Below are 141,610 nucleotides of genomic sequence, written 5' to 3'. Positions count from 1 at the left end.
TCCAAATGCGGAGGCCCTTCCCCTTCGAATCCCCTTGCAGGGACACGACGCAGAACCTGCCATCTTCACCCTCCCTTTAGTTGCATTTGCTTACCTGTCCCTGCGAGTTTGGGAATGATGGTCCCAGAGGACCCCACCCCCACCCCCTCCCAGACCCTGGACATCCCCAGTTGCGGAGGCTCAGAGAGCCCCCCACTCCACTGCCTCGGTGTCCTCAGAATGACAGATTCAGAGAGAAGCCCCCCCACCACCAGCCTATAGGGGTTCCCAGCCTCACAGCCATCCTCCTGTCTTCAAGTCCCCAACCACTGGGGACTGAAAAAGACGAAGAGGCCACTGTCCATTTCTTCCCTGCCTACCCATGGGCTGGGAAGGCAGGAAGGACAACCTTCCTGGGTGCGGGCTGGTGGAACTGGGCGCTGAAAAGTAGGAAGGGAACTCTGGAGAAGCCCCCAAGGGCCTCGACCATCTGCCTCTTCCTGGAGGGCGTTGGCCAAGGGGACAAGTGTCTACCAGATTGAAAGACTATGTCCTGCCCTCTCTGAGCTGGGTTAGGGACCAAGACCCCCTGTTCTGGCTTCTTGGGGGCCAAACCTTTAGGACTTGAGACCAGAGTTGGGGGAAATTGAGAGGAGCCCGGGTGGGCAAAGCCATTTGAGGTGTGGCTCCCACTTGCCTTTCCCACCCCGCCCACTGAGTCCCCACCGCACTGCACTTCCCAGTTTCCGCCCCTGGACTTGTCTGCATCCCTCTGCCACCCTCTAGCCTGGCTGACTCCTTCTCATCCTCCACATCTTAGCTGAGGGTTCCCTCCTTCGAGCAGTGTTCCCTGCCCTGTGCCCCTAAAAGGTTTAGGTTCCTCCCCTGTGCATCCCTCCACTTCCATTCTCACCCAGTCACTGAGTGTATCATCGTTCCCATCGGGATCCTCCACTGGACTCTGAGTGGCTTGAGGGTGGGGACCAAGGGGCTTGGTTCATATTTGTGTCCCCACAGCCCAGTGCCAAACCTGGCTCAGAGCAGGACCTGAGAACACATCATTTGGGGTGACTGCATACAAGACCACACTCAGCGGTTAGCCTGGTCCCACTGTTCCCTCTGTGGCAGACGGGGGCCTTACCTGGGCCCCAGAACTGGAGCTGGGAGGGAAGAAGCCCACCTGAGTGCAGGCAAGTAAGAAGGCAGGTGAACAAATCCTCACTCCCACCCCCAAATACCAAGGCGCACAGAGATGAGGGTACCTGGGAGCATATTATAAAAGTTTATGTTACAACAAAAAACCCTATAAAAACATTTCATCCCAGGGAGCGCCTCCAGGGCTGCGGGGTGGGGGGAGGTTCAAAGCACACGGACAGTCCAGATCTGGGATGCCCTGTCCTTGGCCAGCTCCCACAGCACTGCGTGGTCCCGGTCGTAGCCCTGGCCACCTGGGGGAGGGGGTAAGAGATGGGGAGATGGTCAGAGAGAGCTGGGGACTCTGCTGCCTGCAGGAGCCTTCTCCCACACACATGCTCAACTTACCCTTCACATCTAGGATCCGGCCTTCAAACATCTGGCTGCAGATATGGCCTGATTCACTGATGCTCCACGTCTGGCGGGGAAGGCGGCTCTCAGCCCACAGCACTACCTTGGAGCCGGTGCTGGGGGTGCCAATCACCTGCAGGCTCATGGTGGGGGCCACCTGAGGCCCCAGGAGGTCGTCAGGCACTGGCCTTCCCCACAGAGACTCCACCAAACCCAAGACACCATTGACACACCCAGCTTTGAACCCTGGCTTGTATGGACTGTGACTCTGGGCAAATCTAATCCTTCTGAGCTCTGGTTTCCTTGGGGACGGCTGTTGTGAGGGTTTAATGTGAGAAACCATAAAAGGGCTGGAAAAATATGAGCTCCTCCAGGAAGCCTTCCATGACTGACTCCTGAAGCACAGGCTTTAGCAGCAGACAAGCTTCCCCATACTTACTGGCTATGTGACTTTCAGCCAGTTACTTAACTTCTCTGTGCTTGTTTCCTCACCTATAAAATGGGAAGTATAATAGAACTTGCTCCCTAGTGCCCTCTAGGGATTACATGAGGCATTCACATGAAGAAACCTGCAAGGCGCCTCCCTCCAATGCCACCTTCTCGGGAAGGGCTCCCCTTGTCAGAGCTACTGATACTTCCTATTTTCCTTTCTTACTGTATTTTTCCTCTATTGCATTTTTTAACACCTAAGGTACTAAGATATTTTACTCATTTGTTTCTTTCTCTCCCCACTAGGATGCAAGCTTCAGGAGGGCAGGAGTTGTTTCTGTCTTCTCACTGTTATATTCCCAGCACTTAGAACAGGGCCTGGCACATGGCAGGTGCTCAGGAAATGTCTGTGGAGTAGATCTATCATTATTAATAGGATCCAAATCTGTCACAGGATATCAGAGCTGAGTGGTCCCTTAGAAGCATCTGGTTCAACGCTCTTGTTTTGCAGACGGGAGACAGGCCCAGAGAAGAGCCCAAAGTGCCCAGGGGTACACAGCCTGCATTCTCCACCTCCACCAGGGTCCTGGTGTTTGTGTATCTCTCTGTCTCTCTGGCCAAAGGCTGGGTCCTGTTCCTGACTGGGAACAGGCTGGGAGTCCCAAAGGTAGGCTTAGTGAGGGTCTGGGGCCCTGGTGACCCTGTCCCAGTCCCTAAACTGGTACCTGGTTCTTCAGCAGCCCATCCTCGTAGTACCAGATACAGCTGCCTCCAGCTTGGGGCTCAGAGACCACCACGCGGCCCGCCTTCATGTCCTCCACGTGGTCCGGCACTGCCAGGAATCCCCCCAGGGCCGCATTCCAGAGGTGGAAATAAGCCCGGCGCTGGTGAGTGGGGGGAGCTGAGAGTCAGAGGTCTCTGGGCAGGGATGCTCCCACTTGGGCCCCCAAGGCCCTCAACTCTGGACCCTCCAGTATCCCAAGCTCCCAAGCTCTCCCTCCTGCCCCAAACCATCCTCGACCCTGCTTCTAAGTCACCCCTTCTTTCTCACACATATGCCGGGGGCACATACACAGTGCACACGCACACAGTTCCACATCTGTAGAGATACACACAGAAACACTGGCAGATACACCCAAGATCCACATGGTTGTACAGGAGTGCCGCAGATACAAACACATGGATACACATCGAAATGTACGCTCACACTATTTGCTCCCCCAGCCGACTCCGCGCCAGGCGCTTATGTTTGCCAAAAGTTTGGATGTGTATAGGAATACAGATGTGCACACACACTTACAGAGAGAAATGCACGCACTACCCATGTTGAAGAGGTACCACAGCAGGGCGGACACTGGGCTGTCAGACATCAGACCTGGCTCGGCCCCAAATCACCTGGGGGTCTCGGATGGTGGTGACAGTAATAATAGTAATAATAATAATCACGGCTAACGTTTGTTGAGTGCCTAACCATTCAAGCACTGTTCTAAGGGCTTTACATCATTATTATCTTCAATCCTCTAAACACCTCTATCATACACAGCACCCGCATTTTAAAGATGAGGAAACTGAGGCCCATGGAGGTAAAATACTTGTGAAGATTGCAGAGCAAATTCTTGTCCACTTCTCTGGGCCTTTATTTCCCCATCTGTAAAATGTGAAGGTTGGAGATAATCTCCAAGATTCCTTCTAGCAATGATGTTATAAGAGTCTGAAATAGGGACCACACAAGTTTCCTCACACAAAGACACACACTTTCAACGGTGTCACAAGTACAGGCACGTGCAGTCATAAATATACTCTCACAGATGTACAGGGTGAGGGGATGACAAACATCCCCCCACAGATCACCTCCAGAGGACACATGCATACAAGTGATATCACAGACGCAGAAACGCCCTCAGATGGGCACGCGTGTGCGCGCGCACACACACACACCCCCCTCTGTGGCCATGCCTCCACATAAATGCACATGCACATAAATGAGACACATGTCCAGACATGCACTCACAGACATACGGAAACACAAGTACAGACACAGTGTTTCAAAGTGAAGTGTGCTTACCACTGGTGGGTGGTACAGGAGATAATTTTCAGGCTTATGTGGATAAGCCTTATTGTTAAAAATTTAACGGTAATGAATTCATCACAATGTCTATTAAGGAAAAATCATACATACACATCAAACCCATGATCTTATAGACATGACTCCTTAGGGTAGGATAAAGTAAAAAAAAAAAGTGAGTTGGTTTAGAGGAAAATATTAAGGAGACAATGGTTCAGAAGGAATGATGGTGTGACAAAAATTGTGACAAAAGTACACAAAGGCTGAGTCTGGGAAACATGAGAAACGCACAGACAGACAAACAGCCAGACAGACTGGCCCAGACGTGCTCAACCCGACATGCTACCTACCTGCTTGATGGGGTAGAGGGAGCCCACCCTCTGGGTCCCACTGTACGTCAGCCAGTTGGTGATCTCGCAGCTGCCCACCAGCCACTGGCGGCCCCGGAAGTCACTGTGCTGGCACAGCACCCAGCTGGGCCCCGCAAGTGCCGCAGACACAGCGAGGAAGACAGACAGGCAGACAGGCAGGCAGAAGAGGAGGAGCAGCCGTCAGAACATTCTCCACCTCCTCCTCTCTCATGCCCGGACTCCTCTGCCTGGGGTTCAGGTCCCGGAAGGGGGTAGAGAGGTAGGCTGGGAGGGAGCTCTGGGGTTTGCAGGGCAGAGGAGGGTCCTGGAGAGCACCTCGGGCTGGGGTCCAAGCCCTGAGGGCCAGTGACCCTTCCCCCCCTCTCCCTCCTGGCGTGGAGGGGAGTGCAGTAGAAGTGGGGGAAGACCTGGAGGCCCCCGACCTCCCTCCCTCCCTCGCAGCCCCCGCATCCCCGCGGCACACTCACAAGCCCCCCTTGATCCGTACAGACAGCACGTGGTTGTTGAAGCCCTCGGCTTGCAGGCTCCGCAGCTCCCCACTGAGCTCGATCTCCTTCCCCTCGAAGCACTCCAGGCCATACAGGAAAATGGATGGCTCTGAAAAGTGCTGCGGCCGGGGGCACAGAGAAGGGGTGAGGCCACGAGAGTCCCCGACTCAGTCCCTCTAGTTCCAGACACCCCAACTCCCAGAATGGTCTTTCAGGTTCTCTTCCCTCCTGAGCTCCACCCCACAGGGCCCCTGACTCCTGGATGCCGCCAGCTGGGTGGCCCCCGGGTTCTCAGATGTAGCATGTGCCAGATAGAACCCCCATTGCCCCTCAAACCTCCTCCCCAGCAAATGGCGCTTCTAAGATGAGTGACAAGAATAATACTGGTCATTATAGCAGTTCTCATGTATTCAGGGCTTACTACACGCCAGGTTCTGTGCCAAGTGCTTTACCTGATCTTATTATAACTTCTCAACTGCCCTATAAACAGGTGATATTATTATCCCCACTTAGAGGGAAACTGAGGCTAGAGAAGGTAAATCACTTGCTCAAGGCCCTAAGGCCAGGCTTCAGAACCAGGTCTGTTTGTCTTCAGAGCCCAGCATGTAGTTGTACAGAACCTGGCTCTGTCTATTATCAGCTGCGTGACCTGAAGCAAGTCACGTGACCTCTCTGTGCCTCAGTTTTCACGTCAGAAAAAGGGAGAAGATAATAGTTATATGGCTCATAGGGCTGTGGTGAGGATTAAATGCCTTAGTGCATGGGAAGCCTTTTACACACTGCCCAGAGCATGGTACAGCAAACACCAGCTGTTCTGCTTGTGTCACTCCCACTGGCCACCCAGTCCATAACCAAGTCCTACAGACTCCAGGTCCTTCATCAGCCCATGTCACTTCTCTCCACATCTTCCTAGTCCAGGACATCATCATTTGTCCTGGATCACTGTAGCAGCAGCCCCACTGCCTTCCTCCCGCCCACCGTTCCCCCCACGCAGCAAAGCCACCTTGCTGTTCCACTCCTCCCTGCCCAGAATCACCACCTCATCGGTCGCCCCTGCTCCCAGCCCACCCCTGAGTGCTAGTCCCTCCTGGCCCTGTCCCACCTCAGTTTCAGGACACAGCACTCTGAGCTGTAATCTTTCTGGGTTCCTTGAAGGCAGGGCTGTGTCTGATATATTGCAGGGCTCCAGGACCTATCTCAGCAGGGGCTCAATAAATCCCTAGTAAGCTGACCTGGCTTTGAAGCCCTGGGGTCAAGGGGACCTGGGGTGGTTCTGAAGACTGGGTTTAAGCCCCAAAGCCCACTCAGCAGGGAGAAGAGGCTCTGTGTGTGGGCTCCCCCAGCAGCAACCCCTGCCTCAGGGGTGCCTGGAACTGGAGCAGGGCACTTACCAGGGGCACCTTCTGGAGAGAGCCCAGGACCGTGGAGGCCAGGCAGCCCATGGCTGTGAGAGTGGGGAACTCGCCCTCAGAGAGAATGTGCTGCTCACCCTCAAAGTTCTTCTCATCAAACAGGATCCAGCTGGGGAAGGAAGGGGAAGAGTGGGGGGATGTGAGTAGATATTTGAGCCCACCCTCTCCTTGGCCTGCCCAGGCCCCCCTGAGATACAGCAGAGTGGATGCAGACTTGACGGGGATCCCCCGGTCCAGGGGAGGCCAAGGACAAATGAGCATTGCAGCAGCAGGGACTAAGGTCAGACTTAAGAAAGGACTGAATGAAATCATACCGCCCTTCGGGGAAAATTTGGCAACATCAAGCAAAACTCCATGCACAATTACTCAGCAATCCCATTTCTCAGAATCTATCCCAAGGGTCAGAATCTAACCCTTCAAAAACATGAAATGACACATACATAAGGCTATTGATTACACACTGTTTGCAGTGGCAGAGTGGGAGCAGCCACATGTCCATCAATTGGGGATTAATTGAATAAACTAAGAATCTGGAGTGTACCACAGCAGTCAAAAAGAATGAGGAAGAGTTCTTAAAGGGATATAAAGTGATATCCAAACTGTTAAGTAAAAAAATCAAGGTGGGGCTTCCCTGGTGGTGCAGTGGGTGAGGGTCCGCCTGCCAGTGTGGGGGACGCGGGTTCGTGCCCTGGTCCAGGAGGATCCCACGTGCCGCGGAGCGGCTGGGCCCGTGGGTCGTGGCCGCTGAGCTTGCGCATCCGGAGCCTGTGCTCTGCAGCGGGAGGGGCCACAGTGGTGAGAGGCCCACATACCGCAAAAAAAAAAAAAAAAATCAAGGTGCATAACAGTGTTTACAGTATGCTTCCTTTTAAAAAAATTGAGATATAATTCACAAACCATAAAATTCACTCTTTTAAAGTGTACAATTCAGTGGTCTTTAGTATATTTACCAGGTTGTAGTATGCTTCTTTTTGTGTAAGAAAATGGAGGAGGAGGAAAACCAAACATATTTGGTTTCTATAATTATATGTAAATTTATGAGTGCATATTTGCTCATATCTTCAAAAAGAAACAATGGATGAATAAACTAAACACACACACACACACACACACACACACACACACACACGCACAAAAGATTACCTATAGGGGAAGGGAGTGGAAACGGTAGCAGGGACAGAGATGAAAGCTATTGTTTTTTTAAGTCTTGACTTTGGAAATATTATGGACTGAATGTTTGTATCTCCCCAGAATTCCAATGTTGAAGTCCTAACCTCCAATGTGATGGTCTTTGGGAGGTAATTAGGTTTAGATGAGATCAAAAGGTTAGAGACCCCATGATGGGATTAGTGTCCTTATAGGAAGAGGAAGAGATAGGAGCTTTCTTTCTCAGCCATGTGAGGACACAGCAAGGAGGCGGCCATCTGCCAGCCAGGAAGAGAGCCCTCACCAGGGAACCAAATCAACCAACACCTTGATCTTGGACTTCCAGCCTCCAGATCTGTGAGAAAATAAATTCCTGTTGTTTAAGCCACCCAATGTATGGTATTTTGTTACAGTAGCTCAAGCTGACTAAGACAGGAACACTACAAATATTTTATGTAATTAGAAAACAGAATTAAGTAAAAATGAGAAGTATTCATAAAAATTAAAATAAACAAAATAAATGAACCTAACTGTGTATCAGGTTGGTGGCATAACTGCACAGAAAAAAAGTATTATTTCAAATGTCTTAAAAACACAATAGTTTGAACTGTACATACCTAATGGGATGTAGGTGAATGTTCTGAGGACAAAAAGAACAACAGAGAGACCTCAAACAGCTTTCACTGGTTTTTACTGTTAGTAGTAATATCAGTATTATAATTTTGAAACACCTAGCGTGCAGATTTTGGTCTCCAAAGAGCATTATGCATTAAAAGCAACCAGGATTCTTTGGGAAATGATTCCCGGTTTGAGGCAAAAAATGTACAAAATGATCCTGGAACATCTTACTGCACCAGAAAAACAAGGAAGTTATAAAAAAAACTATTGGGGTCATATAAAAAATACCCAGGAAGCAATTTGGAGGTGCTCCCATTTGCCAAAGATGAAACAATTTGAGTACACAAAAGAACAAGTGACTCCAAGGGCCTGGAGCATTTCATATACATAAAAAACCCGTGAGTTCATAACAATACTTTAAAAAATCTTCATTGGTCAGCTCTGGAGGTTGCTAGGGCACCAATTCAGAAATTATTCTGAAAATTGATAGAAAGGGGCAAACACTGATTCTTGGGAAAAGATCAAACGGCCTTTTTTGTATAAACTATTTCAGGTAAACAAATAGTTGAAAAGGGAAAGTTCTTCTTTATAGAAGTATTCCAGCCAATATATGTATAGGGAATAACAAAACTTAGAAAATCATTTTGTAACCTCTAAAGAAATAATGGGTCTAGGCAATTATCATCAATGGATGCTAAAAATCTTTAGGTGAAAGGTCAGAGAGGAATCTTATAATGTAGGGATCTTCATATCATTAAAAATGGGACAGCTAGACATGCGCCTCCTGATGTGATGCAGTGGGAAGTATACATACCACCTCTCATAGTCTTCTTGCGCAAAACAAAACAAAAAACCCTGGATCTCATCAAGCCTCTAGATCTAACTACCAGTTTACAGGAAGTATGGGGCACAGAGGAACAAAATTAAAACACCACCAGGAAGCAATCAGGTAAATACAGAAGATGGGAAACTTACAGGGCAAATTATTGGGTTCTTTAAACGAGTAAATGGTATAAAATAAAAAGAAGGGAAAGGTACTGTTACACATTATAGATCAAATGGACCACATGCAATGTGTGGACCTTGTCTAGATCCTGAGAAAAACAAACCAATTTCACAAAGGCATTTTTTGAGATAACGGGAGGAATTCGAACATGGACTGGGTATTAGGTAATAATAAATTATTGTTAATTTACACTATACTGTCTACAGTTTTTACATTTTCTACTAAAACTTTATTTTGCTTTGTTTGCTTTAAGATTGAATGATTTGGGATAGAATAGCTAATCTCAAGGAAGCCAAAGGAAGGAAATCATTTGCAACAAAGACCTCTAATTACAGCCTCGATTTCCAAGCTGAGCTAAGTGCTTCTGTGCAGGTGCCCCCCACCCCCCTCCCGCCCCCGTCTCCCCTTCCCCACTTTCTCACCTGCCGCCGTGGACCCGGCAAGATTGGGGCTGGAAGGAAGGGGGAAGAGAGGTCTGGTCATCCTCAAAGGAGATGTGGTCGCCCAGGAAGTCCGGACCGGAGAAAAGCTGAATCTGGCGGCAGACACGGAAAGAGATGAGAGTGAAGGAGGGTGATGGAGTGGGACAGAGAGAATGGGGAAGTGGGGGAGAGATTTGAAATGAGGGAAGAGGAGACATAGGCCCCCCCACCAGCTCCTTACCTTTGAGACAAAGTGCATACTGTGCTCCCCGACCTGAAAGGAGGGACCGAAGTTTCGAGATTTAAGGGGTGTGCTAGCCCCCAGCCTCAATTCCTCTGGTTTCAGTATTCCCGACCCTTTCCGCAGGTCCCTCACCCTCCAGGTCCGTATTAGCCCCGCCCCTTCCAGGAGGCCCCGCCCCCAGGAGCTCCAAGCCCTGTTGTTCCAGTCCCGCCCACCACTGCTGGGGGACGCCAAGCCCCTCCCCTCTAAGAGGCCCCGCTCCTGCGGCGGGCACACACCTGCAGGACCGGCTGCAGAGAGGCGAGGGCGCTGTTGCTTGCGCCCCAGTCGTCGCAGTTGCGGTACACGCCTTTCTCCAGCACGTACTGCTCCCCGGAGAAACCCACTTCCTCATAGGCCACCCACCTGCAGGAAGGGCGGGGCGCGGGTCAGCGTGGAGGAGCCAGTACCTCTGCTGGAACCGCCCCCGGCCGGCCCAGCTCCCGGAGCTTCCGTCACTCACACGCCGCTGAGCACGTGGATGGCCTGCGTTCTGGGGCCGTGTCCCGCCAGCTGCACATCCGGCAATGCCTCGCTCACCTCCACGCCATGCCCCTCAAAGTCCATGGCCTCAAACAGCACCACCTCCGGGTCCCCGAAGTCCTGGGCCCCAGGGACAGTCAGGTTGCTCCCGCCCACCGACGGAAACCCCTGGGAGTGCCCAGACCCCAAGGACGCAGTCCACCAAGGGACTTTGCGGTGAGGTGATCAGTGTGGGCTCGGGAAAGGCATTAGGAGGGAGAGAGGCTAGACCTCAGGGAACACTTCCAGGTGCTCTCGAGAACAGGGAGAGGAGGCGCAAATTCTTCCCTCAACAGATTGTGCTGGGGTAAGTATGGCTGTGGCCAGAGGCAGAGGGATGTCCCAGTTGCTCTTGCTTACCGTCCGGATGACTCGCAGGGAGGTCAGCGCCTTGTTATAGCCTCCCCAATGTGACCAATCAGCGTATTTTCCCTCCTCCAGCAGATACTGGTGACCCCGGAAACCCTCCTTCTCGTAGCCCACCCAGCTGGGGGAAGGGGGAGGCAGACAAACAGACTCAGTTACAGGAAGCCCATGGATGTGTAAGAGAGCTGACCCCACCCCTAGGCAGACCAGGTCACTTCCCATCCCGGAGGGTAGAGGCTAGTGGGGAGGATGAGGTAGAAGGAAGGGTCCTGAGTCCTCACCAGCCCCCAAGAACTTGCAGGGACCCCACAGAGGCCAAGCTGGGGCTCTGGCCGTCCTCTGGCTGCTGCAGGTTGTAGATGTCTCGGCTCACTTCCCAGCTCTGGCCCTGAAAGCCTGGGGCCTCATACACTACAGCCTGCGGGGGAGAGGGGCTGTGTGAGGTTGGTGGGGAGTGATCTGGACCCAGACCCACCCAGCCACCCCAGGATGACTCTACCCAGCATCAACCCAGAGCTAAGCCCTCCCACTCCCTCACTGAGCCCCAAGCCCTTACCTAACTCCTGTCTCTTCTCTGACCTCTGACCTGGTCCTTACACATCAAAAGCCAGTTCCCAGTTAGCCCATCGGGTTTCCACCCCACCCCTCCCCAGCCCAGCCTCTAGCCCCCAGCTCCCACCTCTCCCACCTTCTAGTCCAGGCCGTGATAGCCACACACATACAAACACCCCACCCAAAGGTCCTCTTTGACCCTGAGGCCCAGATGCCTACCTTGGGCTCCCCTGGCTTCTCCACACTTGGGCATCCCTGCAGAGGAGACAGAGCTGAGACACCAGCCCAGAGGTGCGGGAAGACAGATGGGGCTGGTGACCTAGGGTTTACTTGTTCCTGGAGCCCCTAAAAATGGCCAACCCCATGTCCTCCCTCTCCCCCAACCCTTGGACTAATCCTCCCTCTCCTCCAATCCCATTCCCAATAGGAGCTCCCAGGCCCAGCCTCTTCACCCAGACTACAGGACAAGCCTGTTTGGGACCACCTGCTCCTTACCAATCTCATGGGCTTCAGGGAGCCCACACTGGGATCTGATGCACCCCAGGCCTCTGGGGTGGGGTACTCTCCAGGCTCCAGGATGCAGGGAGTGTCTTCAAAGAAGGGCTTGGGGTACAGAAGCCACCTGAGGGGAGGCAGAGAGGCAGCTGCACCCCAGACTCCTGGGAACACAGATTAGTGGATGGGGTGGAAGGGGTAGAGGGGGGAAAGAAGTTTTGGGGGAGAGGCCCCCATCAAGGGGACTCTGGAGGACATTTCAGGCCCCCATAATTTCCTGCAGCAGCCACTCCATTGATCTCCCCTCCTCCGACCTGGCCCTCTCTAATTGCACACAGCGGCTGAGAGTTCTTTCCAGCAGCCGGACCTGCTTAAAAACTCCTGGTAATTCCCCATTAGCCTCACAATACAGTCCAGCTACACAAAGAGGCCTTTTGTCCTGTCCCCCTGCCTTCCTCCTGGACCTCACGTCTCCCCACTTGCTGCTTTCTTTGGCCAGAGTGAACTTTCAAAGTCAGTCTCTCACTTCTGGGCCTTTGCAGGTGCTAGTATACTCTTTTCCCCATTCATTCATTTAACAAATATTTAGGGGCATCTACCCCATGCCAGGCCCTGTTTCAGGCATCAGAGATACAGTAGTGAACAAAACATACAAAGTCCCTGCCCTCATGGAGCTTAGATTCTTCTGGGGCTGACTCGTCCCAGCTGAGGAGTCTCCTCCTCCAGGAAGGCTTCTCTGACCTCAGGCCGGTTTGGTGCTGTTCTGTACTCCCACAGCCCCGTGTCTCTCCATCCTGGAACTCTGGATTGCCACTGTCTGCTTGCTTGCCTGGCCCCACCAGTAGACTGAGCACTTCTTGAGGGCAGGAACCATGTCCTGTCACCTCTGTGTCCCCAGCACCCAGCACAGTGAATGTTAAATGTAGGGTTCCCAGAACAGCCCAGACTCACAGTCCTGCGGAGACAGTGGCAGATGCCACCTGCAGAGGCCTCTCCAGGCCCTGGGGGTCCTCCAAGGCCTTGCTTAGCTTCACTTGCTCCCCCTTGAGGCCCTCCTCAGAGTACAGGCTGATCTCTGGGGTAATGTAGTCCTACGGAAGGAAAGGGGTGGAAAAGTGAAGTATAAAACAACAGTCCTCAGAGACCAGCCACACCCACACCTTCTTCCCCAAGTCTGTCCAGCTGGGGACTTCTCCCCAGAAGCCAGAAATGACTAGAGTGTTCTCTGAAGGTCAGCCAGACAAGCCTGGGACCAAAGCCCTCACTGGTCCCGCACTGGCCCTTTGGGACCTGAGGCCAAAATTCCCAGTAGGAGCCTGCCAAGTGCCATGCCCTTTGCCTTGAAAGGCAATGGTGGCGGGAGGGGCGGGATAGACAGCCACTTCCTGAGGTCTCACTTTGACCCTTCTTTTGTATACAATTCCAGACTGCATACAAATCTCTATGCCTGTCCAGACTGGCCTCCTTAACCCAGGAAGCTGCAGGTCCTCTCAGCATTCTGGGTGTTTCTTCCTCACTCGGGCCATTTTCATTCACTCACTCCATCAAATGTTTATGAAGCACCTACTGGGTGCAAGGCATATATATAAGGGGCTGTCCTACCCCTTCTCATTTGGTCTTCCCAACGAGAGTTATTACGCGCCATTCGCAGGCTAGGAAAGTGAGGCTCAGTGAAGTTAAGTGGGCCGCCCCAGGGCACACAGCCTGTAAGTAGCAAGACCAAAAACAGAGCACTGCAGTTTTTCTTCACCGTTGCAACCCAGCACGTCCCAGGTGCCTGATACACACTAGGCACCCAATCAGTGCTGAATGAATCAAAGGAACCCAGGTCCACTGGACTTCAAAGCCCTTGTTTTTCTCTTGTACCTCATTACCTCCCACGTGAAGATGACTTTATTGTGAGAAGCCCACAGTAAATTGTCCACAAATATTTGTGTGTTTCTGGAGAGGCTCTGAAAATTCTTGTCCCCTCCTTTGCATGGCTGGGCCACTGCCCTAGTTAAGATTCTCATCCTCTCTTACCGGGAGGATTTCAACAGCTCTGAACTCAGGGTTATTTGTCCTTCCATTAAAAACAACAACAAAAAAAACAAATTAAAAAAAAAAAACCAAAACGTCGGCTAGGCCCTGCTTTTAGATCTTTGTGTTCTCATCTGGGTCTCCCTAGTGGCCAGGACGGCTTTGTCAAGCTTAATTTTAGCAGTTTGTAAATTTGTGTTATGAAAACAATATTATTTTTCCCCACTTTACAGATGTGTAACTATAATAAGACTATGTCTTTTCAAACCACATACCCCTCCCTCAAAATTCAGAGGCTCCCCTTGGCTAGAAATCACAGCCCTTCCTGGTCTTCCTGTCTCCAGAATCCCTGTCTTTTCTCCTCCTGGCAACCAGAGGGATGTTTCTAAATCTCTAATCTGTTTATATGGCTTTTCTGCTTCCAACCCAGCCCTCATACCCTAGCTTGACCATGAGTCCTACAGGGCAGAGAGCAGATCTCCCAACCTACTCATTGCCTGGCGCGGTGCCGGGCACACAGCTGACATGAAAGAGCATCTGTGAGCACGTGAATCAGCATACATCCATGGCACCTTGGTTCTGGCCGTGGGCCTGAAAGCTTGGGCCCGGGGTGGGGAGGTGAGTGCTCACCCCTACCCATTTCTGTTGCCCTGACTGAATCCTTCTCCAGCACTAGCTGGAGCTACTGGAGTTTGGCCTCTGCCTGGCCCCTGCCTCCCCAAGCCAGGCTGAGCACACCCAGAATCCTTTTCTTCCCCACTGGCTCCGAGGTCGGGACTTTACAGGGGAGAACATGATAAACCCTCTTCAGGCACCGATCCCATATGATCTCTCCCAGAAATTCCAACTCTAGGTACCTGAGGCTGTCTCCCTCCTCAGGGCCTGGGGCTTAGGGTAGATGGGCAAAACCTGGTCCACCACACCCAGCCACTCACCCGGACAACCCTCCTCAGGGAGCCGATGGCTTGGGTACTCCATGCTGGCCCCAGAGCTCCAAGTTCCACATCTCCTTCAGGCAGGACCAGCTTCTGGCCCCGGAACGCCGGCTCTTCGTATAGCACCCAGCTGCGGGCACAAAGACCTAGGGTCACTGAGTGGGGAGACGATGTACCCACGAGACAGGGTCTCTGGGTAGCTGAGGGGGTTTCTGCCAGGCACTTCTCACTGGGCACTTCCCACTGCCCTCACATCCCCCAGGTTCACACGCAGGACCCCGCCAGGAACTCCGGACTCACCAGCCTCGTACCACCCGTATGGAAGCCACGCGGGCCCAGCCGGAAGCATCAGCAGTGTCTTCCCAAACCTCCCTGCTGCTGCCTTGGCAGCCAGGCTCCGAGAAGAGCGTCATCTGGAGAAGGCACAGAGGGGGTCCTCGGGCCCTGTCCACAGATCTCCCACCTCCTGCTGCCCCACCCATTTGCCCCCCACTCCCTACCTTTCCAGGCCTGGTGTTCAGTTTGCCCTGGGTCTTCAATGCTGAGCTCTGGAATGGAGAGCGGTGATAGATCTTATGGGGTTGCCTCCTTACTGTCTCCCCCAACCTGCCATTCCAGGAACCCCACATCCTCCCTATGGCCCTCCACCCCCAAAGAGCTGGCCCACAAAGGATGCTACACTTGCTCCCAACCCCCAGGTGCCTTCATCACTCTGTCCCTGGAAGCTGTCCCCTTCCCCAGCTTCCAAGCTATCAAGCCCTTTGGAATCTACAGTGCAAATCTGCTGTTTGGATAGGGAGACGGAGGCCCAGAGAAATGTGGTCACACTGAACTAGACCTCAGACCCATGCCCCTGGCCCCTGGAGACTCTGCCCCCAGTATCATGGTCTTCACACCATCCAAACCCTGGCCCAGATGAGGCCAGGCCCCCTCCATTGCCCACCCAAGGCCTCACTTACCCACCCCTCCGGGGACTGGGCACATGCGGGCTTCTCTGGAGGTGGCCTTTCCCTGTAGAGCAGGGGCAGCTGTCCTGGCACCTTCTTGAGCCCTGGTGCCCTGTGGGATGGTAGAGCGGGTGGTTTTGTGTCCAGTGGTTCCAAAGTGGGGGCCTCCTTGAGGGCAGGCACCAGGCCCCCAAAGAGAAGGCTGCCTCCAAGACGGGAAGTGGGCCGGCTGCCTGCCTGCCACTCTGGCCCGACTTCTGGGTAGGCGTCCTTGGCGCCTGCTGTGTGCTTCTTCATCATCTCCAGAAGAGAGCAAGAGACCTGGGGGGGTCGGGCAGGGTGGGAGTCCCAGGAGGGGCCGGGCCTGGCTTTCTCCTGCCTGCGCTGGAGATTTTCACTGTCGCTCAGGTAGGGGTTCTGTGGTTCCTCCTCCTCCTCCTCTCCCTTTTCCTCTTCATTTGCTTCCAGTGCGGGCACCCCCTGGGGGCTGGGTCCCAGCACCCACGGCCCAGGTTGGTCCTCCTCGATGGCAGGCAGCGTGGCGTATATGGCCAGGGAGGAGGAGCGGGGGGATCGTGGCAGCCGGTGAGTGCGGAGGATCTCGGGGGGCTCCATACTCCGCAGGGTGTCCAGGAAAATCTCCAGGTCAGCGGTCAGGGCCACCTCCTCCTCCTCCCTTGATGGCTCCGGGAACGTCTTGCCCTCGGTGGAGTCAGGGACAAGCTGGGACTTCAGGCTGGCCTCTGCTCCTATCAGCCTCGGGGCAGGGGGGCCTCCTGGGCTGAGGGATACCTTGCCCCCTGAGGAGGAGGGGGCAATGAAAGCAGTAGGGCCCTGGACAACTACTTTCTGGGTGGAATATGGGACAGTAGAAGAACCAGGGCCCTGGACAACCTCTTTTTGGGTAGGAGATGAGATGGAGCTCTCCTCAGATTCCTGAACCTCCCCTTCCTGTTTGGGGGGTGGGACAGCAGGAGCTGTCAGGCCTTGACCAGCCTCCTCCTTGGTGAGAGGAAGGGCAAGGCTGCCTTCAGTACTCTGGACAACCTCTCTTTGGGTGCTAGGGCTGCCTTCTGGGGCCTGGGCAACCTTGGTTGCTTTAGGGGATGAGTCAGCAGGAACCCCAGGGCTCTGCACTACCTCTTTCTGGGTAAGGGAGAAGATAGGGACATTTTCAGAGTCCTGAACAACATTATTCCTTGGGGAGGATGGAGCAGAAAGACCTCCTGGACTGGTGACAGCCTTCCTTTTTGTAGAGGATGGAGCAAGAGATTGTCCAGGGACTATAAGAACCTCAGGCTTCACCGTGGGCAGGCTGGTGGCAGCAGGGGGATCTGGATGCCCTTCCCTTTCGACGGAGGGCCAGGCCTGGGGTCCCCTGGGCTCGAGAGTCAGCTGGGCCCTAGCATGAGCAGGTACTTCCGGCTGCTCTGGGGGGTGACCTAGGCCCAGGGAGGGGGTTTGGGTCTGGAGTCTGGGAGAGGAGGGTACTGGTGTGTGACCCTGAGAGGTCTGGAGAGGGAGCTGGGTGGGGCTGGACGCTCTCTGCACGCTTGGGACCTCATGGACCCTGGCATCTGGGGCTTTGTCCTGGTCTCGGTCCGGGTGGGTTGCAGGGACATCCTGGTTCTGAGGCGGGTGGGCGTAGTCCGGGAAGCCTGCGGGAGCCAGGACAGATCCGTCCTCTGGCTCTGCTGTCCCCGTCTCAGGCGGCTGCCCCGGGGCTGCACCCTCTGTGCTGCCCAGACCTGGACTCCTTGTCACAGCAGCCAGGGGCCTGGGAAGCCGGCTGGCGGGTGGGCTCCACCCAGCAGGCACAAGGCTACTTAGCAGCTCCAGGGCCTGGCTGCGGCTGGGTGAGTCCTCGGCTCGGGGGCTCACCACCGCTGCCTGCACCAAGCGGGCAGCATTGCGGCCCCTGGGCAGGGCCTTGCTCGGGAGCGGTAGCCCCACAGAGTTCGTCACAGAGCTGTTCACCTGTCGGTGCACGTGTCCTCCCACCACCATGGTCGCCCGCACAGTGCGTGTCACCTGCCGTTCCTCGAGGCTCCGGGAGCTTCCGCCAGTGAGACTCACACCCGGGCTGGGCCTGGGCTCATGGGGCCCATGCACCGGCGCCAAAAACTCAGTCTTGGCCGTGGCTCCTGGGCTCAGTGGCTCAGTCCTGGGGTCCTGGGGACTGCCATCACCCTGGTCCACAGCCTCCTTTGGCCTTCCCACTGGCCTTTTCTCCTTGGGGGGCAGTGTGTACTTTTTGGAAAAGATGGGCCCATGGCTCTGGAGGCTTTTGGAGCCAGCCCTGTCCCCGGGACCCCGGTGATTCATAGTCTCTTCTTCCAGCGCAGCAAAGCCATTGACTTCCTCCTGACGGTGGCCATACTCAGACATCTCCTCCCGGCGGACTTCCAGCTGGGGCCCTGATACCAGGGACACCTTGTGAAAACGGTGTTTGCTCTCTTCCTGGGCAGGGGGCCGCTGCCGCCATGTCAGTGTGGTACTCACCACTCGGGCCTTGGCCCGAGCTGGGGGCCCACTGGCCTCCTCCTTGTTGGGCCCCAGCAACGGATCCTGAGGTGTCCTTGGCTCACTGTGGTCCAGCTCACTGCAGAGGGTGCCGGGAAGAGGAGAGACAGGGTCGGGCGTGGTCAGGGTGGCTGTCTGCAGTGCAGAATCACTCCCCCTGCCAAGGTCAGGCTGAGTAACCGCAGGCAAATCATGTGAGCTTTGGAGCCTTTGTTTCTTCATCTGTAAACCGGGCACGGTACTCTCAGATCTCCCACCCCTCTCCCTACTTTCAGGTGTTCTCCTTTGCCAGGGTCCTTCAAGGGGTGAAGCTAAGGGCTAAGCCTAGAAGGAGAGAGAAGGGAGAGAGCAGAAAGGCATATGGGTCTGACCCACTGGTCTGTGGATGGGGCTGGGACTCTGCCCAAGGAGCCCTGGAGCTAGTCCTCCAGGAGCTGAAAACTAGAAAACCGAAAAACTGAGAATTAGGCAAGTGACATTCTGACCGTGTTTCTGATCACTATAAAGGAAGGTAGGTAAGGAAAGGTAAGGAAGGAAAGGAAGGAAGGTAAGGAAAGACAGCTTTGGCCTCCAGCAAAGTTGGGTTCCCCCTGGCCCTGTCACTCAATAGCAGGATGACCTTGGGCAGCCACTTCTCTCCGGCAAGCTTCAGGGCCCCCAGCCACAAAACTGGAATAACAAGAGTATGTGCTGGGTTCACAGGGTTATTGTCAGCATCCAGTAGGAGAGAAAGAATAAAAACTCACTCTATGAGAAAAACAGATATCGTATATTAACGCATATACGTGGAATCTAGAAAAATGGTACAGATGAACCTATTTGCAGGGCAAGAATAGAGACACAGACGTAGAGAACGGACGTGTGGACACGGTGGAGGGGGGAAGGGGAAGTGGGATGAATTGGGAGATTGGGATTGACATATATACACTGCCGAGTGTAAAATAGATAGCTAGTGGGAACCTGCTATATAGCACAGGGAGCTCAGCTCAGTGCTCTGTGGAGACCTAGATGGGTGGGATGGCGGGGACGGAGGTCTAAGAAGGAGGGGATATATGTATACATACAGCTGATTCACTTTGTTGTACAGCAGAAACTGTCACAACATTGTAAAGCAACTATACCACAATTAAAATTTTAAAAAAAGAAATGGATGTTAAAAGAAAAAAACTCACTTTATAAACTAAAACACTGGCTCATAAGCTTCCTCATAAAGAAGAAATTATTCACTATGGAAAACAGTATGGAGGTTTCTTAAAAAACTAAAAATAGAGCTACCATATGATCCAGCAATCCCACTCCCGGGTATATATTCAGAAAAGACGAAAACTCTAATTCAAAAAGATACACGCATCCCAATGTTCATAGCAGCACTCTTAACAATAGCCAAGACATGGAAGCAACCCAATTGCCTAGCAACAGATGACTGGCTTAAGAAGATGTGGTATGTAAATACAATGGAATATTACTCAACTGTAAAAAAGAATGAAATATTGCCATTTGCAGCAACATGGAGTATTATACTTAGTGAAGTAAGTCAGACAGAGAAAGACAAACATTATATGATATCACTTGAATATGAACTCTAAAAAATAATACAGGGGCTTCCCTGGTGGCACAGGGGTTAAGAATCTGCCTGCCAGTGCAGGGGACACAGGTTCAAGCCCTGGCCGGGGAAGATCCCACCTGCCGCGGAGCAACTAAGCCCGTGTGCCACAACTACTGAGCCCATGAGCCACAACTACTGAAGCCCACGCGCCTAGAGCCTGTGCTCCGCAACAAGAGAAGCCACCGCAATGAGAAGCCCACACACCGCAATGGAGAGTAGCCCCTGCTCGCCACAACTAGAGAAAGCCCGCGCACAGCAACGAAGGTCCAATGCAGCCATAAATAAATAAATAAATAATACAGATGAATCTATATGCAAAACAGAAACAGACTCACATACATCGAAAACAAACTTATGGTTACCAAAGGGGAAGGGGAGGGGATAAATTAGGAGTATGGTATTAACAGATACAAACTACTATATATAAAATAGATAAGCAAAAAAAAAACAGATAAGCAACAAAGATTTACTGTATAGCAAAGGGAACTATATTCAATATCTTGTAATAACCTATAGTGGAAAATAATCTGAAGATACATATAACTGAATCACTTTGCTGTACACCTGAAACTAACAATTATAAATTGTTATTAATTAACTACACTTCAATTTAAAAAAACAGAATAAATTATTTATAAATTATAAACAAGGGACTTCCCTGGTGGTCTGGTGGTTAAGACTCTGTGCTCCCAATTCCAGGGGCCTGGATTTGATCCCTGGTCAGGGAACAAGATCCCATGTGCATGCTGCAACTAAAAGATCCCACGTGCCACAACTAAGACCCAGCGCAGCCAAATAAATAAATAATTTAAAAAGTTATAAACAAACATTCCCACTTTGCACATGAAGGGGGGAAGGCTCAGAGAGGTTAGGAAACTTGCCCAGAGTCACACAGTAGCAGAGGCAAGAGTTAAACCCAATCCTAAGTGCTTAACCACCAAATCAAATTCCCTGATGTATCTGGTAAACTTAGACTCTGTGGTTTGGGGGTTTACTTTTATTTCACCTCTTTTTTTTTTTTTTTTGCAGTACGCAGGCCTCTCACTGTTGTGGCCTCTCCTGTTGCGGAGCATAGGCTCCGGATGCCCAGGCTCAGCGACCATGACCCACGGGCCCAGCTGCTCTGTGGCATGTGGGATCCTCCCGGACCGGGACACGAACCCGTGTCCCCTGCATCGGCAGGCGGACTCTCAACCACTGCGCCACCAGGGAAGCCCCTGGGGGTTTACTTTTAAAGGAGGCCATACAGTGACTGGAGGGGCCAGTCAGCTACTAAGACTTCCAGGCTGCACTGAGCAGGGCAATCCTATTCTCAGGCCTCAAGGACCCAAAAGGTCAGCTTGTTCCACATCAGCCTCAGTACCAGCCTGTCTTCAGCTCCTCCTTTCTGTGAGGCAGCCCCCAGACCATTATAAGGGCAGTTAAGGCCAGAAATGGACCCATGCCCCCAACTTCCCTCCTCCCTCTCTATTTTCCTCCCTCCTGAGAGGCTGGTAGAACCCAGAACTTTGGCCCTGTCTTGTGGCCCCAGCAGTGACTCAGGTTTTATGATGGGCAGAGATGAATGGGGATGAGGCCCAGGGAAGCCTGACCTGACTTGGGGACCACTGGTGGCTGTGACAACGTGTGGCCTGGCCCAGGACGGGGTCTGAGTGGCCCCAGAAAAGCCTTGTGTATGGGGGAGGTGAGAGGCTGAGATGGATGCCCAATCCTTTCCCCGGGCCAGAATTCCTGAGAGCGACACACTCAGACACCTGAGGCCCTGGATTGCAGCCCTTCCCTGAGGCCTGACCCTCTCCCCTGTCCTCCTTGCTGAGACTCCCCCGCACATGGAGCTTCACCCCTTGACGAGCCCCTGTCCCAAGTCTAATCTCCATTTCTGAAGAACAATAACAACTACCATTCGCTGAGATTCCCTGTCCGTGACGGCAGATAGTAAGGGTCAAAGCCTGGGTTCTAAGTCATTTATTCATTCATTCATTCAGCACTAATCGTGACACGTGATGCGCTAGGCCCTGGTTAGGTTCATCCAAAGCCAATTTTCTCTTGGAGGTGGTATCCTAGGAGTCCAGAAGTCAAAGAATTAGACATAAAAACAGGAACCACATTTGGAAAGCCTCCATAGGCTTTGGCAAAGCAACAGGAGAGCAGCTTCAGAGGAAGCCATTGGTAATCAGATCAGATATATCAGTGACTTATGATTCTATGCTTCTCTCAACCCAACCCCTGGACAACACCCCCGATAGTCATTCATTCCACAAGCATGTGATCATTTGTTTCTGCTTGCATACCTCTAGCCAGCGACAGGGAGGTCGCAATTTGACAGCTGACCTGTCCCATCCCTGAATAGTTGTGATGGCTAGAATGTTCTTCAAACTATGCAGGAATCTGCCTGCCTATAGCCCTCCCCCATATGGTCCTTCCTCTGAAGACACACCCCAATGACCCAGGATGCCTCTCCCAGGCCAGCAGAGATGCCCATTTCCAGAGCCCTCTCTTCTTCAGGGCCCAGGACCATAGGAGGATTTGTCACAGGTTAACCTGTGCCTTCCAAATCAGGTGTGTGGGGCTCGGAAAGGGAGAGGCTGAGGAGGGGGCGAGGGGAGTGTGGGAAAGAGCCTCATCTAACCCGACACGTCCTGGATTCTCCCCGCTTACCTGTGAGTCACCCACAAACTAGGTCAAACCAGCCCACAGGCGTACAAGCTCGTGCTGCGTCACACACAGACACACACGGCACAGACGCACAGAGTCACACAGGCACAAAAACGCACATAGATGCTTACCCCAACGTACGCAGTCAGACACACAAGCAGAGTCAGTCACAGACACTCGGGGATACACACACAGGGACACAGCAGACACACAAGACATACACAGAAACACACAAACACAGTGACACATGCACACACATTAACAGTACACACACACACACACACACACACACACACACACACACACACAGAGTCTATTCACAGCCCCCAGCCCTCCTCCCCTTGAAATTCACCCTTATTTGAACAGATGCACACACTTGGATGCATACACATCTTACATTTCCAGACCCAACTGCGTTGTGCCTCCCCACCCCCCACATTTGCCAATCCTGGCCCAGAGAACCCTCCTCCAGAAAGGGAACAGAGAAGGATGACAGCCCTGGAGGTCCTCTTCCTTCCTTTCTAAGTGAGCGCTTGCCTCCTGCGAGTCTGTCATTATCCACCTGTGCCCAAAATAGTCGGAGTAGAAGATGGAGCCCAAGTCCCCCAGATGAACCGCCTGCTCCTTCCTTTCCCCTCTCCAAGGACTGCCCCTCCCACTCACCCTCCCTCTCTCTGCAGCCCTTCTCCCCCAGCTGGAGCACAACCTCCCCCGGCAGCAGGTCTCTGAGCCAGCCTGGGTTGCACATGTCCCTCTTCCTTGTCACAGAATCATTACCCTGACTCCTGCCCAGAGGCCTGGTCATCCCTGATGCTGCCTCTGCTGACACAGTACTGCCAAATCTGCTCCACGAGGTTACAGAAAGCTCTGCAGTCCACACTCAACACTCCACTGCTTGCACGGGGCCACCGAGGCCTCCGTTAGAGGCAGGAGAGAGAAGTAGTTAGAACACAGGTACCCGGGTTCAAATTCTGGCCCCTTCACTTTCTAGTTGACTTTGAGCAGGTGATGAAACCTCTCTGAGCCTTAGTTTCCCTATTGTAATTGGGGTGGAAAGGTGGAGAGCAGGATTAGTCCAACTTCATGGGGCTGTTGTGAGGATTAAATAGAATTATGCTTAGAAAACGAACCATAAGTGACAGCCGCCACCATCATCGTTAGGAAATTTTCAGAGCCCTGTTTGAGGCCCAGTGCCCTTCCTGGTGGTTCTAGAGAGATCCCATGTTCATCCCCTCTTCAGGGAGTTTTAGGGGACACATCCTTCCACCTCTGAGCCCACCAGGCAGATTCAGGAGAGTAATTTCAACACAAATTAAAAACGGAGGCTTGGGAAACTCAGTGCCTGTTTCCGTGGCTGCCAACACAGAACCATGTGGGGTAATTATTGCTGCGACTGAAGCTTTATTAATAAGCATCCCTGAGCTTCCCTGGTGGTGCAGTTGTTAAGAATCTGCCTGCCAATGCAAGGGACACAGGTTCGAGCCCTGGCCCGGGAAGATCCCACATGCCGCGGAGCAACTAAGCCCGTGCTCCACAACTACTGAGCCTGAGCTCTAGAGCCTGCAAGCCACAACTACTGAACCCACATGCCACAATTACTGAAGCCTGCGCTCCTAGAGCCTGTGCTCCGCAACAAGAGAAGCCACGACAATGAGAAGCCCGCGCACCGCAACGAAGAGTAGCCCCCGCTCGCCGCAACTAGAGAAAGTCCGCGTGCAGCAACAAAGACCCAAAGCAACCAAAAATAAATAAATAAATAAATTTATAAAAAAAAATCATCCGTGCTATTTCAGCAGCCCAACTCTCTAGAGTTCAAAGTATTTTCCTGTAACCACCTCCTCCTTCCTCATCTCCAGCTACCAAATCTACCTGACAACTCAAGGCCCAGAGAAGTTAAGCAACTTGCCCCAGGACATACAGCACTTTGGCTGAGAGCCTCTTCTCAGGCCGGGAATGTGGTCTCCGGAACAGAACGAGGGAATGAGGGTGTGTTGCTGAGGATAAGGTGACCCCTCCCCCATCCTCTCCATGACAGGATATCCCCCTCCTCAGTCGGACAGAGGAATAGGGAAGCACTGGGCCCCAGGATGTAGCCTTTGGATGAGGGGAGGGAAAGGAGGGCAGAGTTGGGAAGGGGAGGGGATGGCAGAGTCAGCTTACCCCCAGGGAACTGAATGAATGGGCCTTGAGTTGGAGAAGCCCGGAGACAAGATAGAGACCCAAGAGGGGGCAGCCTTGCCGGTTTCCCCTCCCCGCGTTGCCTCATGTGGCTCGAAGTCGACTCACCATCTATGCGGAGACCCAGGCATCTGGCCAGCCTGGAGCTCCTGCCGCTGGGCCGTGCTCCCCTGATGTGGTGGGGCTCTCAGCCGGGGCTCCTGAGGCAGGTCCACCAGGCACCCTGTGATGGGGCGGGGGCCCTGGGGAGGCTCCTGCCAGCCCCTGGATTCCTCAGGGCCGCAGGCGTGGGGAGCTGGTTGGGCCAGTTTGGGCTCCTGAGTCTCCTCCCCAGGTGCTTGCCCACGCCCCTGCAGGGTGCTGGTGATGTGGTAGCAGAGGGACACTCACGTAGAGTCTGGGCTGGCTCGGGCAGGGCTGGCCCTGCGCTGGTAGGCTCACCCTTTTGCCCCCTCTGCCCTGGGGGAGGATGCTGGGCGGGGCCGCACGTCTTCCGGGTTGCTGGGTGGCTCAGGCCTCAGAGGAATCTCCTGGGCTGTGTACGGGGGTTGCAGGCAGGTGCAGCCTGGAGATCCTTGTTCCAAATATCCAGGAGCTGGTGGGGGCATGAGGGACACCTGGTCCCAGCAGGCTCTGCTGAGGTCACCGCCAGTGCCAGGCTCTCTGGCCCCACAGAGGCAGAGTTGGCCAGGTCAGAGGCGCTGCCCACTGCTGGCCTCTGTAGGCGCCCCGGTGGCTCAGCAGACCGCCCTGAGCTGTGTCGTCGCTTCCAAAGCCAGGAGCCACGGCTCCCTGCCCAAAGGTCCAACTCTGAGAGGCTCTGGGCTTGGGCCTGAGGGAAAGCAGAGGCAGAGGCCGGGTGACAGCATCACTCCCCTGCCTTCTGGGTACCCCTGACACCCCGGCTGCCCTCCTGGTCACAGAAGAAGCTGAGCAGAGCTCTGACACCAAGCAGAGCTGCCTTAAGGAGAGACTGCCTCTTAAGCCACAAGATCTGGACAAAGAGGCAGAGCTCTGGAAAGGCCCTTCAGCATTTAACTCACCCCTTCCCATTCTACACACGAGGAAAGTGAGGCCCAGAGTGGACACTGACATGACTTAAGTCACACAGTGAGGGCTCCTGATTCTCAGGCCAACTGCTGATTTCCCAGGAATCCTCTGGCCTCCAGCCCTTTGGCACCAGCTGCCCTGGGCCTTAGGGGCTTTGTGGGCATGCCTGCCACAAATGCCTGTGGCCTCTGCCCGCTCCTGGCTTCCAGAGAGCCTGCAGCCAACTCCCCAGTACCCTCCCAGCCCAAGATTCCCAAACACACTTGGGAGGAGGTACTTGGGCATAGAGATGTTCTTGGGACAAGAGCGAGCCTGGAAAGAGGTTTCGCCTAAGTGGGGCAACACTGACTTCTGTCCACTGTCTTCCCCTGGGGCCCAGCCTAGCTGTGTGTGTGAGGGGAGAGGGTTCAGGACCACAGACCCAAATGGACACTGCCATCCAAAACACCAGTTTTCAGGGATGGGTTTGTGTCCCTGGCAACAGAGGAGGCAAGTCTGGGGTCAAATTCCTCCTAGCAGGGGCCCTTGATCCCAAATGCCTTCATTTACTCATCTATGAAATAGGTGCAGCCTCTCACTCCCCAGAGGCTGAACATCTCAAGAAACAGGAGGGTTGGATGATTCATCTGGGGGCCCGGAGCAAGGCAAGCTGGGCTTGATTCTCAGCTCTGTTACTTTCTAGCTGCAATACCTCTTGCGTCTTAGTTTCCCCATGTGTAAATGGGCGTGATAATAAAACTATTGCTTCCTGGGAGTGCTGTGAAGACTGTATGAGATAATCCATGCAGAGTACCAGCAGTGCTCAGTTAAATGCTAGTAACGATTGATAGTACTCAGGATCACAGAGAGACACATGGCTGCTTGAGCCTCCTCCAGGGGAAGCCGTCTGCTCCTCCAGGGGGTGGGGCGTGGGGGACCTTGTCTCTGTCCAATCCATGGCTCAGGTCCCCACTGATGATGGGGAAACTGCAGGCAGAAGGTTAAGGCACTGGCCCAGCGTCACCCCTGGGGGCAATGCCAGGAAGTGGGGAAAAGGGGTCAAAGATGGGGAAGGTCAAGCTAAAGGAGGGAGTTTGGAAAGGGGTCCTGAGAACAGGTACTGCCCCTACATGGCTCCCCCAGGGGCCCCGACATTAGGAAGCTGTTTTCTGAGCATCTAGGCCCTGCACTAGAGGTTCTACATCTGTTACGTTATTTCTCACAACAGCCCTAAGAGGCATTACTGTTCCCATTTTGCAGATGGGGAAGCTGAGGTTCAGAAGTGGGAAGTGATCTGCTCAGGGTCACACGGTGAATCCGTGGCAGAGGAGGGATGAGAGAACTCCAGTTGCCTAACTTGTAAGTCAGGGTTCTCAGGGCCGGCCCAGCCCGTCCCAGAGCTTCTGCTCCCCTACACTCCCCCACCCTTGTATTCTCTCCTACCTTGAGGCTGACTCTGCTGGTGCTGCCCTGGCCCTGGGCCAGGTCAGGGCAGCTCTGGCCACCCCAGGGCCTGGGAAGGAAGCACAGGGAAAGGAATGAAGTAGTCTCCTCCTCTCCCACCCCCAGACTGGACCTGGTGGCTCTCCCCCCCTTCTCTCAGGGCCCACACAGGCAGGATGAGCACCTGAAATCTTGGGGGGCGGGGGGGCCGGGCAGGGGAGGTCTATGCAGCAGCCTCCTCTCTGCTCCCTCCCCCAGCTGTCCACTCCACCTCCAGAGACAGAGAGACAGGGATGGGATGGGCCTGGGACCAAAATGGGGACTAGGCCTGTATCAGGGCCAGAATACAGAAAAAGGACAGTACCCTAATAATTCAAAAGCTTGCCATTTGCTGAGGCCCACCCTATGCCAGGTTTAGCACTAGGTATCAGGCCTACATAATCTCCTTTAAGCCTCACAAATAATCCTAAAAGGTAGATATTATTGTCCTCATTTTTCAGGTAAGGAACTGAGGTCCAGAGTGGTAAAGTGACTTGCCTGGAGTCACACAGCTAGTGAGCCTTGGAGTTAAGACACTAGGATGGTATCACTCCAAAGGTTGGTTGGGCATCACCACGCTAATGGGGGCAAGATGAGGAAGTGCCTTGGCTGCCCTCTCCGTACACTCTGCCCCCCACCCAGGCAATCAGTAGGGAGCGGAGGCCTGTGCCTCAGGGCCAGAGTCCCATTCCCACAGCCAGTGAGAACCAAGTCCAAGTGCACACATGGGATGTATCATCACGCTGGCCCAGGAGCATGTGAAGTCCCTACCCTGCCCTTCCTGTCCCTGACTCACCCGCAGCCCTGCCTCCTCTCAAGTGGGGAAAGAAAGGGAGGAGCAGTTCCCTCTGGGCCTATAGGGCAGGTTCCTGCCAGACAGGGTAAAGGGAGGGGATGTGACTTCCAGAGAGGGCACTGGCAGGGTGTGGGCACCCCCGGCGGCCACCCAGGCTTCCAGGTATAGGGTGGCTAGGCCCTCCCCTCCCTTCTCTCTTTGGTGTGAGAGAGCAGCACAAACTCCTCCCCTCACTCTGGCCCCACCACGACCGCCTCCACTCCTCCCAGGGTAGGCTGGAGACAGCCCTGTCATGATAAGATCAGAACAAAGTGCCCAGTCACTGCACAGAGACACAAACACCCCGTGCCTGAGAGCACATGCCATGTTCTTTGCAGATATAGGGCCTGTGAGCTACTGGGGTCCTCTTCGCTATGCCCGTCCCAGCCATTCAGCCTGGCCACCCACAGAGCCTTTTCCCTTTCTCTCAGACATCAGGTAAGAGTGAACCAGCTGGGAGAGATGTAGCAATTTGTTCAGGGTCACGTGGCCAGTGGCATCTAGGGTTAGGACAGAGCTCCGGCCCCCTGGCTTGCAGTCCCGAAATCTCTCCAGCAACAGAGCAGCCCAGCGCTTCAGGACGCGGGCCCTGGAGTCAGACTGCTTAAGCCTGTGTCCCAGCCCCACCACTTCCCAGCTGTGTGACTGGGGCGGTGACTTCACCTCTCTGGACCTCCATTTCCTCATCTGACTCACACAAAATACCCACCTTGTCTGGCTGCTGTGAGGATTAAATGAGATAATCCAGGTACAGCACCAAGCAAGTGACAAATAAAAGTTTAATGTTATTACAATCTGAGATGACAGGGGGAAACCTCTCCATGGCATTTAAGGGCGAATGCAGTGCAGTCTAAGCCAACTCAGGAACCTGTCATACTCATGACAAAGGGACGTGAAGACCAAAGCTGAACTGTCCTGTGATGAGAGAATCAAAGTCCACAGGGGCAGGAGGACTGCCTATCCCCATATTTGCCTTTCAACTATCTCTGGAGAGAAAAATCAGGAGATCCCTGGCATGCCACCTGCCAGACTTAGGAAATTGCAAATTTGTTGTAAAGTTTTATAAAAGCACAGGAACCTTATAATATAAAGTCCACATAACCAAAATCGTGGTACACCGACAGGTATATTTTTATGCTCCCAGACACTCATACAGGCTTATTTGAACATCAGGTACACTCCAAGACGCACACCCACACCCTTGGGCCCAGGGGCGCCCCAAGCGGCCCTCCTCCAAACCCCTCACCTATCCCGGGATCTGGCCTCCTCCGGGATCGGCTTCCCCTTGCACTCCCTCCGGACCCCTAGCCCGGCCAGGCGGCGAGCCACGCGGGCCCCCAGGACCCCGCGCCCCTCGGCGATGGCAAGGGCAAGGTTCCAGGCTCGGGGCGTCAGGACACCTGACCGGACCCGGGCCGCGGGGACCTCCCGGATCCAGCTCATTTGCAGAGAAACGCCTCCTCCGGCCCGCCCCCCTGAACAAACAGCGCCCGGCCCGCAGTGCGGGCGCGGGGTGAGGACCGATCCAAATGCTGCCCAAGCCCCAGGGCAGGGGGTGCGCTCTGCAGGGGTCGTCCCCACCCGGGCCACCACCCCCCCCGCTTTCCCCACCCCACCCCCGCCCCGCTCCAGCTCTCGGCCCTGTCTGCGCTACTTCTTTAGGCCCCCGGAAGCGCCAGGGGCCCACCGGGTCCCGGTGCTGGAAGCCTTCAAGCTGGGCCTGCACAAAGTAGGTCGGAGAGGAGGGTCCTGGGGCTAGAAGGGGCCAGGAGGCTGGACTGAGCCAAGCGTCTTTCCCGCCCCCCCGGAGAAGGAGAGGCTGGAACGCAGGGGCGGAGCCAGGAGCGGGAATGGGCGTGATTGGGGGGCTAGCCTGATTGGTTGGCATGTTGGGCGGAGCCAAAAGGGTAACAGGGTGGGCTTGGAACCTAGACCTCGATACTGGTGGGGACCGACGCCGACCCTGCCCTTACCCTGCCATGGTGGGCCCTTATGAGAGTTCTCTCTCTCGGTCCTGGAGACCCTATGACACAGCGGGAATCTCGCCTGTGGGGGAATCTTCCCCTGGTGGGGAAGCCTATCCGAAACCCACAGGGATGGGAACGGCGACCCCTGCTGGAAGTTGGCCAACTATTATGATTTACTAATACTACTACTGTTGTGACTATAACCTGGGCCTCCTGTACCCCCAAAGGGCAGTACCCTTTCCCACCTGATGCTACCTCTCTTAACTCTCGGGGGGGGGGGTACCTTGCACATTGGGGGATCCTCTGGGACTGCAGGAAGAAAGACCATCAGGAGGGTCCCAGTTCCCCAGGCTCTCTGCCAGTTCTTCCCTGCCGGCAGTCCTTGTAGGTCCTCTACCCCTTCACCGAGCTTGGTGCCTCCTTAGCCATTTGTCCTCTGTGATGACTGGTCCTGACACACAGGGGGACATCTTGCTTGTGGGTCATGAGTGGACACTGATATCCTTGTGTTCCTGCATCTCCCACAGGGAGCTCAGATCCTGGCATGTACAGAGGGAGGAGTATGCCGCACCTGACCACGGCAGGGAGTACCAGCTGAGGGAGCACGTAGGAACTGTGAGACAAGAATGTTGCGGCAAGCAGCAGACAGGCATCTGGGCAGGTGCTGGAACATCTGTTCAGAAAAGAGGGCAGTGTGTCCTGTGCTTGGCAACACGGTCTGCACCTTGCAGCAACCTGGAAGGCTGGACTGTCCGTCGGTGAGCTGAGATGGTGGGGCTGGTCCCAGATAGGTCCCAAACAGAGTGGAACTCAAACCCAGCCAGAGTAGATGGCCGCAGGCACCCACCCCACGCGGTGGGCAGCATAGTCTCTTCCTGGCTGTGTTCCCTGAACTGCCAGGTAGAGTGGGGTGTGAAGTCTGGCAAATACATGGTGACCTCCCCCTCCACTATTGAAGCTCAGGAGGCCTCAACTCATCATAGAGAAAATCCTTTAATTGCTCTGCCCCTGCCCCCTCCCCAGGGCAGTCCTGGCACCACTGCTCAGGCTGGCTGCCCTTGCTTTCCCCGGGATGCTGAGGACACCTTGACCTTGTCCACGTCTGAGTCTATCTGCCTCTCTGATGGGGCCACCACAAGATCTAGTGCCCCCTGGAGCCATCGGGCAAGGCAGGCAAGAGACGCCAGGGGCAGGTGGGTGTGAGCAAGGCTGCAGGGCCGTGGTGCGTGCAGCCGACGGTGCAGCTTCAGGTGAACGTGCTGCGTGAAGCGACTTGGGCAGACACTGCACTGGAAGGGCCGGGCCCCTGAGTGCAGGCACAGGTGAGTCGAGGTTGCTGGAGCTGCTGAAGTGTTTGTGACACATCTGATGGGAATGGGCACTGGCGTCAGCTCTGCCCACCTGGTTGACCCAGGATCTCTGCTCCCCCTCCCCATCTTGAAAATACCCCCCTACCACCTCCCTGTAATGCAAGCCTGGAAGCTTTCCCCCCATGATTCCTCCCTGGGACCCACAGTGTCTGGCAGATTGTAGCCAGTCAGACTGGGTTGGTATCTTGGTTCTTTTACTCCCTGCATGACCTTGTATAGGTGACTTCCCCTCTCTGATCCTTGCTCTCCTTATTGGTAACATGAGAGTATTAATACCTAACCTCATAGGTATGGTGGACTGAATGAGATAATCACATAGAACCCTTATGCGTGGGGCTGCAGCTTCAGTGGGCGTAATTAACATTTACTGGGAGCTGCTACATGCCAGGAACTGGTCTCGTGTACTAGTCTTCTCCAGGACTCTGGAGAAGCAGGACTAAGTACTACTCCTATATTACAGTGAAAACGCAGAGGCTCAGAGAAGTGAAGCCACTAGCCAAAGCTCACACAGCAAGTTGGAGGCAGAGCTAGGATTTGAACCCAGATAGCCCGGACTATAACCACTATGCTGCTTTTATTTCTGCCTCTTTAAAACAGGGAAAGAGTCTGGGCCCTTCTAACCTCCCAAGGGACATGGTGAGGCTCAAAGAGGGAGGGAGCTAACATTGAGCTGATGTTATAAGTAGTGTTTATATACTTTGCACACACTATAGCATTAACTCCTCCAACTATGCTGGGAAGTAGGCAATGGGTATCCCCAGGACTCCTAACTTCATTCTTCTCCCCCCACAGACATACATCTCTTTTCTCCCCTCCAGGCCCAGGGGGTGACCTCCAATATCACGTCCTGGCCCTTCCCTTCCACCTCCCTCTTTCCCCCAACCCTTGCCTCCTGTCCTGTCTCCACTTGCTCAGGATGGTTGGGGAATGGAGGCCACGGGTGCCATCCCCCAGGGGCCTAGAATTCTTCCGCAGCCTGCAGGAGTACAGGGGAGGGGGAGGATGGTCTCACCGGGCACTTGTGGGGCCGCTTCCCAGTATGCACCAGGTGGTGCTTCTGCAGGTGGGCAAGCTGGGTGAAGCTCTTCTGGCACAGGGCACACTGGAACGGGCGCTCCCCGCTGTGCACACGCAGATGGACCTGAGCCAGGTGTGGGAGAAATGCTGCCAACTGCCCAGAGCCCTCCAGCAGAGCCGGGGATCCTCTTCAAATCTCTACCCACATCCCCATAGGGCCCCCTTTTGGCATCAAGGCCTCTCAATCCCCCTGCATCTGTATCACCTCCCTGAAGGCCAATCTACCATTCCCCAGGATCCCCTCTCTCTCTCTGCTGCCCTGCAAGAGGGGAGATGGCTGTGGTTAGCTGGCCAGGTGAGGGGTACCCCGCGTGTGTGTGTGTGTGTGTGTGTGTGTGTGTGTGTGTGTGTGTGTTGTGTGTATCTTGTGCAGTGCTTCTCGAAGTATGGTCCCGCAGCATCAGCATCACCTGGGAGGGTGTTAGAAATGCAGATTCTCAGGCCCCACCCCAGACCAGCTGAATTAAAATCTCTGGGGCTGAGCCTAGGAATATGCATGTTTACTAGCTCTCCAGGTGGTTTGAGGCTCGTTAGAGTTTAAGAATTCATGCCCTAGAGGATGCAGAAGGGCTGTTCTCCAATAACCGTAACTTTTCCTCAACTTCAGCAGGTGCCAACTCGCGCCTAGCTTCCGGTCTTTGCTGATACACAGAGATGTGCCCATGGTTGCCCCCTGCTGGACGATGCCTATAATGATGCTTACAGCACAGCGCTGATGTGCAGGATCCCACATGAAAAAGGCTGGTTGTCAGGTCTGTGGTCTAGACTCACTAAAATCTACCTGTTCCCCCACCTGAACTTCAAATAAGTAAACAAGAGGAGGCTTAACTGGGAATCAGAGAGGATGGTTGTTCCAGAAAGGGCTTTGCCCTAGATGTTGAGAGACTGAGATCAAGACCTGACTGCACCATGAAATCAAGGCAACCTTGGGCAAATCTTTTCTCAGTTTCCCTATTTTTAACTTAAATGAGACGATCTCATAGACAGTCTTTTAGTGTGGAGAGGACTCCTCTCTACGGATGTGAAACTGAGGGGCCAAATGAACCAGCCAAGGTCATAGGCCCTAGAGGTTGCCCAGGAGTTCCTTCTGGCTGTAAGGTCCTTGATTCTAGAAGCAGGATGGGAGGGGGGTCATTGAAGGATGCCGAGGGGAGCCACGGAGCCCAGAGGCAGATACCTTGAGGTTGGAGAGCTGCCCAAAGCTCTTGCTGCACACGTTGCATTCGTACAGGATTTTGCCATTCTTTTTCTTCAGCGGATAAGGCAGTGCCGAAGAGCCCGCCTGGGAGCCTGGCGGGGCCGACTTTGCTGGAACCACCCGGCCAGCATGCTCCAGCCCTGTGGAGTCGGTCCTGGCAGCTGCAGAGCCTGGATTCCGGGCCTGGGAGGGTTGGGTTTGGCCAGAGGCTTGAGAGGCCCCTGCGTAGGGGTGCAGGGTCTCCCCCTGGGTGCTGGAGTGCCCGGCCTCATAGACATTCATCAGCAAGGTGGGCACAGCCATGGTAGTGTAGGAGGTGTTCTGGGGCAGCATGAAGAGGGGCGGACACTGCACAGAAGGTAGGCCCCCACAGGTGATCAGGTAAGGTGAGGGCAGGAGAAGTGGGTACACAGGATAGAACGGGCAGAGGTGGGATGGGAGTTCTTTGGAAATGGGGGTGGGTGGGGGCCAGGAGCAGAAAGCCAAGGGGCTGGGGCTCTTTTTGTCTTGCCACGGGTTTGGGAAAGAGCTGTTGTGAGGAGAGAAGGATGGGCTGGGGGACCCCTCGCCAGCTCTTTCCCGCTGTCTTCCCATCTTGTCCCTGCTCAGAGGGTACTTGGCTGTGAGTTTCTCGCCATTGGAGGAGCCGGCAGGCCGCCTTGGTGGCTGGTGCCCTGAGCAGGAAAGGGAAGACGGTCAGGGCCGCACAGACTTGGGTAAAATTCTGCTCTTCATCAACCTGCCTGGCTCAGAGCTGACAGAGGGCTCTAGCCTGCGCGGCGCCTCCCCTCTCTGGGCTTTCCTGGTCTGCAATTGCGTTTGCCAATAAAAGAGGCTAGAATTTGTGCAGCGCATAATAATTTCAGAGAGTGAAAGCGATTCAAGAAACCTATTAGACATACAGGTGGGAAGTCAAGTGGGCAGTTGGGTGCATTGGTTTGGAGATTAACAGAGCAGCCTGAGCTGGAGACATAAATCTGGGTGCCATGGGCCCAAATGAGATCCCATAAAAGGTGGTCCTAGATCTGCTGTGTCCAAAATGGTAGCCACCAGACACATTTAAATTGATTAAAGTAAGTACAGTAAAAACTTCAGTTCCTCACTTGCACTAGCCACACTTAAAAGGCTCAGTAGGTATGGTATCAGACAGCACAAGTACAGAGCATTTCCATTACTGCAGGAAGTTCTACCAAACTGCTACTCTAGATAAAGAGAACAGGAGAGAAGGGGGGAAAGAAGAGAGAGGAGAGGAGAAGAGAGGAGATGGGAACATGGGAGGAGAGGGGAGGGGAGGGATAAGGCGGCGGCTCTGGACTGAGTTCCTGAGCAGGGGGAGACTTAGGAGGTACGTAGTGGAGAGCAAGCAAGGGAGACTGAGGTGCAACAGCCAGTGAGGTAGGAGTTAAACTGGGAGTGATAGAAAGTAAACTATTCAATATGCATAAAGATTAAAAAGTAGATTGTCTGCTTGGATCCTCATTTATTCACTCAACCAGCTTTACTGAGCTGCTTTACTCTGTGCTGGGGAAATAAAGGACACAGCAGCATGGTCCCTGCCCTCCAGGTCGAGTTGCATAAGGAAATGGGGTATCGTAAGCAATAAACGTAGAACATAGGTTAGTGAGATTGTACTTTTGTGGAAGAAGAAACTGGCCTCCATGATGTCATAGAGCCAGAAAGGGCAGAACCAGGACTCCACCCACGACTCCCTGACTCCCAGTCAGGGCTCCTGTCTTATAATATAGGCCCCTCTAGCTCAAACACTCTAGGCAGACAAAGCGCCGCTCTCAACCGCCGGGAATAGCTACGCCTACACCAGATCCCATACCCACGCCTGAGAGAACCACTGGCCACTTCCTCTGCTCACCTCTGCTCACGTGTCACCACCTGAGAGCCCCTCACACCCCCAGGCAGAGCTCCAGCTCAGAATGTGGCAGTAACACGTGCTTGAGGCACTGTCCTCACGAGTGACACTGGGTCCGCAATGTCTCTCATCCCCAAACCTAACAGTGCTTCCCACCTCCAGCCTCCACCAAGGTGCAGCCCTGTGCCCTGGGCTTACTTGTGCTCGAGGCATCCTCTCTGAGACCCTGCGGGGCTGTGCCCGGGGGTGCCGACTTCAGGGTGCACAGGTATACGTCCGGGCCCTGAGGGCAGGCCAGCAGGGAAGACCTGGCCAGTGCCAGTGGCAAGGGGTACAGCCAGCTGGCACAGGACGGGCCATGGGCATCCACTGTGTCTGGAAGTGGCCTGGAGCCTGGCAAGACCTGGAAGGCAGGGGGAAGGGGCTTGGGGGCCAGGGACTGGGAGCCCCCTGGGGTAGTCCCTTGGGATGGTTCCACCCCTAGTTTGGGTTCCAAAGGGGGAGGAGAAGCTAAGACCAACCCCCAACCTACACCTGCCTCCACCCTGTCTGTCACTCAAATGGCTTCCCCTTCCCTCATCCGCGTTCCCAAGGGACTCACACGTCCACCCCCAGGGTTACCCTCCCCCTGCCCCAGAACCCCTCACTCAGCCCTGCTCTTCCTCCTCCCCTTCCTTCCTGACCACCCTCAGACTAACTACCTGGATGGAGCCAAGGTGAACTTAGAGAAAATCCTCATCAAAGACTGTGTACCCCGCAGGAGGGCCCTGAGCTTCCTCCCTCTAAGGCCCAGGCCACGGTCACACAGCCAAGCTTCCTGCATGGCCCTGTCCCTTCTCATGCCTCACAGGAGAGTTGGGCCCCTGGGGCACGGGAGAGGGTCTCTGGCGCTTCCAAAGGCACATTCCCATGATGTGCCAGGGTGCGGGTGCTCAGGACCAGGGGAATCTAGGTCCCTTCAGATTTTCCCCCTACTTCTTCCTAACATCCCCTCCTTCCAGAAGCAGCCTGGCCTCAAAATTGGGGATGGGACCGCATCTTACCTGATCGCCTTGGCAGAGCTGGGAGTCCGAGTGGGGGGACAGGGAGTCTCCTGTGCTCCCCAGGGGCTTAGTCTTGTGGCAACAACCCAACTCTGGAGCGGGTTCCCCCTTCATGCCCCCACTACCTGCTGGGAAGACAGGTCAGTCACAGGTGAGCAGTGAAGGTCCTCCAAATAAGAGCCTGTCTTCGAGGACTGGCTCTCCCAGGAAACCACTGTGTGACCTTGAGTCAGTCACTGCCCCTCCTGGCCTCAGTTTCCCCATCTGCAAACTGGGAGGGTTGGACTGGCTGATGTGAAAGGACTGTCTCAGCGATGACATGAAAGCCAATGATGCTTTCCTGGTAGGGGCAAGAAGAGGATTGAATGGAGACTGGCCAATCAGAGGCAAAGAGCACAGCTGGCCTGAATCCCATCCCTGGGGAAGAGAGGAGAGAGGAAGGTCCTCATGGAGGTACTTCCAGGTAAGCTCAGAGATCTGAGGAAACATTCCAGACCTCCTCAGGGCCACAGGGAATTGAGAAGCTATTCCAAGACTCTACCAAACACAGGCTCCTCACTGAGGGGCGCCCCTGTCCCCCAGCTCATCCACACAACTTTTCTGGGCCTCTGAGGAAGCCCCAATGTCCTGCCACTCGGCTAGCGCCTCACTTCTCTGCTGCTTTCACTGAGGCCCGCGCAGCCCAGGGACCATGCAGCTCGGCAAGTGTCCCGAGGCCCTTCCCTTCCCCCCCCGTAACCCTCCTTAACCCCCAGTGCCCCTCGGAGCCTGGCACCCTCATGCGGGTGTCTCATTCCTCCAAAACCCGGTCTCCTCTCCCTCTTCCCTGACTCCTCCCAACCTGCCCCGGGTCTCAGAACACCCTAGAAGGAGAGGCGGCCTGGGTGAGGCTCTTCACCTGGCTCGGCAGAAGTCCCCTCTGGCTGGGGAAGGAAGCAGGTGGGCAGGTGGGCCGCCAGCCTCTGTCTGTGTTTGCGGCCCCCGTGGGTGTGAGAGGTGACAGGAAGGCGCTACATTTGAAGTTGCCACAAATAGGAAGGGGGGGCAGGCAGGCAGGCGGGGGCCCTATGGGACCTGACAAGGGCAAGCCGCCCACCTGCCTTTACCTACCTGAGACAACACTGCCAGAGCTTGGGGCCACAGTAAACTGGAGCTACTGGGATTTCAGTGTGTGGGCTGGGATGGAGTGGGATGTGGTTAACTCTGGTTCTCAGAGAACTCAGATGGCTGAGCAGGAGGGGGACAGAGCAGGGCTCAGAGGCTGGAGCTGGGGTCCTTCCAGGGATGCAGGCCCAACGGGGACAGAGACAGGCAATGATGTTGAGAGGGAAGACAGTGACGGTGGTGGCAGGGACAGAAACAGGCAGAGACAAGAGCAGGCAACGTAGGGTGAGGCAGGGGAGAAAGCAGGAATCCGATCTCACACAGCAGGCGCCTAGGAGGCAACGAGTACATCTTCCTCCTCTTTGTCCCATCTCTGATTTCTCGGTTCTGGGGAATCCTTTCTCTAATTTAGATAGAATGCTGAGGGCCCCGCCCCCACCGGCAAGAGATAATTCAAAGACACAGCAAAATGCTTGTAAGGCATGACTAGATATCAAAAGGGAGACCCTTTAGGCCAGAAACAGCTTTAGGCTGAGCAATTTCATCGTTCCTGTGAGCAGAAGGTGCATCACCCCCCGGCCTCACACAAATTCTGCCCGGTTGGTGTGTCCGCAGTGTCTGGCCCAGTGTGGCAGCCCCATCCAGGCCTCAAACTCCACCTGGCCATGCCACCCAGGTGGCATGGAATGCACAGGGACATCTCGAACTCTCCATTGTAGGCAAGGGACATATTACTCTGCCAGCTCAGCCCCTGGTCAGTACTCACTTCCACTCTGGCCCCCGTCGCTTCCTGTCATAATCATTTGCCCATAAAACTGACCCCTACGTGTCTGTGTGTATCTCAAGGTCAGGGACCACTCTTTACTCATTCTTGTTTCCCATGTAGATATTTGCCAGGTTTTTTGGATGCCCAGCATCTGGAACTTTCTCCCACATGAGTCTGGAGGGAGGCAGAAGGCACATTCCACTATAAAAGCCAAAATGGCCGCATGCTGAATTCCTACCTCCTTGCTCCAGCGCGTGGTGTGGGCACATGGCATGGACCAGACCGACCAGATGTGCCCATCCAGACTGTGATCAGAAGCCAGTGGCCCTGGGGCTTCCCTGCTGGTGCAGTGGTTAAGAATCCGCCTGCCAATGCAGGGGACATGAGTTCGAGCCCTGGTCAGAGAAGATCCCACATGCCGTGGAGCAACTAAGCCCGAGCACCACAACTACTGAGCCTACGCTCTAGAGCCTGCAAGCCACGACTACTGAGCCTGTGTGCCACAACTACTGAAGCCCGCCCGCCTAGAGCCCGTGCTCTGCAACAAGAGAAGCCACTGCAATGGGAAGCCCGCGCACCGCAACGAAGAGTAGCCCCCACTCGCCGCAACTAGAGAAAGCCCGCGCACAGCAACAAAGACCCAGTGCAGCCAAAAATAAACTAAATAAATAAAAAAATTTGTTTTAATTAAAGAAAAAGGAAAAGAAGCCAGTGGCCTTGAGGTGGCAGGTCGGTGGAGCCCACTCTGTACGTAGATGGTGATGCCCCAGCCTCCAGGACAGCAGAGGGAAGAAAGGGGTTCAGAGGGTGTCACCAGTCCTCTCAGGGCTGGTACTGGGGGTGTGGTCCTGGCCCTGCTTTCCAAGCCTGGCTCTGCAGCCTTCCCAAACCTTCTCTGAGCTTCCCCAGCATCTTTTTTTCTTTTGCGGTACGCGGGCCTCTCACTGCTGTGGCCTCTCCCGTTGCGGAGCACAGGCTCCGCACGCGCAGGCTCAGCGGCCATGGCTCATGGGCCCAGCCGCTCCGCGGCATGTGGGATCTTCCCGGACCGGGGCACGAACCCGTGTCCCCTGCATCGACAGGCGGACTCTCAACCACTGCACCACCAGGGAAGCCCCCCCAGCATCTTTTAAGTGAATTCTTCCTTTCACTCTCTCTTCTTCTTTTTTTTTTCCTTTGCCCACACTGCGTGGTTTGTGTTCCTTGACCAGGGATTGAACCTGGGCTCTCAGCAGTGAGAGCACAGAATCCTAACTACTGGACCAACAGGGAATTCCCTCCTTCTCTCCTTAAATCCTCCTGAAATGGTTTCTGTAGGTTACAACCAAGAATCCTGCACTATACATGTCCAGAATAGATGAAGCACCAGGCTCAGGTTGGAATACTCCGAGGGTTAGAGTAGATAGCTACCTTTACGGTTACTATGTGCCTGGCACTGTGCTAGGGGCTTCGTAAACATTATCTTATTTAATCTTCACAATAAGCCTGTGCAGTTGGTTTTATTATCCCCATGATGACGGAACAGAAGCTCAGAGAGAGTAAGCAACTCACTCAGAGTCACACAGCAAATAGCCAAGAGCTCTCTAGTGCCAACCCTCAGATTCCACTGTCTCTTGGCAATGTCAGCCCACCCCCAGTGCCACCCCCACTGCTTCATTTGTGCCCCCCATACTCTCTTCCGAAGTGCCATTCCCAAGGCCCAGACCACCCTCCCCATCCTCTCCCCCAACCAACCCTGCACATACCAGTTGCCCTCTCAGCATCCTTCAGATTAGCGGGCAGCCCTTCCCATGGCACTCCTTGCCATCTTGGTCAACCAGAACTCCACTCCCCAAAGCTGGAGCCCTCCCAGCCTCCCAGGACACAGCCTGCCTCCCCTCCAGCCTTGCCTGGAATCTAAGGGTGCAAAAGCCTCACTGGGTACCTGTGGAAGGCCCCACCCACATCTCGAAGGCGGATTCACACACACCTTTGGCTTCCATCTGCCAACTCCGCCCCCTCCTGGCATCACACTCTGCTTCCAGCTCACAGAAAAGTGTACAACCTCTTGGTTAGGAACAAAAAGGAAAATGGCCTTGGAGATTTCCAGATCTCCAATCCCTGAAAGACCTGGTTAGGAGTGTCCCAGGAGGAGGGCTGGGGACACAATCCCTCAAGTTCCCACTGGAAACAGCCTCTACCTGCCAATCCCTTCCTTGCTCCTTTCTCTTGGGCCTTGCCAGGTCCTCTGTCTTGTCAGCCTCCAGGTCCACTGTGATGTCACCAGCTTAACTGTGATGTCACCATGTCCCACATCCCCCTGAGGGGTAGCACAAGGGGTAGGACCATGGCCTCCTGGGAAACCTGGACCAATGCCTGGACCCAGATGAGAGACCCAGGCCAAGGCAAGTCCTTGGAGACCAGAGGGGGCTTGAGAAATGATCGTGGAGGGGAAGCAGGGTTGAGGAGCCTTCAGTGCTGAGCGGAAAACACAAGGGAGGCCTCAGAAAAGAATCAGCGTCTGGAGCAGAAAGGCGGGAGGGGTGGACAGGGGTCCTCAGGCTCCTGGCTCACTGTGCAGTTGCTTTCTTCTTCTTTCTGTTAATTACAAAATAATACAGATGAGTGGTCAACGATTCAAGCAACATAGAATATAAAGACAAAAAATGGAAGCTCCCCTCCTTCATGGTTTCCCAGTGGTGAGTGTGAATTGTTTGGTGTTCATCCTTCCAGACATTTATCCATGAACCTACAAACAAGTAAATGGACTTTAAAATTTTGTTTTTATACACAAATGAATTATGTGATAGTACTGTTCTGAAGCTCTTTCTATCAACAACCTACTGTGGCCATCATTTCATGCCAGAATGTACACATCATTTGCCTCCTGTTTTTTTCCTGACCGTATAGTGTTCCATTGCAGAGGACCACCTATATGTCCTCTGATGGACATAATATGTAGCATTTCTCTGTTGGTGCACTCCAATTTTTCCCTGTTCCACACAAGGCTGGAAAGGATCTCCATGCAGAGGTAATATGCAGAGTGTTTAAGAATATTACCTCTCAGACACAGAAAAACAAATATTATATGTTATCACTTATATGTGGAATCTAAAAATAATACAAACGAACTTATTTACAAAACAGAAACAGACTCACAGACATAGAAAACAAACTTACGGTTAGGAAACGTGAAAGAGGAGGGGGAGGGATAAATTAGGAGCATAGGATTAAAAGATACACACAACTATATATAAAATAGATAAACAAGGATTTACCATATAGCACAGGGAACTGTATTCAATATCTTGTAATAACCTATAATGGAAAAGAATTGGAATAAATATATATATATATATATATTTTTTTTTTTTTTTAAAGAATGTTAACTCTGCTGGATTTAATCCCAGCTCTGTGACGTTAGGGCAAGTCACTTAACCTCTGTCCCTCTTTCCTCATCTGTCAAATGGGGATAATAATAGCACTTGCCTCACAGCATTCTTTCAATGATTCCTCAAGATAATTTATGTAAAGCCCTGAGGACAGTGCCGGGCCCATGCAAGCACTTGACAAATGTGGGTTACTGTTAATATTGTATATCAATCTTTGCCTAGTTAGGCAAGTATCTGCAAGTCAGCTTCCTAAAAGCTGATGATGAATGTTCCTGGCTCACTTCGGAAGACCAGAATTTGGGCAGCACACTTGGAGACATGAACTACATTCAGTTTTATTGCTTTATTCATTAAGCCCTGGTTGGAGACCATTGCTCTCCTCCAATGCAGTCTTGCCCTCACACCAGTCCACATACCACAGCAACAGTAGCTCCTGGCATTCGAGCCCTCCCCATGTGCCAGGAACCCTGCAGAGCACTTTGACCAGCTTTATCTAACTCCATCAACACAATGGTAAGATGCATGCTATTATTTCTGTTTTACAGACAAGAAAACTGAAACTCAGAGAAGGAAAGTGACTGGCCCAAGATCACGTGACCCAAGTTGGGGCGGCGATGTCCCAGAAGAGAAGGAGACCTCAGGGAAGAATTCCTGGGGCAATTCAGGGGCACCTGTGAACAGACAAAAAGGGCCACAAATGTGGTGCAGTAGAGTCTGGATTCCCTCCAGAGGCCAAAGGACCCTCGGAAAAGTAAAGATGGATGGAGACCCAAGTAAAGGACTGGGGAAATGTGCTGCAGAATTAGCATCTGGCACTGTGCAAGTTCCCCAAGAACCTGTCATTCATTCATTCACTCACATATTCATTCACATATTTATTAATTGTGAACTATGTATCAGGCATTGGACTAGTTGCTGGGAATAAAGCCCATAGGAACATGACACAGACCTTGCAATTTACAGCCCACTTATCAGAAGGCTTGCAGGATGTTGCTGAAATAAAAAGTTGTATGCAACTGTCAAAGCTTATTATCATTAAACAGTTTGGGAAGCAAAGTAGAGCCAGGAGTGTTGGGCTAGCTTGTGCAGTACAAAGAGAAACACAGTGGAACCACAAGCAAAAGCCCCACTTCCTCTTCAAAATCCTCAAAAACTTCTTCAGTCCATAACCACTGCCACCTCCCACCTTGAGGTCAGTCAGCTGAGCTCCTGGCTGGCTCAGTGCCAGGGTCCTGGAACTCTGTTGCATGCATAATTTTGAGGGGGCACCAGATCAGCCAGGTCAGGAGGGGCGTCTGGGACCATCATTGCTTCAGAGGGTTAAGCAGCTCTGTGACTCTGACAGGGTTGAGGGTGGAGAGCTCAGCCCAGTCCACAGTGCACTCACCTGCCCCCGCTCTGTTGTTGACACCTCCCTCCCTCTGCCTGACACCCACTTATCTCATCTCCGGAGACAGCCCAGCTGTCAGTCAGATGCAACGAGTTGGCCTTTGGCTTCACACCCCAGGGCGGGGAGATCCTGAGATAGGGCTCGTCAGCTCTCACATTTGCAGAAAGGGCCTCGAGATTCTTGCATCTTCCCCTGCACCCACCCGTAAACTTCCAGTCCTTCTGTGGACAAAACTGTAGATATATCTTCAAATGACATCTGAGATCATCCCACCCATCCCCTTATCTCAACCATTTCAAGAGGATAGGAGACAAAAAGAGGTCACACAGCTGAGATTCAAATCCAGTAGCGCTAATATACTCTTAACCACCATATAGCACTGCCTACCATATACACGGATGTCCTATCCAGCCTTGTGTGAAACAGAGAAAAATTGAAGTCTACCTATATGCCCACCATTAGAAGAATTGTACCTATTATGTACATACATGCAATGGAATACTATGCAGCCAGCAAAAAGCAAAGGGTAAATCTACTAAGTGCCTCCTGTGTGGTAAACCTCTTTATAGTCATCTCATTTAATCCTCCTTGAAATCTTCCAAGGTAAGAACTCTAATGTCTCCATTTTATAGACAAGCAAACAAAGATTCAACAAGGGTAAACCAGGTAGCATCCACTCAAATACCTACAGTGGCCATGCAGTTAACAAAGAGTGGTCCAGGAATAAGTATGATGCAAACGGTACCTGACACACAGCCTTGGTGTCAGGATTAACAAGGAAAGGTGGAGACTGAGGTAAACCAGAGAGCTTAGGCCATTCATCATGACTCAGCATATTAGAGGCCAGTGCTGCCAAAGGCTCTGACTTTTCTAGAGAATCTGAAAATCAGGATTCTTATGTGAAATCTCTAGATTTTTTTTTTAAAAGTTGGTTCATGTGTTTTAAAATAATGGGCCCACCAATCAGAACAGATCTGTGTGTCAGATTCAGCTGCCTCTGTCCAAGGTCCCAGAGCCCTAGCTCTTTCCTGTCTCCAAAGGATATGACCCACATTCCATCAAACATTCAAAGAATATCAATTCTTGACAAAATCTCCTAAAAAATAGAAAAGGAGGGAACACTTCCCAACTCGTTGTATGAGGCTAATATTACCCTGATACCAAAACCAAAGACATCGCAACTACAGAGAAATATCTCTTATGGATATATATGCAAACATCCACAGCAAAATATAAGCAAACAGAATCCAGCACCACAAGAGAATGATTGTACACCATGACCAAGTAAGATTTATACCAGAAGTGGTTTGACATCCAAAAATTGATTAATGTAACACACTATATCGATAAAATAAAGGATAAAAACCACACAATCATCTCAGTAGACGCAAAGAAAGCACTTGACAAAATCCAACACTCTTTCATGATAAAAACACTCACTCAACTAGGAATAAGGGACTTCCCCATCCCAACAAAGAACGTCTACAAAAAGCAAGTGACCGACATTACACTTAATGGTGAAAGTCTTGTTGCTTTCCCTCTCAGATCAGGAACAAGACAAGGATGTCTACTCTTACAACTTCTATTCAACATTGTCCTGGAGGCCCTAGCCAGGGCAATTTTAGGCAAAAAAAAAGAAGTAAAAGTCATCCAGATTAGAAAGAAAAAGTAAAACTATTTCTATACACACATGACATGATCTTATATATAGAAAATCCTAAGGAATCCACAAAAACGTATTGGAATTAGTAAACGAGTTCAGCAAGGTTGCAGGACACAAGATCAACCAATGGTGCTGAGAAAACTGGGTATCTGTGTGCACACAAAATTCTCACACTGTGTACAAAACTGACTCAGAATGAGTTATAGACCTAAAGATAAGAGCTAAAACCATAAAATTCTTGGAAGAAAATCTAGGAACAAATCTTTGCGACCTTGGTTAGTCAAAGCCTTCTTAGATACAACATCAAAAACACAGGCCAAAAAATGGGAAAGAAAGGTAAATTAGACTTTAAAACTTGTGTGCTTTAAAGGATTCCATCAAGAAATGAAAAGGCTAGGATGGCTGTAATTTAAAAAAAAAGAAGTGTTGGCAAAGTTGTAGAGAAATTGGAACACTCATCCATTGTTGATAGGGATACAAAATGGTTCAGCTGCTGTGGAAAACAGTTTCGTGATTCCTCAAAAAGTTACAGAATTACCATATGAGCCGGGAATCCCACTCCTAGCCATATACCAAAAGAATTGAAAACAGGTATTCAAGCAAGTACATGTACATGCATGTTCATAGTAGCACTGTTCATGGTAGCTAAAAGGTAGAAATAGTCCAAATGTCCATCAACAGATGAATGGATAAATAAATTATATATATATATATTATATATATATATATATATATGCAATGGAATATTATACAATGTGGATGAACATCCAAACCACTATGCTAAGTGAAAGAAATCAGACACAAAAGGTCACATATTATATGATTCCATTTATATGAATGTCTAGAATAGATAAATTCATAGAGATAGCAGATTGGTCATTGCCAGGGGCTGAGGGGAAGAGGGAATGAAGAGAAATTGCTTAAAGGTAAGGGATTTTACTTGGGAGTTATGGAAGTCTTTTGGAACTAGATACAGGTGGTGGTTGTACAGCGTTCTGATGACAGTGAATTGTTCACTTTAAAATGGTTAATTTTGGGTTCCCTGGTGGTGCAGTGGTTGAGAGTCTGCCTGCCGATGCAGGGGACACGGGTTCGTGCCCCGGTCCGGGAGGATCCCACATGCCGCGGAGCGGCTAAGCCTGTGAGCCATGGCCACTGGGCCTGCGCGTCTGGAGCCTGTGCTCCGCAACGGGAGAGGCCACAGCAGTGAGAGGCCCGCATACGGCAAAAAAAAAAAGGTTAATTTTATGTTAACGTGAATTTTACCTTAATAAATTATTTTTTAAAGAAGAAAGTGAAAAAACAACTCACAGAATGGGAGAAAATATTTTCAAAGCATTTATCTGATAAGGAACTTGTATCCAGAATATATAAACAACTCTTACAACTCAATAATAAAGAACAAATAATCAAATCAAAAAATTGGCAAAGGGTATGAACAGACATTTCTCCAAAGAAGACATACAAATGGACAATAAACATATAAAAATTCTCAACAACAGCAAAAAAAGCTCAACATTAAAAGTCATTAGAGAAATGCAAATCAAAACCACAATGAATTACTATTTCACACCCACTAGGATGGTTATAATTTTTTTTAAAATATGATAAAAGACAAGTGTTGGTAACAATATGGAGAAATTGGAACCCTTATACGTTGTGGGCAGGAAAGCAAAATGCTGCAGCCACTGTGGAAAATAATTTGGTGGTTCTTCAAAAATTTGAACAGTTACCGTATGACTCAGCAATTCTATTCTTAGATAATATATACTCCAGAGAATTGAAAACATATGTTCATATAAAAACTTTTATATGAATGTTCATAACAGCTTTAGTTGCGATAGCTGAAAAGTGGAAACAACACATAAATCTAATATACTTCAATTAAAAAAAAAAGAAACAACCCAAATGTCCATCCGTTGATGAATGGATAAACAAAATGTGGTATATTCATACAATGGGATAGTCTTCATCTATAAAAATGAAGTACTAATACACGCTACAATGTAAACATTAAAAACATGATGTTAAATGAAAGAAGCCGGTCACAAAGATGACATATTGTATGATTCCATTTATATGAAATGTCCAGAATAGGCAAATATACGGAGACAGAAATTTGATTAGTGGTTGCCTAGAGCTGGGGGTTGGGTGGGGGAAATTGGGAGTGTCTGCTTTTAGTGTGATGAAGATATTCTAAAACAGGTCATGGTTGGCCTTCCCTGGTGACACAGTGGTTAAGAATCCGCCTGCCAATGCAGGGGACATGGGTTCGATCCCTGGTGCTGGAAGATCCTACATTCTGTGGAGCAACCAAGCCCATGCACCACGACTGTTGAGTCTGTGCTCTAGAGCCCATGAGCCACAACTACTGAGCCTACATGCTGCAACTACTGAAGCCCACCTGCCTAGAGCCGGTGCTCCGCAACAAAAGAAGCCACCACAATGAGGGGCCTGTGCACCGCAACGAAGAGTAGCCCCGCTCGCCGCAACTGGAGAAGGCCCGCACGCAGCAATGAAGATCCAACACAGTCAAAAATAAATAAATAAAATAAATAAATTTAGAAAAATTTAAAAATAAAATAGGACATGGTTAAAAAATAATATGATCATGGTGGTTGCACAACTCTGAATATACTAAAAACCACTGAATTGCCCACTTTAAATGGATGAATAGTACGGTATACACTGTATTATATATTAAAGCTCTTAAAAAGAGAGAGATAAGTATATTCTTGCCACCTTCTCTTTTTTTTGTTTTGCGGTATGCGGGCCTCTCACCAGGGAAGCCCTCGCCACCAGGGAAGCCCTGTCATTGTAGTTTTGATTTGCATTTCTCTAATAATTAGTGGTGTTGAGCATCTTTTCATGTGTTTGTTGGCCATCTGTATGTCTTCTCTGGAGAAATGACATGTAGGTTTTGATGGATACTTCACTAGAGCCCTCATTTCATGGAGCTCCCATTCTAGCAGGAGGCATTTATGGAAACCCCAGGAAGGCATTCTAGTGTTAAGAAAGCAAGAATAGGGGCTTCCCTGGTGGCGCAGTGGTTGAGAGTCCGCCTGCTGATGCAGGGGACACGGGTTCGTGCCCCGGTCCGGGGAGATCCCACATGCCACCGAGCGGCTGGGCCTGTGATCCATGGCTGCTGAGCCTGCGCGTCCGGAGCCTGTGCTCCACAACGGGATAGGCCACAGCAGTGAGAGGCCCGTGTACCGCAAAATAAAGAAAGAAATAAATAAAAATCTACAAACAGTAAATGCTGGAGAGGGTGTGGATAAAAGGGAACCCTCCTACACTGTTGGTGGGAATGTAAATTGATACAGCCACTATGGAGAACAGTATGGAGGTTCCTTAAAAAACTAAAAAAAAATAGAACTACCATATGACCCAACAATCACACTACTGGGCATATACCCAGAGGAAACCATAATTCAAAAAAACACATGCACCCCAATGTCCATAGCAGCACTATTTACAATAGCCAGGACATGGAAGCAATGTCCGTCAACAGATGAATGGATAAAGAAGATGTGGTACATATATACAATGGAATATTACTCAGCCATAAAAAGGAATGAAATTGGGTCATTTGTAGAGACCTGGATGGACCTAGAGAGTGTCATACAGAGTGAAGTAAGTCAGAAAAAGAAAAGCAAATATCATATAGTAACGTATATATGTGGAATCTAGGGACTTGCCTGGTGGCGCAGTGGTTAAGAATCTGCCTGCCTATTACTCAGCCATAAAAAGAAACGAAATTGAGCTATTTGTAATGAGGTGGATAGACCTAGAGTCTGTCATACAGAGTGAAGTAAGTCAGAAAGAAAAAGACAAATACCGTATGCTAACACATATATATGGAATTTAAGGAAAAAAATGTCATGAAGAACCTAGGGGTAAGGCAGGAATAAAGACGCAGACCTACTAGAGAACGGACTTGAGGTTATGGGGAGGGGGAAGGGTGAGCTGTGACAGGGCGAGAGAGAGTCATGGACATATACACACTAACAAATGTAGTAAGGTAGATAGCTAGTGGGAAGCAGCCGCATGGCCCAGGGATATTGGCTCGGTGCTTTGTGACAGCCTGGAGGGGTGGGATAGGGAGGGTGGGAGGGAGGGAGACGCAAGAGGGAAGACATATGGGAACATATGTATATGTATAACTGATTCACTTTGTTATAAAGCAGAAACTAACACACCATTGTAAAGCAGTTATAGCCCAATAAAGATGTCAAAAAAAAAAAAAAAAGAATCTGCCTGCCAATGCAGGGGACATGGGTTCAAGCCCTGGTCCTGGAATATCCCACATGCCACAGAGGAAATAAGCCCGTGCGCCACAACTACTGAGCTTGCGCTCTAGAGCCTGCGAGCCACAACTACTGAAGCCCGTGCACCTAGAGCCCGTGATCTACAAGAGAAGCCACCTCAAGTGAGAAGCCCGCACACCGCAATGAAGAGTAGCCCCCGCTCGCCGCAACTAGAGAAAGCCCACGCGCAGCAACGAAGACCCAACACAGCCAAAAATAAATAAATAAATATTTTTAAAAAATAGCATATATGCGGAATCTAGAAAAATGGTATAGTGATATTATATGCAAAGCAGAAATAGAGACACAGACGTAGAGAACAAATGTATGGATACGAAGGGGGAAAGGGATGGGGTGAGAGGAACTGGGAGACTGGGATTCATATTTTTGATACTATGTATAAAATAGACAACTGATGGGAACGTACTGTATAGCACAGGAAACTCTACCGAATGCACTACGGTAGCCTAAATGGGAGGGAAGTCCAAAAGGGAAGGGTTATCTGTATGTGTATGGCTGATTCATTTTGTTGTGCAGTGGAGGCTAACACAACATTGTAAAGCAACCATACTTCAATAAAAATTCAAAAAAAAACCCAACAGACCCTGTATGTCAGGCTCCCCACACCTTCAACTTAATGGTATGTGAACAGGAGCAGGCCCAGAGCAGAGTATTTCCACACACAAGGTCTGCTTTGGCAGAAATGGTGATGGACATGGCGGCTTGGCACTCAACATCCCTTGCTCCCTCCTAGCATGCCTTCCTGTACTGCACAGGAGGAACGTGAAAAAACTACATTTCCCTAACTCCCTTGCAGCTAGGACACTGATTATGAATATGGTTGTGCTAATCCAGACACATTTGGATGAGATTTGGAAGGTGAAAGTGAAGAGGTCAAAGGCTCTAGGTCAGCCTTTTTTACAACAGTATCAGCAGCAGGACCAGAGTCAAAGTTTGGAGCATCTTTTGTTTTCTTTTTCCTTGTGGATCTGGCATAGGTCTGGAGACAGCCCTTACAGAGTCTCCACCTTTCTGAGTGAAGCAAAGGGAGCAGCTCCCCAGCCTGGTCAGTTCCGTAAAGTTGTTCTGGAATTACTCCTGGAGGCCTAGTCTAGAACCAGCTCCCAGTCCCTTCTTGTTATTTTGGAAGATTTAATGCCCTGTATGACACCCCTTTCCAATTGGCAATAGCAGTTTATTTATTTATTTATTTAAACCATCATATGCTTTTTTTAAAAAATAAATTTATTTATTTTTGGCTTCTTTGCTTCTTCGTTGCTGCGCGCGGGCTTTCTCTAGTTGCGGCGAGCGGGGGCTACTCTTTATTGTGGTGTGCAGGCTTCTCATTCCAGTGGCTTCTCTTGTTGCAGAGCACAGGCTCTAGGTGCACGGGCTTCAGTAGTTGTGGCATGCGGGCTCAGTAGTTGTGGCTTGTGGGCTCTAGAGGGCAGGCTCAGTAGTTGAGGCGCATGGGCTTAGTTGCTCCGTGGCACGTGGGATCTTCCCGGACCAGGGATCGAACCTGTGTCCCCTGCATTGGCAGGCGGATTCTTAACCATTGCACCACCAGGAAAGTCCCGATAGCAGTTTATTTATTTGCAGCTTAGCCTTAAGGAATACCCCGGCTTCACCCATGTTGTCTTGCATGAAGACATGTAATCATTCTGAGCCTCTGTATCCTCATCTTTAGAATGGAAGTAAGAATACCCCACTGAGGATTAAATATGAAGTATTTTAAGCTAGCATACTACTTGACAACAGTTTCATGAACTGAAGCTCTCTGGTTCAGTTCAGGGGTCCTCGTAGCTTGGACTCCTGTGAGGTAACAAACAGACTCAGGCTACACCCTCCTTCCTCCCAGAAGTTCACCCCGACATTTCCTATCTCTGCATCCTTAAAACTCAGAGCCATCCTTAAAACTCAGAGCCATCCTTAAAACTCAGAGCCATCCTTAAAACTCACAGTACATGTGAATGAATGCATGAAACAGGCAAAGAAGAAGAGTTTTGCTCGGAGGCTCGGAGGCAGGAGACTGCTTGGCTCCTCTGGGCTCCTGCATCACTTGCTCTTTTTTCAAGGGACACCATAACCCCATACAGGGCTCTGCTCCTCTCAAAGGCTCTCATATCCCTGTGTCCATTTCACAATAGCCCAGTGAGGTGAGCAGGGCAGATACAACTCTCCCTACTCACCGATGGGGAAACTGATCTTTGGAGAGAAAAAGTGATTGGCTCACGGTCCCATGGCAAATTGGTGGCCTTGCTGAGAGGAGAACTCAGGTCTCCTGGCTCTGAAACCTGGCTCTGAAACCTGGCTCTAACCTGCTTCCCCGAGGGCAGGACTCAGTGCAAGCTGCGGTGCTCAGCTGAGCTCGGTGTCGCAACCTTCAAACCCAGAGAGGGGAGAGGGGACCTCAGCAGGCAGTAGAGGAAGATCATGGTCCTGAGAATGGAGACGGTATAATAATAGTAATGATGAAGAGGAGGAGGAGAAGTAGAACTTTTCTATTGTTATGATACATTTTGTTTTAGTAAGTTCAGTGCTAGACAACTATTGTTTCATTTATTCCTCACCGCAACCCTGTGAGGTGGGTATTCTTCCCCCTATTTAACAGATAAAAAACTGAGCTCAGAAAGGTTAATTAACTTGTTTGAGGCCATACAGCCAGTAAGTCGTAGAGTTGAATCATAAGCCAAGTCTGTTGAGCTTTTTACCATCTTTGCTCATCTACAAAGGGCAAAGGATATAGGACAGGTGTGATGCTATGATGCTGTATTCATGCTGGGGGCCAGGAGGACCTCAGAGCCCTGGCCAGGAGGCACTGCCAAGGTCAGACAGCTTTCTCCTGGCAGCAGAGTCTAGGGCTTTCGGTACCGGGAAGGCCCACGGTTCTGACACAGAGCTTCTCCTGCTGCCATAGCTGTCACACAACAGACACTTACAGATGCCGAGGTGCCAAGCACAGCTGGGATGTAAATGTAACCCAAACACCCAGGCTTCCCCATTTATTGGGAATAAATGAGGGCATGTTAATAGAAACGACTTAAATTTCACTCCAACCCAACCTTGAAACCGCCCTCAATTATTTCTCCTGTGGCAGTTGAGTATTTTGGTGAACAGACCAAGACCCTAAAGTCAACCAGACTAAGTTCAAATCCTGTCTCTGCCACTCTAGCTTGCACCTTGAGCAAGTTCTGTGACATGACTCTGTTTGTTTGCTTACCTACTTACAAAATAGGAATTGTAACAGACCGAGGTCTTGGGATGTTAGGAAGATGGTAGCAGACAGTGCATGGAAAGTTCTTAACCCAGCACCTCGCCCAGAGTAAGGGCAGGATGAATGGAGCTGCCAAGAGGATTTTTCTGAGAGGTTCTGGGGGCGGCTTGGTGGGCTCTCAATCATGCCACCTGAGGGATACTAGCAACTGCCTCCATGGTAAGCCAAGGATGCTGCCTCCGGAGCTCCTCCAGCACTGGGCCAGCAAGTCACTCTTAGGACGTGTTCTGCTCTCAGTGATGAGAAGGGTGTCCCACTCATGCCCCAGATCCCGCTTTGTCAGCAGAGGGTGAGGGAGCTGAAAAGGCACCTCTTGCTCTCCCATACATCAGAGCCCATCATGGTAGCAGCTCCTGAGACTCTGACAAATGGGCTTGTTGATTATCCAGACCCCATGGCTCTGGCTCAGCATCACGGCCATTTCATTGCCCAGGGAACTCCTCAGCCCTCGCACCCGTGGGCCTCAGGGGTCCATGCCAGCCCCTAATGTCTGAACTTCAGCAGACTCCACACCTGCTTCTGGCCACACAAAATCTCCCAGACTGGGTAGAAAAGACTCCAATAAGTGATAATGATGAAAGCCTTTAAGAGACAAAGAGAGAAACTGTTGCAGGAGCACAGAGCAGGGAGTCTTTTTTTTTTCCTGTCTGGACCAGGGAAGGCAATCTCACTGTGTCACTAACGACTCAAAATGCTTCCATGGCTCCTCAGATCCCCAGTTTAGCCTATGAGGCCTTATCTGATACAGCCCCTGCCCAGGCCACCACAAAGTGTATGTGACCTCACTTCATCCTGCAGCTTTATTTCACAGAAAAAGAAATGAGGCTCAGAGATTTTAAATGATTTGCTCAAGGTCACAAAACAAGCTAGAATTTGAACCCAGACCCAACCCCAGAGCCTGTGCTCTAAGAACCACAGAGTCATTTTAAAAACTAAATGAGCAACTTGTAAAAACACTTTGGAAAGCATACAAGAGAAATTAAAGACACCATTCGTAGTAAATTAAAGACACCATTTGAGTTAACTTGAAAATATTTTCCTCATCTTGATCAAAACCCTCAAGGAATCCAATGATAATATCACCTCTAGATTTGGTCACTCTTAAGACATCAAGGGAGACCAAAGGGGTCAACAAGAGGTGGCTTACAAAACTGAGTGTCCTCCTTTCTGGACAGAGTGGGCAGGCACAGATTCTGGAAGACTGTTCCCTGTGGATTATGGCAATACCAGACTCTGCTCTGCCCTCAGCCAGAAGGAGCTGTGTAAAGTCCATTGCCCGGAGCAGCATCAGGAGCTGAGAAGTTACGCTCATTCAAGACGGGTTCTGGCCAGCTCTTCCCAAAGTTTCCCATGGAACACTTATAAAGTAAGGATATTTTAGCAGAACACTACCAGGAGGTCATGACCTCCAGATTAAAGGAGACAGCCCAGTCTCTAACAAAACAGCAGAGGTGTCAAATTAACTGCTACAAGAAATGATCAAAAATTGATTCCTATTTTGAATAGACAGTAAGCACCGAGTATCACAGTCACAAGCTGAAATTATGAGACAAGTTGCAAGACATAGTAAAATGATCAAATGTCTTGACAGCAACTTAATATGTGGTTGGTGAATACATTCACATGGAAGCGAAAATATTTGTTGAAATGAAACAATGCATTTATGCATTGGAGATGAGTTCGTGAAACTCATAGGAATTCTTGACGTGTTCATTCAGGTCCTCCAATAAGCAAATGTCAAGAGGGGATTAGATGTGGGAGAGATTTATTGGGGAAAGTACCTAAGAGGGAAAACGTGCAAGGAACCAGAGGAAGCTGGGAGAGCCAGCAGACCACAGTGCAGGTGAAATCCCCATGGAGGACAGAGGAAGGAGGGAAGGCTGGGCAGGAAACGTCTTAGACTGGAGTGCAATTCTAAGAAAGTTTCAGCAGAGCCAATGGGGAATCCTCAATGCAAAATTACCCATCACAGGACTCCCTTGCCTCCCAGGATGGCCCTACCTTCCTGTCCTTGTTGACTCAGTCACTGCCTGGGAGCCACCCACTGGAAGTGTGGCCCCAGAGATTCTGTGGTGAAGGATTCCGGCCATTATGGTTGGGGCACACATGACACTTGGGTATGGCATACCATTTATTAAAGGTGATAAGTATGTCACAGCAAGACCAATCATAGCAACGTGTTTGGTTTTTATTACGCAAGTATTTTTCCAGTACATTTTAAGAGAAATAAATATCACAAGCCTTAATTGTGTTTTCAGAATACTCCATGAAGTCTCAGGAAACATTTTGGAAAATTCTGGATTCCGTGAATTCCTGGCCAAGGGATAATCGGGATTGCGGAAAGAGGACACAGGAAGGGTTCTAGCCTGATCTGGGTTCTAGCCTGATCCTGTCACTCACTTGCTGTTGGAGCTTCTTCAAGTCACTTCATTAGTTTCCACACCTTAAAATAGGTGCGAGGAAGAGGAGCTCCTACGTGTCCCTGGGAACCTGCTGTTCAGAGTCCCTTAAAGACAGACTCCTGGACAGAGGATTCTATAGCAAAGTGGCTGCTTTTGTGGCATTAAAACCTGCTGGTCATGTACCTGCACCTTGTGCCCCCATGGGCGTGCCAAACAGGGACCTTGTTCCCCACCATCCTCTGCCCCTGGCTTCTCCTGAGCAGACTGGCTCAACTTCTGGTCTTGTGGTTTCCCTCTGTCAGCTGTCATAGCAACTGTGGGTGCTGGGAAGGGGGAGGCTCTGGGAGGAGCTGTGGTAGGCAGGGGGAAGGTGTCACCTTCCAAAATAACCCCCGAGGAGAGACTGGTGGCCACTTTGAAGCAGATTCTCATCACCACGCTGTTTCCAGGAAACCCCCAGAAGCTGAACAAAGGAGGGGCTTTTAAGAAATGAAGCCTGGTGCAAGATCCTTAGCCTTTCTGGACAGATGGGAGACAAGCCAAACATCTAGAAGTCCAACCAGATTTGGAGGAGGATCGGGGAGCAGAATTAGGAGGAGGGGGCAAGGTTAGTGGTGAGAAGGTCAGGGTATGAGATCCCCAAGAGGAGGGTCTGTCTCCCCCATCTGCCTAGGGGTTCCTTGAAGGCTGCGTCCTGGTCTCCCCTTGAGATGAGGAGGCCCCACAGTGTGGGCTCTGTATCTTGCGTGAGATTGGGAGTCTCAGCCAGGGCCTCTGAAATGCAGCCTCTTCCACTTGTCTGCCCAAGCCTAGCACAAAGCTTCTTCCTGTCTCCCGGAAGTCTGCCCCGCACCTCTTATCTGCCCCCTGCCCCGTCCTCCACCCAGGGGTCCAGCCCCACCACACTCTTTCCAGAGCCACTGACTGATTTCCAGCCGCAACTTCCTCTGGACTTTACTGGACTTTACTTTGGCCTCCTTCTCAGCACACTTATAGGCCAGTTGTTTTTTTTTGTTTTGTTTGTCTGTTTGGTTTAATCTGTTCAGTCAGAATCCTTCCTTCCTCTGAGAGGGGCAGAGGCCTCTAGCTAACCCATCATCAATGTACTCCTGACAGTTAGCTCTAACTCTGAACGTATGCAAATGGTCCACAAAACAGACCGCATCCAGTAAATGATAACAGTGGCCACCCCTGACTGCAGGCTGGGCGTCTGCCAGGCACAATGCTAACACTTCACACCTGGCATCTCAGGTCATTCCTTCCTTCAAGACTATTACAGAGCTCCCATTGTCCTCCAGCCCTTGCTAGGTGCTGGAGACACTGCAGTCAAAAGCAGACAATGATCCTTGCCCTTCTGGAGTTTACATCCTCACAGCAGCTCTAAGGGTGGGCATCCTTGCTCCCATTTTCTATTACCTAAGATAAGAAAGCCAGTAAGCAGACTCCATGCTCAAGCTCAGCCCTTTATAAGGCAGAAGGCTTTTTAAGAAACATGAGATTTTGGACTTTACAAACTGAAAGCACTAGACTAATAGGAACCGGCTTCTGCATAATACTTTCAGTTTATAAAACACTTGAAGAGATGGCTGATAAGTGCTGGACTGAGGAAGTACAGGTAAGCCTGGGACAGCTTGCTTTGCCAGAAAGCAAGGAAGTACTCAAAGCAAGATGAGGACACAAGGACCTGGGAACCAGTTTGAAGGGGGTCCCACTGGCCAAACTGGGGGCAATTTAAACATCAGAACAACTGATGGTAATTGATCATAGCCCATTGAAAAATGAGAAATCCATGAATCCATTCTGATATAAATAAATTTATTTTTTTAAAGTCTTTATTGAATTTTGTTACAATATTGCTTCTGTTTTATGTTTTGGTTTTTTTGGCCACAAGGCATGTGGGATCTTAGCTCCCTGACCAAGGATCCAACCCGCACCCCCTGCATTGGAAGGCAAAGTCTTAATCACTGGACCTCCAGGGAAGTCCCCCATTCTATTATAAATAAATGAATGAATAAATGGAGAAGGAAAATCTCTTCTAACAAATGTAGAAAGATAACGTAATTAGAAAATCACATTCGGTAGACTTCAAAATAATAGTCAGTTTAGCCAAGGATTAATCAATGGATGCTAAAACTATGGGATGAAAGTTTGTGAGAAACCGGATCTATGTCATCACAATGTATGTCCCTACAAGATACTCATTGAATACAAAGGGAAAAAAAATAGCAACTTGGCAATGGAGGAAACTGACACCTCAACCAAGTGATTCAAGTTCAACATACAATGGTTCAAATTAATATCATTTATCCCCTGATATGATATACTGAGAAAGATATACCAACTTCTGTGATATTCCTGCCAAAAATGCAAATTTTCAATCTAATCATGAGGAAACATCAGACAAACCCAAACTGAAGGATATTCTACAAAGTAACTGGCCTACTGGACTTCCCTGGTGGTGCAGTGGTTAAGAATCTGCCTGCCAATGCAGGAGACATGGGTTCGGCCCCTGGTCCAGGAAGATCCCACACGCTGCAGAGCAACTAAAACCGTGCGCCACAGCTACTGAAGCCCGCTCACCGTATCTAGAGAAAGCACGCGCACAGCAATGAGGACCCAACACAGGCAAAAATAAATAATAAATCAACTAATTAATAAAAAAAATTACTGACCTATTATTTTTTTACATGTCATGTCACAAAACACAAAAATCAAGGAATGATTCCAGATTAAAAAGACAGAGATGGGGACTTCCCTGGTGGTCCAGTGGTTAGGACTCCACGCTCCCAATGCAGGGGGCCTGGGTTCAATCCCTGGTCAGGGAACTAGATCCCGCGTGCCACAACTAAAAGATCCCAAGTGCTGCAACTAAAAGATGCCGAGTACCGCAACTAAGACCTGGTGCAGCCAAAAAAATAAATATTCAAAATAAATAAATAAAAACAGTAATTTAAAAAAAAAAAAAAAAAAGACAGAGATGTGAGAATTTAATGGAATGGATGATCCTGGATTGATTCTGGACAAGAAATAACATTATTAGACCCTTAACAGGACAATTGAAAAAACTCGAGTAAGTTCTGTAGATTGTAGTGTATCATCCTGGCTTTGATAATTATGCTATGATTATGTTTGAGAATGTCCTTGTATTTTTATTTTTTTATTTTTAATTTTTTTTTTTGTGCTACGCGGCCTCTCACTGCTGTGGCCTCTCCCGCTGCGGAGCACAGGCTCTGGACACGCAGGCTCAGCGGCCATGGCTCACGGGCCCAGCCGCTCCGCGGCATGTGGGATCTTCCCGGACCGGGGCACGAACCCGTGTTCCCTGCATCGGCAGGTGGACTCTCAACCACTGCGCCACCAGTGAAGCCCCGTTGTATTTTTAGAAAACATTCTCTGATGTGTTTAGGGATGAAGGAACATTACGTCTGCAATTTACTCTGAAATAGTTGAGTATACATAGAGAGATGGGGAAGGGAGAGAGAATGATAACAAATGAGGTAACTTTTTAACAGTTGGGGCATCTCCGTGAAGGGTATACAGGAATTCTTTGATTCTTCTTGCAACTTTTCTATAAATCTGAAACAATCTCAAAATAAAAAGTTAAAAGAAAACATTTTACCATTAATTTTCTCATTGGCTTTTCATGTAGAAGTTAAAAGCGAAGGTCTTATTACATCCTTATTTTACAAATGTGGGTAACAAGAGTTTGGAGAACTGAGCGTACTGGCTCAGGCTGTTCAATTAGTGGTGAATCAGAGTTTGAACCCAGATCTCTATGCCTCAGAGCTTCTTGCATGTGGGTCTGAGGGATTAGTATGAGCTAGTACCGATGGGGATGTGCCCCTCTTTTAGGCTCTATCTATCCTAAGAAATTACAACATTCAAAGCATTCTCACCTCTCCCCGCCCATCTCAAAATACCTAAGCAACTCAAGTGGACTGGGCACCCTTTGTCTACAGCACCACCTGGGAAAGGGTCCATGGAGACACGTCTGACTCGGGACTAACACACATCCATGAAGTAGATATCAAAGCCACTGAGGCCCTTAGAGCTGATGGATGGGTCATCGTAATGAAGGAATGAACTAGTGGGTGAATGGACATTGGCATGCACACAGACTTTCATTTCAGCCTAAATACCTCGGATAGTTGAAGGTGGCTCCTCTTCTGGGGACCAGCTAAGGAAGGGCTGAGGAGGGGCAGCTCCAACGCTCTGTAGCCCTCAACATGCTTCTCCACCCCTCTCTCCAAAGGGCCCCTCCCTGGCATTCCTATAACCCATGAGCCATCCACCCAATGTGGGCCACGGGGAGACCGATGAAAGGGAGAGGAAGGATCCTGGGGCCAGTTAAGGTCTGGAGCCAGCAGTCAGGCTCTGGGGTCCCACTCAGGCAGATGCAGGTCTTATTGGGCCTGGAGCTTTTGCAGTCTAGGAGGCCCGCTTTAAGAAAAGAAATAAAAGATTATAAATATCAAATATATAACCCAAGTGAACATTTATTTAGAATGAGAAAAGAAGTCATGATGAATCATAAATTTTATTTAACATCATAAAATATATTTGTATTAACTAATATATTTGTATTAACTAATTGTCTGGCACTCCTCTATCCTACTTTTTAACAGACTAGTGACCGGTATTTCACATTTCCGATTTCCAGCTGTGATTAAATATCTCATTTGTGGGGAATTCCCCAGAGGTCCAGTGGTTAGGACTCTGCACTTCCACTGCAGGAGGCTTGCGTCTCCAATCCCTGGTCGGGGAACTGAGATCCTGCAAGCTGTGTGGCCAAAAAACAAAACAAAAAAATTAATTCATTTGTTCACATTTTATAAAAATATGTCAGCATATGACTTGGCTCCCTCCACAGCCTTGGGAGGGGCCTTGAGTTTTCAACTAAATCGACTTCTGTTCCACTCCTTCTGGACAAAAAGTTTTGAGCTTAGGGAGGGCATGAACAGGAATTCTCCCTCCCAAGCTTGGTTACTCTAGAAAGGCCCCAGAGACCTGCTGGCTCTCACTCCTCCCCTTCTCCCCTGAAAATGCAATTCTCAAGAAAACTGAGCCTTGGAAAGCTGAGGGCTCTAGCTGTGCGTGTTCCACAATAGAAGAGGTTAAACCTCTGACCAAAGCTGGATATAGCCACAAGGCAGGCTTCTTTCCTTCCTTCTGAAGGGGCCCTGATTTTTCCTGCTTCAGGTTTCTGAAGCACATTGTTCCATTTGTCTGAAACACAACCCCTGCACACCCCACCTTCACCTCTTTTCCACATTGTCACCTGGTCAAGACTTAGGCAACTGTTAAGTCTCAGTTTAAAAGGCAGTTGCTCAGGAAGGCTTTGTCTGATCCCCTTTCCCTTAAATTAAATCACAATAATTATTCACTGTAATCCTACCCTGCCAGCACCACGAAGCCTAGGACCTTGTTTGTCTGTCCTTCCGTCCCGTTGGTGCCTGTATTTTTGCAGTCCATGGCGTACTGTCGAGTGCACAGTGCCTGGCACACAGTGGTGCTCAAACAGTATTTTTGAATGGGAGAAGGAAAGAAAGGACTTGACGCTGATGGGTGAGGAAAGGGGAAATGTGGGGACGGAACGCCCCCTACTGGACACGTGGAGTACCAGGGACCCAGGACTCCTCCCTGGACTGGGAAGAACAGTGGGACGGTAAATTCCTTATCTGTGGGGTGGTCTTGGGAAGACTCCTACAGATTTATTCCCTCTCACTTCTATCAGCTCCACCACAGCTCTCCTCCCAAGCTTCAGAGCAGGGTCTGAGCTCTGCACCCATCCTCCCCGACACGGCAGACCAGCCCACACAGCTCCACAGGGACCATCCCCTGAGCTTCCCCAAAATTAATATCCCTCCCTCCTGTACCTTTAGCTTCCAATAGAATAGGCCCAGATTCTTCCATCGATCCCTTTTTCTCCTCCTCCCTAATCAATCAATCAGAAGTGATTGGCTAGGGCACTGAGGTGGATGGATGTGGGAAAGGAATGGTGGGCAGGGAGCATGGAAAGTTGGTGGGATGGGGGGTGTGGGTGGGTGAGTGTGCTTCTGAAACAGGGTCCTGCTAATATTATGGCCAGAACAATGGGGTTGTTCTTGGAGGGATGCGAGGGATGAGAAGGTACTTGGGACGAGATATTTAGAAAATGGTGAATGAGGAATTCCCATCGACTGCCTTGACTGAAAAAGCATAAAATTGCTCCACATTGGGACTTCCCTGGCTGTCCAGTGGTTCGGACTCCGCACTCCAACGCAGGAGCCATAGGTTCAATCCCTGGTTGGGGAACTAAGATCCTGCGGGGTGCAGCCAAAAAAAAAAAGAAAAAGAAAAAAACTTGTTCCAGATTATACAGCACGGGGGTCGGGGAGGGAATCACAAGGAGTTTGGGCTAGGAGAAATATAGGGTTCCACTGAGGGAGGAATGGGGCTCAGCAACCGAGATGGAGGCTCAGATAGGAGTTTAGGGGTTCAGTGAGGGGAGTCAGGGCTCAGTGCTAAAAATATGGAAGGAGACGGAGAGGGCAGGAGGAAATCTTGGGTGACGGTAAGAAGGGGAAGAGGGTGGGGGTCAAGGTGAGATAGAGGTCTCGTTCTTCCTATAGTGGGGAGGGGAGAACCGACCACACCTGTGTCTCTCCATAACGGTTCCCATCCCTGGCCCCTCCCCCAGCAGTGCCCCAAGTGGAGCTGGGGAAGAGTGACAGTTACTTAAGGACCCTGAGTCCCACTTGCTCTTCTAAGCATCCTGTGGTCACTGGAGGGCTAAAGGGGGCTGAAGCCAAAGCTAGGGTTATTGATCTCTGGCCCCAAAGGTCAGCTTCAGGGGCAGAGGGAGTGGAGTGGCCACAGTGGGAGCCTCCAGAGACCCCGCAACAGTGGGGCTGTGCTGCACAGCCTGGTTTCCATGTCGGCATCCTTGGCTTCCCATGATCCCCCAACACACACACACACACACACACACACACACACACACACACACACTCTCTCATACCTTCTCCATCCAGTCCTGTCTGACACTTCTGCCTCTGAGATGTCTCAGACTTTTTGTGTTTGGATTTTGGAATAACTAGAGAGTATAAAGCAGGGATTTGGATGGAATTGTTTACTACTAATCCCACCCCCAAGACAAAGCCCTAGGAGTCCATGAATGCATCGGTGAACTCAGCGGGAAAGCACCAGTCTGGTAGTCAGGAAGGATGGCCACAATTTGCAGTGTGGCCTCAGGCAAACCACTTAACCTCTATGGATGGATCTTAGTTTTCTGATGTATAAAATGAAGGGGTTTAATCAGATGAGCGCTAGCATTCCTTCCAAATAAACAATCTAAGATTCTAAGGGATTAAGTGGGAACAGGGACAGTAGGGGTTAGGGTAGGAATTAGGTTAGGTTCAGAAGATGGTAAAAAGAATTCTTGGACTTAGAAATAAAACCTGGATTCTAATTTAGGCCATTATTAACTATGGAATACTGGGCAAGTCATTCATTTATTCATTCAACAAACATTTAATAAGCAATTACTCTATTCTAAGTTTTGTGCTGTATGCTAGCCACACAACAATAAGGCAGACATAGTCCTCATGGAGTTTACATTCTAGTAGCCAGTGTGAGATAAAGATAAATTAAAAAATATAATAAAGTGGGGGCAAAAAGTCTGTTAAAGAAGCGCAGGGTACTATAAGAACACATGAGGGACTTCCCTGGTGGTGCAGCGGTTAAGAATCCGCCTGCCAATGCAGGGGACACAGGTTCGATCCCTGGTCCGGGAAGATCCCACATGCCGCGGAGCAACTAAGCCCGTGTGCCACAACTACTGAGCCTGCACTCTAGAGCCCGCAAGCCACAGCTACTGAGCCCGCGAACCACAACTACTGAGCCTGCGTGCCACAACTACTGAAGCCAGCACATCTAGAGCTCGTGCTCCGCAACAAGAGAAACCACCGCCATGAGAAGCCCACACACCACAAGGAAGAGTAGCCCCCACTTGCCGCAACTAGAGAAAGTCCATATGCAGCAACAAAGACCCAACGCAGCCAAAAAATAAATAAATAAAATAAAAAATAAAAACCCTTCCCCCAAAAGCCATCGGGCAGTTTGGGTCTTTAAAAAAAAAAAAAAAGAACACATGAGAGTGGTGTTAGGTAAGTGAGTGGGTGGAAGCAAGGAGATCCCTGGACAAAGTGTGACATCTTTGGAGCCTAAAGAATGAATAGTGATCAGCAAAGTGAGGTAGGAGAAATGGTGCTGCTGGCAGAAGCTAAGCATGGGAAACTCCAGGGAGGAGAGAGCAAGGCATTCGGAGGCCCTGCAATGCTAACTGTGAGAGGAGTGAGGAGCGTTAAGTTTGGAGGTAAGTCTGGTATTGGGGTCAGAGACCTGTCTCACCTGCAAAACTGAGATAACCACATGCCAGGCATGCCTCCCTCCTTTCCAGCAGCCCTGTTTTCCAGAGTCTGGTGAGATAATGCATGGGAAAACACTTTGTGGTTGGAAAAGCATTGTGCAAAGTAACGCACAGACAATGGAAAGGAGCTATGGATCACTGAGGATCAAGCTAGGTAAATCTGGCTTTAGGCTAACTTCCACAGGAACAGTGGGAAATTAACCAAAACTGAGGCATTGAGCCTCCAGTAAATTTGTCCAAGGTCACACAACCGGGGAGGGCTGGAACTGGGGTTTGAAGAGAAAGCTTGACCCCAGAGTCTGCCCAAGAGGGAGGGGACTTGTTCTAAAGACCCCAGTGGGTAAAGGCTATCGACCTCAGCTTCAATTCAACGGAAGGAAGAACTTTCTAAGCGTCCTAAGTATCCGGGGATGGAGAAGGCTTCCAAAAGCAGTAAGCTTTCTGCTGCTGGCGGTTTGTAAGCTGAGTCTAGAAAATGGTTGATACCAAGCTTGGGATCTGGCAGGGAGTCAGCCGATCTGTAAGGTTACTTTTGGCTCTGAGAGACATGCACTCAAGGATCCTGGGTCTCCTTTCTCTTTGTCCCACACCCCATCCTTTAACAGAACAGCAGTGGGGGCATCTTTTTGCAGAAACCTCAAAGTGCAGCTTGCATTCACGAGAGGCTGGAGGAAAGAAGGGACAGCTTCCATGCGTCTGTCCTTCTCTCGCCCGTCTTCCACCATGGCCAAACCACAGGAGCCCAGTGGTGAGGAGAGGGAAGAGGTGGTCCCCTGTTATCTGGAGGCTTTGACTCCAGAGTAGCTTATATGGAGTCTGGCTCTGTCTCAGACGTCATCACTGACATGAAGTGTGGCTTAGTAATTAGGAGCATAGCCTACAGCATCAGACACCTCCTGTTACCCCATTTGAAAATGAAGATAGGGCTTCCCTGGTGGTGCAGTGGTTGGGAGTCCGCCTGCCAATGCAGGGGAGGCGGGTTCGTGCCCCGGTCCGCGAGGATCCCACGTGCCGCGGAGCGGCTGGACCCGTGGGTCATGGCCACTGGGCCTGCGCGTCTGGAGCCTGTGCTCCGCAGCGGGAGAGGCCACAGCAGTGAGAGGCCCGTGTACCACAAAAAAAAAAAAGAAAGAAAGAAAAAGAAAATGAAGATAGTCAGAAAGAGAAAGACAAATACCATATGATATCACTTATATGTGAAATCTAAAAATATGATACAAATAAACATATCTATGAAACAGAAACAGACTCACAGACATAGAGAACAGATTTGTGGTTGCCAAGGGGGAGTGGGGCATGGGGGAGGGAAGGATTGGGAGTTTGGGATTAGAAGATGCAGACTGTTATCTATAAGATGTATAAACAAGGTCCTACTATATAGCACAGGGAACTATATTCAATATCCTGTGATAAACCATAATGGAAAAGAATATGAAAAAGAATATATATATATAACTGAATCACTTCACAATACAGCAGAAATTAACACAACATTGTAAATCAACTACACTTCAATAAATTTTTTAAAAATAGAAGGTTGGGGCTTCCCTGGTGGCGCAGTGGTTGAGAGTCCGCCTGCCGATGCAGGGGACACGGGTTTGTGCCCCGGTCCGGGAAGATCCCACATGCCGCGGAGCGGCTGGGCCCGTGAGCCATGGCCGCTGAGCCTGCGCGTCCGGAGCCTTTCCTCCGCAACAGGAGTGGCCACAACAGTGAGAGACCCGCGTACCGCAAAAAAAAAAAAAAAAAGAAGGTTGTTGGGGGATTACATGAGCTAATGTAGGGTCTTGACACAGTGCCTGGCATGTGGTAAACACTCAAACATTTTAGCTCTTATTTTGTTGTTGTTACTTGCTGGGAGAATTTGAGGAAGTTATTCAAACAGTCAGAGCTTCATTTTTCTCTTCTGTTAAGTGAGGAGATAACATCTCCCTCATAGGGTGGTTGGAGGGGGCTATGCTCGACACACAGCAGAAGTTAACAGATGTTATTTCCTTCCTTCCACTAATGGACGGGAGTCAAAGATACCATAACACCTTTTGTGCTATTCTTGCTCTGTAATTATCACAGATGCAGCAAGTACGAAAATGCCTTAGAAATCATAAATCTGTACTCCCATTTAATAGATGGGGAAACTGAGGCCCAGAAAAGAAGAGATTTGCTCAAGGTCGCACAGTGAGTTAGTGATAGATCTAGGACTAGAACCAGAACTTTCTTACCATACAATTCTATCTCTATTATTGACAAAATGTTGAATGAATGTGTGACTGAAGATTGAATGAAGGGAGTACAGGTCTCTCCGGATGTCTTCACAGGGATGGGGAGGACTTGCTGACGTGGGAACCAAACTCCGTGGCTGTTCACTTTCAAGCCTCCTTGTTTTCATTTCTGCTGTTCCTCTTCTCTGTAATGCCCTGCCCTCCCCTGGCTTTCAAATTCCTATGCAAGGTCCAGTGCAATGCCACCTCCCCCCGGGAAGCCTTCCATAACATATAAAATAGTCAGCTTTCATTGTTTCCACAGTGCATTACGTATGTCTCTATTATATGTCCCAGCCACAATCTGATGGGATATATTGGGTTGGCCAAAAAGCTCATTCGGGTTTTCCGAACAAACTTTTTGGCCAACCCAGTATATCTTTTACACGTCCTTTCCACTAGTTTTCTCCCCACTACACAGACAGGGAAACCAAGGTACAGAAACCAATCCTGAATTTGAAGCCCCATTCTCTGACTGAAAAGGGGAATACTAGGAAACCTGAGTTTCTAGTTCTTATTATTAGCTAGCTATGGAACTTGAACAAGTCACTTGGACTTTAGGTCTTGTTTCCACATTTACAAAATAGGTTGGGAGAAGATAAAGTCTGAAGATACTAACTTATAAGCCTCTTCTAATAGAAGAAGTGAAGTGTAGATTATTGAACCTGAATGCTAATTCCAGAGTCAACCTACCAGGGTTTTAATCCTGACTCTCACTTACTCCGTGACCTTCAGGGAGTTACTTAACCCCTCTGTGCTCAGCTTCATCTGTAAGATGGGAACAATAACCATGTCTATCTCATATATTCGGTGTGAGAAATAAATGAGCTAATCTATGTAAAGCACTCAGCACAGTGCCTGGCACATGGAGAACCTTCGAAAAGTGTTAACGGTTGTAATTTTTTTTAAAATTTTTTTTAGTATTTATTTATTACTTATTTGTCTGCATCAGGTCTTAGCTGAGACACGCGGGATCTTTGCTGCTGCAATGTGGGATCTTTAATTGCAGCATGAGAACTTCTTAGTTGTGGCATGTGGGATCTAGTTCCCCGACCAGGGATCAAACCCAGGCCCCCTGCGTTGGGAGTGTACAATCTTAGCCACTGGACCACCAGGGAAGTCCCCAACGGTTGTAATTTTTATCCCATTGATACCGCTGGGTTCACAAGCTCAGCATCTAGAAAAGACATCTCCAACTTCGATATCCTCAAAGCAAGCCAAGTGTCTTTTTTCATTCTGCTAGGGGTCAGCAGAGCAGAGTGGTAAGGAGTATGGCTTTGAAACAATCAAAAAAGTAATGTTAAAAAGCAGTAGGCTCAGACTTGTAAGGTCCAAAATATCCCCCTCCCTTATCTCCTTTCTTTTTTTCCTTTTGTTTTTTTTTTTGGCCATGCTGTGCAGCTTGCGGGATCTTAGTTCCCTGACCAGGGATCGAACCCGGGCCCCTGGCACCGGAAGCGGAGTCCTAAACACTGGCTCACCAGGGAATTCCCCCATGCAGCCTTTCTTAGGTGGTTGCTTGAGGATGCTCATCAAGTGTGAAGCAAGAAAAAAAGATCCAGGAAAGAGTAGCTGTATCCACTGTAGTGAGAGGTTGTGAAGGTGACAGCTGTGAAGCAAGTCCGGAGAGCAACCAGGAGGGAGGGCTTCAGGAAAGGGCTTAGTGGAAAAGATAATATGATGGAGCCCTTGAAAAAAGTTGAGGATATTTCAATGACAAATATTGTGGAGAGAGAGAGGAGGTTAGAGAGTCCAGGGAAAATAAAACAGAGTATAAGAAAAGAAACGTTGTCCTAGTATACTACTTGGCAATGCAGTGAACATTTCCATACTCATGACAATGTAAACACTGGTCATCAATCTAGTTGAAAATGGTGATTTAACTGTACTGGGAAGAAGAGGAAAGGAGAGGTAGGCCCTGTACACAAGGTAAGTCCTCAACCACCATAACAGGAAATCAATAGATAATATCTAAAATTGATAAATCAAGGAACAGAGGTACATGCCTATTACTTAGAGACACGGAAATATCCTCCAGAAGAAATGACCTGTGGGAGTGGAGGGGGTAGGGTAGTCAGGGTACTGTTGGTTTTCATTATAATTCTTTCAATACGAATTGATTTTTTTAACCACATGCATTAATTACTTTAACTGCTAAAAAAAAAAAAGAAGAGGAAGAATATTTGAGAGAGTCGCTTAACTCCACTGAGTCTCAGTTCCCTCTCCAGTAAAATGGGATCATAGTAGGATGGTTGAGGACAGAAAGAGACAATATACACAAAGCATTCAGCTCATACCTGGTATATAATCAGCTCTCAAAGAGTAACTGCAGCATCAGGGAAGAATAAGTTAAGGACTAGGCTCAAGTTGTCTTGCGGAAATGACAGCACTTGGTGGGATACCCTGCTTTTTGCCTCCATGGTACATGACAATCATTGGACACATACAAATGGACACCAGGTGAAAGACAGCTGGCTGAGTTGTGATTCACAGGCCAGAGTAGAGTCACAGTGAGGAACATTGAAATGATCAGCAGCCATGAGGGAAATTACAGTTTGGCTTGGCAAGTTCCACTGCAAGAGGACACCTGGTGAGTTACAGTCTCTGGACAGTGGGCTATAGCAGGCTCATCATTTCCTCCTCTTGCTTGTACTTTGTGGGGGATATGTCAGAAGGAAAAGATTTAGAGGCTGTCAGGGTGAGGGTCAGAGGTCAGCTGGGGTCAGGAAGTCTATTTCACTGAGGTCACTCTAGTCTCCTTTCAAAGTAATGAAGCCATTATTGGTGAAAGCAAGTGCCTGGCGTCTTGCTCTGTGAAGCAAGGCCCACATGGGGAGCAGGACTGAAAGAAGGAAGGGGACTCCCTTGGCTCATCCTCCTTCTGCCAATTCAACAGGCCTAAGAGGTGAGAGGTGCACAATCCTGCTTGATGTAGGAAGCCCTGGTCCTTGGAGAGGGATGAAGATGACAGCATGGGGTGAAAACAGATTGTTTCTCAGAGCAGTTAAGAATGGGGTCTCTCTCTCTCTCTCTCTTTGTCTCTCTCTCTCTCTCTCTCTCTCTCTCTCTCACACACACACACACACACACACACACACACACACACACACACATCATATCACTTTAGAATGTCAGAAACGGGAGAAACATTTGTCTAAGAGCTAACCCATCTCCCTCATTTTACCCTTAAAGCATAAACCTAGGTGTCTTTCTTGAGATCACAGGACAAATTAACAGGCTGGAACTATATATATTATACATTTTACTTAATTATTTGTTTATTATCTGTCCCTCTCCTCTAGAATGTAAGCTCTATGAGGGCAGGAACTTCATCTGTTTTGTTTACTGATGTATCCCCAGTGTTGCAAACAGTGCCACCTGACTCATAATAGATGCTCAATAAATATTTGTTAGATGACTTAGTGAATGAACCGATGAATGAATGGAAACACTGCACACATCGTATTCCCTTCCTCATGAATAACAGAGCATGTTACCATACTAAAGGCTTTACAAAGTCCTGTATAAGAAACTTACTTAACATACCATTTTCCAAATGATTTCACTATAGAGACTTTTTTAAAATGGTAAGATGTACTAATGATCTCATGGAACTAGTATCCTGAGGGACACACTGCGGAAAATACTTTTTTCAAATGCACACCATCACTCATATTAGCATATGGTCAAGGCTTTAATTCCAAGCAACCACCCTGGACCTCACCACAGGGTTCTCAAAACACTTCAGAAATGTGAGCTGGATGTGGATGATTGCCCAAAAGAGGACCTGTTTTGGCTCTTGTCAGCTCTTTGATTTAGAAAGTCAAGGAGTTTGGGGGAGGGTGATCAGTAGAAATGGCAGACTAGAGCTCTGGCCCAGGGAAGAGGAATCACAAGCTTGGGTCCTATTTACTAATTATATAGAACATATAGTCTCCCCTCACAGCCGTTTTGTTTGCACATATCTTGTTCTTCATTGGTAAAATGGGGACAGTACCAGTCATGATAACAACATACTGGGACTGTGGAAAGAATGTGAGCTTTGGAGTTAAACATATGGGTTCAAATATGTCTCTGCCATGTATTAGCTGAGTTACATTAGCCAAGCTGTATTGATTCATTAGGCTTGTTTCCTCCCCTGTAAGGTAGAAACATTAATACCTATTACTTAGAGTTATTGACAGGCTTGAATTAGATAAGAAAAGTGCCTGTATTCTTGATAAATAATAGCTGTTATTATTATTACCTATCAGAATATAAGCTCCACAAAGGTGGGATTTTTGTTTGCATTGCTTACTCCCAACACTTAGAACAATGCCTGCCACAGACGAAGTGTTCAATAAATATAAATATTTTTTAATGTTGATGAGTTATTAATATTACTAAGACCTCTTTCAACTCTTCCTTTTATGGAGATATGAGCCTACACAAGAGAAACTTAGCAAAGTACTATAAAGGGGAGATGTTCTTTGTGTTGATACTAGACAACTTTGTCTTTTCTAAAGAGCTCCCTTTTCTTCCTTTTACCTAGATAATATTATTCCCAGAAACCAATACACAAGAAATTTGCAATACTTAGCTATATCATGTCTTGTCCCCCTAACTAGACTGTAACTTCTTGGATGGCAGGAAATGTTTCTTCTTTACTTTTGGGGGTACATTTTTGGTCATTACATTACTTAGTGCATATTATGTATCTGATTCCTCCACCAAATGTGTGAGCTAGCACAATGACTGGATCATAGTGGCTACCTAATAAGTTTTCACTGAGATGGGGACCCAAGAAAGGGAGAAAGTTTAGTCAGGAGCCTCCATCTCCCACATGTAAACAACCCAATGCAGAGGAAACAGTTATATTGGGAGCCATGTGTCCCTTCCTAAATCATCCTCTGCCTCCACATGTGCAACTTTATGGAGTCCTGAGCCTTCCTGGGTTTGTATTGCTTAGACTTGAGAGAGGCAGCCTAGAAGAATAAGTATTATGACTGTTGTAACAACGTTCATTATTTCAATCAAAACCTATTCAGACTGGTATATATAGAATGCATAAACAACAAGGTCCTGCTGTATAGAACAGGGAACTATATTCAATATCCTGTGATAAACCATAATGGAAAAGAATATGAAAAAGAATGTATGTATATGTATAACTGAGTCACTTTGCTGTACAGCAGTAATTAACACAACATTGTAATTCAACTATACTTTAATAAAAAATAAATTAAAAAAAAACCTATTCAGGAAACTCTTCTTGGGTGTCTTCTGTGGGCCAGCCACTGTGCTAAATACTGGTAAGTATGTGAGAGAAGATGCAGAAAGAAATAACACATGAATGGTCCAAATCCTCAGGGGGCAAATGGTTCAGCAAGTTCTAGATCACAGAATCAGGTGCACAATAGCTATAATAATAGTCATAATTTTCATCGTTAAGAACTAACTATATGTCAGACACAATTTTAAAAGCTTTACTTAGATGATCTAACTTTATCCTCGTAATAACTCTGAGAGTTAAATCCTCATTATCCCCATTGGGCAGAGGAGGAAACTGAGGCATAAAAAAGATAAAGAAGTTGCCCCAGGTGTCAGAGCTATAAATAGATATTCAAACATAGACAATCTGATTTCAACGTCTGTGTTCCCATGAAAAGTGCTAATAATTAGAGAAATAATTTGAAAAAAAAAGATTAGTCTCTCTTCTAGTCTCATTTTATTTGAATCAAAAATATTATTTCCTCTTTCCTCACTCTCTATGGCTACTTGCATAGTTATACCCATTTTTCTGAAGGGGAGTTTGAGATACTTGCGCTGCTCTCACAGAATCATGTACGTCTGGAAATGCCCTCTCTTTAGCGTTCAGAAAAGTCTGTTCCTTCGTCTCAAATGTGTCAGGGTCATTGGGGAGTTGAGAAGAACCAGGTTTTCTGGGAAGGACTTGGAGGTGAGAACTCAAGAAGGCATTCTCAAAGCTGGGAGCTGGGAGCCAGGAGAGCGGGTCTCTATTCAGCACCGTGGACAGAGCTCCGTGCGCCTTCAGGACCCTGGACAGAGAAGCTGGTCGAGCCTGCCGGGAACAAGTCTGACTTGAGAGCAGACCAAGGGAAAGCAGAGCGCTAAATTCCCGTATTCCTTCTTTTCTTCAGCGAGACCTCAGTCACCTGCTCCTGAATCTTAGGAACAGGGGTACAGAGAGTGAGTATATTTTAAGGGGGCTAGTAACGGGAGGAGATAAGACTTGGGTGAGGAGTATTATATATATAAAAAATGGCTTTGGCTGATGTACTCCCACAACTCTTGGAAGATCTAAATCAGGGTCCTCAGATGGGAGTGTGGCATTGTTAGTGATATTTTTTAATGATTTGTATTTTTTTAGGCTGAGTAGCAAAGGGCCACTGTTGTCCTTTTTATCCCAAAGTCCTATCCCCCATCTCATACTGAAGTTTTAGTCTCTTGGAGAGCACTCCTGGCAGGAAAGACAGAGAAATAATCTCTTCGCAGCCCCTTGCCCTCCTCCCCATCTTCCCGTTCCCTACCCCCACTCATCCCCGTTCTCTGTTTCTCAAGTATACTCGTGCGCGCGCGTGCGCACACACCCACACACACGTGCACGCGCGCGGGTGCAGGGTGAGAAACACGAGAGCTTCCTGCACACTTAGTGGAGACGACTGAATTCCGAGCGAGCGGATGCCCCCGAAAGCAGGCTCTGTCTCTTTAAATGCGTTGTAGCAGTGGGGGAGGGGAACTGGCCGGAGCTGGCATTGTCCAGTTTGAACTGAGCACCGGAAGTGAAGGGGCAGGGCCAGGGCCGTGCACTGAGCCCCGGGCCATTGTCCATCTCCGACCAGGGCACTAGCCACCCCCTGGCCAACCCTCTTTATCTTCTAGAAGGGGAGGCTAACTCTTCAAATGAGGAGAGCCGCTACTCCAGTTCCCCCACCAACCTCACGATAGGGAAGAGAGCGCACTTCAGGATGGGGCTCAAACGAGGAGGGTCTGGGAACCTGAGAGTGTCGGGATCCCAGCAACGGATAGGGATAGGATGGGAATGGGGGCAGGATGAGGGCAGCTGGTGGAGAGAGGAACACCCTTCAAGCCTCTTTGGGTTCCTCCTGTTCTCTCAGGGAACTCCACGTGGGGTCAGTTTTAGACACAGGCAACAAGGAAGGATTCTTTACGAAGAATCAATTTAGGAGCGCTTTGAGAGATCCAGAAAAACTCAGTCGGAAACGCAGGGAGGCAGAGACATTCAGTTAGTCAGAGACAGACTTTGAGAGGCTGCACCTAGGTCAGGAGTGGAGATCAGCCCTGTTGGGTCTCCAACCTCCCCCCTGCTTCCCCATCCTAGGCTTCCTAGTGTCCTGAACTCCAGGTCTATCTAAGCACACGGGGGTGGGGGTGAGAGCGGGTCAGCGCTGAGCTGCCGGGTCAGCTCTGAGACCTGAAGGGGAAGGGAGGGGGAGGGGCGCTCAAGGGCTGGGGGAGGGGGAGGGCTCATCCATTTCTCCCTTGACAGGTGGTTTGTGTCTCTGATTGGCCAGCGCTGCCAGGCTCACACCTCCCTCCCCCAACTCTCTGGAATGTATAATTATCTGCAAGGGGGGTGGGGGTGGTGTGTGAGTGTGTGTGGGAGCAGTCACGTGGTTTTAAAACTACCCCCCCCCACAGGCCCCCCACCTGTATGCTGCTTTGGGGACCCCTACTGAGTCCTTAAAGTGCAGGATCCCCAATTCCCGGGTACTCAAGACTTCTAGGGCTGACGGCCCCAATCTCCAGATGTGGGGGGGGCCGGGGGGTGTCAAACCTCAAGGTTCTGAGAAGGGACACCCCAGAGGTGTCAGAGACCGATGGGGCGGGGGTGGGGGGTGGGGGCCGGAGCTGGAGCCGGAGGGAAAGGGAGGGGAGAGGAGAGGGAGGGGAGGGGAGGGGGCTGCCCGCGGGGGGTTGGGTCATTGTCTTTTAGAATTTGGGAGCCTTTGAAAAGCCGTGGGCCCTCCCACCGCTATTGTGCTGGGGAAGATGTAGCAGCCTCTTCTCCGAGCCACCCCTTTGCCTCCGGACTTCTCTGGGGCCAGCAGCCGGCCGACCTGGGGCCCGGGGCCGCGGGCTCAGCCGACTACCATGGGCTCTGTGTCAAACCAGCAGTTTGCAGGTTCGACCTCGGGACTTACTGGGGACAACTTAGGCTGCAGGGGCGCCCAGAAGCCACATCAAAGGGAGGTGGGGGAAGTGTCCCCCAGGCTAGCCGAAGGACCCCAAGTCTGCGGCCTCCTGTTTCAGGGGGCGATCTCTGGAGCAAGGAACCCTGGTGTCCCAGTGCCGTGCAAGCTGAAGCTACGGGGGCGGGGGGAGAGAAGAGGAGGGGCCTGTCTGGCCGTCTGTCCCCGGGCAACGTGTAGTGGGAAGATGAGCAAAACTTTCGGGGCACCACTGGCCTCAGTTTAAGCTTGGGGAGCGCGGGAGGCAGCCGGGACAGGTATTTTCTCGTCGGCATCTTGGTAGCTGCAGCGCCTTGGGTGTCCACCCGCGGGCTGCACTCTCAGGTCTCCTTGCCGGGGTCTCTGGTGGGGTCCTCCAATTCCGTGGCCCCCCAGCTGAGCGCCCTCCCAATCTCCAGGTGGCGGCGCCAAGGCGCCGGAGGAGGCGCAGGAGGACGCGGCCCGGGCGGCCGAGGAGCCGCAGCTGCTGCACGGAGCCGGCATCTGTAAGTGGTTCAACGTGCGCATGGGATTCGGCTTCCTGTCCATGACTGCCCGCGCCGGGGTCGCACTCGACCCCCCGGTGGATGTCTTTGTGCACCAGGTGAGACCGACCCCTGTAACTTTGCCGCGGGAAGGGGATGTTGGCGCGCGGATCCAAGGGTGGGCAGACGGCCTCGGCTGTTGGGTTGAGGGAGATCAAGGGCCCTCATTGTGCGCTCCCATCTTTGCCGTGGCACCCCAGTTCTGAGTCCCCTTTAACTCCAGCGGGACGAGAGCTGGGGGCAGAGCCGAGTATCAGCACCCCTACCCCCCTCCGGGAACCCCTCTGGTTTACCACGTGTCTGTTACCTCTTTCCCCTGGGCAGGGGGCAGGGGGCAGGGAGATGACCCCATGTGGCAGAACTAAGGTTGTATTGTGCTTGCCAGTGGGGGGAGGGCGAGCAGGCCGGCCAGGGAAGCACATGCCCGGTCAGAGCAGAGCCCTGAGCGCCCGCGCCTTTCACTATGGTGTGAATGGAGCTCCCGGCCTGGAAAGAGGGAGGGAAAGCACTTCGGGACCCAACGGGGTAAAGCTGAGAAGTCAGTGGGGTCTCCTCACCCAGGTGATCACCCAAAACTCAAGCTCTGGGGCCTGGGTCGGTTTGGCAGATCCTTGAAGGATCTCTCTGGGGGCTTGAAAGTTCCTCGAGAACACAGTCTCAGGCACACGGTTCACTCGCTGGGCTTTTACTGTTCATTTCCTATCAGGAAAGAAAACCCAAGGAGCCCAGGCCTTAGATTCCTGGGCCAGGCTCGGAGGGAGTTAGGCTGCAACCCCAAGTTCTCAGTTAAAGCAAGGCAGCACAGTGGGGGTGAAATTCAGTGTCGCAGGGCAGAGGGTGGAGGGAGGCTAGCCTCTGGACCTATTCTCCTCAGCTTGGCATTTATGGCCCCAGACAGCCATTGATTGCTGTCCTAACATTCCCAGCCTCAAACAAGGAACCAGAGACTTCAGGTTTCCCTCCTCCCTGGCCACCCCTTCCTGAATATCTTAGAAGCATTTCTGTGGTCCTGGGCACAAGCCACACATAACCACCACGTAAAGGAAGTTGCTGCTTGTGTTCCCTCCACCTTTGGAGGTTTGGGGCTGGACCTGAGAAGAAATTGCTAATCCCAGGCACAGTAGGTTGACACCCAGGCCGGGCATGGAGGGGTTACTTCGGAGAGGTTGGCTTTAGGAGCAGTGGGGGAGGGGAAAGGAGGATGTGGGGATTAAGGGTTGGAGCCTGAGGGATGGTATTCTGGAGGGGGAGGGGTGGAGATGCTGGGTGGAGTAGTTGGAGGCAGCGGGGAAGTCTCTGAGCATGCCCCTCAGCGAGGACACAGAATGGGGGGAACAGGGGAGATAGAGGATATGGGGAGACGGGGGCCCACCAGTTAATGTTGGGGTCACTGGGCTACTAGAACATCTTTCCAGAAGGGTCGGCAGCAGAATGCTTGGCTATCCCCTTGCTTCACCCAGTTCCTCCACCCCCAACTTTACCCCCTCCCCATCAGACAACTAATTCTGGCTGGTGGCTTTGCCCCCTTCCCCGTCTCATTTACATATGTGAATGATAACCCACAGGAAGTAATTGTGGGAAAAAGAAGGGAATTGGCCTCTTTAGATCTATTAAATCACTTTATTACAGGAACCAGCTTTGAATGGCCCTCCTCAGCGGGGTGGCCAGCTCCCCCACTCTCCCATTTATCTGATCACAAAGAGATTAAAATCTCTCCTGGTCTGGAGGTGACTGGACAGCTTCCCCAATTTTGGAAGGCTTGGAATAAAAGAGTCAAACCCAACATTTTCTTGCCTCCCTTCCAAAGGCTGTTGAATAGGGAAGGACTGAGGGGAATGTAGCCCCTCTGAGGTTCTTTGGTGATACCCAACTCGCAAGGAAGGTTTTCCTGAGCAAATGCATCTGTGCCTCAGCCCACTTACCCTTAGGATCGAAAGCAGTTGGGAAATATTGGAGGGCATAAAGGAAAGCAGGGACCTTCTGGTTTGGGGAGTGGAGCCCGTACCACATTATTTCAGATGGGTTTGCTGGGAGATAACTGGACTTTGGGGTCTTGGAATGTCCAGGGACATTCCACAGTTGAATAAGTTATCAGGAGGAGTTGAGCTGGGATAAGGAATCAAGAATTTGTCTCCCTAACACCCCCTACTGACAGTCACAGAGGACAATGGTGGACATTCCCTGAGCCTCACCTGGTAGCTCTGTCTTTCGATTGTGCACTGCTGGGGCTTACGTTGATCCTCAAACCCTACCATAGCAGTTAGACTAGTGATTCCAGTCCTGCACTTGAGAGATTTGAAATCTCTCCCTGGGGATCTAATATAGAGGAGTTAGGTAGATGCAGGACAATCCTTAAAAATCCTCCTGCGGGAGGGGAGTGTTCCCAAAGTGGAGAGAGAGTGAGACATTTGAAAACCTCTCCTTTGGCTGCTGGTGGTGGGTACCTTAGAATTGCAGGGTGGGTGGTGAGCAAGATAACTGTCCTAAGATAACATCTGCTAAGGGAGGGGGTCAGGGAGCCCCTTTCCTAAGGAAAGAGGAGTGGGGAGCAATTAAACATTTTCTTTTCCCTTCCAAGGTTGGGCCTATTTGGTTCCCAACACGCTGTTCACTATTTTTGCACTCCCTGTCAAACACGCAGTGCCCCACAGAGGTGGATGAGTGGGAAAGAAAACCTACCTTTAGCTTTTTAAAAAAATGAGTAAATAAAACCCATAAAGCAAAGAGACTTCTGTAACAACCCTTTTACTCAGCCACAGGTCTTATGCTAGAACTCTCTTCCTGTCCCTGAATTTGGGGGAATTTAAGAATCATAATAATGGCAGGTGGCCAGCCCTTAAATCAAGGTTTCTCAATCTCAGCACTATTGACGTGTTTTGAGCAGGATAATTTCTCATGCTGGGCATCCCTCAGTTGCGACAACCAAAAATGTCTCCAGACATTGCCAAATGCCCCCTGGGAGGCAAACTCGCCCCCAGTTGAAAAACAGTTATACATCGCAAGGTGGAACAAGAAAGAGCTAACTACTGTCTCCTGGTTTCCTGAGGTTCACCAAGGATTCTCAATTCTCTATGGCCATTTTAAGAGTTTTGGCTTACCTCATGTTTTCCTGTGGCTCAACTCCCAAACCCCTTAGATTTGTAGAAATTTGAAAATGAGGAAAAGGTCCCCTGCTTTCTCCCACAGCTCTTTGGAACCCAAGTCTGTTTAAAATGGCTTTCTGGCTAAAATGCTGTATTACAAGGCTTGGAGGCCAAAGAAGAGCCCAAATTTGACCGAGGGACCAAGTTTGGGTTAGGAGAAGAAATTTCCAATACCGAGAAACTGCTGAAGCCACGTGGCCTGCTATTTCTGAAAAGGATGAGTGGGGGGTAGTGAGAGCAACTCAGACCCATCTAGAGTAGGGCTCTTGGGTTTGGGGGCAGGGAGAATGTAAAGGGATCTTTCCCACCTGGTTTATAACCTCACTAGTGCCTCTGATTACCCACCTTATGTTTCATTTTTTGATGTACTTGTCTTAACCCCTCTTCTAACCTGTAAACTCTTTGAAGAGAGAGACTAGCAGTCTGGTTAGTTTTCTAGTATGCACCTGGTGGGCTGAAGAAATGAATATGGGTCCCCTGAGGAATCAGGAGTACACTAACAGTTGGGGATCCTTGTCAGCAGAAGTCTTCCTCCAGACACAAAAGGCTGGAGGTAGGGAGGGAATGTTAACTGATAGTTGCTGTCTCTTTCTGGACTAGGGCCTGAATAGGGCCTGGCACTCGGTAGAAACACCATGAAAGCTTGTAGAGTGAGTGTCAGTGGATTGCAGTTGAGCTCCCGATAGGATATTGGAGGCACGGGTTTGATGGGTCATTCATTAGTTATTTCATTTCCATCTTAATAGGAAACTATTTTTTAAATGAGTGGATTTTTTCAGGAAGTTGGCAGAGAAGCACATGAGTTGGTTTGAGCATTATGGGATCTTCTTGGGTCCTTCTCTTTCTGAAGAGACCTGCTTTCTAGACAGTGTCCCAAGTAAAGGCTGTGCCACCATCATGAGCAAAGCTTGTGGTTGGTGACACCACAAGCTTGCCATACAAGTGGTTGTCAGTGATTTTCTCCAGGGCAAGGTTGTTTCTGGAACATTCCTAATCAAACTACCTATTGGAATTTGCTGGTGCTTTTTTTTTTTTTTTTTTGAGAAACAGCCCTAGGCAAATCACCCCTCCTTTCTTCCTGCAGGCAAGAATAGCAATTACTATCAGTGTTAAATCTGGGAGGTCAAAGGAGGTTGGGGGGGGGGAGGAGAAAACTTTCAAGAATAGTACCGCACTTAGTACAGAGGCAGCTTGGAGTTACTTAATTCAGACTGGAAAGGAGAGTAAATGGCTTTTGTCAACAGAGCAGAACAACAACTGGGTTACTGGTTTAAAACTCCCGGACACTTTCTTCACTCCATGGGTAGGTGTGGGGGGGGAACCACCCTGGGTTGGGTCCTCATCAGAGTTCAGTCTCCTTGCGACTCCATTTTCCTAAGGACCAAGGAGAAGACGCCCACCCTAAGGAGCTGGGAAGATCAATCTAGGTGAACGCTCGCGTGCAGAGTTGAGAACCGCGGTCTCCTTCCTCTCTTCTGCTCCAGTCTCCCTCTGGCTGCCTTTGTGCCGCCTTGCTGATGAGCAGCACCATCTGGTGGAGAACTCCAGGCTGGAGCTCGTGGTCCTGGCTGTGTGTCTGAGCAGAGGCGATGTGTGTAGGGTTGTATGCTCACAGCCTTTGGTTCTGGACGGATCTCTTTCCCCCACCCTCCCTGACACACACATCAAAATAAACTGCTTCTAATAGAACCCATTGGTTTCCTAGCGCCTACCAAACCCTACCTTCAGGAATGACGCTTGGGTTGAACTGCGAGGACACCTCGGAACCAAGTCATTAAAATTACTTTCACCTGCGGCTTTTTACTTTTTCATTGTGGCTGTTAGAAAGTTTTTAAACGGCTGTGCGTCTTGCATTATATCGCATAGTGCTGGATATAGAGTCCGGCTAGTTGCAATCAGCTCGGGGCTCTCACTATAAATTTGGTCAAGGTGCTTCACCCCTCTGCCTCTGTGACCTCACCTGTAACACAGGGGGCATGATAAGGTCTACCTCACAGGCTTGGTGTGAGGGTCACATGTGTTACGACATGTAAAGTGCTTAAAACACTGCTTAGCCTATAGTAAATATTAGTAATAAAATTAAATCTTGGTCATTTTAGATAGTAGAGAACTTAAGTTTCTTCTACAAATGTTTGTGCACTGCTAGGCACCTAGAACTGAGGGTATAAACATGCACTAGGTAGTCTTGAGCTGGAAGGGCCCCGGGTTTTGCAGAAAAGCCAGAAACCCAAGCTGTGATCAAGTCTGATCTCCTGCTTTTACAGATGATTATAGAAACCAGAACTTATTTATCCAAATTTCATAGAGCAAGTTGAGGGAAACTCGGGTTCCTGTGAGCTTTTTACTCCATGTGTCCTGAGTGACCCCTTAGGTCCCTTCTATCTCTAACTTATAAAGGCATACTTGTTGTGGGGGAAGCTTAGAGTAGGCAGTGGTGAGGTATTAGGGGGGCGGAAAGACTAAGTACTGTAATTGGCCCAAGTCCTTCCTTGCCATCCAAAAAAGGAAATGCCTCCTGTAACTGTTTTCTGTCCGATTAAATGCCATCTTCCCCTCTCCCCACTACAGGCTGCCCACCCTCCTACCTCAAACAAATTGGGAAAGGAAGATGGGAGGCCTGCCTCCCTCCCACCTTTAATATAATTTATCTGAATAAATAACCCTAATTAGGTCCCTGAGTAAAAGGTTTGACTGAAAGCCCTGGAAGGGTGGGAGGGCAGGTCAGAAGGAAAGATGGCTGTTGGCAATGGTGACTTTGGCAGACCAGCAAGCTTGACTGGGGAAGAAAGGTGTCTCTGTATCCGTTTCTCGCACCGTGACCATAACCCTTATGTGGAGAGGAAGGAAGGAACTGATGAATGCGGTGAATGTGGGGTGGGGGGGAGTCAGGGGGGAATCTGCAGCCTCTGGAACTCCAGGAATCTGACCACCAGAACCAGCCAGTGTCAACTCTTTGTTTCCCCGGAGCTGGGCTCTATTGGGGGAGCTCAAGCCTTGCCCCTCCCCCCCCAGGTCTTTTCTTTTTGGAGGGGATGGAGAGAGGGGCGGGGCCCAGGCCCCGCTTTGTGTGTGGCTGGGGGTGGGGTGGGGTGATAGCAAGAATTTCAGGCTCCTTTCCGATCAGGCCCTGTGAGGCAGGCTCCGTGGGGCTGCACGCCGATTACCTACCTGATAAGAGAGGAATTCAAACTATGTGTTTTAGAAAGGGGCGGGGTAGGCCCCCCACCCCCACCCCCGGGAGCCACCCTTGGAGACCACCCGTCTAAATCTTGACCGGTTATGGTGAGGTGCCTGCAGGGTTGGGGGTTTTTTGGTTTTGTTTTTGTTTTTTTTCACCCCTTTAAAGTCTTAAGCAGACCTCAAATCCTCCAGTGATGGAGTGGGTGAGCTGAGAGGGCTGGTCAATTTCATATGTCCCCATTTATATTATCCTCTTGTTCTCATAGTAAGCCTAGGAGGTGTGGATGGAGGAGAGTGTTGTCCTCAGTAAACTGGAGCTCAGAGAGGGGATGTTTTTCTGAGTTTCCACTGCCAGTTAGTGATAAAAACTAGAGTTAAAATTCCCAGTCTCTTGACACTTCTTTCTCACGGTTACCCTGCCCTCATCCAGTCTGAAGAGGTTGATGATAATTGCCACTCAGGATTTATGTGTGGCAGGCTATGTGTTAACTACTTTTCATGCATAAACCCTCACAGCACCACCATAAAATTATTACTTACTCCATTTTGTAGGGTAGCACAGAAAGCGGGGACAGGCTGTCAGATTCTAAACCCTGGCTCTTAGTCACTTATCTATCTGCTGAATCACAGCAAGGACTGGGAGTGTTCCAGCCTAAGAGCCCACTAGGCAAATGGGAAAAGCTGGGTTTGCCTGGGTCAAGAATGCTCTTGGTCTGGCTCCTCCAGCACCTCCTGACTCACTGGCTTGTCCCAGCTCAATAAGAGACAAGTCAGATTTAACATCAAATTCAGTGTGGTTGTTACACAACGGGGAGGGGGAAAGAGATTTCACCTTTCTGAAATGTTTTTATTTTCTGCTTTAATGCTCCACATCAAGATTGGTGGGGGGAGTCATCACAATTCTGGCTGTTCCTGTGGGAAAAAGAAGAAAGGATCCCCAACCTTTGGAATATTTCATTGATATTTATTGAGCATATATTCTTCATGTTTCCCTGCCCGCGTAATCTTCATTAAAATCTTAGGGGGCTTCCCTGGTGGCGCAGTGGTTGAGAGTCCGCCTGCCGATGCAGGGGACACGGGTTCGTGCCCCGGTCCGGGAAGATCCCACATGCCACGGAGCGGCTGGGCCCGTGAGCCGTGGCCGCTGAGACTGCGCGTCCAGGCTCCGCAACGGGAGAGGCCACAACAGTGAGAGGCCCGCGTACCGCAAAAGAAAAACAAACAAAAAACAAAAATCTTAGGTAGGGATTTCCCTGGTGGCGCAGTGGATGGGACTCTGCGCTCCCAGTGCAGTGGGACCAGCTACGATCCCTGGTCTCAGAACTAGATCCCACATGCATGCTGCAACTGAGATTCGCATGCCACAGCTAAGGAACCCTGGAGCCGTAGCTAAGGGGGCCCGCCTGCTGCGACTGGAGAGCCCACGCGGTGCTGCAACTGGGAAGCCGGCGGGCCACAACTGAGGAGCCCGCCTGCCACAACTAGGACCCAGTGCAACCAAAAAAAACAAAAAAAAACCCCTAAGGTAGGTTTTTATCCTGTTCTCTGAGGCCCAGAGGTGAGTGACTGACCAAGGTCACACATGATGCTGGAAATTGGTAGAAACAGCATTTCATGAACCAGGTTGTGTCTGGCACCTGAGCCTATGCTCTTAACCAATTGCCTCAACGGAAGTTTTGTCTTAAGCAGTACCATCTAAATTAAAACAAAAATGTAAATGACTGAAGAATTGGGGATCGCATCTGGCAAAAGAGCATGTTTCACCTAAGTCCCAGTTTGAAATATCCACCCTGCCCCATCACTACCACCAGCAGCATGACATGCCTCAAGCCAGGACTGGGTGCACGATGATCCCTTTTGCTTCTGAACCGCATTTTCAATGAGGACTGCACCTTGTTGACGTATTTGACGTGCTCTTTGGATGTTTTGGAAGCTATCTATAATGAAGCCTATTCTGGGCAGGGTCTGGGAGAGGCTGTCACTCCACTGATGTGTTGTTGACGCAGTAAGTGGCAAGGTGAAATGGACTGTGAGCTTCAAATCGGAAACCCTGGGTTCTTCTGACCCTGGTTTTGCCATTCAACTAGCTGTGTGAATAACTCCTTTTTTTTTGGTTCAAACATGCAGTGTTTTGGTGAGATCGTTCCACACATTCGAAGTCCTTTCCTTTAACAATTTGCTCATCTTCCCAAGTAAAATAATTAAAACCTACCTCCTTGTTCATTCATCCAAAATGTGCTAGGCATTATTTAGGTGTCAAAATGCAGCAGTGAACAAAACAGGGACTTTATTTACAAGTTTACATTCTTTTTAATGGCTTCATGGTATTTTTGTTTTCTGTTGGTTTTTTTTGAACGAGTGAGATACTGAACATATGTGTCATGCTAAATCCTCCCGCAAATTACCTGCTTATATTCTGTTCTGTGATTCTTTTTATTCTTTTTTTATTCTTTTTTTTTTTGCGGTACGCGGGCCTCTCGCTGTTGTGGCCTCTCCCGTTCCGGAGCACAGGCTCCAGACGCGCAGCCTCAGCGGCCATGGCTCACGGGCCCAGCCGCTCCGCGGCATGTGGGATCTTCCTGGACCGGGGCAGGAACCCGTGTCCCCTGCATCGGCAAGCGGACTCTCAACCACTGCGCCACCAGGGAAGCCCTGTGATTCTTTTTTCTTACTGACTTACAGTAGCTTTTTGTAGTTTTATCAGTTTAGTTATCTGACTTGATTTTTAAAAAAACTGTCTCAAAGTTTTTTCCTCTTAACACTGAGATATTTAATTCTTCCGAAATATGTTTTGCATACGTATGATGCAAAGTGTAGAGTTCTGGCTTCATTTTCAAATGGATAACTGTTTTCTCAATAGTATTTATGGAATTGTTTTCCTCACCTGTTGATTTCTCCACTTAATCTTGGATCTCCCAGTAGACTTTCCCTTCTAATCCACTGATCTGTCTGCTTGGGTCATACTGCCTTTTCCCTTCAACTTTCAGAAACATTGTTTTGATATAATTTCAAACTTGGGAAAAGGTTGCAAGAATAATACTAAAAACTCCCATATAACCTTTACCCAGATTTATCGGTCCTTAATATTTTGTCCCATTTGCTTTTTTATTCTTTTTCTTTGTACAGATAGACAGATATCAAGCATCTTTAAATATTTCAGTGTTTTTTCTAAAATAGGGCCATTCTCTTACCTAATCTCAGTACAATGATCAAAATTAGGGAACTTAACATTGAAACATTTATCTACCATATGCAAATTTTGTCAGTTGTTCTAATATTTTTTCTTGTTCTAAGATCCAATCCAGAGTCATGTGTTGCATTCAGTTTCTTTACTTCTCTGGGGTTTGTCTTTCATGACTGACATTTTTTAAGTGTATAGGCCTGTTACTTTATTTGTTTTTTATTTTTATTTATGTTTATTTATATTTAATTTTGGCTGCATTTGGGTCTTCACTGCTGCACGCGGGCTTTCTCTAGTTGCAGCGAGCAGGGCTACTCTTCCTTGTGTTGCTCGGGCTTCTCATGTTGTGGAGTACGGATTCTATGCATGCGGGCTCAGTAGTTGTGACTCACCGGCTCTAGAGCACTGGCTCAGTAGTTGTGGCGCACGGGCTTAGTTGCTCTGCGGCATGTGGGATCTTCCCGGACCAGGGCTTGAACCCGTGTCCCCTGCATTGGCAGGCGGGTTCTTAACCACTTCGCCACCAGGGAAGCCCCAGGTCTGTTACTTTATATTTTACAATTTTACATAGGTTGATTTCTTATAAATGCTATGTTTAAGAATTTTTCTTCTGTTTTATTTTTCTTAGAACTTTGAGACTAGCTGCAAAAAATGCTATGGCATCTGTTTATCTAATGATTGTCCCTAATGTGATGTAGATATTTTGTTCTTAATTGTGATGACTCTTTGAGTCACAGTTTCTTTACCGATAAAATGGAAGTGTTCTTCCAACCTTAGAGGAACATGTGCATGCAGGTTTTTTTGGTTTTGGTGTAATAATGGAGACTAACATTAAAATCTACCATGCTTCCCTCCCCCAGAGTAAGCTGCACATGGAGGGCTTCCGGAGCCTGAAGGAGGGTGAGGCCGTAGAGTTCACCTTTAAGAAGTCTGCCAAGGGCCTGGAATCTATCCGAGTCACCGGCCCTGGTGGGGTGTTCTGTATTGGGAGTGAGAGGCGGCCCAAAGGGAAGAACATGCAGAAACGCAGATCAAAGGGAGACAGGTATGGATTGCAAGGCAGCTTGTGTGTGGGTTGGGAGGGACATGCTGAGGATGAGGAAAACTCTCCTCATTTTGCCCCTTTCTTGGACCAGATTGCCAAAGGTAAAAGGAAGCCTGCGGCCCCTGGATGTGGGAGGTGAAGAGAGGGCAGTATGTGAGGAGGGTACTTCATGACCTAGCTCTTCTACTTGACAAGTAATTACGTTCTGTTAGCACTAGCCTCGATTGCTAAACGGATTTCATGATACTAACCTCACATGATTATTTTAGAACTAAAAGAGACCATGGATGTGAAAGTGTATGTGGTCAGGACAAGATGGTGTATCTGTACCTGTTGCTTCTTCACCACGTCTCCAAATGGCTGGTTTCTTCCATCTTAGTTCTGTGCTCAAACAGATCACATAGTCTGGCTCCTTTAATTTCTATATTTTTATTGAATGACAGGTACTCTTTTTAAAGGTATGGTAGTTCCCAATTGGGGTCCAGAATTTCTGTTCTTGGTATTTTCAAGTTGACATGAATCGGAAGGTATCATCTAGACAATTACGTATCTGGAAAGGACTCAGAGTCATCTAGTCATATTCCTCCTTTTGTAAGTGGGGAAATTGGTCTCTGGGAAGGGAAGTGGGTATAGTAACAACTTGAACCAGAGCCCAGGTGTCCTCTTTCAGAGGAAGGCTTGTAGTCTCTTCTCACTCCTTTCTCTCAACTTTACCATGTTGCTTGGTGCTAGGTGCTACAACTGTGGAGGTCTAGACCATCATGCCAAGGAATGCAAACTGCCACCCCAGCCCAAGAAGTGCCACTTCTGCCAGAGCATCAACCACATGGTGGCCTCGTGTCCACTGAAGGCCCAGCAAGCTCCCAGCTCCCAGGGAAAGCCAGCCTGCTTTCGGGAGGAGGAAGAAGAGATCCATAGCCCTGCCATGCTCCCCGAGGCCCAGAATTGAGCCACAGTGGGTGGGGGCTATCCGTGTGTGATCAGGAAGTTTTGAGGAACAGGCATCCATCGGCAGAGTGGAGAAAGTGGGGACAGGGTGGGTAGGGGGCAGCTGGCACTGCCATATATCTCAGGCCGGGGGCCAAAGCGTCACCCCCTCTTTCCTCTTGGTGGGGGGGAAGGGGTGAGGCAAAGAAACTCCAATCATGCTCTATCCAAATGCACGTGAGGGCTTTGGGGGGTAACCCTTCCTGCATGCTTTATCTGAGTCTCCACCCCCAGAATCTCCAGCTTCTGAAAGTGGCCTGGATAGGGAAGTTGTTTTACTCTTCAAGAAGGATATGGAATAATATTTCCCGTGCCAGAGTGAAAAGATTAAGCATGAGACCAGATTGATGGACCCAACCCACAAGCCACTACATTCTGTGGGAGGAAATATCTCAGGAGTAAGGCAGGGTTTTCCACATCTTGTCTGCTCACAACCTCCTCCTGGGAGAGAGTGCTGAGAGAACTGTCCCAAGCAGTGGGTTGTGATGACAGGCAAAAGGGGGGTTGAGGGAACAGCTGCAGACCTGCTGCTTCTAAGCTCACTCCCACCCCATTCTGGGCCAATACAATTTTATTTATTTGCTCCCTTGGATGACTGTACCTTGGGTCCCACTTTCTTCAGGATGCCAACTGCACTAGCTGTGTGCGAATGACGTATCTTGTGCATTTTAACTTTTTTTTTCATAATATAAATATTCTGGTTTTGTATTTTTGTGTATTTTAATCTAAGGCCCTCATTCCTGCACTGTGTTCTCAGGTACGTGAGCAATCTCAGGGATAAGTCGGCGACAGCTCCGGGTCTGCACAGCAGGAATACTTTTTGTTGCTCTATCACCAGAGAGCACAACTATTTGGAGCGTATAGCCTATTGAACTACCTCATTTTTGCCAATTAGAGCTGGCTTTTCTGCCACAGTGTCCTCTTGAAACCCCTCCATCTTCAATGTTTCATGGGAGACTAGGTTTTAACTGGGTTGCCCCATGGCTTGGTCTCCTTCTACTGAAAGATTGGAAATTGGTCTGAACAGGAAAAGGTGGTACAGAGAGGTTAGGAGAGGCTGGGCCAGGTAAAAGGTGCAGAGAGGGGAAGCCAAGATTAGGCACAGGTCATCTGTATGTGTGATAAAGGATTCCTGTTCCAGACCTGTAATCCCAGGGCATAGGACTCGCTTTACATACCAGGTCCATCCTTCAGTGGATTGGGCTAGGCCTGACATACACAACAGGGTGTATTGTATGTGTTTTTGTAAAAACTGTGAGTTGGTAAGGACAGGTTTTAAGAACGATGCCTCTGTACCCATCTCGAGCTGCCCAGGGATGGATATATGAAGCAAGGACAAGATCCTTAATCTTTAACAATTCTGGACTTTTCCTCCTTGGTTTCCAGAGAGACCATCAGTGATGGCTTCTTTGTGGTTCCCAGAGCCAGTGTCCTGCCCTGCTGCAGCAGTAATTAGTGTCATGGTAGCTAAAGGAGAAAAGGGGGTTTCGTTTACATGCTGTGAGATCACTGCAAACCTACCTCACTGTGTTGTAACGGGGCAAATGCAATAGAACGCATTGGGTGATGTGTGTCTGATCCTGGGTTCTTGTCTCCCCCAATTGCTGCCCCCCTCTAGTTATTGTATTTGTCTGGACTTCGTAGGACTTCACAAGTAGCTGATTTGGTGATTGCTAGGTGGCCTAGTTTGTGTAAATATAATGTGTTGGTCTTCTCCATGTTCTTTTGGGGTTTTATTGTTTACAAACTTCTTTTTATATTGAGAAAAATAGCCAAAGCATCTTTGACAAAAGGTCTGCACCAGCCAAAAAGATCTGAAACATAAACTTGGGGGCCCCTCTTCTTGAAGTGGGAGGTCTTGAACTACACTTTCTTTTGTGTTCCCCTTCCCCTGTTTCCTATTTCGAACAAGATTTTCTGTCCTAAACACTGTATTCCTACCCCCTCTTCTTTCCCCCTTCGTGCCCTCCCCAAAAATAGTCCATACACCTATACGTTTAATTTGTGGGGTGTCTGTGATTAAATGATTTGTGCAAAAATCCTGAAGAAGCTAAGAACTCACCATCCCTTGTTCTCAATCTCCTGAGTCATGACCATTCCTTGATTTGATTCATTCCAAAGAGACTGCTGTCTTTGCATGGATTAAAACCTACTTTAATCTCTAATCCTAGGGTTAGAGGAGCAACGAGGGGGCCTTCCATGTAGAAAGTGGGGTTGAGAGACCACGAAAGGAAAGATGAATGTATAGTCAAGTCACTCAGGAACTTTTATGCAGGTGCAAGAAACTTATGTCAAAGTGGCCACAAAATTGTTTAATAGGAGACGGACGAATGTAACTCCATGTTTACTGCTAGAAACCAAAGCTTTGTGTGAAATCTTGAATTTATGGGGAGGGAGGGAGGGTAGAAAAGCATGTACCTGTTCTTCATCCCTTCCCCTCATTACTGAACTGCAGGAGACTGAGCCCCCTTGGGCTTTGGCGACCCCATCTGGGCCCCATCTGTTTATTTGTTGGTTGATTTTGCTGTGCCAGGTACTTCCTTTCCCATTTGCTATCATTTTGTAACACATGCTGACCCCTTTCCCTTCCCCTTCTTTTCCTTGGGAAAATACAATGAATAAAGACTTATTGGTACCGAAACTGTCATCTCCTTGGTTGATATTTAAGGTGCTTTCTTCCTACCATTATTTCCACTTTCTTGGATTGGGACTCAAGTCACAAGAACCATTAAGTTTTCTGTTCAGCCATTTTGTTAGGAGTGAATCTTGAAAGTTCAGTCTTTTTAGCACCTCATTACAGTGGATTTTTGTTTCTAGTTAAGGCCTCTTGTCCTTTCCTTGGAAGCTGCCACATTCAAGAGGGGATTAAGGGCTTGGCATGCATAAGAATGGGGTTGCCTGTGCCACTGACTGGGATGAAAGGATGGGGCCATGGCTTGGGGCATGAGACCCTAATAATACTTTGTCCCTTGCTCCTCAAAGCCCTTTACAAATCTTAATTAATTAACCCCCTGCAGCAACCCAGGGATGGAAATACAGGGGAAACTGTTGAAATTGAGGCCAGAGGAGATACACTGACCAGCTATAAACACATGTTAACAAGTTCACTAGCCTGATGAACACTGTATTTTTAAACATCTAGCTCCCCCTAAGGGAAGGAGGGTTTAGAAAAGAAAGACTTGATTGGAGGCATACCAACTATCACCCAAAGTGCACCGAAACGTTAACAGAACAAGGGTAAGAAGTTTCATATATCCCTCTAGGGACTTCCTACCAAAAGTCAAAGCTGACCTTGGAAGATGTTAAAAGTAGCAAGCTACTACTGGACTTCACTAAATGGTTTTCCTGCAAAATTGAAGAAATCAGCTAGGCAGAAACTTACTAACCTACATGCAAAGCAGGAAAGATGGAAAAGCTTAAGAGACCATTCATGGGTGGGTTACTCATCTCTGGAGGGCATTCTTTGATCATTTCACTCTGTTAAAAATAACCCTTTCATCAGAAAGAGTGGAAGACAAAAGTAATGAATCGGGAGTCATGACTACAGCATCTCTTGCCTTGTTTCCTTGACACTGCAACCCAAAGTAAGAAACTACAAGAAGGTTCTCTGAAAATGGTAAAGTTTTTTTTTTTCCCCTTCTCTCATTTTAAGAAAACTAAACTCCCAATATCTTTTGTGAGTTAGTGCCTCAAATTCCTGCAACCCTTTTCTTTAAAGGTTTGGTACAGAATGAATGCCCTTGATTTTTCTGTCAGGGTTAGTTGATGGCCTTTCTTAAACTTTAGAAGTCATTCTTAGAGTTCTTTCTGGCCTTAACCCTTTTTTGAGTTCTTTGGGTAGGTCCTGAGAATGCAAATCCCAAAATCTTGAGTGCCTTAAATCAGCACAAAATGGACTGATATTAAGTGCCCTCCCTGTGAGGCTAACTACGGCTAGGAACTTCGCAAACGATTAAATTCACTAAATAAGACAAAACAGTATAAAAACAGGATATTTAAGACTTCTACCAAAAAAAAAAAACAAACAAAAAACACTTGTACCAGAGCTCTAAAGCCAGTGTAGCGGCCTTCCAGCTAGCAGGACGCCGCCTTACCCCTTTTCTCAAAAGTCCAAACTGCCACCAGTGGCTAAGAAGTCCCAGCATTTCTGAGGTGGGGTTCCCCTAATTCTTGCCCCGTAACCTAGCCCGCCTGTCTACAGACTTCTCGGCTCTCCCAGGTGGTCTGAACCCCGCCTTCCCCAGCCGGGTCCCTCGCACGTGGCCCGGAGCCGGGTAGCCCGCGCGGTTATCCCCTTCACCCCAACGTGCCCCGCCCCTGGAGTGCGCACAGCCGAGAACTCTAGCTTAGCTCAGCTCCGCTCCTCCTCCGAGCGCGCAGGCGCAGGCCAGGGCCCCGCCCATTCGGTGACGGCAGAAGCGTGTCCCAGCGCCCAAAGATGACGTGTTCTTCCAGCGCCACGTCGTGAGGAAGTGTCGGTGCCCTCGAGCTGTTGAAAGGTGCCGGCGGAGCCTGTCAAGGTGCTGGATTCAGGGGGTGGATTAGAGGAGAAGAGGAGAGAGATGACTGAGCGGGAGGCAGCTGTGAGAGACAAAGAGGATAGTGGAAGATACAAGTGAAGGAGTAAATAATTGGGAAATCTCTGGGGTAGGAGGTAACGGGTGCAACAACTGAAGGGGTTAGTGACCCGGAGCCCCGAGAGTGGGAAACACAGCCTGGTGGAAGATGGAGAAGGAAGAAGGGGGAAGGATCAGGATGTAGGCACTACGATGTGACAGGAAGCAGACTTACATGTTCAGAAAAAGGCTGTGCAGACTCTGAGAAAAAAGGGGATGGGAGCAAGGTCCACCAAGCCCATAGAACCAAGGAAAGGCCTCTGCGCCCAAAGGTCCTATTGGCTTATAAATTCTGGGTAGTGAAAGACTAGAGGCTTAGAACAGTGTCTTTTTCTTTTTTTTTTGGCTCTGCCGGGTCTTAGTTGTGGCACACGGGATCTTAAGTTGCAGCATGCGAACTCTTAGTTGTGGCATGTGGGATCTAGTTCCCTAACCAGAGATCAAACCCGGGCCCCATGCATTGGGAGCGCAGAGTCTTAGACACTGGACCACCAGGGAAGTCCAGGGCCAGTGTTTTTGGATTCTAATGCTGGCTGATCTCTACCGTTTTGGTGAATCCCTGCAAGTCAGCCATAGTTGTTTGCAGGTGTGGTGACTTCTAATTCTCTGTCTTGTTTATACAAGGTTACCTGGTTGGTGACTAATTGTTCTGTGCTTCTTCTGCTGAGGCAAGAACTATGTCATGGATCAAGGAAGGAGAGCTGTCGTTTTGGGAGCGGTTCTGTGCCAACATCATAAAGGTGAGCAGTGGCCCAATGCACCAGTTGGCCTTTTGGTTCGTTGGGTAATCTTATATTAAAACCTGTTATAAAAACTGGGTAACCCATGATATTTATGGATTTGTAGTAGAATTTAGCAATGGTATCAAAGAGCCTTAGAATTGCAGGTAACTTCCAGGTCTACATTTCTGGCAGATTATTGTCCTAACTCTCACATTTTCAGGAAGCCTGAGACCTCCCAATATCATTGGGCAGCATAGACTGTTAGATCTTCCTGAAATTTGTTTCCCTAGAACTTTGATCTATTATTCCTAGTATTGTCCTCTGGGCTTTATTTTGTTTTGTTTTGTTTTTTTAATTTATTTTTGGCTGCATTGGGTCTTCATTGTTGTGTGCGGGCTTTCTCTAGTTGCGGTGAGCGGGGGCTACTCTTTGTTGCAGTGCATGGGCTTCTCACTGTGCTGGCTTCTCTTTGTTGTGGAACACGGGCTCTAGGCGTCCTGGCTTCAGTAGCTGTGGCATGCGGGCTCAGTAGTTGTGGCTTGCGGGCTCTAGAGCTCAGGCTCAGTAGTTGTGGCCCACGGGCTTAGTCGCTCCACGGCATGTGGGATCTTCCCAGACCAGGGATCGAACCCTGTCCCTTGCATTGGCAGGCAGATTCTTAACCACTGCGCCACCAGGGAAGTCCCTGACCTCTGGGTTTAGATAAAATAACTAATCTTTCTTTGATGTGACAGTAGAGCATAATGGTTAAGAGGGTTCTGGAGGCAAACATGAATGGAAGTTCTATTCTATCGTTTATTAACCATGTGACTTTATATGGTGATTTTGAGGATTAAATGAAACTACATAGAAAACACTCAGCACTGTGTCTAGCAGTTTTTAATTACTATTATTGGGGCTGTCTTTCAATCATTTCAAGACTACAATCACTCTGTTTCCTACACTCCACTCCCTAGATCTTCCCTCAGCTTTTTCTCTAGGAATCACAGCAATGTTATATCCTCCTCACATGAAAGGTTTGATATTGGAGCCAGTCAGCTTGGTTTTATTTTTCAGCCACAGGCTGTCAAGCAGCAAGTAGCAGTGAATTTATGAGTAAGTAAGCCTTGTACCCACACATACACTCACACACAAATGCCAGGTGATCTCAGGCAGTCCAGGAAATAGAAAAGCATCTCCTCAAGGAAACACTGCGGTCACGTGTTGGGAAGAACAAGCTGCATGACTTTACTGGAATTTTTTTTTTTTATGGCTATATATGGGGGACAAAAGTAGAAAATGTTGGGAGATGCAGGGGAAGCGGTCTATGAAGAGCCCCTCCAGTGAGGGAAAATAGCCCAAGGAGTGAATTTTTGCTATGATAGACAACAAAAGTCTGCTCTAGGCCAGGTAAGAAGTTTTGTTTGCCCCCAAAATGTCTTTTTTGTTTGTTTTCAAATGGCTCCTGACATTTAAATTTTTATAAAAATCTTGATTAGCTTCTCTTGTAAAATAAGAAGATCCAACAATATGAGGCCCCCATTCCTGTGTGACAGGACTCGGATACAACTGAGAAGTGTATGCCTCTTGTGTGGAGGATGCCCTTTACATTTGGCCATACCCATCAATATCCTTCCTGTGCCTTCCAGTTGAAGGCTAACGAAACCAAGGTGGTGGTTAAAGGCATATGGTTAGGAGATAAACTCTGAAAGCACATAGACCTAAATTTGAATCCCCACTTTGTCTCTTCTTGGCTGTGTGACTTATGCAAGTCACTTGACCTCTCTGAGCCTCAGTTGTTTCACCTATAAAATGAAGATAACACTATTTACTTCATATGTTTGTATGATAAAAAATTAAGATGAAATGTGAAAAGCTCAGCATAGTACTTGGCATGTAGTAAGGGCTCAATAAACATATAAATAAAAATGAATAAAAGTGCTTAATGCTTATGTATTGAGCTAAAAGTACAGAATACCCAGTTCCCTTCCTCAGGGCTTTTATCATATAGCTCAAGCCTGTCAGCTTGGAATATTGTCTCCCTTTATCTCTGAGGAGTATGTGATGTGTTCATTTCTCTTCTTACTTCACAGGCAGGCCCAATGCCCAAACACATTGCGTTTATAATGGATGGGAACCGTCGCTATGCCAAGAAGTGCCAAGTGGAGAGGCAAGAGGGTCACTCACAGGGCTTCAACAAACTGGCTGAGGTGGGTACACGTTGCAGAACCCAAGGTGAATGGTCTGTGGAGAATTGGATTATAGCTAGAAAACCAGGCCCTGAGTTTGCTGTGGTTTGAGAGTGCTTTTTTATAGCTGTTTGTTTTATTGCTTGCTTGCTAGCCATAGATCTCATATCAACATTAACAGAAAATTAAGTCATCCAGTGAATCATCGCAAAACATTAGAAATAAGAACAAAATTGTCTCCTCTTACCACTTTAATCAACAATTTATGTTTTTCTGTGCCTCGTCCCAATCCTTGTAATATGTTCAACATGACTTAACATTTATAAAATTACATCTATAGCTTTGATAACCTTATTTTTTTCTTGACATTTTGGCAAGTATTTTTCTAGGTTGATCTATGGCTTTCTACCTATATGTTTTAATGGCTGTGGAACATTTTTCCTGAGGATCTGACATAGTTTGTTTAGCTGCTCCACTATTATTGGACATCATAAATGGTACTAGTTTAGAATAAATTCTTAGAAGTGACATTTCCAGAGCAAAGGTAGAGGGTGACTACCCATCCTGAGGTTGAGGTGTTTCTCAGGACACAGGCCTTTAAGTGCTTAAACTAGGAAGAGTGCCAGACAAACCAGGACGTCACTCCAACCAAACGTCATCAACGTTTTATGGTTTTAATGCCCACTGCAAATTGGGAAACAGTAAATTTATCAATAAGAATGGAATATGTCGATCTTTGTGAAACTCTGTAGCCCACGGATCCCAGCTTCTTGGCACAAGAACACGTCCTGAAGCCAGGGCAGTGATATTTTTTGCCTTGAATGAGTGGTTGTGGGGTTCTCTCCAACACTGAGGTCTTCAGGTTTGTTGATCTCAGTTTCTCTTTTGTGACTAAGAGGCAGGTTTTGCCTAGTGCTTAGGAGCTTAAGCTCTGTAGTCACTCAGAACTCATTGGCACCCCTACTCTGCCACTTCCTGGCTCTGTGACCTGCTACAAGTTACGTAGCTTCCCTTTGCCTCAGTTCCTTCATCTGTAAAATGGGGAGATTACATGAGGATTAAACAAGATGGCACAATGAAAAGCATGTGGCACAAGACCTGGCATAAAGGATGTGCTCAAAAAATTGAAGCTGTTGTTATTAGCCTATGTTAACTGAGGTCAGTGGTGGGCTCCGACCCAGGTGTACCCACCAAGTTTGCTGCCTGGTAAGATCTTCAGGTCCCAAGCCTATTCAAGTGTCAGGTTTGCGCTGGTAATTTTCCTGAGGTGGCAGTGAATGGGTTTGTATGTCTGATAAGGGATTAGAAAGGTAGCTCTTCAGCTTTATTTTTTCAGTTCTGTTTGAATGTCTTCTGTCCCTTACCTTTAACCTCCAGGCTCCCCATCTCAACACTGTTATTCTCATCTTCAGTTTGTTCTCCACCTTTAGTGGCACTGGGTTAGAGCAGTACCGTACCAAAGGACTGAGTTTAAATTTGAGTTTCACTTCTTTTTTCGTTGAGGTATAATTTCATACAGGGAAATGCACAGATTTGGGGTTTTGACAGTTGCATTCATCTGTCTAATCCACAGCCCTGTCAAGATACAGAACATTTCCATCTCTCTAGCAAGTTCCTTTGTGCCCCTTCCCAGTCAAACCCTGTCCTCCCTCCTCTTCTCCTCCCCTTCCCCCTCACCTTCTGATTTCTATCACTCTAGATGAGTTTTTGCTGTTCTAGAACCTCATATAATGGATTCATATGGTAGAGCTGTGGACTTTTGACTCGTCTTCAACTTTCTGAGCCTCAGTTTTATCATCTCTAAAGTAGGCATGAAAACAATAATTCCTTTCTCAAGGGGTAGCTTGAAGAATCAGATGAAATAATGTATGTGAAAACCCTTTGCAGACTTAAATGATACACAGCTGTGCGATTGTTGCTTTTATTCTTGTAACTCATCAGCCTCTCAGTCTATTGGAATAATGATGTTATGCTGTGAGTAATAATACCTTGTGTGTTTATGTATCTTTAGCCACCTTGTGAGGGATGGATTGTGATCCTATTTTACAGATAAGGAGACTTAGGCCCTGAGAGGTTAAATGATATGCCTGCAGTCGCATAGCAAGTGCTTGATGGAGTGAGAGATTGGAACCTAGATATTTATTCTCTCAGTGAAGAGCTCTTTCCAGTAAACCACAATAGCATCAGCATAATAGTACTCATTAGGTTCACATTTTTCAGTCTCTCAGGTGGTGGCTTTCTGCTTATTTGGTTCATTATTCTGAGAGAGGCATTGGTATTATCCTAGCTTTACCCAGTTTGGGGAGGAGAAAAGTCTGTCTCTCACTGAGTCGGGGCTGAGGCATCTCCTGTTTCCCTTCCTGCTCTTTCCTTGTACCCTAGCTCCTTGCCTTCTCCCCTCTCAGACTCTGCGTTGGTGTTTGAACCTGGGCGTCCTAGAGGTGACGGTCTACGCATTCAGCATTGAGAACTTCAAACGCTCCAAGAGTGAGGTAGATGGGCTAATGGATCTGGCCCGGCAGAAGTTCAGCCGCTTGATGGAAGAAAAGTAAGATGCTGTCAGAGGGGGAGCCTGTGTTCTTATACCACCTCCAGCCTTACCTAACCCTCAACTGTCTTTTCTGAGGCTAGTTAAGGAACTCTAAACCCTTCTACTGTTAGTTAGGCCTCTTCAGTGGCAAATATGGCAAGCTAGTTTTCCTTCCTTCCTTCCTTCCTTCCTTCCTTCCTTCCTTCCTTCCTTCCTTCCTTCCTTCCTCCCTTCCTTCCTTCCTTCCTTCCTCCCTCCCTCCCTTCCTCCCTTCCCTTCCCTTCCCTTCCCTTCCCTTTCCTTCCTTCCTTCCTTCCTTCCTTATTTATTTATTTGAGGATATAGAGGTATTTCACAGAATTCAAGGATACAGATAGCCAACCTCAGGCAAAACCGAAGCCAGGAATTGAAATCGATTAGGTAGAGCCTCCTCAGACATTTATTTCCTTTGCTCCACAGGCTAACTTTGTCTTCTTCAAGAGAGCTGCTCAGAATGAATTAAAACCCTTAATTGGTCCACCTTAGTTCAAATTTCTACCCCAGGACCAGTGAACTGTGACCAGGGAAGTAGAGTGAGAGAGACTTTGAAAAAGCCATTTTCTGCTGTGCAGTCATCCCTAAAAAGTTACTGTACTTCCCTGCATATACCCTTGGACGGGACAGGATGATGCATAAAAGCCCTTTATGGGGATGAGTCAGTACTGTTCTTGCTATCACTAAGTTTAAGCTTAACTTAGGGAGCAAAGCCAGAATGGGGCAAAGTGGAAGTTTGGTGGAGATTATTTGTTTCACAGCGTGGAACCCTCTTCAGCCAGGACTGCCCCAAAGTGTTCATTACAACCATTCTCTGCCCAGCTCCTCCCCACACCAGGACCAGGAAGATGAGAGAACAGAGAGCTTAGAGCTCTAGTGGAGCTGGACCTGGGACAGGTCTGTCATTTCCATCCCTGTGTGGGTCAGGGTGCGGGGAGCATAGCCAGGCTTCTCTCTATCCATATTAGTCTCTGGGCCACAGACATTACTCCTTCCCTTGTGGCTCAGAATTCACACCCAAGGGGCTGGGGACAGAGGTAATGGGGCCACATTCCAGGTGTTCAAATTCTTCAAATTCTTCTGTACTTCACACTAATCTTACCTTTTTTAAGTGCTTATACTATGTGTCAGACCCTGAGCCTAACATGTACTCTCATTTAAAATTCACATTATCCTGTGAGAAAGATATTATGATCCCATTTGTAGAGAGGAAGAAAGTAAAAACCAGAGAAGTTTAGGGGTGTATCCTGGGTCACACAGCTATCAGACAGGCAGAGCCAAAACACACAAGGTCTTTCTGACTCTAGAGCTGAGCTGTTGTCTGCTGTAGAGACAAGAAGCAGTCTTAACACTTCTTGAAAGATCAAAATCCATGGCAGTAGAGGTGCTCCTGAGATTGTTGTAATCAGTCACGAGTAGAGAAGATGGTCTTAGGTTATTAAGTCCTAGGCAGAGCAAGAAGAAACCTTAGTGGTGGTTTTCCAGCAATGTGCCACAGAACCCCGTAGTTGTGAGGAGTGGGCATGCAAGGACCCAGAGGGAATGGGGTATACAGTGCTTGTTTGCATTTATCTATTTTATATGTTGGGCTTCTGTTTAAGATTTGATTTGAAGAAAGACTTGTTTGGCTAAAAAGTTTGGAAAACCACTGGCCTAGTTCAGTTTCATCAGTTGGGAAACTAATCCTGGTGAAGAGAAGAGAAAGGTTTGCCCATGGTCACGCAGCTAGCTAGTGGCAGAGCCAGGCTGGGAGCCCAGATCTCCTGGCTCCTTGCCAGGGCTTTTACACCTCCTTACTCAGGTCATGTGCCTGATGTCTGAGAATAAGCACTTTCACAATATGACAGGGGTGGTTATGCAAGGTCAGATAGTAATCGGTGGCACTAGGCACTAGGGCTTGAATCTAGGTATTCTTTTTTTTTTTGGCTACACCACACAGCATGCAGGGTCTTAGTTCCCCGACCAGGGATGAAACCCGTGTCCCCTGCAGTAGAACCATGGAGGAACCGTGGAATTCCTGAATCTAGGTATTCTTATTCAGAGCAACATTTGAACAAAGTAATTTGATCAAGATCAGACAGCTGGTGAGTAGAAAGCCAGAAATCGAACTTAGGGAGTTTGGTTCCAGAGCCTGTCTTTTTAATCACAACATTACACTGCCTCCATATATATATGTCTGATCTTGAACAAATTACTTAACCTCCCTGTGCCTCAGTTTCTTCGTCTGTAAAAGGGGAATGATAATGGTGTCTGCCTCAAAGGTTGATGTAAGGATGGAATGCATGTAGAACACTTAGACCAATGTCTGGCACTTAGTAAACATATAATTAATGTTAGATGTTACAAAAGTAACCAATAATACAACTCCTGCTGTTGAGGAGTTTATTCACCCATCAAAATGGGACAAACAGCACAGAACACGTGAAATGCAACTTGTCGACAAGGACACACAAGGCGGTGTAATGTGTGGTAAAGAGGTTTGGGTTCTCAAATCAGGCAAACCTGGGATTCGGTCCCGACACAGCACTTGATGGCTGTATGACCTTGGGCAATCCCTATCTAACTATTCTATCTGAGCCTCAGTTTCCCGCTGTAGAACAGGGAATGTAGTAAACTCCCTTCAGAGTTGTTGAGGGCATTCAGTGAAATAGTACTTGTAGATCAGTGCCTGACACACAGGAAGGCACTCAAAAACTGGTAATTGAGTATCAGCTAAGCACTTTGCTTTCTCCAGCTCAGCAGGTGCTCTGTCCCACCTCCCAAACCTGCCTCCTTTCCCCCCTGATCAGGGAGAAACTGCAGAAGCATGGGGTATGTATCCGGGTCCTGGGTGATCTGCATTTGTTGCCCTTGGATCTCCAGGAGCTGATTGCACAGGCTGTGCAGGCCACCAAGAACTACAACAAGTAAGTTTTCAGATTTCCCCTTAGGGACCTGTATTAATCTATGACTCCCTGCTAACTTTAGGGAGACGTCCTGGCCCTTCCTTGGTCTGCATTTGGTACAAGAGGTAATGAGGAGTTGGTTTTGGATGCTTGAGACTTCTTCCTCCATCTGCAGGGCAGACCAGAGGTGGTTCTGCAGCACCTTGTTTTATGTGTGTTTACTCACACATACAGTTTCTTATCTTCCTCCTTCATGTGCCTTGCCCCCCATGTACATATGTATTTATATGTGTGTGTGTGTGTGTGTGTGTTTAATTGACAGGGAATGGGGTGGGAATGTAGCAGGTCTTATCCCTGTCTCTGAAGACAGATCCTTCAAGAAATTCTCTTTCTGTCCCACTGCTTTAACCAATAGAGGGGATGACCTTGGAAGGGCATGCAGATGCAGAGGGGAACAGTTTAATAATCCAGACTTCATTATGTGTGGCTTTGGGATATAATGCATATTTGGCAGTGGATTTGTTTCACATCAGACTTCCTATTCTTCTTTGCTTGTTCTAATATCACAGTGAATTCACATCCTCTGAAAGCTGGGGGTTAGCAGAAGGGAAGAAGATTAGGAGAATAATAAGGGTCAGTTAGTATTTTTCTTACTACAAAACTAATATGTTTTTTTCCCAAGAAAACTTGGAAAACTCAAAAAATTAATACTCTCGCTTTTCAGAGGTATCCATGGTTAACATTTGGTGTGTGTTTGTTCTACCACAGAAGGGGTGCTCTGTAATAAGTGACTCCACTCCTTAGTCCCTGTCCCCCTTTGGTAAATTATTCTGTTCTTCCCTTCTCAGGTGTTTCCTGAACGTCTGTTTTGCTTACACATCCCGTCATGAGATCAGCAATGCTGTGAGAGAGATGGCCTGGGGAGTGGAGCAAGGCCTGCTGGATCCCAGGTATCGCAGTTGTTCAGCATGATAGGGAAAACAGGCATACACCGAACCATAAAATCCCTCCTAAGTCATGTACTTGAGCCAGAAGTCAAATCGGGAATGTATGCGGAAAGGTTTGAGAGGGGTGGTCCCCTGCACTTAGAGCTTTGGAATGACTTATTGTAGCCTGCTTCAGAATTTCTGTGTTCACCACAAACCAAGAAGCTCCAGAAAAAATGGCATGGCTTGTAGCAACACTGTGGCATTCAATAAAACATGATGCCCTGCTGGCCCTTTGGCAGAGTTTTTCTAAGAATGATTTTTCAGGAATGCAGCTTGTTGGGGGTATTGGCCTTTAGGCCTTTCATGCTACAGTTTCATGCAAGATCCAGGTATTTTTCAAAAAGAAAGTTGTTCATCGTTAGCAACACGGTAGAATTACTAGAGCTGGGAGAGACTTTAGAAGCCATCTGTCTGCTCAGTCCCTCTCCTGTTATTATTAGTGTAACCTTTGGTAATAATATTAGTAAACTAACAACAGCAGTAGTAAAATAATAGTAGCAAAAAACAAGCCAGGCAATGTGTTATGCTGTGTTTATTTGATTAAGTTAATATTCTCATGTTTAAGAGATTTGAGTCTTTTCTCCATTTTATAGATGAGAAAACTGAGGTCACATTGAAATGACTGTCCCAAGGTCATTCAGCTAGTAAGTGCCAGAGCTGGGACTTCTATCAAAAACTGTCTGATTCCAGAGCTTTTGTCCTTACCTTTATTATATATGGGATTGTGGGACCCAGGAGGTTTTCTGACTCCCTTCTTGGGTATAATTCGATTTTCCTGGGAAACTAAATTAAAAATGAAGAAGTTTCTCAGTGAGAATGAAATTAACATTATCAACATTATACAAATTAGCATAAATTTATAATGATGCTAAGCATGATAAAGGCATTGATGCATGGTTCAACAAGAATTTATAATAAGAGGAATGGACCTGGTAGGGAAGGCTCCCCAAAGGAAATGATAAATGACATAAGAAGGGGGTGAGAGGATAAGCAGTAACTGGGGAAAGAGGCAGTATTATGAGGAGCTTGTTGGTTGCACAAATACTGTTGGAATAATTCAAGTAGAGAGTACTTGGAAGGGAGCTTGGATTATGGTGGTGATGGTGGAATAGACCAAACAGACTGCATTAAGAGCTATGAAGCAGATCAAATAGAGAGGACTTGCGGGGTGGTGGTGGGATGAATTGGGAGATTGGGATTGACATATATACACTAATATGTATAAAATAGATAACTAAGAAAAACCTGCTGTATTAAAAAAATAAAATTCAAAAAAATAAAAAAAAAGAAAAAATATTACTGCGAGAGAAAAAAAATCGAGAGGACTTGATGGATTGACTCTGGGACAAGGATGTGTTATGGGTGACTCCAGAGTTCTTGACTTATAAAACAGTGGACAGTGGTGCCCTTCGCTGTGCTGAGAACCCTGAGAGGCTGCAGTTTGAGGAAGAAAGTCAGGAGTTTGGTTTGGGATATATTATAGATGTTAAACACATATCAGGTTGACAGTAGAGAGAAGTGGGGACTGGAGATAGCAGTCTGGTAACTGAAGCAAAGAGAGAGCATGAGGAATCTAAGGGAGAGTCTAGAGTGAGAAGAGAGGGCCTAGGATGGAGTTTTGAGAAACTCATAAGTTTTACTGGCTGGGCAGAGGAAAATGAGCCTTAAGGAAAAAAGAGAATCAACAACCAGAAAGGTAGAAACAAAAGGGCTGCCAGTATTACAGAAGCCAAGAAAAGAGGGTGTTTGTTAGCGCAGGTGGGGTGGCGGGTGTGCATTGGTGGGAGCAACAGTGTCAAATGCTGTAGAAAGGTCAATTAATATGTGGATTGAAAATTAGCCATTGGGGGAGAAACATTAAGATACTGGTTAAGTTGGCAGTATGGGGACTGGGCAGGAAGATGAGATATAAGTAGATGAGGGATATATAAGTAGATGAAAGTTATTGATAATTTTCTGATTCTTGGCTTGGGGAATGATTTCTTAGTTCATTTTATCTTAGTGCTTTACAATTAATGTTTTATATAATTTTTTGTATAAATTAAATAACATATTTAAAAAAATAAGGGACAAACGTTTATGCTAAAAAGAAAAAAAGCTATTTAGCAAGCAGATTTAATATGCATTCATGCCTGGAACTAGAACTCTGATCTTGCCTCCTAGTACAGTGTGATTTATACTGATACCACATTGCAGTAGCCACTGACCCCCTGCTTCTTGCCCAGCTAGTTTTCTCATATCCGTTTTCTCTGCCCTGCATGGTTTAGTAACTTGCCTGTGTGGGTTAGTCATGCAGACATGGCGTGGGCTGGGCGGGTTGCTAGGGTAAGGAGGCTGATGTCTCAACCCATCAGCTCAGGAAGCTTGGTGTTCAACTCAGACTGGGCTGATCAGGGCCTGAGGCAGTGCTTTTTACATTATTCAGCTTTAGACAAATCCATATTTATAACAGAGAGTCAATGAGTTAATTACAGTCAGGCTCTACCCTTCCCATAACTGGAATTTTTCTATTCTGTCATCACCACCATCCAACTCCTCAGTTTCCTTTCTTCCAGGGTAATATATTTTTTTCTACCAGTCATTTTAACAGATTGTTTTTTGAATCTCAAATTATAAAAGAAGGAATTAGATTTAGCATAAATGATAGTTAATAAACTTTCTTGAGCAGGTCTTGACCATCTGTAGGCCTCTGTCTTCCTCTGAAAACAATAGTGTTAATAATAATTGCCGGGCTTCCCTGGTGGTGCAGTGGTTGAGAGTCTGCCTGCCGATGCAGGGGACGCGGGTTCGTGCCCCGGTCTGGGAGGATTCACATGCCGTGGAGCGGCTGGGCCCGTGAGCCATGGCCGCTAAGCCTGCGCATCCGGAGCCTGTGCTCCGCAACGGGAGAGGCCACAGCAGTGAGAGGCCCAAGTACCGCAAAAAAAATAAAAAAATAAATGAATAATAAGAATTGCTAATGTTTACTAAGCATTTACTCTGTGCCCAGCACTTGCTAAGTATTCCACGTACATTATGTCATTTAATCCTTAGGCCCTTTGAAGTAGATACTGTTTTTATAAATTGAACCTTGCTGTGAGGTTAAATAACTTGTCCAAGTTCACACAGTTGACCAGGATTTCCAACCTGGCTCCAGAGCCTGTGTTCTCTTTCATTATGGCATACTGACTGCCTTATAGGAAGGTTGAAATGAACAAAAACACAGTATAAAAATAAAAATTAATAACTAATAGTTATCAGGGACTTCCGTGACTGTCCAGTGGGTAAGATTTCGCCTTCCAATGCACAGGATGTGGGTTTGATCCCTAGTCACGAGCTAAGATCCCACATGCCCCATGGCCAAAAAACCAAAACATAAAACAGAAGCAATATTATAACAAATTCAATAAAGACTTTAAAAAAAAAAATGGTCCACATCAAAAAAATATACTAAAGGGGCTTCCCTGGTGGTGCAGTGGTTGAGAGTCTACCTGCTGATGCAGGGGACACGGGTTCGTGCCCCGGTCCGGGAAGATCCCACATGCCGTGCAGCGTCTAGGCCCGTGAGCCATGGCTGCTGAGCCTGCACGTCCAGAGCCTGTGCTCCGCAACGGGAGAGGCCACAACAGTGAGAGGCCCGCGTACCGCAAAAAAAAATATGTGTGTGTGTGTGTGTGTGTGTGTGTGTGTGTGTGTGTGTGTGTGTGTATATATGTATGTACTAAAAATAAATAAACAGTAGTCATCAGATCTTATTATGAGGCAGGCATGAGACTAGTAGGAGTTTATCATGCATATTCTCATCTAATTTTCATATAAGGTAGTGACTATTATTTGTCTTATTTTATAAGACCAGTTAACGAAGGTTTAAAAAGTTTCATTGACGGGCTTCCCTGGTGCTGCAGTGGTTAAGACTCCGCACTTCCACTACAGGGGCTGCGGGTTCGATCTCTGGTTGGGGAATTGAAATCTGCATGTCATTCCGATGCTGTGCGGCGCGGCCAAAAAAAAAATGCAGACACATTTGAAATTCAGAGGGGTTATGTGGGGATCCAAAGTCCCACAGCAAGGTAGTGGGTCTGGAAATAACCTTTATTCCTCTTATTTATGTAGTGCTTTATAGTTCCCAAGGTACACTCAAATCTGTTATTTCATTTGATTTGACTCTCACAATAACCTATAAGTAGATAGGACAAATGTGCCATTTCAAAAATAAGAGAGCTGAGAAATTGTTGATTGCACAGGGTTTCACTTTTTTTTTTTTGGGGGGGGCTGCTCCATGTGGCCTATAGGATCTCAATTCCCCAACCAGGGATTGAACCCAGGCCATGGCAGTGAAAGTGCCAAATCCTAACACTAGACCACCAGGGAACTCCCAGGTTTCACATTCTTAATTAAAGAATTAAGATCATGCTGTCAAGACAAGACTCAGGGAAATTATCAGGGTAATCTGAACCAGAGCCCTTCCTATTGCCCAGTCATAAGTGAATATTATTTACCATATGACGGTACAGAAAATAAAGCTCCCTCTGTGGTTTGCAAAAAGATGACTGAGAGATGGAGTAATTTACCCAAAGGCACACAGCTAGTAAGTGTAGATCCTTGTTCTGAACACTCAGCCCGGATCTCTGCTTTTTTTTGACTATGCACCCAGAAAAATGTTCCCACACAGAAATTTTGTCTTCTAGACCCTTCCTAAGATGCAGCTGTTACCACCTGGAGATTCTGAATCCTGCCTCTGGATACTTGGCAGGATAGGTAAACAGTATTCTTGGAACCACCACACACCAGTCTTGCAAATACCCTCTTTCCATGGACTGGAGAGTTTAACTTAAGATGAGTGCTGCCAGTCCCCATTCTTCCTTCATTCCATCTCCTTTCTGAGTGTCTGTCTGCTTGGGAAAGTAGCTCTGATCAAACACAAGAGGGCTCATCATTTTGCTGTTTTTTCAAATCCTAAGTAACGTGGATGTTTTGCAGTGTTTCACGGTCCATATGACTTAAATTTAAGTTTTTTTGTTTGTTTGTTTTGCGGTACGCGGGCCTCTCACTGCTGTGGCCTCTCCCGTTGCGGAGCACAGGCTCCGGTCGCGCAGCCTCAGCGGCCATGGCCCACGGGCCCAGCCACTCCGCGGCATGTGGAATCTTCCTGGACCGGGGCGCGAACCGGTGTCCCCTGCATCGGCAGGCAGACTCCCAACCACTGCACCACCAGGGAAGCCCAAATGTAAGGTTTTAAAAATGTTCTCTATCATAAATTCAAACAATAACAGAAGTATATAAAGTAAAAAGAGATAGTATTTCCTTCTTATCCAACCTTCCAGAGGTAATCACCATTAATAGAATGGTGTATGCCTTTCTAGATTTTGTTCTTTGTTTATATATACATGTATTCACATGTGTGAGTAAGTGTGTGTGTGTATTTTCCACACTGTATTTTTTCTGAAATATGCTTTTTTTCATTTAATATTACATCTTAGACATCTTTTCAAGTCCATGCATTAGATTTACCTCTATTAAAAACAGTTGCATAGGGAGCTTCCCTGGTGGCGCAGTGGTTAGGAATCCGCCTGCCAACACAGGGGACACGGGTTCGAGCCCTGGGCCAGGAAGATCCCACATGCCGTGGAGCAACTAAGCCCGTGTGCCACAACTACTGAGCCTGCACTCTAGAGCCCGCGAGCCACAACTACTGAGCCCATGTGCCACAACTACTGAAGCCCGTGCGCCTACAGCCTGTGCTCCGCAACAAGAGAAGCCACCGCAATGAGAGGCCTGTGCAGCGCAACTAGAGAAAAGCCCATGCTCAGCAACGAAGACCCAATGCAGCCAAAAATAAATAAATTTATTTAAAAAAAAAAAAACAGTTGCATAGTATTTCATCAAATTGCAGAGTCATAGGGTGTATCCATTTTAAAAACAAGTGTTTTAAGTGAAGGACAACACATATTCTGGTGGGTGCATCTGGTTTTAGGCTGCAACTAAATGGCTTTGGGCAAACATTTCATCTTCTCTGAGCCTCAGTTTCCTTATCTATAAAGTGAGGATAGAAGTACCTAATGTAGTTGTGAGGATTGAAACCATTCAATAATTTATCAAGCATTTGCTGAGGGCCTTCTACATACCAGGTAGTATTGGCTAATGTATTTGATGGTATTCTATAAACTGGGAAGCTTTATGCAAGGAAGTTCACCATGAGAATAATCCAAAAAGAGATGTGGACTTATCTTTGTCTCTTCCCCACTCACCTTAGCGATGTCTCTGAGTCTCTGCTGGATAAGTGCCTTTATACCAACCACTCTCCTCATCCTGACATCTTGATACGGACTTCTGGGGAAGTGAGGCTCAGTGACTTCCTCCTCTGGCAGGTAGGTCGTTTCCAACCATTGTTCTGTTTGTGTCGAAACTGAAAACTGTGACTGCACCCACAAAACAGATTGGAGGGTCAGCTAAAATCCAGATAAATGTCTCCAGGCTGTGCCTGGTAACTTTTGCTATCCCTTCCTCATCTGTCCCTGGCTTTGTGAGCCTGTGTAGTTCTTACTGTCTAAAGTGCCCAGGGGAAGAATCAAGGCTATCCAGCTGTGGTGAAAGCTTTACTTGAACCTCTCTTCAAGGAACTGGACTTCTGCCTTAGGTCCCTGAGCATAAGCTTCTGCCCTGGCAACCTTCCATGTCACCCAGCACCTCTGGGCTAGAACCTCGCCTTGCATTTACTAATTTCTCGCCTATAGAATAAAGGGCGGCATCTACACAAGCACAGGCCACAGGAGGTATAAACTGTATGCAGACTCTTTCTTCAGGGCCTGCCATTGCCTATCAGCTCAGTTATCCCAGTGTAGGTAGTTCTCTAAAAGCCCATATCAAAATAAGTTTGTCTTTGCTTGAAAATCTCCATCATCTGTTAAGTTGGCCCCTGAGTAGCACTTGGCTGGGGGAAATCTTGTTCAAGGAGAGGCTGAAGGGAGAAACTCAGCTTGGAAGCAATTCACGTGGTAAAGTTCTGGAAATTTTAATGGACCATAGTCTTAAGAGTGAACTAACAAGATTTAGCTACTGAAGATACTTTTAGTCTTTGGCTATATTGAAAGCAGTATAATGTGCAGCTTGTGGTTTTATGGCCCATTCTGCTGGTCAGATTATGTCTAGAGAGTTTACTTCTGGGCACTGGGTTTTAAGAGATTGCACTGGTAAACTAGAGGACTTAGCAGAAGAGGCCAGCCTGGATGGCAAGGAGTCTGAAGCTCATGTCCTATAAGGCAGGGGTCCCCAACCCCTGGGCTGCGGACCACTACCAGCCTGTGGCCTGTTAGGAACCCGGCCGCACAGCAGGAGGTGAGCAGCAGGGGAGCAAGCGAAGCTTCATCTGCCACTCCCCATCGCTCGCATTCCTGCCTGAACCATCCATCCATCCCCCCACCCCACCCTGTCCATGGAAAAATTGTCTTCCATGAAACCGGTCCCTGGCACCAGAAAGGTTGGGGACCACTGCTATAAGGAATGAGTGAAGAATAATGGTCTGGGAGAGAAGAATGGTGATAGTTTATTCTCTTGGGAAAAAAATATTAAGTTCCTCCTTTGTGCTGGAAATATGGCAGTAACCAAGTTAGAAATAATCCCTATTATCATTTATTTATTTATTTACTTACTTATTTATGGCTGCGTTGGGTCTTCGTTGCTGTGCGTGGGCTTTCTCTAGTTGCCGTGAGCGGGGGATACTCTTTGTTGCAGTGCGTGGGCTTCTCATTGTGGTGGCTTCTCTTGTTGTGGAGCACGGGCTCTAGGCGCGTGGGCTTCAGTAGCTGTGGCTCGAAAACTCTAGAGCGCAGGCTTGGTAGTTGTGGCGCACGGGCTTAGTTGCTCCGAAGCATGTGGGATCTTCCCGGACCAGGGCCCGAACCCGTGTCTCCTGAATTGGCAGGCGGATTCTTAACCACTGTGCCACCAGGGAAGCCCAATCCCTACTATCTTAAAACTTACAGTTTGTTGGAAAAGACAAGTGAACAAGTCATTACAACCTTGGGAACAGATAACAGGCAGTTCTAAGCTAGCCTTCAAATATTTGAAAGAATGTCACTTTGAAGAAGAAATAAAGTTGTTCCAGAGAAACGACCTGAGACCTTGGTAGGTGACATTGGTTTAACTTAATGAGCTATCTGACAGCTAAATTTATCCCCCTTGAGGCACTGAATTCCTCACCACTAAAGGTGTCAAGCAGTGGCTGTCAAGAATGTTCCAAAAGGGAGTCTTATATCAGTGATTATTGTTAAAAGTTCACCCAGCTCTTTGCTCTGCTTTATGTATGTTATCTTGTTAAATTTTCACAGTACCTTAAAAACTAGTTATTCTTATTACCCAGTTTTACAGTTGAGGACACTGAGGCCCAGAGAAGTTAAGTAACTTGCCTGAGGTCAAGTAGATGGTAAACGGTGGAGCCAGAATTCAAAGCCAGGCAGTCGGGCCCCGGAGCCCATGCTCTTAACCATTGTCCCATACTCTGCTACTTAAAAATAACAGTGACAGCTACCATTTGTTCATTGCTAACTTTTATCAGACACTGTGTCTCCCAGATGACCTCTAAGGGCCAAGAGCCAGTAACATAATCTAGATGTTATTTCATAGTCCTAAAATTGGCTTAGAAAAATCCTGGTGGAAATGTTGATCTAGTCTCGCTTTGGTTCTGCCTTGCTACAGGCAGGTGATTTTACTGCCTCAGATGACCCGTCCCCCTATTAGTGAGTGAATCCGGGCTGGCAGCAGCAGCTGCAGCTCAGGATGCCTGTCCAACCTCATCTCTGGGTGTGATCAGCCTGCTCTTTCTTTGGAGCCTGACCAGGGATGTGTTCCAGTAACATGTTATTAAACCATACTCTCTTCCTTCCCCACCTTTCCCAGACCTCCCACTCCTGCTTGGTGTTCCAGCCTGTTCTGTGGCCAGAATACACGTTTTGGAACCTCTGTGAGGCCATCCTGCAGTTCCAGATGAACCATAGCATGCTTCAGGTAAGAGTTCAGGGCTGGCCTGACTGGATGGAATGGAAGAAGGGGTTAGCATTGATGACCACCCACGGCTATATATGTCAGGCACTTGCTAATAATCATGTTAATGATGAGTAGCTACCACTTACTGAGTATTTACTATGTGTCAGGCACTGTGAACAGTTTATATGCACTATCTCATTCAATGTTCCCAAGAACCCAATGAGCTAGGTATTATTAGCCCCATTTGTGCAAATGAGTAAATCAAAATTATTTAGCTAAGGACACATAACCAATAAAAGATGGAACTGGGATTCAAGTTATAAATCTTTAATCTCTTTACTATGGAAACCCAGGAAAGGCTTTTCAGAGAGATTGGCCATTATTCCCTGAAGGAATTGGCCTAATAAAAGATTGTAGAAGTGGAAGTATACAAAATCCAAGACGCTTCCAGAGGGATTAAAAATGAAATAGCACTGTCTTTGTATGAAACTGTGTTCTACCAAGACTTGAAGTTCTGCTTTCAGTTTTGATCACCAGATCTTGAAACAGGTTTCATTAGGAGGCAGAGTCACCTACGTCTGATTAGGACTCTTAATAATAATGGCAGTGTGTGTGGTGGTGGCAGCTAACGTATTGAGGGTCTATTAAGGCACTTTGGTGTTTTCATGTAAGTTTTCTTATTTAACCCTTCCAGCAATCCAGCAGGTTTGGTGTCCTTGTTTTTCAGATATGGCAACAGAGGGGCAGGGAAACTGTCCCAAGGTCACAGAATTTTAAACCCAAACCTGGTGATGCTTCTTGAGTCTGGAGAGATAATGGCCAGGAGGAAATAATGATCTAAGCCAGGGCTTTTCGGTCCCCTTGGCATCGCAGACTCCTTGGAGAAGCTAACGAAAGCCGTAGACCATCTCCCTAGAAAAATTGCAAAGATCACTCTAACACATGGCATTTTGCATAGAATTACATTAATCCCTTTAACACATAAACTACTTCTGGGGGTTCACATAACTCCTGAAATCTTTCCATGAATCCCAAGTCCAGAACTCCTGGAATAAGTCAATCAAATCATGAAGGTTTGGTCATGTGCTTGATCACTTAGTCTCAGAATTTGAAAAAGGAAGTTAAGTTCAAGTAAAAGGAAAAACAGCAAAGTCTCACTTATCCACTGTCAAAGAGGAATGAATATCAGATTTTTCCACATGACCAAGTCTCCCTTTAAGAACTAAAACTTTTTTTAATCCTATTTTGATAGAAAACCTGTTCTGAAACAGGTCTTGTGCATAATTCATTAACACCTTCTGTATACCAGGCACTTGCTAATAATGATGATGATTAGAATAATCACATTCTAATGATGCTGATAACGATAATATTGTTAGTAACTGCCCTCTTAAAGTACTTCACTGTGCAGGATGGCCTTGAAGGGTGGGACTCTTTCTCTAAGCTAGATTGTCCCAAAATACTTGGCTTTGGGATTTCTTGTATATGGTCAATGGCTAATTTTGACAGCATCCCTTCTTTCCTATTTCCAGTTTTAAATCAGCTACAGGCAAGGAAACCAGGCAACCAAGCTTGTTAGAGTTATGTCTGTAAAGTGAGAGTAAACTGGCCTTGCATGAAGCCCAGAGGATCTTGGTGCACGAGCTTTTGTGTATGGATGTTCTTGTCTCTGAGTCGGCTGCTGAGAAGTCTTTTAGTAATTTCAGGTTTCTCAGATACTTTCCCACATGGCTATTGGAGGAATTAGCTCAAGTTTCACTCATTTCATAAATGTCTATCACTGAGTGCCTGGCCTGAGTCAGGCACTAGGTTAGTATTAGGCACAAGAGAGTCAAGCAGTTAGTTGGCCAGACAAGATCCCTACCTTCATGGAGCTTGTATTTTTACTTGAGGAGACAGATAATAAGTAAACAAGTATATACAATAATTTCAGATTGTAATAAGGCAATGAAGAAAATAGGGTGATATGCTAGAAAGTAATGAAGAGAGCAGGAGGTGCTGAATAAAGCAGTCAAGGAAGGCCTCTCTAAGGAGGTCTTTTTTAAGCCATTATATTAGAGATGAGAGATAGCCAGATGGGTAAAAATCCGGGGGGAAAGAATTATTCTCTGCAGAGGGAGCAGCAAGGGCAAGGATACTAAAGTTATAAAGTTTAGGTCTTGGAAGAACAAAGAAAGAGGTCAGCACACATGAGGGAGAAGGATGTGGGATGAGGCTGGGTAGGAGTCAGGCCTCTGATCACTGAGGGCCTTGTAGGCCATGATGACACATCTGAAGACTTTTGATCAGGGGAGTGACAGGATCTGATTTATATTTTGTAAAAATCACTCAGGATTTTCAGAGGGCAGGAGTCAGAGACCAAACTCCTACAGTAGTCCAGGTGGGAGAATGTACCTCAAGGTGGGGTTGCAGCTGTAGAGAAGGGGAGGGCTGAGTGGACTGAGATGGAGGAAAAACAAAAGTTAAAACAGGAACAAATGAAACTAAGTTGATAATATAACCCCCAGTGAAAGGGATTAATTCCAGTTACCTGAACATAGTTCTCTGACTATACATTTTTAGTGGGATATATTCTAAGGATAATACAAACTGGAAAGCTAACTTAAACATTACTTAGGTTTATTAATGGTAATGTTGATGATGTAACTCTGAAACTCTTTTATTCATCTTGTAGGATAAAACAAATGAGTAAAATGTTAATGTTATTAGGAACCAAAACATTTAGGTTTTGGCCTGGGCAGCTGGGTAGATGGCTCTGCCGTTTCCTAGGATGGGGTGGAACGTGTTTGAGGACAGCCATTAAGAGTTTCATTTGGTACCTAAGAATCATAATTTCAAACATTTATTGAGTTCTTACGTATCAGGCATCCTTTTACTTATATTCTATGTAGTTCTGTAAGGTAGATACTATTATTAATTGCCCCCATTTTTAGAGTGAGGAAACCAAAGTAATAACAGAGATGCTGACTGCCCTGAACCTTTTTTCAGCAGACCTCATAGAGGTTTTGGCCAGATTTCCTCTACCCAGGAGCCCTCAAACTCTGTTTCTAGAAATCTTAGCACCTCAGCAGAAGCACTAAGCGTACAATCCAGACTGACAACATCCTGGCCAGTTTGGCCTCAGACCAGAGAGCTGATCTTTCTAATATCTCCCTTGTATGTATCCTGTATCATCACCAAACTGGACTCTTCACAGTTCCTTGTTCCCAAACCCTTTGGTATTCTGCCTCCACATCTGTGTTCTTGACCCATCTCCCAAATTCCCATTGTTAAATTCTGAGCTGCTCTGTCTCTAAGCCCAGCCCAGTATGTCCCCATTCCCTGCAGGAAGCCAGGGCAGGGAGTTGGGTTCTTGATCTATAGTAGCTCACTGGGATGAGGGCAGCTGATGGATGCTAATGGAACCAGGGACTCAGCTACAAATTGTTGGAGGCTAGACCTTGGTATCTGAAGGGACCATGGCAGTTTCCAGGTGGTCACCCATCAGTCTTAGAGAATGGGGGCTGGCAAATGGAAGAAATCTCGACTATGACACAGTAGGACAGATAGAAAATTAGGGCAAGGAAGGGGTGGGCAGCAGTACAGAGCCACTGATCCTCAGTTACAGGCTGCATGGATGGTAGGTCCATGGGGGAGATCTTTGACAGAGATGAGGAATAAGTGTTCGGTCCACTTAATCTGTAATGATATAGAGGGAGAATATACATATTCCCACTAAACTTCCTTTGATGCATTTGTCAGAGGTTAAACGCCAGGGTGGAACAATCAACCATTTTATTTCTAGTGCTCTTCAGGTAGTCACTATCTTCTTCTCAAGAGAAGTTAAAAACTTCAGCTATTGTCTCAGACATTCCTGACTTTGAGTCATGGCACAGCCTTCTAGCTGTGTGACTGACTGGGCAATTACTTAACCCTTCAGAGAGTCACTTTTCTCCTCTGTAAAATGAGGGGAGTAATGATAATAATAATACCTGCCTCACAGGTTTGTGATAAGTCTTCAGTAAGCTAATACACTAAAAGCGCTGGAACAGAGTTCATTTTCAGAGACTGGTGGCCAATGTCGTTCACAATGTATGTCTCTGGGCTCTTCAGACTTCATCTGTCTCCAGAAAAACCACAGACACTTAGCATCCCGCTCATCCCATCACCAGTACAGTTCCCTTAGCAGGGAGACTCTGGGTGCTCGTCAAAACATCATGTTTCCAGCAAGAGGTACTGTCTCTAACAACCGTCAGAAATGCACCCCCCCATGCTGCTGACCTGGGCATATTGATTGTGGCAAATGGGGACTTTGGGGAAGACTTGTCATTAGCTAATGAATGTTTTGAAACCCAAGACCTGCATCCTCTCCATGCCCCAGTGAGGTCAGAGGACTTGAGGGTTTATATACTGGAGGGGCTATTACATCTTGTTCTCTAATTCTGCTGAGGAGAGAACAAGAGCAGAGAGGCTTAATGCCCAGGAGAGATTTATATTAATAGGTTAGGGCCCCATTTCTCAAAAGGAGCTCCTTGGAGCCCTTACACCAAGACCATGTAAGGTCTGCATAAGAAGTGTCTAAGGTAATTATTAACGCCCTCTCCCCTGATAGGTCATTATACAGGGAGAGTAGACAGTATGGTCAGGGAGAGAGAAATTGACTATTAGGACTTCCATTAGCCTAGATTTTCAGAGGCTGAGTACCTGAGAAGAACTTACAACACCTTTGAGATAGGGAGGTAGATCTAGACCATGTGGAGGTTGCACAGAGGTGCCCAGATGCAGGCCACTGGTTCCCCACTCCACCCCTAGAAAGTACAGCTTATCCAGAGGCACGGAACACATTTCCCAAAGATCTTTCAAGAAGTTATCTTAGGGCTTCCCTGGTGGCACAGTGGTTGAGAGTCCTCCTGCCGATGCAGGGGACGCGGGTTCGTGCCCCGGTCCGGGAAGATCCCACATGCCGCGGAGTGGCTGGGCGCGTGAGCCATGGCCGCTGAGCCTGTGCGTCCGGAGCCTGTGCTCCGCAACGGGAGAGGCCACAGCAGTGAGAGGCCTGCGTACCGCAAAAAAAAAAAAAAAGTTATCTTAGTGGAGAAACCAAGGGAACTTTAAACCACTGTGTGACCTAGGCCAGGCCCCTCCCCACCTCAGCCTTGGTGTCCTTGTCTGTACAATGAGAAGGCTAGAGCTCATGGTCTTTACGAGCTCCCCTGACTCTGTCATCCTAACAGTGAATCACTGATTCCTGGCAAATTAGGGGCCAGGGTCTGCTTGGCTGCAGCCTCCCTGCTCAGCACTCAGTCTAGGGCTGCCATTTGGAAAAAGCCTGAGCCTCATGGAGCAATTTTAACCAGCTCCGCATTTCCTCCTTCTGTGGCTCGGTGCCCTCCTCCTTCCTGTTCAGCCAGGACTTAGCCTACTTAGCCCTAGCCACAAGCAGTGGTGACAGAAGAAGGGCTAACTGTTAATAGCCAGGCACCAGATTGGGCATTCATTATCTCATTTTTCCTCAAACCACCCAGTGATGTGGACACTATCGTCTCCATTTTGCAGATGAAGAAAGAGGCTTGGAGAGGTGAGGGAGTCCTCTGGACAGAAACTTCTCAAACCCCAGTATTCCAGGCAGACTCACACTGGCCTGATCACGCTCTTTGATTTCCTGAGTGATCTATAGTAGCCCATTATTCCCCCGCTGATATTCTCCTCCCCCCATACACTTTACCTTTATCTGAATCTTCCCCATTGGTTAAAGCTCAGCTCAGATTCTGCCTGACCATGAGATTTCACTGCCCCCTTGACCTTCATCAACCACAGTTTCTTTCCTCTGAACTGCATGGCCCTTTCTCTTACCTCCAAGATGATCCTTACCACATTCCACCTTGTATTATGGTATTTGGGTACATCTCTGTGTCCTACTCAGCCTGTAGGCACATGGATCGCGGTGACTACGTCCTGTGCATTTCCGTACCCCCAATAAAATCTTGTATGTAGGACCCAGGGTTCCTCCTGACTAAGGCCAGGAAGAAGCCCTTCTAACAAGATGAAGACCCTTACAGCAACTTTTTAAGCTTGTTTTAGTCTTCATAGCTCCACATGGGAGTTCGTTATCATAGCAGAAGAGTATCCTGGAATGCCTTGGATCATTCAACAGCCTGGAGGGGGGATTTTCCAGATTTTTCATTTGTCATCTTTATTCATGCAGTAAGTCTTTATTGCTGAGAGACTCTAGCAAATCACTTCCCTACTCTGAAACTCCATGTCTGTCTCCAGCACCTCCGTAGCTCTTTTGGGAGGGTCAAGTGAGACAACAGATGAAGTGCTTGTGTACATGTAAGATATTCCTTAAAGGATTAAAACAAAGCAACCCAGGTGTTCACAGGCTGAGTAGGACACAGACAGGTACCCAGATACCACAGTACAAGGTAGAATGTGGTAAGGGTCACAAAGGGTATAGGATACCAAATCGGCAGCAAAATGGGAGTTTCTCACACATGGAATAGGTTTGGCAGGAGGGACTCTGGTGCTAAGGTTCTGCAGCCTGTTAGAGTGGCAGGAGCAGAGAGCATCAGTGAGGCACAGCAAGGCCTTGGTTCTGCTCCAAAAGGGTTTTCCCCTTCTGTGCCAGGAGCATCCTCCTTGTCCTCCTGGGATCATACAGTCAGTGTACTGAGCATTTCACATGTACAGGGTGCCCCAAGTGCCAGAAAGGAAAAGCCACAGTCTCTGTCCTCTAGGAGTTTATGGTCTGTCTGAAGACACACACAGGGTATGAGAAGTGCTGCCAAGGAGTATAATCACTTACCTGGTGTCAGAACTGGTTCCAGGAGCCTGAGGGCTCCACTGAGCCTTCAAGGGTTCATTTTTCTAACAGAAAATGTGGACTGTGGACACTAATGCCTATTCTAGAGGCAGGATGAAGTAAGTGGCTTAAGAAAGCTGAACCTGCTTCTCATAATGTTCACAGGAGGGCCATTTGCTGCGCGAGTCAGCCTGGTCTCCATATGAGAGGCAGTTCTGGATCCAGACTCTGAAAGATAACTTTAGGCACTTGGGAGGATGGCACCCTTAGAGTGACCTGGGAAACCAAAGAAATGACCCACTGCATATGCCCCAGGCAGGAATAGAACCTTCCTTGCATCAGAGTGATAACTTGTAAAATTGCTGTTTCTGTTTGAGAGCCTGCTAATATGCTGGAGGGATTTTGCATACATTATCTCTAATCCTTAAAACCACTCTTCAAGGTAGGCACAACCCCGCTTCACAGATGAAGAAGTGAGGTTAGGAGAGGATTTGCCCAAAGCCACAAAGCTAGGTGGTGGGGGAACCAGAAGTCACACCCACATTTGCCTTGTTCCCTTCCAAGTGCAAACCTGAGAAGAATTTCAAGAAATACAGAAACTCCCACCCAAAACAAACCAAGATGGATCCAGAACTGCCACTGCCCTGCCTATACAACATGGGCACCACCCATTGCACACCTACTACCAAACCTTTCCAGATCTGCTACAGACTTCCCACTGTTCCACTTAACTTGGCCCGTCCTGTGCCCCACCCTTACCTCCTCCATCCCAATTCCACCCACGCCTAAAAATGATCTCCCCACCCCAATCCCCACTTTTCTCTAGCAGAAGGCCCGAGACATGTATGCAGAGGATCGGAAGAGGCAGCAGCTGGAGAGGGACCAGGCTGCAGTGACAGAACAGCTGCTGCAAGAGGGGCTCCAGGCCAGTGGGGACGCCCAGCTCCGACGGACACGCTTGCACAAACTCTCAGCCAGACGAGAAGAGCGGGTCCAAGGCTTCCTGCAGGCCTTAGAACTCAAGCGGGCTGACTGGCTGGCACGTCTGGGCACTGCATCAGCCTGAGTGAGGCTGGCCTCCTGCCACTTTGCCCTGCCCTCTGCCTCCAGGGCCCCACTCCCCTTTCTTTTCTTGGTGAAAGGTACCTCCCTCCTGATGATGAATTGTGTTTCCTTTGCTTGGCAAGGGAGCCCCAGAGGCCAGGTTTGCTGGCCATAGACATCTTTGGGCTGCCTGGGACAGTGCCCCTGGAGAGGGTTGAGGGTGAGAGTCTCTCACAAGTACACTAAACCCAAACTCTGATCCAGGTCAAACTCTGATCACAAATATGTTCAGAGAGCAGAGGGCCCCAGCTCTTCCATCTTTGCCACCTCTACCTGTACTCCTAGGTGCACTTTCTTTTTCCACCAGCACATCCTTCAACACAAAGAATTTCGGGGAAGAGTTCTCCCCAAAACCTTAGCCCTTTACCCATCCATCTTAGTCTTCACAAAAGATGTGGAGCCACCTTGGATCTGCTGGTAAATAGCTAATAGGCAGCCAGCGTTATTTAGGCAAGGAAGGGGAGGGAGAGACAGAAAGAAAAGTTGCCCATCTGCTGCTCCTCCCCCTTGGCTGTCCACCTGGGATTTGCTATTGAATCTCTACCCCCTCCCACCACACAGTGCTGACTGCTCACTGAAAGCAGCGCCCCCAACGGTGCGCGGAAGCCAGGCGGGTGATTACAATCCAATTACCTATTGTCGACTCAGCCCACACAAGCTTTTCTCCTCTTGCAGGGCATGGGGCCAGGCTCCACTCCCCAGTGAGACCGGTCCCCTCCATGGCTACAGAGTAACAGAAGACCTATAGGCCCTGGTGAATCTAATCCAGCACAGGCCACCTTCCCTGGATCACATCAGGACCAAGAGCACAGAAACAAGCACTTCTCCCAACTGACTGCCTCCTGCCCTCAGCATCTTGGACTCTGCTTCCCACCTCAACAGCCTTTGAGGCTTTTCTCAGCTTTTGACCTGTCCCCCTAAGTAGACCGTGAGATGATTTATTCCCAGCATGGCAGAGTCTCAGCTTGTGAGGGCCAAGGTTGCCCAGCAGGGAGAAGAGGGCCGAGTCAAGGGCCGTGTCCTTTTCCTTACCTCTCCCTGCCAGGCCTCGCTGCAGAGCTGCTGAGAGGATTAGTGCCTTTGAAGAGCTGTCTGAGCAGCTCTGTGCTTCAGGTGCCCCAGAGCAGCAAGCACCAGCGGGTAATACCAACCAAAGGCTACTCTGTTTAGTCTTCCCGTTTTACTTTCTGCAAACTGTTTCCCAGCACCTCCCTCTAGGGGAGAGGTAGGATCTTGCAAGCAGTGCTAAGAGCATATTCTTTAAAACCTGTAACTTCCCTATACTCCAGTCTCCTCCCCTTTCTGTGCCTGGATACCTGGCACAAGAGACCCTTTGGGCATCTTCCCTGCGCCCAGAATCAAACATAAATGCCCGGCACTGCGATTGAGAAGCCAATCAATGCACCCTTTGGCAAGTCCCCCTCACACACCTGGCACTCCCCACTACCAATCCCTGGCATGGGGTTCCCGGAGAGCAGGTGCTGTACATTTTCCAGCTTTACAAGGGGACTGTTGACAGCCTTAATTAGGGAGGCATGAATTATGCGGCTATAATGCAGAGCCCTACAATTAAGGCGGGAATGAGGGGCTGGAGGCAGCAAATGGAATCTGCCCTGTGAGCATGGTTGTTGAGTCCTGTCTCCTTTCTGGGTCTGACTTTCCCTACTATGATTGGGGTACAGCAGAGGTGATTAATGGGGCTGGTATCTTTGGCCTGAGGTCCTGTATTCTGGGAAAGGTACACAGTGGGGAGGGGTGAGGAGTGGCTGCCTCTAAGGGGTGGAAAGGAGAAGAGGTGGAGGGATCGCTGCTGCTCAGGAACAGGGGCTGCAAATAGTTGATATGAACTCACAGTGATTGCTTTCTACCGGTGTGATTTGTACAAACCAGCTCAACCCTTGCCTCAAGAAATTAGGTGAGACCTATTTAAATGTCTTCCCACCTGTGAGCCAACCCCCCCCCCAATTGAGGATATTTATCGTGTTGCGTTCTCTCGGGTGTCAAATAGAATTTTTAAAATTCTTAGATGTAAAACTTGTTTGCGAACAGTGCAACAGAAGATCATGTTTTGCTGCAGCAATTGTCTACCTTCCTCAGGTGCACTTGGCTACCTCCAGGATCCCTAGCTTTGGGGACGGGGTGGGGGAGCCACTGGAAGAGCCCTTTTTCCATCGCAACCCCTGTACCTCTACTTGTTTCCTAATGCCCGGACGCTTTCCTCCACCCTCCTTTTCCCTCGTGCAAGTGAAAGGAAGCCAGCCAGCCTGCCAGTGTGGAAGGAGGGATTTCGCCAGCTGCGTCTGCAGCGCCCAGGGTTAGTGGCTGCATCGGGTGGGGGCAGCTGAGCTTCATGTCTCCGTAGCGGGTAAAGATTAGAGGGAGGGGAGTGCTAGTAGGCCTTCTTGGCGGCCACTCTCCGTCATTCAGTGGCGGGGTTCTGAGGTCCAGGAATACAAGGACCTAGGAGAGCCATCCACCCGACAGGCTTTGGGGGGGCTTCGTTGGTGTTTGGGGAGGCGGCTGAGCAACGGGTGCTGAAAGGACAGCTCCTACCTGCCCCACTGCACCCGAAAGGCACCTCTGCGTGTAAAGTCTCCCCCTGGAACCCCCACCCCACCTCGAGTGGACCGCCTTCCAGGTGAGGTACCCGAGAGGCGTCCTCCGAGTGGCAGCCTGGAAGGATGCACGTCCGGCTGCGCCGAGCTGGCTTCCCCGCTCTTTCCCCACTTCAGCGTCAGCCTTGGCCCTGGGAACTGCAGCTTGTGCCTCCAAGCCGCGCGCTTCCTCCCGCCTCCGGCGGAGAAGGGCAGTGCGGCCAGGCCTAGCAAACCCTTCTTCTGGGGCCCCCAGCGGGAACAGGAAGGAAAGCGGCTGAGATGCGCCCTAAGTGTCGCATGGCTTGGAGAAGTGGGTAGCTCGGTTGCATAAGGTGGAAGGAACTTGGTAGTTTGGAAAAGCCAGCTCTTGGCGGGAGCCGAAACCCAGAGCCCGCCGAGTCGCACCACCCTCCCTCATTTATTGCCCTCGACGCGCGCCTCCCCCACTGCGCCCCCACCCCCTAGGCGCGCCGCCGTCTCGCGCGCCCTCCCCCCCATACCCCCCTCCTCACTCCCTCCAGAGGAGGTGAGTTTAAACCCCGCCCACGTGACCCCAGCTGGGCCAATGAACGGCGGCGGGAGGTGAAATCCGGTTCTAACCGGTCCGGGGCTCCCAGCGCTATAAAAACTTTATAAACCCCCCGGAGCCCGAGCAGTGTGAAGAAGAGGCGAGAGCGACCCTTGGACTGGCCAAAGCCGCGCGCCACTGCATCCCCGTGTCCAGCGCATACGTCCCGCCGCCGTCGCCACCATGCCCAAGAGAAAGGTACGTGGCGCGAGGGCCCCAGGCGCTGGGCCGCCGCCGCCGCCACCACCGCCACCACCACCACCAATGCAGCAGCCGCCGCCGCTTCCCCGGCTTTGGGAAGCGCGAATCAGCGGCGAGCTGGAGCAGACTCAGCCCCCCGGCGCGGTAGCTCGAGGCGGTGTCAGGCGGCCCCGGGCTAACCCTGCGCGGCTTGGCTGCCCGCGGGCGCCAGAGGCCATATTGGAGGAGCGGCGGCCGCGGCGGGAGGAGCCATGTTGGCGGCTGTTTATCCCGCTCCCCTTGGGCTCGACGTGCCCGCCCCGCGCCCCCTCCCCCCATCGCTAGCCCCCCCCCCCTTCCCCGCGGGCGGGCAATTCAAACCCGAAAGGGCGGGAAGGCGGCATTCGGGGTTGGCGGGCGGGGGAACGCGCTGCCGCCAAAAAACCGCCGCCGTGAGGGGGCGGGGCCCTCTTCCCTGGGGGCGGGACTTCGCAGTGTGGCCCCACCTCCACCGCGCGCCGCCCACGGCCCCCGCGCACGAGACTCGCCCCGGTGCGCGCCGCTGCCGCCCACGAGTTCCCCCGGCTGCGTGCTCCTCCCGTCTCCCGCCCTCGACGGCTGCCATGGCAACGGCGCTCGGGCCCCGCCTCCGGAGGGGTTTGTTTGCTCCTAGTACAGCTGTTGCTTCTGCCTGGCGCGGCGGCGCGGGCTGCGCTTCGCGCGCCTCGCTCCAGCTTTGCGCGCGCTTCGCGGGGCCCCGCCGTCCCTGCGCGTTATGAGCCAGACCGGGTGTGAGGCTGACACATAACAGCGTTCCTAGCGCTTTCTGAGCACTTCGGGGATTTGCATAGGAGCTGGGGATGCCACAAACTGAGGATTTGTATGTCTTAGGAAAGTTGTGTGCAAGATTCCCTTCGATTTTTTTTCTCCCCCCTTTAGGACTTCGTTAAGTTTACTGAATCATTAAGAACTGCTTCAGAAACTGCAGCTTTCTTAGCTTTTGCTTGTTTTTTATAGGCTGAAGGGGATGCTAAAGGAGATAAAACCAAGGTGAAGGATGAAGTAAGTCTTACTCTCACTGCTTTTGGAGTCTCACAAAGCCTTGGGCTCCTTTAGTGGTAATTAACCATATTCATAGTCCTGAATTTGCCTCAGTAAGCTCTCTTTACTTCCTATAGTCTAGAACAATTCAGGTGCAAAACTTTTTTGTATTTAAGTGGTTCAACTGTCCTATTTGTAATTTTCTTTATTTTTTTTAAATAGCCACAGAGAAGATCTGCAAGGTTATCTGCTGTAAGTGTGTCTGCTTTTAAATTTTCATATTATTCCCTGAAACTAAAAAGCATTGAAAAACGGTTCCCTTTGCTTCCCATGAATTACGGTCAGTGGCTGGTATTGAATGACTTACTCTGCTATGGACTCTTGCCCATTTGGAATTTGCTCGTTCTGAAATTGTGATGGCTGTAGCCAAAGTGGGACACTTCCGAGTGTTACTTGAGTGGGTTTCTGAAGATATGAAGTTCTAATGGAAAGCCCGCCACAAACTTTACAAAGTAGGAGAAACTTCTATGCCAGTGGTGCTGTGGTTTGGTTGTGGGTTGTTTTCTTTGGTCCATTGTACTAATGTTCTCTGCTTTCCTTTTCTCCCCCAAATAAAAGAAACCTATTCCTCCAAAGCCAGAGCCCAAGCCTAAAAAGGCCCCTGCAAAGGTGAGTAGGACGGTGAGACAAACATGCATCTAGGATTTACATAAAAGCCTGAACAGTTTCCCATGTTGCTGACAGGGAGACCTGCTATATAACAACTTCATCTGTTGACACAGAGTTGAGATTTGACAGAGTTAATAGGACTGGTCCTTAACCAAGAACTCTGTCTTCAATTTACAGGAAACTGTACACTTGGGTATTAAACAAGTGCAAGTGTTTAAGCTGTCTTATTCTATTATTTACATTCAGATAAAGAATTCCGTGTATTGAAGACCACAGTTTGGCCTTGTTTTTATGAATGGGGGAGGGTATGTAGTTTATTTGTGTATCTTATATTTGATCAACAGCCCTACTTTGTGCAGAGCTTTGTAGACTTGTATCCCGGTGATATGAAATGAGGAGAAACAGCTTTTTTCCCCCCATCCCCCCATTTTAGAAGGGAGAGAAGGTACCCAAAGGGAAAAAGGGGAAAGCTGATGCTGGCAAGGATGGGAATAATCCTGCAGAAAATGGAGATGCCAAAACAGACCAGGTACAACTATTTTCACTTTACGTTAAGTCTGCCCATTCAATCAGTTAATGATCCCAAAAGCTTTTGTGGCCTTTTTATTACATCTGTGTCGCTCCAAGTGCACCTTTTAGTCTGGAATTTGCTTGTGGTTTTTTTCTGTGAGTTTAATCTGGATTCTTGAAGGCTCTGCCGTCCAATAAAGAGAGCTGTGGTATGAGCCTTGTCCTGTCGTTAGGTGTCGCGCTCATGCTACACCATGGTTTTCAAGTTGGGAATAACCTCAGATCTTGTAATACTGGTGTGCCCCCTTCCCCAGTTTTACAGTAAGGTCCAGAGGGGAAGTGACTTAGCAAAGTTACCTGCCAAGTCATTTTCAAAAGAAGTACTGAGTCTCAGTGTCAAAGTACCTAAAACCTGAACTTTGGCCTGGGAGCAAAGTAATGCTATAAATGAAATATAAATGAAGATAGTTTCCACATCTATATATTGTATTCATCTGTCTGTTTTTCTTTTAGGCACAGAAAGCTGAAGGTGCTGGAGATGCCAAGTGAAGTGTGCATTTTTGATAACTGTGTACTTCTGGTGACTGTACAGTTTGAAATACTATTTTTTATCAAGTTTTATAAAAATGCAGAATTTTGTTTTACTTTTTTTTTTTTAAGCTATGTTGTTAGCATACAGAACACTTCATTGTTGTTTTTTGGGGGAAGAGCACATGTCACTAATAGATTGTCTCTGAAGCTGGATTGACATGGGAGAAAAACACCTTTCCCGTCTGGTTTTGAGAGACTTCCTCTTGGTTCCCAGGAAGGAGGGGGTTCCTTGATACTGACACACAGTAGCCACCTTGGCACAAATGCCTTGTGGTGTGGAAACTAAAGTTAGTTTTTATGTTCTCTTCTCCCTCTCCACCTTCAGCATAGACTTGACTCCCTTAAACCCAGAGACCTGTTGGAACCTGACCCCCAAAAATTGGTTACCAGTATGTCAGGCAATCTGGACTTTGCATTGTCACCATTGAGATGGCGTCCCTCAAAAGAGCAGCGGTTCCTTTTTTAGATTGTGGATCTTCAGATTGATACTTTTGCCATTTTCATTTCCTGAAAGTCAGGGTCGGCTTGTGAAAAGTTGTTAAACAACATACTAAATGTGAAATGTCAACCCTCACTCTAAACTTTCCCTGTTCAGAGCATCACATGAAGACTTCATGGGGTTTTATAGTGGCTTTCTGATTTTGGTAGTCCATTGCAAAAGGGAGTTTGAAAGTTGTATACTGTTAACGATTGTCTGCCCATGTCCTGCCTGAAATACCATGATTGTTTATGAAAAGTATCTTTAATAAAGCTGGATACAGTTTGACTTGGAATGCTGCCTCTAATCTTTTCCCAGGAGTGGGGGAGCCTGGTTTCTCCAAGTCTCTTGGGACAGGATGCATTCTGGTGTGAGGTGTAGAGGTTCCATGTACAGTCAGTCTTTATGGTCCATCTGTAGAACACAGTGCTACGTGGACTTGGGAAAGATCCCAGGAGTAGACAGGTGGTGAGAGGCTGGGAGCAGAGAAGTGGTTTCTGTACTTGGTTATGTAGAACTACCTGAAGTGTATTTTTAAATGCAGGTATTTGGTAGATCTGAGGTTTGGGCCTGGCAGCTGATGGTACAAGAGCCTTTCCACTTCATTCACATTTAAGATCTCTGTAAAATTAGCAAGTTAATAGATAACGGCTGTATAGTCCTTGTGCGAGAAGAAAATGCCTGTGTGTCTACACGGTTGACCATAAGATGTGTAAGGCAGATGGCGCCCTGCTGTTGAGCAGACCTGCAAATCTTCTGTGAATTGGTTAAATTCTTGTCCTTGTTGGTAAACTGCTCTAGCTCCAAAAGCAAAGACATTAATGGGGACTTTGCTGATTGCCTTATTCTGGAGACCCTTCAGAGAACCCCTTTCCTCTAGGGAAATAGCAAGAAGTTATGTTAGGAAATAGAACTTGTAATAAATTGATGCTTGCAATTTGAATTTGCTTTCATGGGTCACCTGTTGTTTGAGAGGAATAAAGTAAATTGGAGGCTATTTTAAAAAAAAATCTTACATTGCTTTATCCCTTTAGTCAAAATGGTAGAGCTTTCATATCAGTTAAGCTCTTCATTGATAAGTTTTCTGTGTATTATCTCCAATCTTCAGTTTTGAGATAGTTGTGTAATGCAAGTGTTTAACACCCTTTTTACCGATGAGGAAACGGCTCACATGAAGAGACTTGTTCAAGGTTACGTGTACATCTAAAGAGAAGCGGTTATGAGTACATCTAATGAGTAGCAGAGTCCTGGTTCAAACCGCCAACTTTAGTCAAAAATAGTTTCTGAGTTCGACTTTTAAGGGGCACCTTTTGGATAAAGTAACGTTTGCCCACTTGGGCAATTTCCAGGCATTTGCTTCCATTATTGCTGAAATAGTTCTAGGATGTAGGTTGTTAATTTTTATTCGGGGATGGTGTCATCTTCCGGAGTGGAGCCTGATACAGCTGTTAGGAGTGGGGGTATGGCAACTTGTTACTTGCACAGAAGTTGCAGGATTTGAGGAAAGCCACAGTTGGGGTTATCTCATTAGTATTTGTTAAGAGTTCAGGTTGTCGAGACGTGTTGAGCCATGGACCATGCTAGAAGTTCGGCCAGATGCTCTCCTTTAATCTTAGGGTCAATCCTGTGTAGGTATTACCCCCATTTGATAGCTAAGAAACACATTCAGATATGAAGTGACTGGCTTGGGTTATACTCAGTAGTAACCATTTTTTTGTGTTACCTAGAAATTAGGATGAGAAGAGTGAACTTGAACTTTTTTTTCCTTCCCAGAAAATATTTGCCGATTTGACTGGCTGTGGACCATGAGAGTGCCTGGGCTTAAAAATCAAGAAACCAAATGTGAAAACCTGGTGAGGACATTTACAACAGCCATAATAGTTTGATCAGTGGCAGTCCTGACCTGAACTAAAAATAATCAGAGAATATAAAAATGGATTCCCTTCCCCTTAGTCCTGTCTCCAAGCCCATTTGGGAAGAGTTACTGGCGACTCTGCTTTGGCTCTTTAAATTAAAAAAAAATCAAACGGCTAAAACAGGATTTATTCCCTAAGAGAAGTACTGAGGTAGAGTGGTTCTAAGGACCTGGGTGGTTATTTCCAACTTTGCTGCTCTGCCGCTCTCAGAATGTTGTCCACCCACCTCAGCAGTCAGCTGCTCCAGACCTCAACTTGACACCAGTGTCCAGAGGCAGAAGATTGTTTCTTTTTTTCTCCTTAAGAAGAGTGAATTATGCAGGACTTCCCTGGTGATTCCTGGCCGGGGAACTGAGATCCCGCATGCTGCTTGGTGTGGTAAAAAAAAGAACAATGAGTTATTTCCCAGAAGTGCCTTAGTAGCTTGTGTCTAATTGGGCAGAAGTAGGTCACCTGCCCAGTCTTAAACCAATCGTGGCAAGAGGGATGAAACCACAGAATCTGTTTCGGATTCAGCCAGAATTATTGAAATTGAATCGGGAAGGGATAGATGATGACAGAAGAAGGGTTGAGTGGACAATCACTGCTGCACTCGGTTCCTGTGATGTCTCCAAGCCTCACCTTGCGTGGCTTGAGTGCAGTATTTGACACTGCTGAGCACAAGCCTCCCACCTTTATTTTAAGTTGAGAAATAATTCAGACACCATGAAATTCACCATGTTAAAGCCTGTAGTTCAGTGGTTTTTAGAATACTCACAAGTTGTGCAACAATTACCAGTAATTCCAGAATATTCTTAGCACTCCAGAAAGAAACCTCATACCTATTAGCAGTTGTTCCCCATTCCCTCTCCCCCCAGCCCTAGGCAACCACTAATCCACATTGTCTTTACTTTTTACTTTTTTTTTTTTTTTGGCTATGTTGGGTCTTCGTTGCTGCGCACGGGCTTTCTCTAGTTGCGGTGAGCGGGGGCTACTCTTCACTGCGGTGCGCAGGCTTCTCATTTCGGTGGCTTCTCGTTGCGGAGCACAGACTCTAGAGTGCAGGCTCAGCAGTTGTGGCACACGGACTTAGTTGCGGCATGTGGGATCTTCCCAGACCAGGGCTTGAACCCGTGTCCCTTGCCTTGGCAGGCGGATTCTTAACCACTGCGCCACGAGAGAAGTATGTACTTCATTTTATTGCTAAATGTCCATTGTATGGATGATATACCATATTTTATCCATTGATGAGTTGGACGTTCAGGTTGTTTCCACCTTTTGGCTATTACGAATACTGCTATGAGTATTGTGTACAAATTTCTGTGTGAACATGTTTCCAGTTCTTTGGGGTATATACATAGGAGTGGAATTGCTGGGCCATATGCCATCTCTTAACTTTTTGAGGAACCAACAGTTTTCCAAAGCAGCCGTGCCATTTTACATTCCTACCAGTGATGTATGAGGGTTCCAGTTTCCCCACATCCTTGTCAACACATACTTTTCTGTTTTATTATAGGCATCCTGGTGGGTATGCAGTGATATTTCATTGTGGTATTGATTTGCATTTCCCTAATGACTAGGATGTTGAGCATCTTTTCAGGTGCTTATTGGCTATTTGTGGGGTTTTTTTTGCCGCATGGCATGTGGGATCCTAGTTCCCTGACCAAGGATTGAACCTGCAGTGGAAGCATGGAGTCCTAACCACCAGACCACCAGGGAATTCCTTTTTTTTTTTTTGAGAAATGTTTATTGAAATCCTTTGCCCATTTAAAAATATTTATTTATTTGGTTGCAGCGGGTCTTAGTTGCAACATGCAGGATCTTTAGTTGCAGCATGTTGGATCTAGTTCCCTGACCAGGGATTGAACCTGGGCCCCCTGCATTGGGAGCATGGAGTCTTAGCCTATTTTATTTTTGGTTGCTTGTCCTTTGGTGTCATATCTAAATCCACCATTGCCTAGTCCAAGGTCATAAAGATTTACACTTATGTCTTCTAAGAGTTTTAAGTAATTTTAGCTCTTAAATTTAGGTTTTTGAACCATTTTGAGTTAATTTTTGTATATGGTGTGAGGTCCAAGCATTCCCTCTTTTTTTTTTTTTTTTTTTTAAATTTTCTTTTGCGGTACGCGGGCCTCTCACTCTCCCTTCGCGGAGCACAGGCTCCGGACGCGCAGGCTCAGCGGCCATGGGTAACGGGCCCAGCCGCTCCGCGGCATGCGGGATATTCCCAGACCGGGGCACAAACCCGTGTCCCCTGCATCAGCAGGTGGACTCTCAACCACTGCGCCACCAGGGAAGCCCAAATTTATATATATATTTTTTTTTAATTTTTATTTTTGGTTGCGTTGGGTCTTGCGCGGGCTTCTCATTGCGGTGGCTTCTCGTTGCAGAGCATGGGCTCTCTAGGCGCGCGGGCTTCAGTAGTTGTGGCACATGGGCTCGGTAGTTGTGACACACAAGCTCTAGAGCGCAGGCTCAGTAGTTGGGGCACATGGGCTTAGTTGCTCTGCAGCATGTGGGATCTTCCCCGACTAGGGCTTGAACCTGTGTCCCCTGCATTGGCAGGCGGATTCTTAGCCACTGTGCCACCAGGGAAGCCCCCACATCTCTCTTGAGTTTAGTGTTTCCACCAACTTCCTGTGCAATCCCACCTAGACATACCACAGGACCCCAAATTCAGCGTGACCAAAATGGAACTCATCTTGTTCTTCACAAACTGATGTCCCCTGCTGGTCCCACATCTGGTAAAAGCATTCCATCCCTCAAGCAATCATCCTGAAAGTTAGCCCAGATGCCCACCTCCCTCCCCATTATCACTCATTTCCAGTGAGTGCCTAAATCATGGTGAACTTTGGGAAAAATTTTTTTCATTTTTTTTGTCATGGAAAATTTTAAATATGTGCAAAACTAGAATAATGTAACAAACCCCCATGTACCTGTCACATAGCTTCTGTAATTATCAACTCGTGGCCAGTCTTGTTTTATTTAGTACCACTGTCTGCTTACTTCTCTTACTATAACCTGACATCATGTTTCATCCATAAATACTTCAGTATATATCTTTAAAGGTATGGACTTTTTAAAATACTCACTATACCAGTAGCATATCAAAAACATTAATTCCTTAATATTATGAAATACTCAAGTTCTCAAATTTCTAAGTGTCTTTTTATTTAAATAAATTTACTTATTTATTTTTGGCTGTGTTGGGTCTTTGTTGCGGCAAGTAGGGGCTACTCTTTGTTGCAGTGGGCAGACTTCTCATTGCAGTCGCTTCTCTCATTGTGGAGCATGGACTCTAGGTGCGTGGGCTTCAGTAGTTGTGGCATGTGGGCTCAGTAGTTGTGGCTCACGGGCTCTAGAGCACAGGCTCCTCAGTAGTTGTGGCGCACGGGCTTAGTTGCTCCGCGGCATGTGGGATCTTCCCGGACCAGGGATCGAACCTGTGTCCCCTGCATTGGCAGGCGGATTCTCAACCACTGCGCCACCAGGGAAGCCCTTTTTTTTTTTTTTAAGTAATTTTTTTGTTTGAGAATCCAAACAGGGTCTCATTGCAATTGGTTTTAAACTTAACTTAGTATACTTCCTCCCTGTGTGGCTTGCCCCTAACTGGATACACATTTATATTATTAACCTGTTTTATTTTTACATTCTTTAAGAATTTTTTAGTTTAATTTTTTTTTTTTCCTGCACCGTGAGGCTTACAGGATCTTAGTTTCTTGACCAGGGATTGAACCCATGCCCCCTGCAGTGGAAGCACGGAGTCCTAACCACTGGACTGCCAGGGAATTACCTAGTTTAATTTTGCTTATGTGAAGTAATTATATAGTTCCAGGTCTAATCTACAAAACAAGATGTAGTCAGAGAAGTCTAGCTTCTGTTCCTTTATCATTCTCTGCCTTATGCCCTCTAACAGATAAATAATGTTATATTCCCCCTTTCTTATATAAAGATAGCATACATTTCCCCACCTTGCTTATTCACTTAACAGTATAATCTGGAGATGTGTGACAGATCCCTCACTCCTTTTACAGCAGCATTCATCATATTGTTTTGTGTTATATTTACATGTATTTCAAGTTTTTTGTATATAGTTCTTCTTATGTAGTATATATTTTTTCTTTTAGTTTTTTTTTTTTTAGCTGTTTGGTTTTGTTGTTGAGAAAGGTGTGTGTTTTTGCTCAGTGGTTAACTTTATATTGGTGCCTTTATATAATAACCTTAGTCTCTTCCAGCCCAGCCTCCCAATTCACTGACTTTTTTCACTTTTTCTCCGCCAGTCACCTCCTCTCTTAATGTCTTCATTTCTCACCCAAGTTAGGTTGCATTGCCCAGCATTGAAGCCACACTCAGCTCCCTTCTCCCACCTCCGTCATCTCACCCAGCACTTAGCCAGTATGTGCATGCAGACAGCTGAACGCTGCAGAAAACACCCACTGCTGTGCAGCTGGACTCACTTCACAGTTAAGACCACATTTCAAATGGGCCCCAAACACTGCCAACCCCCCTGTTACATTTCCCTGAAAGATTCACCTTTCCTCTCTCAGATAACCTGTTCCACACCTTTACCTCATCTCCCCTCTGCAACACCCCATCTCCATCCTCATCGGTGACTTCCCCTCAAGTTTCATAGTCATGGAAGATGCAGTCGAGAGGAGCCCCCTCATCTTCCCACCTCCTCCCCTACCACCTGCATCCCCTCCTCTTATGGGGGTAGACCTCTCTTCTCTAAGTCCAAGCCTTCAACTTGTCATCCAGATCCATCCCTCTCAGCTCCTCTAAGACTAAACCCTTGCAGGTGTCCCCTTTTTCTCTTGCCTTATCCATTTCTCCTCTACTGGATCATTCCTGTGGGCAAACACACCAAACCTCAAAAGCATCTTCCCTTGGCCCTCTTGAGCCACCACCCCATTTTTCTGCTCCGCTTCACAGCAAAACTACTCAAGGAAGTTGTCTGTTTTCTCCATCACCACTTTCTCTCCCCGCAGTCTCTCCTCAACCCGCTCCAGTAAGGAGGATTTTGCCTCTCCCCCACCTGTTAAACAGGCCACAGTGGTGTACATATTGCCAGAGTCAAAAATTCTCCCCTATCTCCTTTTTCCTCTCAACGAACCTCTTAGGTGTCCACAACCAGTGTTCTGATTTTAAGTACCATCTACGTGACAGTGACTCAAATTCTTATCTCCAGACAGAACCTCTCCCCTCAGATCCAGACTTAGACCACTTAATAGACTTCACCAATCTAACAAAAATTTATTAATTTTCCTAACAAAGAATCTTTCCCTCAGGCTTTCCCCATCTAAGTAAGTGGCACCATCGTCCACCAAAACCTTAATTTCTCTCTCCCAGTCCATCAGTCCATTCATGATCAATCCATTGATAAAATTCTATTGGCTCAATTTTTAAAATCTGTTTTGGACCCAACCAGTGTACATCATCCTACCTACAGTGGACGCAGACTCTATGAGGTTCCTCAGCTGCCTCTTCAGCTCTCATTTGGATCCCACCTGCACCAAGCCAGCCCTCCACTTGCAGACTTGGATGAAAGACCACTCCTGGGCCATGAGATCTGGCTTCCTAAAAGGCAGCCAAGTGGCTGGTTGATTTGGTCCAGAACTGTGGAGTCATTAGCTCCCCAGAGGCAGAAGTTGAAAGATAGCAAACAGGCGATGAAAGGGGAGGGAACTGGGCTGGTAAACACCTCTGTCTGCCTCCAAGTTTCCTCCTTTAAGCTCTTCCAGGAAAGGCTCTTGTGCCAAGCAGATACACCCTCTGAATGTCCTGCTGTGTCTCTGCAGCTTGTTGGGAAGCAGTAGCCAGTGTGTAATGCATCCCATTTCATGGCTCTGCATCTTTCCTTTTCCTCACCCTCGTCACCCTGGGCTTGCATCTCCCAAGTAAAGGATCAGCACTTTAATCCTTTCCTCAGCCTTTTCTTTCTCAAGGAAGAAGGTTAATGCCAGGGTAAGACACAACCCCAGTCCAAGCCACTATTAACACTCTCTGGGGCAGTGCCTCAGAATACCTGTGAACTTGTGAGCAGTGCAGGTCTGGAGTCCTACCCCAGACCCACAGACTCAGATTGCTGGAGAAGGGGCTCAGGACTCTGTGATTTTAAAATCTCTTCAGGTGATTCTCGTGTCCACTAAAGTTTGAGGAAGAAGGTTTCTAAAGGAGAAAAACTTGTTGCTGTCTACCCCCTGCTTACTCCCTGCTTGGGTGGTGGCCTATGGCAATGTGAATCTTGGAGTTGCAGCAACTAGTTTGTGACCATAAAGCCAAATGTTGCCAATACACAGGGGATGACAGAGCAGACAGCCTGGGACAGCACTGAGCTGGTGAGCTCATTTTAGAGCTACTCAACTCCAGATACTTCTGTGAGATAATGAGACGGTAATTTGTCAGATTTGTCAGGTAATCTGTTACTTGTAGCTGAAAACAGCCCTGATTCCATATATTGTTTCATTTTATCCTCACATTAATGAGAGGTGGGAATTAATTTCTCGACTTTATAGGTGAAGAAACTGGGTCTCAGAGAAGTTGTGGCCTTACGAGGTCACACGTGCTATAGTGGCACAGCCAGGAGCCCAGCAAGGCCCATCTGGCTCCAGAGCCCCTGTATCCCAAACCATGGCTCTGTCCTGCAAACTGGCTCAGACAACATTTAATCTGCAGTGTGAATGAACGAGTTGAGCTTGGAAATGTGAATGTAAACTGTCAGCCTGGACTGAGCTCTAGACGGGAAGGCTGAAGCATTATTGACTGACCACAGCAGAAACGTGCTCTTCGTTTTCCCACAAAAATGCAGGGAGTAGAGAACGTTTTTCTCAGTTATTCAAAAACTTTATCTTCTTCAGGGCCACAGGTAGAACTGAACAGGAGAGACGGATCTTAAATCACCTTCTAAGAAGTCTGGGTCAAACACTTGAAAGAATCAGAAAGAACCCCAAGGATCACCTTCCACTCTTAATGATGCATAAAGGAAATAGCAACAACTCTGCATCCTTACTGAGGTCTCTATAAGCCTGATACTCTCCTAAACTCTTTATCTGAATTATTTAATTCTTACAACCTAGTAACATCATTGTTCCCATTTTATGGATGGGAGAATTGAGGCACAGGAGAGTTAAAGTAACTTGCCCAAAATTGCATAATTGGCAAGTGACTAAATCTGACTTGAACTTGGGTGGTCTGAGCCAGAAGGCTGCATTAGAAATCTCCACACTATTCTGAGTCCCCGGGAGCTCTCCCTGGGCCACACTGATGGCAGAGTGAAGACCAGAATGTACACCTGCCTTCACTGGTCTAGTCTGCATGATATGCCCCAGCCCTTAAAGCTGCCAACTCCCACCCCACCACCCACCATTTTTCTACCACTGAACCTCTGAATGTATCCAGCTTCCCTGCTGGTGCTACCACCCCACACGGGGTCGCCAGTAACTCTGTCTCCTGCTGCTGCTATCAGACAAAACTGGCCCTTGGGACCCCATCTCTTACCCACTATGTTTAACAGAAAAAAACTTTACCCCCTCTCACTTCCTTTACCAGGGCTGGAGGTTTAGCTGAGCAAAGACTAGTTTCTGGGATGTTTTTATTCTTACTAAGATCACTTTGTGCTAAATGTACGACGTACATTATCTCAAACCCACACAACAGTATTTTACAAAAAAGAACACTGAAGCCCAGAGCAGTTAGTAAGTTGTCCAAACTCCTGACCTCTGTGCTGGGAGAAGGCAGTGTCCGTGGTGCCACAGGTGGGCACTGCTCCCATGCTCCTGGCATAGCCCCAGTTGAGCCCAGCAGGCACCATGCCCAAGCAAGGACCCCATTTCCACTCCCAGCACAGGGGCCCAGATCCCTCTCAGTCCCTGGGCCCAAAAGGAACCTTCTTGGCTACTCTGACCTTTGGCTGCTCTGGAGCTGGGGGAAATGGTGGGGCCCTGACAGGGCCTGCGTGGCAGGGGACCAGCCAGAGGCTGGATGCTTCCCCAGAGAGTTTTAGCAGTTGAGGACACAGTGGTCACTGCTGGGCAGCGGAGTCAACAATGACTTTTGTTTCTTATTCTTACCTGCTTGCCCATATGTTCTAAATTTTCCACACAGCCCGTGTATTCCTTGAATGGGCTGGGAGGGAGGTGTGAGGGGAGTGTTTTCTTTGCCTTCTAAACATAAATGTATTGCCTGCTCACTATAAAAATATTCTTTGAAACAATTCAAAGATTAGAAACATAGAGGAACCGTGAAAATCCCCGTCACCTCCCCAAACCCACTGTCCTCCCAGAGGCAGCCACGACCATGTTGGTGCGGACCCCTTGAGCCCCAAGAAAGGCATGGAGGAAAGAGGTGGGCCCGAATGTGTCCAGTCTCCTGTCTCCTCCGTCTCCAGCCTTGGTTCTACCCTTGCCGTCTCTTTTCTCTGACCCAGGTGAGAAGCTCAACCCCTTTCTGGATTCTACCCTGAAACTCATGCACCCAGGACATTGGTCGGTCAGCCAACTAGAATTCACAAAGGGTTCGGGGGTTCCTTGAAGGGTTCACATTGTACCCCATGCAGCAACCAATTTTAAGCATCATCTCGGGTTCCAAGTCCTTTCAGCCACCCCTGCCGATAAGAAATACCCCCTGCCTGGTCCTTTGCCCCATACATCCCACCATCTTGCCCCTCGCCCATTCTTCCCTGACTCGGGAAATTCAAATTCTCCTCCTTCCCTTACCCAAGCAGTTCAGCTCCCCAGCTCCTCGTGGAGCCAACACAAAGGCCTTCCATTGTCCTGGGCCCACCCTCCTCAGCAGGCATCTGTGGTGGTACGTTTCATTTTTTCCTGCTGCTCTCATGGACTGGGATTGGAGCTCTCATAAGGAGGCTTCTGCATACATCTGGGTTACATATTTAACATATATAGTTGGGAGGTGGGGTTTTTTTTTTGTTTGCACGAGTGAAATCATGTTGTACCCAGTGGTCGGTGACTGGTTGGTTTCACTCAACCTAAAGCACAGACATCTTCCAGATCACCAGTAATAATGGCTGAACTTCTTAAGAACTTAGCTTGTGCTGGGCACCTTATATCTTTGCTGTCCCAACCTGATAGCCACTAGCCACATGTGGCTACTCAGCTCTTGAAATGTGGCTGGTGTTACTGAGGAACTAAGTTTAAATTTTTATTTAATTTTAATTAAATTTAAAAATATTTGTTTGCTAAATACCACTTTATTTTTTGGTAGAACTATGTTTTACTTTATTACATTGCTTGAGATATTCTTGTATAGCTCAAATGTGCTATAGGTGTAAAATACCAGATTTCGAAGACTTAGTAGGAGAAAAAGAATGGAAGATATCTCATTAATAATTTTTATATTGATTTCATGTTACAATGATACTTTGGATATACAGTATTATGTTCAAATATATATTATTAAAATTAATTCTACCTGTTTCTTTTTACTTTTTTAACATGGCTACTAGAAAGCTTAAAATTATATATGTGGGTTGTATTATATTTCAGTTGGACAGTGCTCCTTTATATACAGTACCTCATTATTCCACAGATTTGTTCAACAGATACTTATTGAATAGCTTCTTTGTGCCAGCACTAGGCTAGGCACTGAGGATACAGCAATGAATAAAACAGACCAAAATCCTGCCCTTACAGAGCTTCCATTCTAGATTGCAAATTATTTACAATAACTATACCAGGTAGATACTATTGTTAGCCCATTTTATAGATGAGGAAACTGAGGCACAGAAAAGTTAAATAATTTCCCCAAAGTCACAAAGCTAATGAATGGTTGAGCTGGGATTTGAATCCAAGCATTCTGAGTCCATTGAGGTTAATTTTGAAACTGCTGTGCAATCATGGATATCCAGTATTATACAGTATTAATGTATTATAATTTATCCAACCAGGCCTCTACTGTCCTGTATAAAGGACCGAAACAATAAATGTTATGCGAACAAGTAAACTGTGGGTGAGGGCAAATATAAGATGTTGAAAAGAGACAAGCTTCAGGTCTGAGATTATAAGCAAGGCCAGAGATGAGATGAGGGACATGTTCAGAAAAATGCTCAACATCACTAATTATCAGAGAAATGCAAATCAAAACTACAACGAGCTATCACCTCCCACTGGTCAGAATGGGCATCATTAAAAATCTACAAATAACAAATCCTGGAGAGGGTGCGAAGAAAAGGGAACCCTCGTACACTGTTGGTGGGAATGTAAGTTGGTGCTGCCACTTTGGAAAACAGTATGGAGGTTCCTCAAAAAAATGAAAATAGAGTTGCCAGAGTTGCTGGATTGATCCAGCAATCCCACTCCTGGACATATATCCAGACAAAACTATAATTCAAAAAGATACATGCACCCCTATGTTCATAGCAGCACTATTCACAACAGCCAAGAAACCATGGCTGGTTTCAACCATGGAAACCATGGAAACAACCTAAATGTCCATCGACAGATGAATGGACAAAGATGTGAGAGATACATATAATAACAGTAGCAATGTTTTCTATGTGCATCATTTAATCGCACAATAACCCTATAAGGTAAGTACTATTATCATCCCATTTTGCAGAAGTGAAAATTGAGGTATAGGAGGAGGCAGCAGAGCTGACTTGAACCCAAGCACTCTTAGATCTGTGCTTCTAACCACTGTGCTCTATTGCACCTCTCCTGTTCGTACAATATGACCAACCCCAGGGCACCCAGAAGAGAGCTTTGGCTAAGAGAAGCAGCCTTGATCCCCCAGGCTCTCTGCCTGCCTGCTCGGCCTTTGGGGTGCAGTGAGGAGAGTGGGCTTGAGTCGGCAGACCCAGATTTAATTCCCTGATCATGACTGTGGGCACTTTGCCTCTGTGAGCCTCAGTTTCCCATCTTTAAAATATGGGGTACACGACCAAACATAAGGTGGTAAAGGAGAGGTCTGTAAAAGTACCCAGCACAAAAAATCCTAGAGGACTTCCTGGGGGAGCTGAAGGGAGGAAAAGAGGTTCCTGAGTGGAAAAGGAGGGCAGGCTCGGCTGGGGAGAGGCTGCATGAAGGCAGGGAGTGAGATGAGGCATGGGGCCAGCACAGCCTGGTCTCAGTGGCCTGGAACCCAGGCTAGCGTGTGCAGTGGTGGGATGGCAGGGCTGGGTGAGGGCTCTGCAGAGGCAGGAGTGAACCTGAGACGCATGCCGTACTCCGCCCCTCACCCTGGGCCCCCTCACAGGTCCCTGGCCATCCTGCAAGATCCTGGTCACTGATCAGTGTATCTAAAGCCCAAGTCCCCTGTCTCTGGCTGTGGCCCCACTCTGCAGACATTCAGCCAGGCTCAGAACCTTAGAGACCTTTGAATCACTTCCCTCCTCCTGGCCATGTCTCCCTCAACTTTCAAAGTCCATCTCCAGGGCATCCTCCTCCAGGAAGCCTTCCCTGATGCCCTCACCAGCATAGTTCATAGCCTATCTCACCAAACCTGGAGTTACAGACATTCACATGCACCTGAGTCTGCAGAGCCCAGGGGCAGGCCCAGGCCCAGCACCAAACAAAGGCTCAGGGCTGGTTTCACTCAACTGGAGCCCAGCAGGTACTGAGACCTGTCACTTCCTCTCTCAGGACTTCTGCCCCTTGCCTGTGCTCTGGCTGTGCCCTCTCCCTCTCAAGTCACTGCCATACCTCCTCCGTGGTCTCCCCTTCAAACTCTTCTCCATCCCACCATCTCGGCGAGATGACACCTACTTTCATTTGGTTCCTTCAACAATTATTGGTACAGTAAATGACTATAGGTAACAATACTGTATTATATATTTGAAAGTTGCCAAGAGGGTAGATGGTAAAAGTCCATCACAGGGAAAAAAAAATCGTTGTAACTGTGCTGATGGATGTTAACTAAACTTATTGTGGTAATGATTTGCCAATATATACAAATATTGAATCAAATAAAACGAATACAAGGTTATATGTTGATTATATCTCAATAAAAATAAATCATTTTTTTAAATTTATCAAGCCCCCTTCTGCAGGCTAGGCTTGGTCCCAGGTGCTAGGGATACAATGGCAAATAAAACAGCCAGGTTCCATCCCTCACAACGCTCATATTCTATGGGGGAATCTGACGTTAAATCCAGAAGCCCCTCAATGGCCACACAATTGTAAACTGTTGTAAGAGGCCTGCAGAAAAAGAATATGGTTTAAGACTCAGACTGTGGGTGGGGGAGGGATAAACTGAAAGATTGGGATGGACATATACACACTACTCTATATAAAATAGATAACTAATGAGGACCTACTGTATGGCACAGGGAACTCTACTCAGTACTCTGTAATGACCTATATGGGAAAAGAATCTAAAAAAGAGTGGAGATATGTATAACTGACTCACTTTGCTGTACACCTGAAATTAACACAACATTGTAAATTAACTATACTCCAATAAAAATTATTTAAAAAATAGAATAAAAAAGCATGATTAATACAAAAAAAAAAGAATCAGACTGCGGCCTCCTGAGGCCAGTATGGGAGTGTGGAGGGGCCAGGTGAGGGGCTGAGGCTGGGGAGAAGACATGTCAGGCACAGGAAACTGCTGGAGGGGCCAGAGTGGAGTGTGATGGATGCAAGACAGGCTGGAGGGTGAGGGGTCACGTGATACAGGTCCTGTGTGCAGGTGAAGACCTGCTCTCACCTGCTGGTCATTCCCTTACTCCCAGACCTTCTGTGGCTCCCTTTGGCTGCACACTCCACGGCCCTTAGTTGGCCTCCGAGGTCTACACTAGAGGGAGAAAGGTCATTCTCGTTTCCTCTCCCCTCTTCACCCACCCATGTCCACTCACAAACATTTATCAAATGTCTCTGGTAACCAGACAGCTGGGCATATATACACAATACGCATATCTGGGTTTATATACAGCAGGCAACAAAATGGACATGGTGCCTGCCCTTTGCAGGTTACAGTCTGTCTACGTTCTACATGGTTGCTTCCAGCTCTACAGCCATCACCTTTCCAATCCAGCCAGCATTCACCTTGATCTCCAGTGGCTTCCTCACTGTCTCCGACTCCACGAATGTTCCTCACGTGTCTTCTCTACACTGAAGCAAGGTGCATATTTTATTATTTTTTTAAAGTAGACGCAAGATATGTCTTAGTTTTCTTTTTAATATTTATTTATTTATTTTATTATTTATTTTGGCTGCGATGGGTCTTAGTTGCGGCATGCATGCGGGATCTAGTCCCCTGACCAGTGTTTGAACCTGGGCCCCCTGCAGTGGGAGCACGGAGTCTTACCCACTGGACTGCCAGGGAAGTCCCTCTACACTGAGGCAAGGTGCATATTTTAAAGATACAACTCTGCATTTCTTAAGTCTGAGTCATCTTGCCATTGTTCTTGTCTTGGCCTCATGTTTGTTTCCTCTGTAGCTCTCACAGTCTGTAATTATTAATCTGTTTACTGGTTTAGGTAAAAATGGAAGCTCTGAAAATTATGGCAAATTGAACATATGTGTCTAATTTCAGTCCCTCCCCAAACTCCACTAAAACTGCAGAAAGAGGGCTTTCCTTGTGGCACAGTGGTTAAGAATCCGCCTCCCAATGCAGGGGACACGTGTTCGAGCCCCGGTCCGGGAAGACGCTCATGTCGCGGAGCAACTAAGCCCGTGTGCCACAACTACTGAGCTGGCGCTCTAGAGCCCGCGAGCCACAACTACTGAGCCCATGTGCCACAACTACTGAAGCCCACGTGCCTAGAGCTTGTGCTCCGCAACAAGAGAAGCCAGCACAATGAGAAGCCTGTGCACCACAATGAAGAGTAGCCCCCGCTCGCCGCAATTAGAGAAAGCCTGCAGGCAGCAATGAAGACCCAACGCAGCCAAAAGTAAATAAATAAAAATAAAAAATTTTAAAAAAGCACAAACCCACTGAGACGAGGAGAATGAGGGAAGCTGGAAAACAGATGGTTGGGTGGTAACTACACAGCAAACCCAAGGAAACTACTGCCTAACCTGGACGTGGGGAAGGAGAGCCAACCCAATTTAGATGACAGACTCCCCCAAAAGGCTCAGGTACCTGTTTAAATGGGGGTGGGAGTATTAAATAGAAGAGGTTGGAAGATGTTCCGGGATCAGAATTGTTAGGTCCCTACGTCCCTTCCCCAATCCTGGCAGGAAACTGGAGGTTTATTCTCTAAAGAGAATTAAACAGAATCACTGGGATGGGAAACTGCAGGCACAGTGGAGGTCGGAGGTATCTCCCAAATCAGGCAATGAAGTGACCATATACACTGTGATGGCTGAGACACCCCCCAACCTGTTTCCTCCCAGAAAGCTGGCACCCATGGCTTTGCTCTCTGGACAAGAGGATCAGAAAAATTTCTCTCAAAGCTAATCTGACCAGGCTGAGAGGAAGGACATAAGGTCACATCTTCAGAGAGATAAGAAAACATAGTGCATCCAGGATGCAAGAACAGGATGTTATTTTAAAAAGAAACTAACAAGGGACTTCCCTGGTGGTCCAGAGGTTAAGACTCCACGCTCCAAATGCAGGGGGCCTGGGTTCAATCCCTGGTCAGGGAACTGGATCCTGCATGCCACAACTAAGAGGCTGCATGCCACAGCTAAAAATCCCACACGCCACAAGGAAGATCCCGCGTGCCGCAACTAAGACCCAGCACAGCTAAAAAAGTAAAAAAAGAAAGAAGAAAAAAAAAACAAACATCAACAACAAAAAGACCTTGCAATTAAAAATTCAATGGAAGGGATTGAAGATAAATTTGAGGAAATCTTCCAGAAAGTAAAACAAAGAGAAAAAGAGAGAGAAAAGCAGAGAGAAAAAAAGAAAATTAGAGTACTGGTCCGGGATACTCAACATCTGAATAATAGATATTACAGAAAGAGAAAGCAGAACAGAGAGGAGTCATCAATTAAAAATGGAAGAAAATTCCCAGAACTGAAGGACATACGGTTCCATGTTGAAAGGCACCTCCAAGTGCTCAGTGCCATGGGTAGCAACAGACCTGTCCCAGAGGTACCATCGTGAGACATCAGAACCATGGTGGTCAGGGAGGTGTGGAGTGGGACACAAAGAGAAGACCCTGTAGCTTCCAAAGTAGAAAAGGAACTACACACAAAGCACCAGGAATCAGGATGCTTTGGACTTCTCAATAGTAACACTAAAAGAAAATAATCCCCAAAGATAGTTGTTTTTTTTCTTTTTTTTAATTTAGGCTGTGCCGGCTCTTAGTTGCGGCACGTGGGATCCTTCATTGTGACATGCGTGCAGGATCTAGTTCCCTGACCAGGGATCAAACCCAGGCCACCTGCATTGGGAGCACGGAGTCTTACCCACTGGACCACCAGGGAAGTCCCTCCAATGAGAGTTTTTTATAATAATGATGGCAAAACACCTATAGAACTTCTTATGTGCCAGGCACCGTTCTAAGAGTCTTCATATATCCTGTACCGAAGCACATTATTAAGGGGAAGGTAGAATGAAGGTATTTGCAGACTTGCAAGGTTTCAAAAATGTCACCTCACACACCCTCTTTCCCAAGAAAATGTTGGAATAGGTGCTCCACCAAAAGGAGAGAGTAAAGAAAGCAGCAGTCCCAGGGAAATCCAACACAGAAGCGAGGTGACATGCTCATGAAGACCGCAGGATCAGAGGCGGGCTCACCTAGAAGCCTAAGCTTCTGCTTCCTGCACATTCCGTGGGCCGCTGCGAGTGCTGGGAGTTGTAGAGGGTTCTCTAGGCAGATGGGAGAAACCAATCAGAGAGCACTGTTGCTAGATTGCTCAACGAGAGCTCAGAAGAAAAGGTCCTGAGTCTCTAAGGGATCTCAAGCTCCAGGAATTTATTGATTTATCAATCCAAATAAATTACAGCTAACTTTGTATTCCTTTTTTTAAAGGGCCCCCAGATTGTATAAACTTTAAACCCTACAAAGTCTGGATGTTTCCCTGCCCAGAATAATAGCCGTTCACCAGATATAAAGGTCAAACGCTCCAGACTGGAGCAGAAGAAAAGTTTCTTCAAGAAGATGGAATTGACAGGGATTTCCCTGGTGGTCCAGTGGTTGGGACTTCGCCTTCCAGTGCAGAGGGAGCTAAGATCCCACATGCCTCACGGCCAAAAAACCAAAACATAAAACAGAAGCAATATTGTAAATTCAATAAAAACTTTAAAAATGGTCCACACTAGGGACTTCCCTGGTGGCATGGTGGTTAAGAATCTTCCTGCCAATGCAGGGGACACAGGTTCTAAGCCCTGGCCTGGGAAGATCCCACATGCCCTGGCAACGAACAGTAGCTTCTGCTCGCCACAGCTAGAGAAAGCCCGCATGCAGCAGGGAAGGCCCAACACAGCCATAAATAAATAAATTAAAAAAAAAAAAAAAAAAGGTCCACACTAAAAAAAAAAAAAAGATGGAATTGACAGAACACATGATGTGGTAGTCATGGAGTCTGCCTCCCAGAGTCCCCTTCAAGGAAGGGCTTGTGGCCCAGCTGTGGGGAGTTCGAGCAGCAGACCACCTCCAGCTGTCAGCTCCTTCAGGTTCGCTCTCCGATGCAGAGAGCTACCTCACCGAAGATCAGATCCTTCCTGGGGCAGCCCATAGGCAGGACTGAGCCAGGCAGGGTATAAAGCCCTGGCCATTTCAGCAGGGCTCAG

The 141,610-nt window shown here is 48.2% G+C and overlaps 5 protein-coding genes and 1 long non-coding RNA gene across 14 annotated transcripts; 4 read left to right on the top strand and 2 right to left on the bottom strand.

Annotated features, from left to right (window-relative positions):
- Positions 1-1,247: 1,247 nt before the first annotated feature.
- CRYBG2 (crystallin beta-gamma domain containing 2) lies at positions 1,248-30,182 on the bottom strand. Its single transcript, XM_033840466.2, is given in 24 exon segments — positions 1,248-1,427; positions 1,522-1,681; positions 2,679-2,837; positions 4,369-4,492; positions 4,857-4,996; positions 6,269-6,398; positions 9,482-9,594; positions 9,723-9,755; positions 10,004-10,130; positions 10,228-10,367; positions 10,647-10,773; positions 10,934-11,070; positions 11,424-11,459; positions 11,700-11,826; positions 12,651-12,790; positions 14,654-14,783; positions 14,954-15,066; positions 15,154-15,201; positions 15,613-18,202; positions 24,671-24,938; positions 24,941-25,007; positions 25,009-25,169; positions 25,172-25,394; positions 30,159-30,182. Coding segments are annotated over 24 exon segments (5,391 nt in total). The 5' UTR covers positions 30,168-30,182; the 3' UTR covers positions 1,248-1,338.
- A 114-nt stretch (positions 30,183-30,296) lies between these two features.
- LOC141276766 (uncharacterized) lies at positions 30,297-38,945 on the top strand. The gene is made up of 4 exons (XR_012326762.1): positions 30,297-30,633; positions 32,930-33,074; positions 36,775-36,890; positions 38,418-38,945. It is a non-coding gene; the product is annotated as an uncharacterized lncRNA (long non-coding RNA).
- On the bottom strand, positions 30,869-40,504 carry ZNF683 (zinc finger protein 683). Its single transcript, XM_033840474.2, is given in 8 exon segments — positions 30,869-30,945; positions 30,948-31,204; positions 31,206-31,240; positions 32,258-32,386; positions 33,500-34,194; positions 35,583-35,787; positions 36,428-36,555; positions 40,478-40,504. Coding segments are annotated over 7 exon segments (1,512 nt in total). The 5' UTR covers positions 36,542-36,555; positions 40,478-40,504.
- Positions 40,505-73,493: 32,989 nt separating this feature from the next.
- On the top strand, positions 73,494-85,613 carry LIN28A (lin-28 homolog A). Its single transcript, XM_033840443.2, has 4 exons — positions 73,494-73,524; positions 73,990-74,174; positions 84,480-84,664; positions 85,397-85,613. Exons 1-4 carry the CDS (start codon positions 73,494-73,496, stop codon positions 85,611-85,613), a joined length of 618 nt encoding a protein of 205 aa, XP_033696334.1.
- A 4,463-nt stretch (positions 85,614-90,076) lies between these two features.
- Positions 90,077-118,462, top strand: DHDDS (dehydrodolichyl diphosphate synthase subunit). Of its 8 annotated transcripts, none has more exons than XR_004522161.2 (10): positions 90,139-90,274; positions 90,892-91,007; positions 93,062-93,178; positions 95,563-95,705; positions 98,510-98,626; positions 99,454-99,555; positions 105,827-105,941; positions 108,469-108,576; positions 116,163-116,478; positions 117,116-118,462. XR_004522161.2 is itself a non-coding variant. In XM_019938405.3 (10 exons), the coding sequence occupies exons 2-9, from the start codon at positions 90,945-90,947 to the stop codon at positions 116,400-116,402; spliced, it is 1,005 nt and encodes a 334-aa protein (XP_019793964.1). In that variant the 5' UTR covers positions 90,139-90,274; positions 90,892-90,944; the 3' UTR covers positions 117,116-118,462. The 8 variants fall into 8 exon arrangements, 7 of the variants coding, with proteins under 7 accessions (XP_019793962.1, XP_019793964.1, XP_019793966.1 ...); XM_019938405.3 differs by having other exon boundaries at positions 116,163-116,402; XM_019938403.2 differs by having other exon boundaries at positions 90,077-90,171; positions 116,163-118,462.
- A 1,095-nt stretch (positions 118,463-119,557) lies between these two features.
- HMGN2 (high mobility group nucleosomal binding domain 2) lies at positions 119,558-123,362 on the top strand. 2 transcript variants are annotated; one of them, XM_019938412.3, is made up of 6 exons: positions 119,558-119,803; positions 120,803-120,847; positions 121,049-121,078; positions 121,445-121,495; positions 121,929-122,024; positions 122,519-123,362. In XM_019938412.3, the coding sequence occupies exons 1-6, from the start codon at positions 119,789-119,791 to the stop codon at positions 122,552-122,554; spliced, it is 273 nt and encodes a 90-aa protein (XP_019793971.1). In that variant the 5' UTR covers positions 119,558-119,788; the 3' UTR covers positions 122,555-123,362. The 2 variants fall into 2 exon arrangements, with proteins under 2 accessions (XP_019793971.1, XP_073649833.1); XM_073793732.1 differs by having other exon boundaries at positions 119,567-119,803; positions 120,803-120,835.
- Positions 123,363-141,610: the final 18,248 nt, after the last annotated feature.

Source organism: Tursiops truncatus, chromosome 1 (assembly GCF_011762595.2).
Source record: "Tursiops truncatus isolate mTurTru1 chromosome 1, mTurTru1.mat.Y, whole genome shotgun sequence".
In the NCBI taxonomy this organism is placed as follows: domain Eukaryota; kingdom Metazoa; phylum Chordata; class Mammalia; order Artiodactyla; family Delphinidae; genus Tursiops; species Tursiops truncatus.
Note: the sequence above shows the minus strand (reverse complement) of the source record. Positions and strands in the feature narration are given on the sequence as shown.

Excerpts from the sequence above, each read along its gene's own strand:
- DHDDS (XM_019938403.2), top strand. The coding sequence starts at position 90,945 with ATGTCATGGATCAAGGAAGGAGAGCTGTCGTTTTGGGAGCGGTTCTGT. Across the intron at positions 91,008-93,061 it reads TCTGTGCCAACATCATAAAG|GCAGGCCCAATGCCCAAACA; the intron begins GTGAGCAGTGGC and ends CTTACTTCACAG. Across the intron at positions 108,577-116,162 it reads TGAACCATAGCATGCTTCAG|CAGAAGGCCCGAGACATGTA; the intron begins GTAAGAGTTCAG and ends ACTTTTCTCTAG.
- HMGN2 (XM_019938412.3), top strand. Across the intron at positions 121,496-121,928 it reads CTAAAAAGGCCCCTGCAAAG|AAGGGAGAGAAGGTACCCAA; the intron begins GTGAGTAGGACG and ends CCCCCATTTTAG. Across the intron at positions 122,025-122,518 it reads GAGATGCCAAAACAGACCAG|GCACAGAAAGCTGAAGGTGC; the intron begins GTACAACTATTT and ends TTTTTCTTTTAG.
- LIN28A (XM_033840443.2), top strand. The coding sequence starts at position 73,494 with ATGGGCTCTGTGTCAAACCAGCAGTTTGCAG. Across the intron at positions 73,525-73,989 it reads GTCAAACCAGCAGTTTGCAG|GTGGCGGCGCCAAGGCGCCG; the intron begins GTTCGACCTCGG and ends CCCAATCTCCAG. Across the intron at positions 74,175-84,479 it reads TGGATGTCTTTGTGCACCAG|AGTAAGCTGCACATGGAGGG; the intron begins GTGAGACCGACC and ends TCCCTCCCCCAG.